This window comes from Coregonus lavaretus (genome assembly GCF_964263955.1).
Source record: "Coregonus lavaretus genome assembly, chromosome: 17".
Taxonomy (NCBI): Eukaryota; Metazoa; Chordata; class Actinopteri; order Salmoniformes; family Salmonidae; genus Coregonus; species Coregonus lavaretus.
In genome coordinates, this window is record NC_140004.1 from 35435857 (window position 1) to 35579300 (window position 143444).

The 143444-nt window shown below is 43.8% G+C and overlaps 6 protein-coding genes across 12 annotated transcripts in view; all 6 read right to left on the reverse strand.

The window, feature by feature from the left end:
- Positions 1-15044: 15044 nt before the first annotated feature.
- LOC311144787 (rapamycin-insensitive companion of mTOR-like) lies at positions 15045-64924 on the reverse strand. 7 transcript variants are annotated; one of them, XM_084180911.1, is made up of 38 exons: positions 64861-64924; positions 64690-64737; positions 62345-62442; positions 54548-54612; positions 54194-54325; positions 52728-52791; positions 51330-51456; positions 51047-51216; positions 43353-43420; positions 41195-41262; positions 40837-40919; positions 40635-40722; positions 40405-40495; positions 40108-40174; positions 39940-40020; positions 39609-39709; positions 39348-39513; positions 39153-39254; positions 38659-38705; positions 37320-37455; positions 36905-37104; positions 36520-36646; positions 36232-36396; positions 35859-35935; positions 34266-34344; positions 33997-34106; positions 33626-33713; positions 33447-33539; positions 33099-33205; positions 31198-31427; positions 29798-30875; positions 27335-27403; positions 25700-25956; positions 25356-25574; positions 23024-23173; positions 22819-22942; positions 17493-17631; positions 15045-16838 (listed from the first exon to the last, which is right to left on the reverse strand). In XM_084180911.1, exons 1-38 carry the CDS (start codon positions 64907-64909, stop codon positions 16758-16760), a joined length of 5244 nt encoding a protein of 1747 aa, XP_084037037.1. In that variant the 5' UTR covers positions 64910-64924; the 3' UTR covers positions 15045-16757. The 7 variants fall into 7 exon arrangements, with proteins under 7 accessions (XP_084037037.1, XP_084037038.1, XP_084037039.1 ...); XM_084180912.1 differs by lacking the exon at positions 27335-27403; XM_084180913.1 differs by lacking the exon at positions 23024-23173.
- Positions 64925-65751: 827 nt separating this feature from the next.
- LOC311144506 (FYN-binding protein 1-like) lies at positions 65752-88359 on the reverse strand. Its single transcript, XM_084180532.1, has 25 exons — positions 88306-88359; positions 84448-85321; positions 84077-84185; positions 80329-80402; positions 76893-76915; positions 76458-76504; positions 76174-76318; positions 74042-74201; positions 73804-73939; positions 73659-73678; positions 73422-73470; positions 72875-72912; positions 72632-72689; positions 72413-72512; positions 70289-70448; positions 70051-70186; positions 69906-69925; positions 69669-69717; positions 69189-69226; positions 68946-69003; positions 68727-68826; positions 66864-67026; positions 66750-66780; positions 66566-66600; positions 65752-65929 (listed from the first exon to the last, which is right to left on the reverse strand). Exons 2-25 carry the CDS (start codon positions 85292-85294, stop codon positions 65907-65909), a joined length of 2619 nt encoding a protein of 872 aa, XP_084036658.1. The 5' UTR covers positions 85295-85321; positions 88306-88359; the 3' UTR covers positions 65752-65906.
- A 1027-nt stretch (positions 88360-89386) lies between these two features.
- Positions 89387-99703, reverse strand: cUnh5orf34 (chromosome Un C5orf34 homolog). The gene is made up of 11 exons (XM_084180534.1): positions 99363-99703; positions 99194-99283; positions 98647-98943; positions 98227-98504; positions 97993-98094; positions 97633-97753; positions 94556-94647; positions 94013-94082; positions 93837-93919; positions 93640-93686; positions 89387-90147 (listed from the first exon to the last, which is right to left on the reverse strand). Exons 1-11 carry the CDS (start codon positions 99567-99569, stop codon positions 89930-89932), a joined length of 1605 nt encoding a protein of 534 aa, XP_084036660.1. The 5' UTR covers positions 99570-99703; the 3' UTR covers positions 89387-89929.
- Positions 99704-101673: 1970 nt separating this feature from the next.
- LOC311144994 (polyadenylate-binding protein-interacting protein 1-like) lies at positions 101674-107759 on the reverse strand. Its single transcript, XM_084181204.1, has 11 exons — positions 107394-107759; positions 106788-106936; positions 106273-106455; positions 106012-106124; positions 105766-105877; positions 105292-105417; positions 104952-105058; positions 104593-104707; positions 104333-104387; positions 104169-104250; positions 101674-103530 (listed from the first exon to the last, which is right to left on the reverse strand). The coding sequence occupies exons 1-11, from the start codon at positions 107572-107574 to the stop codon at positions 103440-103442; spliced, it is 1314 nt and encodes a 437-aa protein (XP_084037330.1). The 5' UTR covers positions 107575-107759; the 3' UTR covers positions 101674-103439.
- A 3020-nt stretch (positions 107760-110779) lies between these two features.
- LOC311144383 (fibroblast growth factor 10-like) lies at positions 110780-118656 on the reverse strand (the record flags this gene model as incomplete). The annotated part of the gene is made up of 3 exons (XM_084180400.1): positions 110780-110971; positions 111651-111754; positions 118104-118656. 3 exons carry the CDS (start codon positions 118654-118656, stop codon positions 110780-110782), a joined length of 849 nt encoding a protein of 282 aa, XP_084036526.1.
- A 10766-nt stretch (positions 118657-129422) lies between these two features.
- LOC311144681 (A disintegrin and metalloproteinase with thrombospondin motifs 12-like) overlaps positions 129423-143444 on the reverse strand; it is a 91341-nt gene continuing 77319 nt past the window's right edge. Inside the window, exons 10-25 of the mRNA XM_084180759.1 lie at positions 142201-142345; positions 141792-141884; positions 141517-141662; positions 141247-141416; positions 140577-140710; positions 140119-140239; positions 134763-135007; positions 134494-134635; positions 134098-134224; positions 133674-133884; positions 132141-133442; positions 131723-131875; positions 131312-131488; positions 131043-131189; positions 130786-130936; positions 129423-130447 (exon numbers count right to left, since the gene is read on the reverse strand). Coding sequence (XP_084036885.1) covers positions 130332-130447; positions 130786-130936; positions 131043-131189; positions 131312-131488; positions 131723-131875; positions 132141-133442; positions 133674-133884; positions 134098-134224; positions 134494-134635; positions 134763-135007; positions 140119-140239; positions 140577-140710; positions 141247-141416; positions 141517-141662; positions 141792-141884; positions 142201-142345 — 3580 coding nt within the window. The 3' untranslated portion in view covers positions 129423-130331. The remainder of the gene's footprint in view (positions 130448-130785; positions 130937-131042; positions 131190-131311; positions 131489-131722; positions 131876-132140; positions 133443-133673; positions 133885-134097; positions 134225-134493; positions 134636-134762; positions 135008-140118; positions 140240-140576; positions 140711-141246; positions 141417-141516; positions 141663-141791; positions 141885-142200; positions 142346-143444) is intronic.

The following is a 143444-nucleotide window of genomic DNA, read 5'->3' on the forward strand; positions in this document are numbered from 1 at the left end:
CCATAAATTTTGGTTTATTGCTGAAGTTACTCAAGAACAAAAATTGTTATTTGTCATAATCCTATTCTTTTTGTTTTCGAGACTTAATTAGTCTCGAAGGGGGGAAATATGTAGTGTCTGAAGGTCTATGATTTTGCTGAAACATCTGGAAAGCATTACTACATAGGCTTCTTGGAATAGAGGACATTTGGAGATATGTGGAAGCCGGGGATTGGTCTGTCAAAAACCACCCATCTTATGTTACATAGGATAAATACCATGTTTTGAACAAAGGACGGGGAGAAATAACATATCAGAGATTTGGGTCCGGTTATTCTCCAGATATCTGCAGATGTCTGTAAATTGATACTGTGATCTTTGATAATAACCCTTATAATCAAAGTACAGCGTCAGCGGAATTCTTATCATCACAGCATGATCAGCATCATTGTCTCGGACACCACAGCAACTTTGCAACTACTTAGCATGTATGCTAACCCTTCCCCGAACCATAACCCTAACCCTTTAACCTAACTCCTAACCCTAACCTTAACCCTAAGGTTAGCAACCCAAATGTTGCATGTTCGCTAACCCTAACTCTAATGTTAGCATGTTTGAATGTCATAATAGACACCTTTAGTATTTTAGCAACTTTGCAACTACTCTTTAGCTACTTTGCAACTACTTAACTAACTATTAACCCTAACCTTAACCCTAACCCTAACCCATAGCCTAGCTAATGTTAGCCACTTGGCTAATGTTAACCACCTAGCCACATAGCAAACATTAGCCACAGCAAATTGTAATTCAAAACATATCATATGTTTTGCAAATTCATAACATTCTACGAATTGTAATTCGTAGAATTATCATACGAAATGGATTATGGATATCCACAAATTAACACATACCATACAAAACATAACATATCATGCTAATTGGAGTGTCCCGGATATATATTTACTATGTTACGTCTACCAGAGTCCAGGTTGTTAAATTGGAAAGTGGTGTGATTGGAATGCAAAAGCAACACTTACCAACACTGTTTTAACGTTTACATATACAGTGGGGGAAAAAAGTATTTAGTCAGCCACCAATTGTGCAAGTTCTCCCACTTAAAAAAGATGAGAGAGGCCTGTAATTTTCATCATAGGTACACGTCAACTATGACAGACAAATTGAGATTTTTTTTCTCCAGAAAATCACATTGTAGGATTTTTAATGAATTTATTTGCAAATTATGGTGGAAAATAAGTATTTGGTCACCTACAAACAAGCAAGATTTCTGGCTCTCACAGACCTGTAACTTCTTCTTTAAGAGGCTCCTCTGTCCTCCACTCGTTACCTGTATTAATGGCACCTGTTTGAACTTGTTATCAGTATAAAAGACACCTGTCCACAACCTCAAACAGTCACACTCCAAACTCCACTATGGCCAAGACCAAAGAGCTGTCAAAGGACACCAGAAACAAAATTGTAGACCTGCACCAGGCTGGGAAGACTGAATCTGCAATAGGTAAGCAGCTTGGTTTTAAGAAATCAACTGTGGGAGCAATTATTAGGAAATGGAAGACATACAAGACCACTGATAATCTCCCTCGATCTGGGGCTCCACGCAAGATCTCACCCCGTGGGGTCAAAATGATCACAAGAACGGTGAGCAAAAATCCCAGTACCACACGGGGGGACCTAGTGAATGACCTGCAGAGAGCTGGGACCAAAGTAACAAAGCCTACCATCAGTAACACACTACGCCGCCAGGGACTCAAATCCTGCAGTGCCAGACGTGTCCCCCTGCTTAAGCCAGTACATGTCCAGGCCCGTCTGAAGTTTGCTAGAGTGCATTTGGATGATCCAGAAGAGGATTGGGAGAATGTCATATGGTCAGATGAAACCAAAATATAACTTTTTGGTAAAAACTCAACTCGTCGTGTTTGGAGGACAAAGAATGCTGAGTTGCATCCAAAGAACACCATACCTACTGTGAAGCATGGGGGTGGAAACATCATGCTTTGGGGCTGTTTTTCTGCAAAGGGACCAGGACGACTGATCCGTGTAAAGGAAAGAATGAATGGGGCCATGTATCGTGAGATTTTGAGTGAAAACCTCCTTCCATCAGCAAGGGCATTGAAGATGAAACGTGGCTGGGTCTTTCAGCATGACAATGATCCCAAACACACCGCCCGGGCAACGAAGGAGTGGCTTCGTAAGAAGCATTTCAAGGTCCTGGAGTGGCCTAGCCAGTCTCCAGATCTCAACCCCATAGAAAATCTTTGGAGGGAGTTGAAAGTCCGTGTTGCCCAGCGACAGCCCCAAAACATCACTGCTCTAGAGGAGATCTGCATGGAGGAATGGGCCAAAATACCAGCAACAGTGTGTGAAAACCTTGTGAAGACTTACAGAAAACGTTTGACCTGTGTCATTGCCAACAAAGGGTATATAACAAAGTATTGAGAAACTTTTGTTATTGACCAAATACTTATTTTCCACCATAATTTGCAAATAAATTCATTAAAATCCTACAATGTGATTTTCTGGAATTTTCTTTCTCATTTTGTCTGTCATAGTTGACGTGTACCTATGATGAAAATTACAGGCCTCTCTCATCTTTTTAAGTGGGAGAACTTGCACAATTGGTGGCTGACTAAATACTTTTTTCCCCCACTGTAATAATAAATAATAATAATATATTCAACTTTTATAGCGCTATTCATTACATAAAGAATCAACACAAATAGACAAGCAATTTAGAAAACAATATCATTCATGAGATGGAAGGTCACGAGAGGGTCCGAAAGTTCAATATGTTCTTACAAGGTAAATGTCATCATGATCTTGGGGACTGGACCAGAAGCAGGTTGGACCGGGGCAGAACAGCACCAGGGCAGAAGAGATCCCGAAGCAGGGCAGTGTCACAGGCAGAGCCAGACTGGAGGCAGGACAGAGAGGGCACCAAGCCAGGCAGATCAGGTTTGACTTCAGGCAGCCAGAGTCTAGATAGAGGGGCTCAGAGCCCAGCATGCAGGGGGAATGAAGCACAAAAGAGAAACATGGAGTTAGTAACAGCGGGGCTAATACCACATTCAGCACATACAGTATAAGACATCATACCCACCACTTCTACACTATGGCAAAACAGATACTGGAACAAAGGCATAGATTGATAGAGAAAGATTAAAAAAAGTTATTACCTAGTTTAGAAATCCGTCTCCAAGATGCTGTTTTTTCCTCCCTGCGCCTGCCTCCTCCTTCCTCCCTGCACGTGTGACCTCCTTCCTCCCTGCACATGTGACCTCCTTCCTCCCTGCACGTGCCTCCTCCTTCCTCCCTGCACGTGTGACCTCCTTCCTCCCTACGCGTGCCTCCTCCTTCTTCCCTGCACACGCCTCCTCCTTCCTCCCTGCACGTGTGACCTCCTTCCTCCCTGCACGTGCGACCTCCTTCCTCCCTGCACGTGCCTCCTCCTTCCTCCCTGCACATGTGACCTCCTTCCTCCCTGCATGTGTGACCTCCTTCCTCCCTGCGCGTGCCTCCTCCTTCCTCCCTGCACGTGTGACCTCCTTCCTCCCTGCACGTGTGACCTCCTTCCTCCCTGCGCGTGCTTCCTCCTTCCTCCCTGCACGTGTGACCTCCTTCCTCCCTGCGCGTGCCTCCTCCTTCTTCCCTGCACACGCCTCCTCCTTCCTCCCTGCACGTGTGACCTCCTTCCTCCCTGCACGTGTGACCTCCTTCCTCCCTGCGCGTGCCTCCTCCTTCTTCCCTGCACACGCCTCCTCCTTCCTCTCTGCACGTGTGACCTCCTTCCTCCCTGCACGTGTGACCTCCTTCCTCCCTGCGCATGCCTCCTCCTTCCTCCCTGCACGTGTGACCTCCTACCTCCCTGCACATGCCCCTCCTTCCTCCCTGCGCATGCCCCTCCTTCCTCCCTTCGCGTGCCTCCTCCTTCCTCCCTGCGTGTGCCTCCTCCTTCCTCCCTGCACGTCCGTCCTCCTTCCTCCCTGTGTGAACTGAGTGAAGCCAATACAGCCGCTAAGGGTGCAAGCCGCAGTGGAGATGGTGAAAAGCTTCAAGATCCTCGGCGTGCACATCACTGACAACCTGAAATGTTCCATCCACACTGACAATGTGGAGGAGGCTGACAAAATATGGCTTGGCCCCAAAGACCCTCACAAACTTCTACAGTTGCACCATTGAGAGCATCCTGTCGGGCTTTATCACCACCTGGTACTGTAATTGCACCATCCACAACCGCAGGGCTCTCCAGAGGGTGGTGGGGTCAGCCCAACACATCACCGGGGGCACACCGCCTGCCCTCCAGGACATCTACAGCACCCGGTGTCACAGGAAGGCCAAGAAGATCAGCAAGGACCTCAGCCACCTGAGCCATGGTCTGTTCACCCGCATCTAGAAGGCGGAGACAGACAGGTGCATCAAAGCTGAGACCGAGATACTGAAAAACAGCTTCCATCGCCAGGCCATCAGACTGTTAAATAGTAACTACTAGCCGGCCTCCGCCCAGTACCCTGCAGTACCAGGCAAAAGTTTGGACACACCTACTCATTCAAGGGTTTATCTTTATTTTTACTATTTTCTACATTGTAGAATAATAGTGAAGACATCAAAACAATGAAATAACACATATGGAATCATGTAGTAACCAAAAAAGTGTTAAACAAATCAAAATATATTTTATATTTGAGATTCTTCAAAGTAGCCACCCTTTGCCTTGATGACAGCTTTGAACACTCGTGCCATTCTCTCAACCAGCTTCACCTGAAATGCTTTTCCAACAGCCTTTAAGGAGCTCCCACATATGCTGAGCACTTGTTGGCTGCTTTTCCTTCACTCTGCGGTCCAACTCATCCCAAACCATCTCAATTGGGTTGAGGTCAGATGATTGTGGAGGCCAGGTCATCATTCTCTCAACCAGCTTCATGAGGTAGTCACCTGGACTGCATTTCAATTAACAGGTGTGCCTTGTTAAAAGTTAATTTGTGTAATGAATGTGTTTGAGCCAATCAGTTGTGTTGTGACAAGGTAGGGGTGGTATACAGAAGATAGCCCTATTTGGTAGGAGACCAAGTCAATATTATGGCAAGAACAGCTCAAATAAGCAAAGAGAAACAACAGTCCATCATTACTTTAAGACATGAAGGTCAGTCAATCCGGAACATTTCAAGAACTTTGAACGTTTCTTCAAGCGCAGTTGCAAAAACCATTAAGCGCTATGATGAAACTGGCTCTCATGAGGACCGCCACAGGAAAGGAAGACCCAGAGTTACCTCTGCTGCAGAGGATAAGTTCATTAGAGTTAACTGCACCTCCGATTGCAGCCCAAATACATGCTTCACAGAGTTCAAGTAACAGACACATCTCAACATCAACTGTTCAGAGGAGACTGCGTGAATCAGGCCTTCATGGTCGAATTGCAGCAAAGAAACCACTACTAAAGTCACCAATAAGAAGAAGAGACTTGCTTGGGCCAAGAAACACGAGGTGGAAATCTGTCCTTTGGTCTGATGAGTCCAAATTTGAGATTTTTGGTTCCAACCGCTGTGTCTTTGTGAGACGCAGAGTAGGTGAACGGATGATCTCCGCATGTGTGGTTCCCACCGTGAAGCATAGAGGAGGAGGTGTGATGGTGTGGGGGTGCTTTGCTGGCGACACTGTCTGTGATTTATTTAGAATTCAAGGCACACTTAATCAGAATGGCTACCACAGCATTCTGCAGTGATATGCCATCCCATCTGGTTTGTGCTTAGTGGGACTATCATTTGTTTTTCAACAGCCCAATGACCCAAAACACACCTCCAGGCTGTGTAAGGGCTGTTTGACCAAGAAGGAGAGTGATGGAGTGCTGCATCAGATGACCTGGCCTCCACAATCATCTGACCTCAACCCAATTGATATGGTTTGGGATGAGTTGGACCGCAGAGTGAAGGAAAAGCAGCCAACAAGTGCTCAGCATATGTGGGAACTCCTTAAAGGCTGTTGGAAAAGCATTTCAGGTGAAGCTGGTTGAGAGAATGCCAAGAGTGTGCAAAGCTGTAATCAAGGCAAAGGGTGGCTACTTTGAAGAATCTCAAATATAAAATATATTTAGATTTGTTTAACACTTTTTTTGGTTACTACATGATTCCATATGTGTTATTTCATAGTTTTGATGTTATTGGAGATTTTCAGTTAATCATAGTTAATCACAGTTAACCACTCTATCTCACACAAGGATAGAAAACATGACAAGCTAAGTATGGTGCAAAAGGAAGAGGCCTAAAACAGAGCCAGAAAATGACTCTGTTATTTGATTACGCCTATGGAGTAAAACCAATAAAAGAGTTAAAACGGAAACAGAGCCAGGAAATGGACCTGTTATATTTTAAGAATCAATTGAAGGGTTAAAACCAGAGCCAGGAAATGTCTCTGTTATCTTTTACATAATAAGGTTTGGTTGCGCCACTATTGTTTCTAAAAACGGAATGAATAGAAGGAGGAGAAGCCAGATTGCGCCACTATTAAAGAATGAACATGATGGGCGTGGCGGTCAAGATGTTAAGATTGGAATCAATGGTGGAGGAACTAAACAGGGAGGTATTAAGCTAAAAAGGCGTGTACTATGAGCAAGAATGAAACTGTATATAAACTGTGAACTGAGGGATGGACAGTTAGTTCCTCTGCAGACCAGCTTGGCTCTATTGCTTGTGTAATAAAGTCTATCTTGATTCTACATAAACTCCGGAAGTACTTTATTTTTTACTGACGATAAGGACAATACTCCACAACAATGTCTTCACTATTATTCTACAATGTAGAAAATAGTAAAAATAAAGAAAAACCCTTGAATGAGTAGGTGTGTCCAAACGTTTGACTGGTACTGTACATACAGTGTAGACATTGAACACTAGTCACTTTAATTATGTTTACATACTCTTTTACCCACTTCATATGTACACTGAGTGTACAAAACATAAGGAACACCTTCCTAATATTGAGTTGTACACCCTTTGCCCTCAGAACAGCCTCAATTCATCGAGGCTTGGACAAGGTGTCGAAAGCGTTCCACAGGGATGCTGGCCCATGTTGATTCCAATGATTCCCTCAGTTGTGTCAAGTTAGCTGGATGTCCTTTGGGTGGTGGACCATTCTTGATACACACGGGAAACTGTTGAGCGTGAAAAACCCAGCAGCGTTGCAGTTCTTGACACACTCAAACCTGTGCACCTGGCACCTAGTACCATACCCTGTTCAAAGGCACTTAAATCTTTCTTTGTCTTGTCCATTCACCCTCTGAATGGCACACATACACAATCCATGTCTCAATTGTCTCAAGGCTTAAAAATCATTCTTTAACCTGTCTCCTCCCTTCCATCTACACTGATTGAAGTGGATTTAACAAGTGACATCAAAGAGGGATCATGGCTTTCACCTGGATAGTCTATGTCATGGAAAGAGCAGGTGTTCCTAATGTTTTGTACACAGAGTATGTACAGTGCATTTGGAAAGTATTCAGACCCCTTGACTTTTTCCACATTTTGTTACCTTACAGCCTTATTCTAAAATCGATTAAAATACACACAATACCCCATAATGACAAAGCAATAACAGGTATTTAACCATTTCTGTAAATATATTTATATATATATATATATATATATATATATATATATATATATATATATATAAATAAAAATAACTGAGATATCACATTTACGTAAATATTCAGACCATTTACTCAGTACTTTGTTGAAGCACCTTTGGCAGTGATTACAGCCTCGAGTCTCCTTGGGTAATCAGGTTTAGAATAAGGCTGTAACGTAACAAAATGTGGAAAAAGTCAAGGGGTCTGAATACTTTCCGAATGCACTGTACTGTATTCTACTCAAGACTCATCATATATAACCACTGCTGTGCACAGTTTTTCCATTCATATACTGTCCATAATGTCTATACACACCATCATATACATATACATTTATATTCCGGACTCTGACATTGCTTGTTCTGATATTTCTTAATTCCTTTATTATTATTTATTTTTTCCTGTGTTTTGTTTTGTATGGTTAGGTTTTACTGCACTGTTGGAGCTAGAAACATAAGCATTCCGCTGCACCTGCGATAACATCTGCAAAATATGTCTACGCGACCAATACATTTAGATTTGATTTAAAACAGAGACATTAGAGAAAGGAGGAGATAGGAATCCCATTGGGCAATGAATGGAGGAATGTATAACCAGAGAAGGAAGGGGAGGACCATCCTCCTCAGTGAATTTCAGAAATAAATAAATTGTGAAACATTAAAAAAGTATTATTTTTAGATAAAACTATACTAAATATATTCATGTCACCAAAAAAATATTGGAGCAATGAAGGTCTACAGTAGCTTCAACAGCACTCTGTAGGGTAGCACCATGGTGTAGCCGGAGGACAGCTAGTTTCCGTCCTCCTCTGGGTACATTGACTTCAATACAAAATCTAGGAGGCTTGTGGTTCTCACCCACTTCTATAGGCTTACGCAGTAATTATGACAACTTCCGGAGGACGTCCTCCAACCTATCAGAGCTCTTGCAGCATGAACTGACATGCTGTCCACCCAATCAAAGGATCAGAGAATGGATATATTACTGAAAGAATAAGCTACAGGGGCTGGGGCATGGACTAGCACACGGAACGGGAAAGAGTCTGGCGCCCGGGCTGGTGGGCGTTAAGGCAGAGTCCCGGACAATGAGGTGGGAGTGGGTCTATGTCTAACTTGAGCACTGTCCCTATCACCTGCCTGAGGTGACACTGTGGGGGTTTTCAGGGAAGTCAGACAAATCGCTGTTGTATGGTTTAAGGCGATAGTGATTAACCACCAGTCTCCTTGCATTCACCTTCCTGGGGTCTGTGATTTCATACGTCACCCCTGTGCTCCCATCCTTATCCATCCTCTTCAGCACCTTGTATGGACCCTTCCATCTTTGTGCAAGTTTTCAATCCCCAGTACTTTGCATAATTGTTTTGCGAGGTCTGACTCGAATTGTCGGCCTTGATCAGTATGAATGGACTCAAAAATTCCATGCTGGCGTATGTAGTCTTCAAAGATGCAATGAGCTACCCTAGTGGCACGCTGTTCTTTAAGGGGGTAAAGTTTAACAAAGCATGTGAAATAGTCCATTACAACTAACACATACTTATTGCCTTGGGAGGTGACAGGCAACTCAGTGATGTCAGCTGCGACCTTCTGGAATGGCCGCTCAGCATTGATGGACTGCAGCGGGGACCTCGCAGTGGGAGTTGGGGAGCTGCAGGTCTGACAATATTTGTGAATGTCACGAGACATGTAGGGCCAATAACACAGTTTACAAGCTCTCAGCAAAGTACGCTCAGCACCTAAATGTCCACTGAACACATTTCCATGCAGGAAAGTCAGCTTTTGGGATGACAGCCTCTGGAAGTACTACCTGGTAGGTGACTGTTTTCTGAGTGAGAGCTGTGACTTTCCTACATAAGACACCACTCTGTATTGTTAAGTGGGGAAACTCATGCCAGAGTTTCCTCATAGCTCCAGAGGAATGTTTGAGGTACCCCAGTGATGGTCTATGTCCCCCTGCATCCTTCCATGACATCACTGTGCTGAGACACGCATCCCGCTTGCTGTTGTTTCCGTAGCTCCTCCAAGTCATTGGCTAGTGTCTCAGAAGTGTCTGAAATAGGAGCAGGGTGTGCAGCGTTGTATAGGGCCTGAGATGGAGGAATAGGGAAGGGAGGACGAGGAGGCTCAGACCCAGGGCTGAGGTGGGTGATTAAACACTGTACCTCTTTGCTGATTTGTGTGTGTTGAGGTCTCCGTGTACCATGACATAGTGATACACATCCAATTCCAAGATCCAACATCCTCTCCTTCCTGTGGGGTCACTATCCACTGGACATTTCTTGAGGCTGAGTAAAGGCTTGTGGTCAGTTATAACTGTGAATGAACTGCCGCACAGGAAATGCTTAACATTTCTGACAGCCCACACAACAGCCCATAACTCACGGTCATAGGTGGGCCCACTTTCTTTCTGATGATGAGAAGGTGTGACTGGCGTATGATATGACACACTCCCGGTTGTCTTGGTGTTGTGCAAGTACTGCCCTAACGGCAGCCTGTGATGTGTCAGTGTAGAGTAGGAACGGCTCTGTAAACACTGGGTGTGCCACAATGGGGGGATTAGTGAGAGCGTTTTTTAGTGTGTGAAATGCTTCCTCACACTCAGAGCTCCAGTGGAATCTAATCCCTTTCTGTGTCAGAGCATTCAATGGAGCCACAACAGAAGCAAGGTTCTTAACAAACCTTCTGTAGTAGGAGCACAAACCTGTGAAGGCTCGCACTTCAGTAGACGTTCTGTGTGTGGGCCAGTCTCTGACCTTGTCCAGGTTCTTCAAGTCAGGCTGCAGGCCATCCAAGGATATGACATGTCCAAGGAATGTGACGGGTGCAAGCAAGATGACACTTACTTGGCTTGAGCTTCAGGCCAGCCTTTTGGAACCGGATGAACACTTCTTGAAGAGTCTGTAGGTGTTCCATGAAGGTCCTGTTGAAAACCAACACATCAGCAAGGTAGATGAGACACACTTTCCAATGTAGGCCACGGAGTACAAGCTCCATTAATCTCTGAAAAGTGGGAGGAGCATTCGTGAGGCCCACCAGCTTGACCTTAAAATGGTACAAGGAGCTGCCAGTCGTAAAGGCAGTCTTCTCTCTGTCTTCCCTAGCTAGTTCAACTTGCCAGTAACCACTAGATATGTCCATTGTACTGAACCAGCACGCACCTGATAAGCTGTCCTGCATTCAGCTTCCTTAAATCAAGGCAAAATCTGTAACTGACATTTTTCTTTTTCACTAGCACAACAGGAGAAGCCCAGGGGCTTTTCAACTTGCCTGTCCAGTTCTTTCTCACTTTGGGAGACGTCCTGTATGCACGCTGAAGGATGGGCGGGGAGTCTCCTGTGTTGATAATGTGTTTGTGTCCATAGTCCTGATGATGAGCACTGAAGACATCAGAGTATTTGTGCACCAAGCTCTCCAGCTGCTGGCGCTGCTCACAGTCCACTGGTGAGTGCTGAAGGTCAAGTTTTGGAAGAGCCTGTGGTTTTGCCTGCACATTGTTCAAGGCGGTCTCAACTACAGTGTATTCCTCACCTCCCTGACTGACAAGAGAATGGAACTCTCCTAGCAAGTTGTCACTTGGGATACGACATTCATCATTGGTGGGATTCATTACACGGATGAATGTGACACCTTTTTTGACTGGGGACAAAGTACGTGCCACATACAGATCTGGGAAGGTGCTAAATTCAGGTTCAAGTAGCCCAACGTAGTTGGAGGACATTGACTGATGCTCAGTTGGGGGTCGTACTTTAGCTAAAATGTTAATATGGGACATGGCGGGGATACACAGAGGAGCTAAAGTAACAGCATTGCATCTGAGTGGGGCACTGTGTCTAGAACACAGCAAGGCCACAGTCCAATTCCACAGTCATAACTGTTTCTCTCCCAGATCTATTACAGTGTGGTGTGAGCAAAAAGTCCCAGCCCAGAATGAATGACTGACTACAGTTTCTGAATACTTGTACATTATGGGTGAACATTTCTTCTCCTATTCTAACAGCAATGGAGAGGGTACCTAGGCTATCAAGACACTCGCCAGTCACTGACTTTGCTAACACATAGGATTTGTGGAGTGGTTTCTTCCTAAGTGAGGGGATTGACATGCGGAGGCTCTCACTAATGAGGGAGATTTCTGAGCCTGTATCAAGGAATGCTCATACAGCAGTGTCCTAAATAACAGCAAAAAACATAGGATGTAAGCCTGTCGGGCCCATTTTCTTCAACAGCAGACACTTGGCCTTCAGTACCTGCTACCACTCATTTCCCTGGTGTGAAGTCTCCTCTGCGTTGAAGCAGACACGATGCTCCTGCTCCCTGGTAGGTTGTCGCTGCCTGGAGGAGAGGCTGGATGATCGGTGGGTGTACTCAGCTGATTGAGAGTATCCGGCACGTTCACACCGCTCCGGGTACATGGAGTAGCGTCGGTGGTCGGGACTGTAATGTCTGTAGTTATTGTAGTTGGAAGAACGTATCCTCTCTCCAGCGTTCTGGTGATGATGGAGAAGATGAGTATCGCCTCCCTCTGTCTCCTGAAGTGTAGCGGCTGTGAGGAGAGCCGTCGCGGCGAGGTGACCAGTACTGGGGCCTGGAGGCCTGACTCTGCCTCTCAGTCGAAGCGTACGGTGAGGAGCGACGTCTCTCTCTGCCCCTCTCTGAAAGGGACCAGTCAGGAGAGTGACGTCTGTCTCTGTATGACTCGTGAAGGGGGCAGTCGTTCCTGTGTTTGTTTCAGATGACTCACCTCAAGTCAGTGCTTTAACGTCAGCTGTGAGATCCTGAATGGCCTGCATTATTCAAGGGGATTAGTCAGTGTAAGCTGTGGAGGACACCAGGGCAGAAGGCTGTTGCCCCTGTGAGTAGTCAGATGATGTCCCTAGTGTGAGTGTTGTTGTGGGGCTGGCCTGATGGACTGGGGCCATTTTCAGTGCCTCTTGAGCACTTTCACACTTGCATGCCCCAGCCAAGGCCATCTCTAAGGTAGCAGCTCCATGTTCATAACATTTTGATTGCAACACTGGGTCAAGACCTGCTATGAACCTTCTGAAAAGTTATGTTTCCCTTGTTGACTGGCCAAGTCTAGTTATTTATGCTGCATATACCTCTAGGGGTTCTCTGGGCTGATGCTGCCTGGCATTGATGAATGTTTGAAAGTGATGCAAAAATTCCTTTCTTCCAAAAACCTCATTCAGTTTAGTTACAGCCTCCTTGTAGTCACCCTGCGTATCTGGGGGTAGTGAGAGCCAATAGCATCCCCACTTAGCTGTGTTGGTAATAATGTGGCCAGGTCCTGTCCATGAGCATCATTGCATGCCTTAACAGCTAGCGCTAAACTGATTTCCACAGAGAAAAACATTCCTTATTATTGCCATCTCCATGAAAACTAGGGGGAAGTTAAACTCTATAGTGGATTAAGGAACAACCCACGGCTTGTAAGTAAGCATTTCACGGTAAGGTCTACACCTGTTGTATTCGGCGTATGTGACAAATGCAATTTGATTTGATTTGATTACCCGGGTGGTATTATCACGTGGAGCCAGAGGCACATGTCCCTCCACATGCTGATCGCCATCCCCACCTTGTGGTTGGTTGTGATTGTTAGCTGGTAGATTGTCATTGTCGGCTTCCTCCATGGTTAATATATTGCTCGTGTTCACTACTTGACAAATAAATTATTGCGTTGAAACAAAGTCTGGGTGATTTATTTCCAATGTCCACTTACCACTAGCTAACAAAGTTGGTCGGATAATTCAATCACTGTTGATGCTGCATTGGTTGGAGAGAATGCTATGCTAACTTAGCCTAGCCAAGTAGGGCTGTCACCAGTCTGTAACCCTTATTTATTGTTGTAGGGATTTAACACCATCTCCACCGGAGGACTTGTGGGTTCGACAGAAACAAATAAAACACGAGTTACAACGGAAAACTATTACTTGTGCTTTAATTTCTCCTGGACCAAGAGATACAGCCAAGCAGTCACGAAGATACACTGAGTCTTTTGTTTGTTTCTTTTTTTTTTTTTTCACCCTCTCCGGACAGGCGCAGGTGCCCCTGGGAATACTATTGTTTTCTAAATAAAGGTCCCCAATATACACAATAAGTGTCTCAATGCATTACACTAAAATAAAAGTCATAACAAAAGGCTACACTATGTTGACTATGATGTTAATATGGTGACAACGATGTAGGCTGTATGCAGCGGTTATCAGTTAGTTTGGCTTGGAAAGGTTTTTTCGACTGGTCACAGAAAGCTGATGTGTTGTGCACTGAAGTCCACAAGCAAAGGGAAAAGGTGAGTGGAAGAGAGCGCGTAGATGCGAGAAGGAATACAACGATCAAAGGGATCATGCTGTTATGTGGCTGCTATGAAAGTGAACTGTTGGCATGTGATCAGGGGTGTATTAATTCCGACGATTCTGTTGAAAAACCTTTCTTAAATGGAAGCAAACTGAACAAAACGGGGATAAACATACCTGAATTTGTCCAATAGAATCTCTCGTTTGCAACTGTTGAACTAATGATTACACCCTAGATCAGCTAGATGGAGGCAAGAGTGTGCAAGGCGGTATTAAATGGGTCAATGTCTGTCACCTTGATTACTCAAATTTCTCTCGATATGTGCATCTACATTGCAAACTTTCATTCATAGGCTAGGTTGTAGCAACCTCATGATGGGTATAGTGAAAATTCAAGTGTCATGTAGTAGCCTAAACCTATCGATTTTACATTGAGCTGTGTGAATGGAATATAAAAATGACAGTCATCCAATATGCTGTAATAGAAATAAGGCCATGCTCATAAAAATAATGATCATCCTCCCTCATCTTAAACATCACCGACCACAACTGATTTCTATCTGCAACGTTCAGCGTGCTACGGATTTGAAGTGTGTGACGTTAATTCATATAGTCAAACAAAATCATTCCGAAAATCCAGTGCCATTTTATTTACCACTTTTGGGTAAAGAGAGGGAACGATTTGACATACCATATGCACATCAGTCACATAGTGTGACAGCTTCATGATAGACAAACTACTAAAGAAAACAGCCTATCAGCTAAGCTACTTTAACAGTGTGCATTGGGGATATCATATTTGTAACCTATCATAAGTGTGTCTTTATCAGTGAGATCTCTAGAATTGGCTGAATATTGGAGCTGTCCTTCACCTATATGTTTTCCATGACCACCACCGCTATACCTGCCGTTTAACGGCTCTGTCCTTTCAGCACCACACGCATTCATACTGAGGATACACACTACGATATGAACATATTTGTTTGAGAATAATGTGTGTGTGAAAGCTGATTCAAATGCATAATAACTATCAACATTTACAACTTGGTTATTTAACAGCCTTTAAACTTGTTCCTCACATCTCAATGACTATAGTCCAAACCAAGACTGTTACAGACAACAAATAAACAGACCACCAGTCCATTTGGTTTGTTCATGATTTTAGTTTTTATTAACAATGTATCCCTTTGATAGGAGTGTATGCTTCTATAGGTCAGACATGCCCCAAAACACACTGTCCACATTATACAAGGGAAACCACGATTCAGGCAACAACAAAAAATCATTTAAAATTATAACACAGTCTCAAGGAAAAAATAGAAATACTTTTTGTATTCTGTCATCTCTCACTCTATTGTACAGATATATAATACATAGATCTCACATCACTCAGCCGATCTATAAATCATCCCCATGAGTCCACGTGTAGCAGCATAATAGCAAAACTAACCAATAGAAACTGAAACTTTTCCCATGAAAATCTTATGCCAATCCATAAGTTATCCCATCAACCTGTCCCTCTCATCTCAGCCAATGATAGACAGCAATGTTGCATTGTGAAAATAACTTAGGGACCATTACTTTCCCCAATTTGCAAACAAGTGATGACAACATATCATGATTTAAGACAATGAAAGTATTAGAAGCATTTGGAATAAATTAATTAATAATTTCCAGAAAAAAAGTGACAATGATGATGTAATAGTTTTTGGCATGCTGTTTGTACATGCAGTGAGAGCAAAGCACAGAGGTAGGGTTTGGGAAGGGCAGCCAGGTGCTGTAGCCTCACTCTAAAATGGTTAAAATGGCCTCTCTCTTTGAATATGTACAATCGATAAAACAATAGTACACTACACATTACGTACCAGCATATTTCATGGCAGTTTCTAAAAACCTCCATAAAAAGAACCAATGAAAGGTGAGAGAACCCGGCTGTTGGCATTGTCAGAGGCAGTGTCCTTCCAGACCAGGGTCAGAGACAGGAATTACAAAAGGGTTGACAGACAGCAAGCCACAGCAGTTCTGTTTTATGTGTCCAGATGGGAAAACAGAGAGTGATGGTTAAATAAATTTAAAAAAACAATACTGATGTTTGATTTTCTGACAGTCTGTAGAAATGAATAGAAAAAGTTGTTTGAACTAGAATGAGTCTTTTGAGCAGAGTTGGAAGTGATAAACTCATGGGGACACAGCACAACCATCTCTAGCAATAACAGACTGAGGGTATGACTATGAGGGAGGCTCTCGGAACCTTTGGTAGTGTTTCCATTTGGAGGGAGAAGAGGGTGGGACCAGCACTGACTGGGATGGAGTAAACATACCCTTTTCATTTCATATTAGCATGCACCAGAGCAAAGGTGCATTTAAAACACAGACAGTCTTAGTTATGATTCATCCGATGTGTGTTTAGGTCAATGGGATGTGATAAGTAGTTGATGTGTCTGTTGCTCAGGGTTGTGCGTCATCAGGGTTGAGTGTCTGAATATAGTATTTGGGAAAACTGCTCCCCCTGTTGGAGATGGGCAGGATCAGGACTAGGTGTGTCGGGTCTCATCGGTTCTCAGTCCATCTCCTCTTTCTCAAGCGACGGGGGTGGGACAACCATTTTACTCTCTCTTGTTCTTTAACAGCCATGATCCCCTCCTTCTCTTATCCGTGCTCCCTCCATCCTAAGCTTCAGCAATGTACTCTGGGTATCCGGTCCTCTGTTTTAGCCCCGCCCCCCGTTCTCTTCATCCCTCTATTCTCTCACTCCGTTGCTGTCGTCATCTCTATGTGAGGGTTGGAGGGAGGGGGGCTTCTGGGAGAGAAGGCAGCGTCTAAACAGGGAGAGGGGGACGAGGACGGAGACGATGATCAGGATTCCGTGGGACTGTTTATATTCACTCCGACAGGCTTTGGTGGCTTCGACAGGATCGCTTCTGCTTCCTCGTACATCTAAGGGGGCAGGATGTGACATCAGCATGTCAGAGGTCATAGGAGATAGATATTTCTGATGTCATCACAAGTGTGGCAGAGAGGGGAGACAGTTGCTCCTCGACCACTAATCAATGTATACGCTATGAAAGTCCTGCCTACTTCCTGGTTCAAGTCCCGTACTGTTTTTGAATAGCTTCACGCTTTTATCATCAAATACATTAAAACGTGGCCATTTAAGATATGTAAAATTATATTCATATTCGTGGATTAATTTACTTCTACCTGATGCCTTTCATGGAGGTTTGATAGTTTTTTGTTATTTTCTTAATCGAAAACCTTGGGTAAAGGTAAATTAATCCACAAATACAAATATAGTTTCCCATGTCTTAAATGACCCAATTTTCATTAATTTGATGATATAAGCTTGAAGCCCTTTCAAAAACAGTATGGGACTTGAATCAGGAAGTAGGAAGGACTTCATAGGGTTATAGCCCCTACGTCCTAAGCACTGGAATAGTCCTGAAAAGACGTATAAGCAATATGGCAAAAAAAAATCCACCTAGCCTAACAGAGAGGTGGAGCTACTACCATAGACCCTACCAGGAGATAGGGGCTAGGAGTCCACTTGGGCCTGGGGAGAGAGGTAGAGAGAGAGAGTATAGAGGTCCTTACCGGTATGAAGTGTACATCCTGAAAGAGTTCCTGTATGAAGCGTCGAGAGGGCAGGCGGAACATACAGTGGGCCAGCAGGTGAGACACCTCAGAGTACAAACAGATATCATCAAATGCATAGGGAAACTTCTCCTTTATCCTAGAGAGAGAAAGGGAGAGAGAGAAGACTGAGTGAGTAAAGACTCATAAAACACAAAGAGTAAGGCTGGGTGTTACCAGGGACCTTACGATACTTACAGTTGAAGTTGGAAGTTTACATACACTTAGGTTGGAGTCATTAAAACTCGTTTTTCAAACACTCCACAAATTTCTTCTTAACAAACTATAGTTTTGGCAAGTCGGTTAGGACATCTACTTTTTCCAACAATTGTTTACAGACAGATTATTTCACTTATAATTCACTGTATCACAATTCCAGTGGGTCAGAAGTTTGCATACACTAAGTTGACTGTGCCTTTAAACAGCTTGGAAAATTCCAGAAAATGATGTCATGGCTTTAGAAGCTTCTGATAGGCTAATTGTCATAATTTGAGTCAATTGGAGGTATACCTGTGGATGTATTTCAAGGTCTACCTTCAAACTCAGTGCTTCTTTGCTTGACATCATGGGAAAATCAAAAGAAATCAGCCAAGACCTACAAAAAAAATTGTACACCTCCACAAGTCTGGTTCATCCTTGGGAGCAATTTCCAAACGCCTGAAGGTACCACGCTCATCTGTACAAACAATAGTACGCAAGTATAAACACCATGGGACCACGCAGCCGTCATACCGCTCAGGAAGGAGACGTGTTCTGTCTCCTAGAGATGAACGTACTTTGGTGCGAAAAGTGCAAATCAATCCCAGAACAACAGCAAAGGACCTTGTGAAGATGCTGGAGGAAACAGGTACAAAAGTATCTATATCCACAGTAAAACGAGCCCTATATCGACATAACTTAAAAGGCCGCTCAGCAAGGAAGAAGCCACTGCTCCAAAACCGCCATAAAAAAGCCACGGATTGCAACTGTACATGGGGACAAAGATCCCCATTTTGGAGAAATGTCCTCTGGTCTGATGAAACAAAAATAGGATTGTTTGGCCATAATGACCATCGTTATGTTTGGAGGAAAAAGGGGGATGCTTGCAAGCCAAACACCACCATCCCAACCGTGAAGCTCCTCAATCCTATAGAACATTTGTGGGCAGAACTGAAAAAGCGTGTGCGAGCAAGGAGGCCTACAAACCTGACTCATTTACACCAGCTCTGTCAGGAGGAATGGGCCAAAATTCACCCAACTTATTGTGGGAAGCTTGTGGAAGGCTACCCGAAACGTTTGACCCAAGTTAAACAATTTAAAGGCAATGCTACCAAATACTAATTGAGTGTATGTAAACTTCTGACCCACTGGGAATGTGATGAAAGAAATAAAAGCTGAAATAAATAATTCTCTCTACTATTATTCTGACATTTCACATTCTTAAAATAAAGTGGTGATCCTAACTGACCTAAGACAGGGAATTTTTACTAGTATTAAATGTCAGGAATTGTGAAAAACTGAGTTTAAATGTATTTGGCTAAGGTGTATGTAAACTTCCGACTTCAACTGTACAGTGAGGGAAAAAAGTATTTGATCCCCTGCTGATTTTGTACATTTGCCCACTGACAAAGAAATGATCAGTCTATAATTTTAATGGTAGGTTTATTTGAACAGTGAGAGAAAGAATAACAACAAAAAATTCCAGAAAAACGCATGTCAAAAATGTTATAAATTGATTTGCATTTTAATGAGGGAAATAAGTATTAGACCCCTCTGCAAAACATGACTTAGTACTTGGTGGCAAAACCCTTGTTGGCAATCACAGAGGTCAGACGTTTCTTGTAGTTGGCCACCAGGTTTGCACACATCTCAGGAGGGATTTTGTCCCACTCCTCTTTGCAGCTCTTCTCCAAGTCATTAAGGTTTCGAGGCTGACGTTTGGCAACTCTAACTTTCAGCTCCCTCCACAGATTTTCTATGGGATTAAGGTCTGGAGACTGGCTAGGCCACTCCAGGACCTTAATGTGCTTCTTCTTGAGCCACTCCTTTGTTGCCTTGGCCGTGTGTTTTGGGTCATTGTCATGCTGGAATACCCATCCACGACCCATTTTCAATGCCCTGGCTGAGGGAAGGAGGTTCTCACCCAAGATTTGATGGTACATGGTCCCGTCCATCGTCCCTTTGATGAGGTGAAGTTGTCCTGTCCCCTTAGCAGAAAAACACCCCCAAAGCATAATGTTTCCACCTCCATGTTTGACGGTGGGGATGGTGTTCTTGGGGTCATAGGCAGCATTCCTCCTCCTCCAAAAAATGGCGAGTTGAGTTGATGCCAAAGAGCTCCATTTTGGTCTCATCTGACCACAACACTTTCACCCAGTTCTCCTCTGAATCATTCAGATGTTCATTGGCAAACTTCAGACGGCCCTGTATATGTGCTTTCTTCAGCAGGGAGACCTTGCGGGTCCTGCAGGATTTCAGTCCTTCACGGCGTAGTGTGTTACCAATTGTTTTCTTGGTGACTATGGTCCCAGCTGCCTTGAGATCATTGACAAGATCCTCCCGTGTAGTTCTGGGCTGATTCCACACTGTTCTCATGATCATTGCAACTCCACGAGGTGAGATCTTGCATGGAGCCCCAGGCCGAGGGAGATTGACAGTTCTTTTGTGTTTCTTCCATTTGCGAATAATCGCACCAACTGCTGTCACCTTCTCACCAAGCTGCTTGGCGATGGTCTTGTAGCCCATTCCAGCCTTGTGTAGGTCTACAATCTTGTCCCTGACATCCTTGGAGAGCTCTTTGGTCTTGGCCATGGTGGAGAGTTTGGAATCTGATTGATTGCTTCTGTGGGCAGGTGTCTTTTATACAGGTAACAAGATGGGATTAGGAGCACTCCCTTTAAGAGTGTGCTCCTAATCTCAGCTCGTTACCTGTATAAAAGACACCTGGGAGCCAGAAATCTTTCTGACTGAGAGGGGGTCAAATACTTATTTCCCTCATTAAAATTCAAATCAATTTATAATTTTTTGTTGTTGTTATTCTGTCTCTCACTGTTCAAATAAACCTACCATTAAAATTATAGACTGATCATTTCTTTGTCAGTGGGCAAACGTACAAAATCAGCAGGGGATCAAATACTTTTTTCCCCTCACTGTAGGTGCCGATAGGACATACAGTGCATTCGGAAAGTATTCAGACCCCTTGACTTTTTTCACATTTTGTTATGTTACAGCCTTATTCTAAAATTGATTAATTTTTTTCCCTCATCAATCTACACACAATATCCCATAATGACAAACCAAAAACAGGTTTTTAGACATTTTTGGGGAAAAATTAAAAACGGAAATATGACATTTACATAAGTATTCAGACCCTTTACTCAGTACTTTGTTGAAGCACTTTTGACAGTGATTACATACTCGATTCTTCTTGGGTATGACGCTACAAGCTTGGCACACCTGTATTTGGGGAGTTTCTCTCATTCTTCTCTACAGATCCTGTCAAGCTCTGTCAGTTTGGATGGGGAGCGTCGCTGCACAGCTATTTTCAGGTCTCTCCAGAGATGTTCGATCAGGTTCAAGTCCAGGACATTCAGAGACTTGTCCCGAAGCCACTCCTGCGTTGTCTTGGCTGTGTGCTTAGGGTCGATGTCCTGTTGGAAGGTGAACCTTCGCCTCAGTCTAAGGTCCTGTGCGCTCTGGAGCAGGTTTTCATCAAGGATCTCTATGGGCTTTGATCTGTTCATTACATTTTACATTTTAGTCATTTAGCAGACGCTCTTATCCAGAGCGACTTAAAGTTAGTGAGTGCATACATTTTTCATACTGGCCCCCCATGGGAATCAAACCACAACCCTGGCGTTGCAAGCACCATGCTCTACCAACTGAGCTACAGGATCCTGACTAGTCTCCCAGTCCCTGCCGCTGAAAAACATCCCCACAGCATGATGCTGCCACCACCATGCTTCACCGTAGGGATGGTGCCAGGTTTCCTCCAGACGTGACGTTTGGCATTCAGGCTAAAGAGTTCAATCTTGGTTTCATCAGACCAGAATATCTTGTTTCTCATGGTCTGAGATTCCCAAGCGGGCTGTCATGAGCCTTTTACTGAGGAGTTGCTTCCGTCTGGCTACTCTACCATAAAGGCTTGATTGTTGGAGTGCTGCAGAGATGGTTGTCCTTCTGGAAGGTTCTCCCATCTCCACAGAGGAACTCTGGAGCTCTGTCAGAGTGACCATCGGGTTCTTGGTCACCTCCCTGACCAAGGCCCTTCTCCCCCGATTGCTCAGTTTGGCCGGGCGGCCAGCTCTTGGAAGAGTCTTGGTGGTTCCAAACTTCTTCCATTTAAGAATGATGGGGGCCACTGTGTTCTTGGGGACCTTCAACGCTGCATACATTTTTTGGTACCCTTCCCCAGATCTGTGCCTCGACACAATCCTGTCTCGGAGCTCTACAGACAATTCCTTCGACCTCATGGCTTGGTTTTTGCTCTGACATGCACTGTCAACTGTGGGACCTTATATAGACAGGTGTGTGCCTTTCCAAATCATGTCCAATCAATTTACATTTACCACAGGTGGTCTTCCAATGAAGTTGTAGAAACATCTTAAGGATGATCAATGGAAACAGGATGCTCCTGAGCTCAATTTCAAGTCTCATAGCAAAGGGTCTGAATACTAATAAATAAGGTATCAGTTTTATATTTTTAATACATTTGCAAAAATGTCTAAAAACCTGTTTTTGCTTTGTCATTAGAGAAATAAAAAAATGTATTTAATCAATTTTAGAATAAGGCTGTAACGTAACAAAATGTGGAAAAAGTCAAGGGATCTGAATACTTTCCGAATGCACTGTATATTGCGATTCTCACAATTCTCTATGTATTGTGATTCGATACTGTGATTTTATTGCAATTTGATGTTCCAAACATATTGCTCACTATGTCTGCTGCAGAGAGACGATAGAGCATGAGAAAAATAGTTTCAGTCATGGAAATAAAAGTGCTGAAAACATATTGATTCACTATTTAAAAAGAAGATGGACAACAAGCTATAGGATGAAAAATACTGGAGCTTTGGCGCCGGTACAGCTGACTAGCGCTAGCTAACGCAACCTAATAAAAAAAATAGGTTTTTACAAATCGATACATGGAGTAGAAGTATCACTATAATATAGTCCAAAAATAATATTGCGATATGTAACTGTATCGATTCCCCCCCCCCCCCCCCCCCTCCATCACTAATAAAGAGACGCATCCTTTAACCAATAGAGAGATAGGGGGAGCGGGTGTGTGTGTGTGTATGTGTCTTACGTCAGTAGTCCTGTTTCGTGGCCTTTGGTTCCAACAGAAGAGCTGAGGTTGATGACGAGACGAAGCACCTCCTTCCTCAGCAGAACCCGACAGGCTGGGCCGTCCTCAGATATCCCCTTGCCACCTGACGGACACACACAACAGCCTATCAGAGAGCTCCATTCACACACGTTCTGTGTGTGTGTATACGTGTGTGCGTGCGTACCCAGCAATATGTCAGCAGGAGTAGGTGTGCTGGAGACATATCCCTGTGATACAGCAGCGTCGCTGCAGCCGGAGACACCAGAGAACTTGGACTGAGGCATCACCTCGAGACGATGGTTGGTCTGACTGGACCACGGGAAGTCTATGTAGTCTATGTAGAGAACGGGGGGAGTAACACAACCATTACAGTCACAGTAGACTGACTCTGTTTTCGACTGTAACACCAGTGTTACTTAAGCAATAAGGCACGAGGGGGTGTGGTATATGGCCAATATACCATGGCTAAGGGCTGTTCTTATGCACGACGCAACGCAGAGTGCCTGGATACAGCCCTTAGCCGTGGTATATTGGCCATATACCACAAACCCCGAGGTGCCTTATTGCTATTATAAACTGGTTACCAACGTAATTAGAGCAGTAAAAATAAATGTTTTGTCATACCCGTGGTATACGTTCTGATATACCACGGCTTTCAGCCAATCAGCACTCAGGGCTCGAACCACCCAGTTATAAACTATAAACTGGGTGGATATACCAACTATAAACTGGGTGGTTCGAGCCCTGAATGCTGATTGGCTGAAAGCTGTGGTATATCAGAACGGCTAAGGGCTGTATCCAGGCACTCCGCGTTGCGTCGTGCAAGAGCAGCCCTTAGCCATGGTATATTGGCCATTTACCACACCCCCTCGGGCCTTATTGCTTAAGTATACACCCTGATGTTATACTAGGGAAATTGTGTTTCCATAGCTAGGGCTGACACTGAGGAAGAGCAGAATCAACAACCTCTGCATAATTAAAACAGTTGCTTTGTGAGAAGGTGTTAAGGAGTCCAGATGCTTCCCAGCAGAAACAGTTCGGTAGAGTTCGTGCATATATTATGACGACATTTTGTGATGTTTTTGGACTTCGGTGAGGGATTTTTCAGCTGTTCGGGCACAACATTTATTTTCTGGAGGCAAACCGAAGTTCGGAGCCGAAGTCTACGCCCCTTCGTCAGTGATTGGTCAACAGTAGGATTCTTCAATAAAGTCTTTGTTGTCATTCAACGAGAGACGACTCGTTTTCATGCAAATTTTTTCATTGAGAAATACTGCACCAAACATCTTAGTTGGATCTAAAATTGCGCGACTATGATCTCTTCGGAAAAACATCACAATTAATGATATATTTCTTGAGTGATAGATTAATTCTGACTATTTTGATGAAGTTTATACTGGCTACGGCATCTCAAAATGGACAAACAGTACTATTGCAGCTTATATTCTCATTTTTTAAGCGAAGGTCTTTTAAGGGAGTATGCGAGCACACTTGTTCGGTTCGCCTAGCCGACTTCGGCAAACCACCGGCCGAACTGAAGCATGCTGACGCCTTTAACCGTCGAAGGTGTAAACCCATGTTCACAATTAACCATTGTTATGTAAATGCCGCCCGAAAAGCCCCAGCAGTCTTGCTTTGGCCCCAAGTCAGAGCAGGTCTGTTGAGGCCGTGGCCCAGTGAGTCCCTGGAGCAGGTCTGTTGAGGCCGTAGCCCAGTGAGTCCCTGGAGCAGGTCTGCTGAGGCCGTGGCCCAGTGAGTCCCTGGAGCAGATCTGCTGAGGCCATGGCCCAGTGAGTCCCTGGAGCTGGTCTGCTGAGGCCGTGGCCCAGTGAGTCCCTGGAGCAGGTCTGCTGAGGCCGTGGCCCAGTGAGTCCCTGGAGCAGGTCTGCTGAGGCCGTGGCCCAGTGAGTCCCTGGAGCAGGTCTGCTGAGGCCGTGGCCCAGTGAGTCCCTGGAGCAGGTCTGTTGAGGCCGTGGCCCAGTGAGTCCCTGGAGCAGGTCTGCTGAGGCCGTGGCCCAGTGAGTCCCTGGAGCAGATCTGCTGAGGCCATGGCCCAGTGAGTCCCTGGAGCTGGTCTGCTGAGGCCGTGGCCCAGTGAGTCCCTGGAGCAGGTCTGCTGAGGCCGTGGCCCAGTGAGTCCCTGGAGCAGGTCTGCTGAGGCCGTGGCCCAGTGAGTCCCTGGAGCAGGTCTGCTGAGGCCGTGGCCCAGTGAGTCCCTGGAGCAGGTCTGCTGAGGCCATGGCCCAGTGAGTCCCTGGAGCAGGTCTGCTGAGGCCATGGCCCAGTGAGTCCCTGGAGCAGGTCTGCTGAGGCCGTGGAGGTGGAAACACAAAAGTCTGAGCCTTTTTGGTAAAACACAGGGAGGGGTAAATCATCAGTGGGAGGGGTAAATCATCAGTGGGAGGGGTAAATCATCAGTGGGAGGGGTAAATCAACAGTGGGAATTCCCCAAGTGTGTGTGTTTGCTCAGAGTAGTCTTTGTGTGTGTGAGTGTCTGTGTGACTGTTTTCTCTCACCTGTGCGTGTGTGTGTGTTGTTGATCTGAGGCTGCGTGTGGTAGCCCAGTACAGTAGCTCCTACGCAGTAAAGACAGTTGTCGTCAGTGTGTTCCTGTAGGCCCGTCTCCTCTGGACCCAGGATGTGGTTTTGGTTGTTCTCTCTGCTGGCCATCAGCTCTGAGATACTGAACTGCTGCTTCAGCAGTGGAATAGGGGGATATGGACGACCACCGTCACCTAAGGTACACAGGGCAGAGAACACACACACTGTCACACTTACAAACAAATACTGAACTGGAAGCATCTCTACTATTCACATTAAACTACCATCACTATCCACCCATCTCGCCATCCTCCCTTACTGTCCGAGTCTCCAAAGTAGAATGGGCACTTGTCTGTGGGCGGGCTGGTCTTCTGTTGGAAGTAAGGCGCGTCTCGGATGTGGAACATGTCGTTGATGTCCATGGGCAGCGCCAGGCCCACGTAGTCGTCGTTACAGCCATAGTTGGCGCTGGACACCATGGATCTCACGGAGGAGGAACGGTGCAGAGTGCTCTGGTTGATGGGGCTCAGCAGATCCTCTTTGTCCAGAGACGCAAAGCTCAATGCCTTCAGAAACCTGCCGGGCGGAAGGAGGGCGAGGTGAGAGGGGTGACAGGTGGAAGAGGGATGGGGGAAAGACAGAGGCAGAAAGAGTAAGATAGACAGACAGAGATATGGAGAGGCTGAGAGGGAGAGAGAAGAAACAAACGGAAACACGGACAAAGAGAGAACTACAACGCAAAAAAACAAATGGAAATGTGTGGGGTTCCTAATCCGCATGCCGTACCAAATCTAAACAGTGCCATCTATAAGACAAATGGCTTCATCTGCTCGAGACTATGCGGGAATCTAGCTTCCTAGACCTAACACCAATACAGTGCATTCGGAAAGTATTCAGACCCCTTGACCTTTTTCCACATTTTGTTACGTTACAGCCTTATTCTAAAATGGATGAAATTTTTTTTATCCCTCATCAATCTACACACAATACCCCGTGTCAAAGCAAAAACAGGTTTTTAGATTTTTTTGCAAATTAATAAAATAAAAATTTGAAAATATCACATTTATATAAGTATTCAGGCCCTTTACTCAGTACTTTGTTGAAGTACCTTTGGCAGCGGGCTGTCATGTGCCTTTTACTGAGGAGTGGCTTCCATCTGGCCACTCCACCATAAAGGCCTGATTGGTGGAGTGCTGCAGTGATGGTTGTCCTTCTGGAAGGTTCTCCCATCTCCACAGAGGAACTCTGGAGCTCTGTCAGAGTGACCATCGGGTTCTTGGTCACCTCACTGACCAAGGCTCTTCTCCCATGATTACTTAGTTTGGCTGGGCGGCCAGCTCTAGGAAGAGTCTTGGTGGTTCCAAACTTCTTCCATTTAAGAATGATGGAGGCCACTGTGTTCTTGGGGACTTTCAATGCTGCAGACATTTTTTGGAACCCTTCCCCAGATCTGTGCCTTGACACAATGCTGTCTCGGAGCTCTATGGACAATTCCTTTGACCTCATGGCTTGGTTTTTGCTCTGACATGCACTGTCAACTGTGGGACCTTATATAGACGTGTGTGCCTTTCCAAATCATGTCCAATCAATTGAATTGACCACAGGTGGACTTCAAATCAAGTTGTAGAAACAATATATTTGCACACAAAAAATATAAATAATTGTCCCTTTGTCATTATGGGGTACAATACAATATTGAATCCATTTCAGAATAAGGATGTAACGTAACAAAATGTGGAAAAAGTCAAGGAGTCTGAATACTTTCCGAATGCACTGTATACCCCCAGAAAGAAACCAGTGGTAGAGACACGGTCAACACCAACACCTATAAACCTGGATAGCGACAGCAGCAACTCTGCCAGCAGCAACACAGGAGAGAAACTGCTCTACAAATGGGATGGAGAGCTGCTCTATACGCACAGGGGTACAAGTATCGATGAGGGGGTCCACCCACCAAGGCATGGAGATGGACATCCTGCGGTGTGGCTGGACAACTGGACAGCTGACCCTCTTAGCAGACAACCTGAGAGACCATCAACACACACACACAGCCGTTATTGCTCTGAACCAGCAGACACACGCGCGCACACCGTTGCAGGTAAAGAGGACTAATAACCGGCGGCGATACAACGCACAAGCACAACACACACCGTTATTGCTAGACACTACAGCTAACCCTTTCTCAGACAAGCTGACAGCACCATCACATCCAGGTATCTAAACAGGGGGGATGGACACACTAGTGTGGAGTGGTCCACCCACCGAGGGACATAGACTCTGGATGGCCTGCGGAGTGCATCAGCGAGGCTGGGGCCTGAACAGCTCACTCTCTTAGCAGACAACCTGAGGTACTCCACCTCAGTCTGCTTCTTGCTGTCTACGTACCAAGACTGGGCTGTGGGGAAGAACCCCTCAGGAGCCCAAGCTGAGCTAGAAAGAATGAAGAGTTCAATGACCTCACAAACAAGCACACCCAAAGCACACCTGCCCACAATAAAGACACACAGATCAAAAGGAAAGTGGAGAATGATTAAACAGAGCAGAAGAACATTGATTTGACCAGACAGACAGACAGACACAATCATGTATGATTGAGAAATGCATGCGCGATGACAGCAAGCAGCCAAGATGACAGTGAAAACCCAACAGGAGAAGTTGTGTCATTACTTGTCTATGTTAATGTGTGTGTTCGTACGCGTATATTGCATTACCCATACATGTACAGTGAGGGAAAAAAGTATTTGATCCCCTGTTGATTTTGTACGTTTGCCCACTGACAAAGAAATGATCAGTCTATAATTTTAATGGTAGGTTTATTTGAACAGTGAGAGACAGAATAACAACAACAAAATCCAGAAAAACGCATGTCAAAAATGTTATAAATTGATTTGCATTTTAATGAGGGAAATAAGTATTTGACCCCCTCTCAATCAGAAAGATGTCTGGCTCCCAGGTGTCTTTTATACAGGTAACAAGCTGAGATTAGGAGCACACTCTTAAAGGGAGTGCTCCTAATCTCAGCTTGTTACCTGTATAAAAGACCTGTCCACAGACGCAATCAATCAATCAGATTACAAACTCTCCACCATGGCCAAGACAAAAGAGATCTCCAAGGATGTCAGGGACAAGATTGTAGACCTACACAAGGCTGGAATGGGCTACAAGACCATCGCCAAGCAGCTTGGTGAGAAGGTGACAACAGTTGGTGCGATTATTCGCAAATGGAAGAAACACAAAAGAACTGTCGATCTCCCTCGGCCTGGGGCTCCATGCAAGATCTCACCTCGTGGAGTTGCAATGATCATGAGAACGGTGAGGAATCAGCCCAGAACTACACGGGAGGATCTTGTCAATGATCTCAAGGCAGCTGGGACCATAGTCATCAAGAAAACAATTGGTAACACACTATGCCGCGAAGGACTGAAATCCTGCAGCGCCCGCAAGGTCCCCCTGCTCAAGAAAGCACATATACATGCCCGTCTGAAGTTTACCAATGAACATCTGAATGATTCAGAGGAGAACTGGGTGAAAGTGTTGTGGTCAGATGAGACCAAAATCGAGCTCTTTGGCATCAACTCAACTCGCCGTGTTTGGAGGAGGAGGAATGCCATCCCCACCGTCAAACATGGAGGTGGAAACATTATGCTTTGGGGGTGTTTTTCTGCTAAGGGGACAGGACAACTTCACCTCATCAAAGGGACGATGGACGGCGCCATGTACTGTCAAATCTTGGGTGAGAACCTCCTTCCCTCAGCCAGGGCATTGAACATGGGTCGTGGATGGGTATTCCAGCATGACAATGACCCAAAACACACGGCCAAGGCAACAAAGGAGTGGCTCAAGAAGAAGCACATTAAGGTCCTGGAGTGGCCTAGCCAGTCTCCAGACCTTAATCCCATAGAAAATCTGGAGGGAGCTGAAGGTTAGAGTTGCCAAACGTCAGCCTCGAAACCTTAATGACTTGGAGAAGATCTGCAAAGAGGAGTGGGACAAAATCCCTCCTGAGATGTGTGCAAACCTGGTGGCCAACTACAAGAAACGTCTGACCTCTGTGATTGCCAACAAGGGTTTTGCCACCAAGTACTAAGTCATGTTTTGCAGAGGTGTCAAATACTTATTTCCCTCATTAAAATGCAAATCAATTTATAACATTTTTGACATGCGTTTTTCTGGATTTTGTTGTTGTTATTCTGTCTCTCACTGTTCAAATAAACCTACCATTAAAATTATAGACTGATCATGTCTTTGTCAGTGGGCAAACGTACAAAATCAGCAGGGGATCAAATACTTTTTTCCCTCACTCTGTGTGTGTGTGTGTGTGTGTGTGTGTATGTGTGTGTATGTGTGTGTGTGTGTGTGTGTGTGTAGCACGAGTTACCCTATGTGCATTAGTGTGTGTGAGTGTGACTTAACTTACCTGCGTGGCATCAGCCTCGAGTCCAGACTACCAGTCTTCATAGTGATAGTATCAGTGAACAGTATGTCTTTAGCGGGCGATGCCAACGCCTCACTATGAGACAGAGACGGGTGGATCCTCTGCTGCTGCAGCCTCTTCAGAGTAGCATAGCCTAGTGCGTCCCGCGGGCTGGTGTACATGAAACTGCAGTCCGCCAGGCTCTTAATAGCCGCCATTGAGGGAGACTTAAGGCTCTGGGCTCTGCGGGGGAGGGTATGTGAGTAGCCAGGGGGGACCAGGAAGACAGAGTTAGACTTGGAGAGGGGCAGGTGGTTGGTTTGGGCCTGGGTTGGGGTGAGGGAGTACAGTGTTTTCACTGTCTTGGCCGAGACCACTGTGTTAAGGCTGACACAGTCCGAGGAGTCTGGTTCGGGCTCCGGGTTTCCAGCGGTCTCGCGGGAGGGGCTGGAGCTCATGGAGCTGATGCCGCTAGTGGTGGTGTCCGTGTTGAAGCTCTGACTGCGGCTTTTAAACTGAGTCCCTCCCCCTCCTCCTCCTCCTCCGGAAGAGGAACCACCAACTCCTCCCGCTAGATGTTCCCGGCTACTCTGTTCCCTGGAGGGGGGCTCTCCAGGACCCCCCAGCCCCAGCCCAGCCTCCCCTCCACCAGCCTGGTCAAGCCTCCTCTCTCCCAGCTGCTCCTCTGACCCCCCCACCGAGCTCCTGGTCCCCACAAAGGAGGTGTCCAGGCTGACTGTGGGACTCTTGGGCATGCCAATCCCATTGAACACAGGCGTAAACACATCGCCCTGCGACGAGGAGTAGATAGAGGGCTCTGTGACCGTCCTGTTCCTCCTCAGCCCCCCCAGTTTGGGCTCGGTGGGGGTGCGACTGCCCCCCACTGCCTTGGGGTCGCTGGTGGAGCGCAGCTTCTTGCTGGGGAGCGTCAGGGAGTTGAGGAAGCGGTTGCGTACGAAGCGGGTCGAGGCCAGGATGGTGAAAGGGCTCCGGTCGTTCCCGGGTTTGGAGCGCAGGTAGAGGGAGGCGTCGTTTGATTGGTCCAACATGTCACACTTGTAATCATCCAGGATGTACATGTCTGAGGACACACACACACACACCATGGTTAAACACACAGCAATGAATTACTGCCTAAGAACACATACAGATGCTACATACATCCATAGTATAGAAAAGTAGAGGATGCTGCTGAGGATGTGCTTGAAGGAGAACTCCACCCAAAAACTATATTTTGGTATTTGTTTCATTAGTCCATTGTTGACATAGCAAAACATTTTGGGACTATGTCAACAATGGACTAATGAAACAAATACCAAAATATCATTTTTGGGTGGAATTCTCCTTTAACAGAAACCCTGTCTGTCCTTGTTGCCTCGTGAGGAGTGTCATGGATAACTCACTGGGCTGGTACTCGCTCTCGCTGTTGTGTCGGGAGCTGGTGGACTCGGAGTTGAGACTGAGTGTGCTCGGTACGGAGGAGAGTTCAGAGGTCATCTGCGTGTCCACCTCGTCAGGGGTGACGGGCCACAGCGTCCGCCGACTGTGTCTGACAGCATCCCAGCCGTACTGTTTCAACACTTCACAGCCCTGCCGTGTCTTGGAGATCACGCCTAAGACATACACACAAGTCCTGGAGGGAGAGAGAACAGACATGTAACTGTGGGCAAGCCGTCAGGCTTACGCTATAGGTTCATCTCTGTGTGTGTGTCTATATGTGTGTGTGCCAGTAAAAGGTTTGGACACACCTACTCATTCAAGGGTTTATCTTTATTTATTTTAAAATGTACAATGTAGAATAATAGTGAAGACATCAAAACTATGAAATGTATTAAACAAAAATGTGTTAAACAAATCAAAATATATTTTATATTTGAGATTCTTCAAATAGCCACCCTTTACCTTGATGACAGCTTTGCACACTCTTGGCATTCTCTCAACCAGCTTCATGATGTAGTCACCTGGAATGCATTTCAATTAACAGGTGTGCCTTCTTAAAAGTTAATTTGTGGAATTTCTTTCCTTCTGAATGCGTTTGAGCCAATCAGTTATGTTGTGACAAGGTAGAGGGAGTATACAGAAGATAGCCCTATTTGGTAAAAGTCCAAGTCCATATTATGGCAAGAACAGCTCAAATAAGCGAAGAGAAACGACAGTCCATCATTAATTTAAGATATGAAGGTCAGTCAATACTGAAAATGTCAAGAACTTTGACAGTTTCTTCAAGTGCAGTCGCAAAAACCATCAAGTGCTATGATGAAATTGGTTCTCATGAGTACCGCCACAGGAATGGAAGACCCGGAGTTACCTCTGCTGCAGAGGATAAGTTCATTTGAGTTACCAGCCTCAGAAATTCCAGCCCAAATAAATGCTTCACAGAGTTCAAGTAACAGACACATCTCAATATCAACTGTTCAGAGGGGACTGTGTGAATCAGGCCTTTATGGTCGAATTGCTGCAAAGAAACCACTGCTAAAGGACACCAATAAGAAGAAGAGACCTGCTTGGGCCAAGAAACACGAGCAATGGACATTAGTCCTTTGGTCTGGAGTCCAAATTGGAGATTTTTGGTTCCAACCGCTGTGTCTTTGTGAGACGAGGTATGGGTGAACGGATGATCTCCGCATGTGTAGTTCCCACCGTAAAGCATGGAGGAGGTGGTGTTATGTGGGGGTGCTTTGCTGGTGACAATGTCTGTGATTGATTTAGAATTCAAGGCACACTTAACCAGCATGGCTACCACAGCATTCTACAGCGATACGCCATCCTATCTGGTTTGGGCTTAGTGGGACTATCATTTGTTTTTCAACAGGACAATGACCCAACACACCTCCAGGCTGTGTAAGGGCTATTTTACCAAGAAGGAGAGTGATGGAGTACTGCATCAGATGACCTGGCCTCCACAATCCCCCGACCTTAACACAATTGAGATGGTTTGGGATGAGTCGGACAGCAGAGAGAAGGAAAAGCAGCCAACAAGTGCTCAGCATATGTGGGAACTCCTTCAAGACTGTTGGAAAAGCATTCCAGGTGAAGCTGGTTGAGAGAATGCCAAGAGTGTGCAAAGCTGTAATCAAGGCAAAGGGTGGCTATTTGAAGAATCTCAAATATAAAATATATATTTAATTTGTTTAACACTTTTTTGTTTACTACATGATTCCATATGTGTTATTTCATAGTTTTGATGTCTTCACTATTATTCTACAATGTAAAAAATTAAAAAAATTAAGAAAAACCCTTGAATGAGTAGGTGTATCCAAACTTTGGACTGGTACCGTATGTGTGCGTGCATGTGTATCCTTACCCCCGTATGGACAGGACCTCACAGTGTTGTGCCAAAGCCAGGATGTCAGGGATGACGTTCTCATCCTGCAGCAGGTTCAGACCCCAGTTGGATGAGCCAATGTTACCCTGGAAACAGACACATTCAATGTCATTAACACATTGTCTCCATACTGACACAGATCAACAACAACAGACCCTAGCAACCACAATCAGAAGCAAAGCCAGAGCAGTGGAGGTTACAGACACCAACTGACTGTAGTGTCTACCCAAGAGAACGGAAATAGAGAGCATTATGAACCAATAGTATTGTTTTTTTTCTGTAACTAACAATAGACAAGTTATGTGCCAGGTGGTTAGAAAGACTGACCAGAGCCCAGAGGGCAGCCTTCAGCTGTTTGATGCCCTCCCAGGTGTCCAGCATCGGGGAGCGAACCGTGTAGCTGAGGTCAGAAACCACACTCTAGAGAGAGAGAGAGAGCATGAAACAGTCAGATACCAAAACCCATAGGTTCTTCACAATAAAGAAAGACGTATGAAGTGAGTTACCTGAGCCTCCAGTAGGTGGCAGCCTGTCTTATCATGGACCAGCTGACCATACAAGTGCACAGGAAGATAAACATTTGGTCTCTGTAACCTAGAGACAAAACAACACACAAAGACAATATACAAACAACTGTGAGGAGAGATAGCACAGGGAGTTGGCTGAGTTCAACTTCCCATCTGATGGATTTGTGGTGGTGGAGAGCAACAAGGTATGAGGGCTTTAGTTTCAGCCCAGCACTGATATGCCAAATCAGGCAAGTTAGTGCTGGGTCAAACCAAAAGCCTGCACAGACTGCCTGCAGCCCTCCATGACCAAGGCTGGTGACCACTGGATCATGGCTAACTGTCCAGCTTAGCAAGGTATGCAGTCTCACCTTTGGTTGCTGCGTCTGACGTAGTTGTCTCCGTCCACAGGTTTACGGTATGTAGTTAACGCTTCATTCAACTGCTCCTCTATCAGATCGACGTACTTCAGGTTGTACTCCTGTCACCACACAGTCAGGGACACACATACATTGATAGTCTATTTTGTTTTTCCTATTTGTGAACAATTTCTTTGTACTGTGTTTTGTGTGGACCAATGGAAGAGTAGCTGTTCCTAAATTAGCAGCTGATGGGTAAATGAATAAAAGAGCAGGCTTACCTTCTGCCATCTGTCCAACTGTTTGCTGACGTAGCCTCTCTCGTTGAGGTATGAGAAGCCCTTAGGAATAGACAGGAACCTGCACAGAGGAGACTGGTTTTAGAGTGGGAACAACCTCACAGCACACCTGTGAATCTACACTGAACAAAAATATAAAAGCAACACGTAAAGTGTTGGTCCCATGTTTCATGAGCTGAAATAAAAGATCCCAGAAATGTTCCATACGTACAAAAAGCTTTCTCTTCATCCCTGTTAGTGAGCATTTCTCATTTGCCAAGATAATCCATCCACCTGACAGGTGTGGCATACCAAGTAACAGCAGGATCATTACACAGGTGCACCTTGTGCTGGGGACAATAAAAGGCCACTAAAATGTGCAGTTTTGTCACACAACACAATGCCACAGATGTGTCAAGTTTTGAGGGAGCAGGCAGTTGGCATGCTGACCGAAGGAATGTCCACCAGATCTGTTGCCAGAGAATTTAATGTTAATTTCTCTACCATAAGCCGCCTCCAACGTTGTTTTAGAGAATTTGGCAGTACGTCCAACAGGCCTCACAACCGGCCCAGGACCTCCACATCCGACTTCTTCACCTGCGGGATCGTCTGAGACCAGCCACCCAGACAGCTGATGAAACTGAGTTTGCGCAACCGAAGATTTTCTGCACAAACTGTCAGAAACCGTCTCAGAGAAGCTCGTCTGCGTGCTCGTCGTCCTCACCAGGGTCTTGACCTGACAGCAGTTCGGCGTCGTAACCAACTTCAGTGGGAAAATGCTCACCGTCGATGGCCACTGGCACGCTGGAGAAGTGAGCTCTTCACAGATGAATCCCGGTTTCAACTGTACCGGGCAGATGGTAGACAGCGTGTATGGCGTTGTGTGGGCGAGCGGTTTGCTGATGTCAACGTTGTGAAAAGAGTGCCCCATGGTGGCGGTGGGGTTATGGTATGGGCAAGCATAAGCTACGGACAACGAACACAATTGCATTTTATCTATGGCAATTTGAATGCACAGAGATACCGTGATGAGATCCTGAGGCCCATTGTCGTGCCATTCATCCGCAGCCATCACCTCATGTTTCAGCATGATAATGCACTGCCCCATGTCCCAAGGATCTGTACACAATTCCTGAAAGCTGAAAATGTCCCAGTTCTTCCATGGCCTGCATACTCAGCAGACATGTCACCCATTGAGCATGTTTGGGATGCTCTGGATCAATGTTCCCACCAATATCCAGCAACTTCACACAGCAATTGAAGAGGAGTGGGACAACATTCCACAGGCCAAAATCAACAGCCTGATCAACTCTATGCGAAGGAGATGTGTCACGCTGCATGAGGCAAATGGTGGTCACACAAGATACTGACTGGTTTTCTGATCCACGCCCCTATATTTTATTTTAAGGTATCTGTGATCAACAGATGCATATCTGTAATCCCAGTCATGTGAAATCCATAGATTAGGGCCTAATGAATTTATTTCAATTGACTGATTTCCTTATATGAACTGTAACTCAGTAAAATCTTTTAAATTGTTGCATGTTGCGTTTATATTTTTGTTCAGTGTAATTATTAATGCGTGTGTTGACTGACCTGAGGAGCAGCAGAAGGCCCTTGTCTCCCAGGTGGGACAGAGCCGGTTTGAGCTGGATCAGAGCATGGAGGTTAGCCTGGGGGAACAAAACAAACATCAGGAAGACATTAGGGACACAAAATAATATCACACCCACTCTATACCCCTCCTTCATCCAAGCCCCAGCCCCATTAATCTCTACCAGGCCCACCCCTCTCCACCAGGCCCAGCCCCCTCCCCTCTCCACCAGGCCCAGCCCACTGCCCACCAGGCCCAGCCCCCTCCCCCACCCCTCTGCACCAGGCCCAGCCCTCTTCACCAGCTCCAGCCTTCTCCACCAGGCCCAGCCCCTCTCCACCAGGTCCAGCTCCTTTTCCACGGGCCCAGTCCCACCTTGTCCTCGCAGGCCTCGTCCAGTATGTCCAGGGCCTCCAAGGAGACATCCTTGCTGTGGTCGTGCAGCTGGGTGACCAGCAGCTCCATGCCCCAGTTACTGAAGAACTCCACCCCTGCCCTCAGCAACACACGCAGGTGCTTGGTGGCATACAGCCTGCACGTCTGTGGATGGACATAAAGAGGGATTGTTCAGGCTAAGTTTCGTTTCAACAACGACTTATCCATCATCAGCCACATAAAAGCCCATTGAATCCATCCATCCATCCCTCCTGGGTCAGGCCTTACATCAGTGGCGGCAGTCAGGATCTTGGAGAGGATGACTCTGGCCAGTCCATCTCTGCTGTAGTCCAGAGTAGACACAGCCAGCTTCAACACAATGCCCTGGTTCTTCACAGAGCACAGGTTCAGCAGACTGAGGAGGACAACACACACACGGAATCAGGCAGTGATCTGGGCTCTGCCTCAATTGGCACCCTATTCACCATCACCTAGACATTTAGTAGGATCCCGGTCCAAATCTCGGCCCCTCGACCTTTGGCACTCAATAGCCTACTTGTTGCCTTGGACTCATCTGGCCAAAAGGTTTGCTGCTGTTATTTCAACCAATCAGTGCTTTCATCCTGTTCAATTCGTGCTGACTATTTAAAAAAAGTAAATAGTTCAGACTGACCACTGAAAGAGGCTGCACTTCTCCAGCAGTTTAATTCCGTGTGGGTGGGCCGAGAGGGTCCCCAGGAACAGGAAGTAGTGCTGGCTGAGGGTGGTGAGCAGCCCATTGCTCTGGAGACAGCGGTCAGGCTTCAGGCCAGAGGACAAGGACAGCCAGGCCACCATGTCCTTCACCAGCTCCTCCAGGTACGCCTGGCCATCCTGGGAGAGAGGGGAGGGAGGGAGAGGGATGAGAGAGGGCTAAGAATCAGCGAAACGAGGAGCTCAGCAATGACAAAAACCAGGAGAAAGAGGCTACTGGTTTGGGGCTAGGTAAATATCAAGGCTAGCCAGAAATAAAAAGTGACACCAAAAGAAAAAGTGTCCGACATAGAAGTTCACCTTTGAACCTTTATTGTTCTGTTCTATTTCCTCACCTCGTCAGACTCTATGAGGAACTCGATGAACTGGCATCCTACCACAGTGAGCTGTCTGGCTTTAGGATGGTCCAGCTCCAGCCCTGCATACAGCTTACTGCTGGGCTTATAGAAGTACAGCAGCCTCCGCACAAACCTGGACCACATACACACACTTGACATTTTTCCCTTAGCAGTCGCTAAGTCAGCAATTAGGGTTAAGTGCCTTGCTCAAGGGCACAAATAGATTTTTCAACTAGTCGGTTCAACGCTCTTAACCACTAGGCTACCTCCCACCCTTTACACACAATCAAACACGCACACGGTAAGAAGGGGGACACCTTACCACAGTCAAGCTCAGCTCAGTATTTCAGTAGTGGTAGTAGTAGTAGTAGTAGTAGTAGCGGTAGTAGTAGTAGCGGTAGTAGTAGTAGCGGTAGTAGTGGTATTAGTAGTGCCAGTAGTAGTAGCGGTAGTAGTAGTAGTAGTAGTAGTAGTAGTGGTAGCGGTAGTAGTAGTAGTAGTAGTAGTGGTAGTAGTAGTAGTAGCGGTGGTGGTAGCGGTAGTAGTAGTAGTAGTGGTGGTAGTGGTAGTAGTAGTAGTAGTAGTAGTGGTAGTGGTAGTAGTAGTAGTAGTAGTAGTAGTAGTAGTAGTAGTAGTGGTAGCGGTAGTAGTGGTAGTGGTGGTAGTAGTAGTAGTAGTAGTAGTAGTAGTAGCGGTAGTAGTGGTGCTAGTAGTAGTGGTGGTAGTAGTGGTAGTAGTAGTAGTAGTGGTGGTAGTAGTAGTAGTGGTGGTAGTAGTGGTAGTAGTAGTAGTAGTGGTAGTAGTAGTGGTGGTAGTAGTGGTAGTAGTAGTGGTAGTAGTGGTAGTAGTGGTAGTAGTAGTAGTAGTGATGATGGTAGTAGTAAAAAGAGTAGTGGTAGTAGTAGTAGTAGTAGTAGTAGTAGTAGTAGTAGTAGTAGTAGTGGTGGTAGTGGTAGTGGTAGTAGTAGTGGTAGTAGTAGTAGTAGTAGTAGTAGTAGTGGTGGTAGTAGTAGTAGTAGTAGTAGTGGTAGTAGTAGTAGTAGTAGTAGTAGTAGTGATGATGGTAGTAGTAAAAATAGTAGTGGTAGTAGTAGTAGTAGTAGTAGTAGTAGTAGTAGTAGTAGTAGTAGTAGTAGTAGTAGTAGTGATGATGGTAGTAGTAAAAATAGTAGTGGTAGTAGTAGTAGTAGCAGTAGTAGTGATGGTAGTAGTAAAAATAGTAGTGGTAGTAGTAGTGGTAGTAGTAGTAGTAGCAGTAGTAGTGATGGTAGTAGTAAAAATAGTAGTGGTAGTAGTAGTGGTGGTAGTAGTAGTAGTAGTGGAGAGTGGGTCTTACTTGTGCATCTGTTCATCTTTGTTGTTCCTGAGGTTAACGTTGGGCCACTGGGAGAGAAAACCAAAACCATGTGATTTTTTTTTTTTAAACATTTTTACACTTTTAGTCATTTAGCAGATGCTCTTATCCAGAGCGACTTACAGTTAGTGAGTGCATACATTATTATAATTATTATTATTTATTTATATACCCACCCATGGGAATCGAACCCACAACCCTGGCGTTGCAAATGCCATGCTCTACCAACTGAGCTACATCCCTGCCGGTCATTCCCTCCCCTACCCTGGATGACGCTGGGCCAATTGTGCGCTGCCCCATGGGTCTCCCGGTCGCGGCCGGCTACGACAGAGCCTGGATTCGAACCAGGATCTCTAGTGGCACACTGCGCCACTTGGGAGTATTGTTATGACATGTCAATAGCAAGAAACCAAGTGAAATCCATCTAGACATTCCCAGTCAGTCTTCTACAGGTGTATTACAATATTATGGCTGACCTTGAGGATGGTTGCGATGAGGAGCCAGTTCCAGTCAAGGTTCTGTTTGTGGTTGAGGATCTGACTGTCCCTCAGGTTCAACATCAGGGCTTCCTCTGTGTACTACAACACACACACAGTTTGCGTCTCTGGAGGGCTTTGAGGCTCTAGGTGGAAAACTAACCTTGATGACAAAGATGTGTGTTTGAGGCGTACCTTAATAGCGTAGATGTCTCTGTGTACTCGTGTGTGTGTCTCTCTCCGCTGGTGTGCAGACACAGACTTGCGGACAATGTGGTCCAGATACAGACTGTGGGGTTTGGGTCCTTGCTTCTTCTTGTCATGGAAACGCTTCAAGTGGTTGACAGCCGCACTCGCCCGACTAAAATGTACAGAAAAAGTTGGGGGGGGGAGATAAGGGTAGTGGAAAAGTGTGTGATTGTGTGTGTGTTTGTGCACGTGTCTGTGTGTACTCACAGGCGTTTCTCCTGGGGGATGTCAAAAGAGGCAGCCATGTTGATGAGGGTGGGCAGACAGTGCAGGTGGTGACTGTGGGAGTGAGGGAGGATGGTGTTGGCCTAGAGAGATGGAGAGAGAGGGAGGGAGAAGGAGGGAGAGGGAGAGGGGGCGAGTGAGAAAGCGAGAGAGAGAGAGACATTGAAGCAAACGCTTCAAAACAAACCATTCATGCACAGCTGAAGAAACTGTCTTCGAATAGAGCCACATCCACAGCAGAGCAACATGCTCCTCAGAAAGCTACACTATATTCAGAACATCAGAGAGTGGTGTCCCTGTGTTACCATGTTACCATGTGTAGTAGTTCTCCTAGTAGGATGGTGGCTCTCACTGATATCTGGTCCTCACTGCTGGTCACCACCTCTACCAGACCCTACAGGAGGGAGAGAGAGAAGGAAATGTATGAAATAAATATATCTGTATACAATTTTAAAAAATCTGGACGTCTCAGTCTCCTTACCTCTAGCAGGCCACTAGAGATGAAGGCAGACAGTACCAAGGCCAGGTAGTTATCCATCAGGTCAGGCCTGAAACACACAGCAGGGCAGACAGGCAGACAGACATTACAACCCCAAGAGATACTGCAGGGATACACTGGTGGTTGGATCTGAGAGGCACCCATATTCACTTTTTTTGTCAAGTGTAATAGCGTGTATAAATCTCTTCTAATATGGTATATTCATATCTTCTATATTGTGAATTCCTGGTGGTTAATGGGACAATAAAGATATTGATTGTCTGTGGTGTCATGTCTGACCTGGACCTGGCTCGATGGTGCAGGAGGACTTTAGCCTCTGCTGCCACAAAGCCATCAGACAGTCTCCAGCTGTCCTGGCACCTACTGGGGTCTGCAGGGGATCACCAAACAATACGCATCAAACACAGAAAACGACTCAACCCCAGAAGTTGTATTATATGCATGTTTGATTAACGTTTATAAGCAGGGCATTATGGGATAAAGAAATAAGTCATGTTAACAATACTCACCCACGCTGAGAAGTGCTTCCGTAAAGTCCTGGGTTACGATGGGGAGAGGAAGCCTGAATATCTCATACAACATCTCCATTAAACCTTCCTGCAGGGGGCAAGAATGTCAAGAGACACAAATAAATGGTTCTTGAAGAACAGATTTGAGAAGGTGTAATTGGCATTTCATTCATTGAAAAAATTATCATATTTCAGTACCCACCCTCACTTCCATATTTGGTATACACAGCAGACCAATCAGGGACTGGATCCCAGAGTTCCCGGCCCTACAGAGGTTAATGATCCCTGTATCGCCATGGAGACAGTCAACCATTAACACTTTCAAGACTTGGCAGCAAAAGTGAAGACAATCAGAGGAAATGAAGTGATACTAGCTTATAAAGTGAGTCTACTACATTGCATTCTCTTCAGAGGGGTGTTTGACTGTGATCATTGTTACTTGTTTAAAGCAATTGGTATACTACCTGTATGTTTCAAGTTATGACCCAGCTTCTATGCCACAATGCAAAGGGAACCAGCTGAGACAAACTGAATAGAGCGCTGAAAGAAGAGAGACTAACCAGACCAGGAACGGAAGGAAGCCACTATAGCCATCCTGCTGGACAGGAAACGAGCCTCACGGTCCTCCCTGGGGACACACAAACACAACATAATCACACTCTACACATGACAGAGGTGCACACTATAGAGCAGGGTTCCCCAACTGGCCAAATTTGGCCCGCGGGTGATTTTATTTGCCCCCCCCCAAATCAAAAAATAATATTTATATATACAGTTGAAGTCAGAAGTTTACATACACTCATTTTTTCAACCACTCCACAAATTTCTTGTTAACAAATGATGGTTTTGGCAAGTCGGTTAGGTCATCTACTTTGTGCATGACACAAGTAATTTTTCCAACAATTGTTTACAGACAGATTATTTCACTTATAATTCACTGTATCACAATTCCAGTGGGTCAGAAGTTTACATACACTAAGTTGACTGTGCCTTTAAACAGCTTGGAAAATTCCAGAAAACGATGTCATGGCTTTAGAAGCTTCTGATAGGCTAATTGACATCATTTGAGTCAATTGGAGGTGTACCTGTGGATGTATTTCAAGGCCTACCTTCAAACTCAGTGCCTCTTTGCTTGACATCATGGGAAAATCAAAATAAATCAGCCAAGACCTCCACAAGTCTGGTTCATCCTTGGGAGCAATTTCTAAACACCTGAAGGTACCACGTTCATCTGTACAAACAATAGTACGCAAGTATAAACACCATGGGACCACGCAGCCGTCATACCGCTCAGGAAGAAGACACGTTCTGTCTCCTAGAGATGAATGTACTTTGGTGCGAAAAGTGCAAATCAATCCCAGAACAACAGCAAAGGACCTTGTGAAGATGCTGGAGGAAACAGGTACAATAGTATCTATATCCACAGTAAAACAAGTCCTATATCGACATAACCAGAAAGGCCGCTCAGCAAGGAAGAAGCCACTGCTCCAAAACCGCCATAAAAAAGCCAGACTACGGTTTGCAACTGCACATGGGGACAAAGATCGTACTTTTTGGAGAAATGTCCTCTGGTGTGATGAAACAAAAATAGAACTGTTTGGCCATAATGACCATTGTTATGTTTGGAGGAAAAAGGGGAATGCTTGCAAGCCAAAGAACACCATCCCAACCGTGAAGCACAGGGTTGAGAGCATCATGCTGTGGGGGTGCTTTGCTGCAGGAGGGACTGGTGCACTTCACAAAATAGATGGCATCATGAGGAAGGAAAATGATGTGGATATATTGAAGCAACATCTCAAGACATCAGTCAGGAAGTTAAAGATTGGTCGCAAATGGGTCTCCCAAATGGACAATGACCCCAAGCATACTTCCAAAGTTGTGGCAAAATGGCTTAAGGACAACAAAGTCAAGGTATTGGAGTGGCCATCACAAAGCCCTGACCTCAATCCTATAGAAAATGTGTGGGCAGAATTGAAAAAGCGTGCGCGAGCAAGGAGGCCTGACTCAGTTACACCAGCTCTGTCAGGAGCAATGGGCCAAAATTCACCCAACTTATTGTGGGAAGCTTGTGGAAGGCTACCCGAAACGTTTGACCCAAATTAAACAATTTAAAGGCAATGCTACCAAATACTAATTGAGTGTATGTAAACTTCTGACCCACTGGGAATGTGATGAAAGAAATAAAAGCTGAAATAAATAATTCTCTCTACTATTATTCTGACATTTCACATTCTTAAAATAAAATGGTGATCCTAACTGACCTAAGACAGGGAATCTTTACTAGGATTAAATGTCAGGAATTGTGAAAAACTGAGTTTAAATGTATTTGGCTATGGTGTATGTAAACTTCCGACTTCAACTGTATATATATACTTTTTTTATTGTTGGACATAAAAGACTAAAAACACCAGCAGATCAGCTCCAAGTGATTATAATTTTGGAAATCTGTGCCAAAGTATTCCCACACATAACAGAGAGATATGTGATAGTATACAAATGTAAGCGAGGTTTGAAATGATTATGTTTTAGTCAAATATTATATTTGTTTGGGCTTCTTGCGGTCAATTTGCAGTCTACAAATTATTTGTAATTATGTTCCGGCCGCCTGACCATCCGCTTAAGAATCAGCCCACGGCTGAATGTAGTTAATGATCCCTGCTATAGGCCTACAGAAAATCGGAACAGAGCCTATATGTTTCCAACGTACACCACACTCACTTGAGCTGGCTCTCGGATGTGTCGGCATTGTGGCAGTAGTGGAAGTCTGTGAAAGGTGCTAGGATTTGCTGAAAGACAGAGAAAAACAACACAGAGTAGTGTTAGGTTTCATAGCACTATTAGAAGAACTAAACATTTGTATATGTATTCATCATCAGCATTGAAGGCTAAATAACTGAACAATATCAAGAGCGGAAACATTCTTTCCTATTGCTGATATTACACTTACATGGTACAAAACTATCAAGCATAGCAGCAATAGGTCAGATTTTTAAAAGAAATCTTCACAACCACTTTTTCCTGGCTGGAGATTCATGTGGACAAAGATATTTATTGATCCTAATAGATCACATCTGTGGAAAAGGCCCATGGAGTTGCTGGAAATCACCCTTTAAAATCATGGCCGCTTGCGCAGCTGGGCCAGAGGGCTTTAATTAGGTCGGGTGGAAATGTCCGACAGATCTCAACTCATTAAAAGGAGGAAATGGCCACCGCCCGACCTCGCTGCTTTCTCTCCCCCAACTCAGTCTAATCCAGACATTTTTTATTTTTTTTTGTTCACCTTTATTTAACCAGGTAAGCCAGTTGAGAACAAGTTCTCATTTACAACTGAGACCTGGCCAAGATAAAGCAAAGCAGTGCGATAAAAACAACAACAACACAGAGTTACATATGGGGTAAAACAAAACATACAGTCAATAACACAATAGAAAATCTATATACAGTGTGTGCAAATGTAGTAAGTTACGGAAGTAGGGCAATAAATAGGCCATAGCGCAAAATAATGACAATTTAATATTAACACTGGAGTGATAGATGTGCAGAAGATGATGTGCAAATAGAGATACTGGGGTGCAAATTAGCAAAATAAATAACAATATGGGGATGAGGTAGTCGGGTGGGCTAATTATAGATGGGCTGTGTACAGGTGCAGTGATCGGTAAGCTGCTCTGACTACTGATGCTTAAAGTTAGTGAGGGAGATACGAGTCTCCAGCTTCAGAGATTTTTGCAGTTCGTACCAGTCATTGGCAGCTGAGAACTGGAAGGAATGGTGGCCAAAGGAGGTGTTGGCTTTGGGGATGACCAGTGAGATATACCTGCTGGAGCGCATACCACGGGTGGGTGTTGCTATTGTGACCAATGAGCTAAGATAAGGTGGGGATTTGCGTAGCAGTGATTTATAGATGACCTGGAGCCAGTGGGTTTGACGACGAATAGTAGTGAGGGCCAGCCAACGAGAGCGTACAGGTCACAATGGTGGATAGTATATGGGGCTTTGGTGACAAAACGGATGGCACTGTGATAGACTACATCCAATTTGCTGAGTAGAGTGTTGGAGACTATTTTGTAAAAGACATCGCGAAGTCAAGGATCGGTAGGATAGTCAGTTTTACAAGGGCATGTTTGGCAGCATGAGTGAAGGAGGCTTTGTTGCGAAATAGGAAGCTGATTCTAGATCTAACTTTGGATTGGAGACGCTTAATGTGAGTCTTAAAGGAGAGTTTAAGGTCTAACCAGACACCTAGGTATTTGTAGTTGTCCACATATTCTAAGTCAGACCCGCCGAGAGTAGTGATTCTAGTTGGGCGGGCGGGTGCAAGCAGAGTTCGATTGAAGAGCATGCATTTAGTTTTACTAGCGTTTAAGAGCAGTTGGAGGCTACGGAAGGAGTGTTGTATGGCATTGCAGCTCATTTGGAGGTTTGTTAACACAGTGTCCAATGAAGGGCCAGATGTATACAAAATGGTGTCGTCTGCGTAGAGGTGGATCTGAGAGTCACCAGCAGCAAGAGCAACATCATTGATATACACAGAGAATAGAGTCGGCCCGAGAATTGAACCCTGTGGCACCCCATAGAGACTGCCAGAGGTCCTGACAACAGGCCCTCCGATTTGACACATTGAACTCTATCTGAGAAGTAGTTGGTGAACCAGGCGTGGCAGTCATTTGAGAAACCAAGGCTATTTAGTCTACCAATAAGAATGCAGTGATTGACAGAGTCGAAAGCCTTGGCCAGGTCGATGAAGACGGCTGCACAGTACTGTCTTTTATCGATTGCGGTTATAATATCGTTTAGGACCTTGAGCGTGGCTGAGGTGCACCCATGACCAGCTCGGAAACCAGATTGCATAGCGGAGAAGGTATGGTGGGATTCGAAATAGTCGGTGATCTGTTTGTTAAGTTGGCTTTCAAATACTTTCGAAAGGCAGGGCAGGATGGATATAGATCTGTAACAGTTTGGATCTACAGTGTCACCCCCTTTGAAGAGGGGAATGACCGCGGCAGCTTTCCAATCTCTGGGGATCTCAGACGATACGAAAGAGAGGTTGAACAGGCTAGTAATAGGGGTTGCGACAATTTCGGCGGCTAATTTTAGAAAGAAAGGGTCCAGATTGTCTAGCCCAGCTGATTTGTAGGGGTCCAGATTTTGCAGCTCTTTCAGAACATAAGCTGTCTGAATTTGGGTGAAGGACAAGCGGGGGGGTGGGGTATTGTTTATAGTGATACTTTATATACACACACACTACAAGTCAAAAGTTTGGACACACCTACTCATTCAATGATTTTTCTTTATTTTTACTATTTTCTAGAATAATAGTGAAGACATCAAAACTATGAAATAACACATATGGAATCATGTAGTAACCAAAAAAGTGTTAAACAAATCAAAATATATTTTATATTTGAGATTCTTCAAATAGCCACCCTTTGCCTTGATGATAGCTTTGCACACTCTTGGCATTTTCTCAACCAGCTTCATGAGGTAGTCACCTGGAATCCATTTCAATTAACTGATGTGCCTTCTTAAAATAACTTTGAAAGTTTCTTCAAGTGCAGTCGCAAAAACCATCAAGCACTATGAAGAAACTGGCTCTCATGAGGACCACCACAGGAATGGAAGACCCAGAGTTACCTCTGCTGCAGAGGATAAGTTCATTAGATTTACCAGCCTCAAAAATTGCAGCTGAAATAAATGCTTCACAGAATTGAAGTAACAGACACATCTCAACATCAACCGTTCAGAGGGGACTGTGTGAATCAGGCCTTCAAGGTCGAATTGCTGCAAAGAAACCACTACTTACGGACACCAATAAGAAAAAGAGACCTGCTTGGGCCAACAAACACAAGCAATGGACATTAGACCGGTGGAAATTTGTGCTTTGGTCTGGAGTCCAAATTTGAGATTTTTGGTTCAAACCGCCGTGTCTTTGTGAGACACGGTGTGGGTGAATGGATGATCTCCACATGTGTAGTTCCCACCGTAAAGCATGGAGGAGGAGGTGTTATGGTGTGGGGGTGCTTTGCTGGTGACAATGTCTGTGATTTATTTAGAATTCAAGGCACACTTAACCAGCATGGTTACCACAGCATTCTGCAGCGATACGCCATCCAATCTTGTTTGGGCTTAGTGGGACTATCATTTGTTTTTCAACAGGACAATGACCCAACACACCTCCAGGCTGTGTAAGGGCTATTTTACCAAGAAGGAGAGTGATGGAGTGCTGCATCAGATGACCTGGCCTCCACAATCACCTGACCTCAACCCAATAGAGAAGGTTTGGGATGAGTCGGACCGCAGAGTAAAGGAAAAGCAGCAAACAAGTGCTCAGCATATGTGGGAACTCCTTCAAGACTTTTGGAAAAGCATCCCAGGTGAAGCTGGTTGAGAGAATGCCAAGAATGTGCAAAGCTGTCATAAAGGCAAATGGTTGCTATTTGAAGAATCTGAAATATAAAATATATTTTGATTTGTTTAACCTTTTTTTGGTTACTACATGATTCCATATGTGTTTTTTCGTCGTTTTGATGTCTTCACTATTATTCTACAATGTAGAAAATAGTAAAAATAAAGAAAAACCCTTGAATGAGTAGGTGTATCCAAACTTTTGACTGGTACTGTATATTTATTTATTTACTTTTACCCCTATTCCTCCCCAATTTCATGATATCCAATTGGTAGTTACAGTCTTGTCCTATCGCTGCAACTCCCCTACGGACTCGGGAGAGGCGAAGGTCGTGAGCCATGCGAAACACGACCCTGCCAAGCAGCACTGCTTCTCGACACACTCCTCGCTTAACCTGGAAGCCAGCCGCACCAATGTGTCGGAGGAAACACCGTCCAGCCAGCGACCGAAGTCAGCTTGCAGGCACCTGGCCCGCCACAAGGAGTGCTAGAGCGCAAAGGGACAAGGAAATCCCGGCCGGCCAAACCCTCCCCTAACCTGGACGACGCTGGGCCAATTGTGCGGCGCCTCATGGGTCACCCAGTCACGGCCGGCTGTGACACAGCCTGGGATTGAACGCGGGGCTGTAGTGACACCTCAAGCACTGCGATGCAGTGCCTTAGACCGCTGCGCCACAGTGCCTTAGACCGCTGCGCCACTCGGGAGGCCCTGTGTTTATAGTTATTACCACGGAGCGTGGCTTGGAGGGCAAGCTTCAAACCTATTGTGTTATATCAATGGACAATGATCATGGCCCTACAGATCATCACGTGACAATTATGCCATTGACATATGGTTAAAATGTAACGAAATTATATGTACATATGAAGACAAACCTGGAAGTATGAAATATGAAATGTAATTATTATTTTCTAAATTGATAATCCTGAGATAAAACTGAATTACTTCATTATGTTAATAATGAGAATGATTTGTGATTATGAATTTGATTTGATACCTGTTATTCTGTTTCCTTTGTTATGCAGCACACAAAAAACTATCCAGTAAATATACCACTTTGTGGTTAAAGGAAATCCTGCCTCAGTCTCCTCCATTCCTCTCAGCCACCTGACCCGTGACCACCTGTTCACCTTCACTATTTTCAGTCATCCTACTTGTCCGGCTACACACACAGATTCCAAAAATCTTTCAACATCCATTATCAGTATTCAACCATATTATCACATATTCCATATTATAATATTAGTATTCTTCTGCCAAAAGCCTGTTAGGACTGAGTTGTTCCTGGAGTGGCCCTGCTACAGGTATGAAGGAAGGGGGGGAGGAGTATCAGTTTACACAGACAGGATGTGTTGGAGAGAGAGGCTTTAGAGAGCTGATGTAACTGATCACTGTAATCTGCCTGGGAAAGAGAAAGACAACCCAAGGGTGTATCCTGACTGGCATGGCTCAACGCCTAGTGGCTGTCTCTCAATAGTCTACACTGACCTCTCCTTTCCTCAGCCTGCACGCTGCACTCATGGGAAAGAACTGGACAGGTGAAAGCCAATTCCCAAGCGTTATCTTCGCACAGAAATGACTACGAATGCACCATATTGCTTTCACCTATCCTGGAGACGAGGAAAGAAAGCCACTGAAAGAAAGCCACTGACAAAGTATGATGTGTTCTGTGTGAACCTCGAGCTCAACGCCTGTGTACACATACTGGCACGTCTGTATTAGGGCTGTGACGGTGACCATATTACCGCCACACCGGCGGTCACGAGTCATGTTTTATTTAGTCACGGTAACTAGGCTTCTCCAAAACTGTGCTCTGATGCTGCTGATGGTCATTAGTAGCCTACCAAACTTTCTAACTGCCTGGTACTCAGCACTCTATTGTCCCTCTAATCACTCTGACATCAATGCAAATGTTATCGAAAATCAAACACTTCATGAGAGCCCATGAGCTCATGTTGTGCAACATTCCTATAGGCTATGCAATTGCTTGAGTTTTGATGGCCTCTATTAAAAAGAAGAGAATCCCATCAGCTTTCTATATGCTTGGCCTACTATATTTATTTCTCAACTTTCCTAATACTAATAAGCACATTGCTTCGCTTTACAACAGGAGTATAGCCTACCTGGCCGGCATGAAAATGAACCACGGGAAAAGCATCCTCCATTCGCTATTTAAGTGCATAGATGACGTATTTTTTTCCACTGTTCCGAGACAGGAGCATGATAATGGTCCATTCTAAAACTAATTTCACACATACTAAATAATATATATGCAAAGACAAAATTAAATCAAGAATGACAATATCACTTGTGAATGATGTATTCATTATCACTTGTGAATGATGCCCAGCATGTGCAGTAAGTCAAGAAACAGCGCATGCCTTGTTTTTAGCAACTTTTTAAAATCATAGTCGCACATGTTTTGATAAGGTTTGTATCACAACTAAAGTGGGCAAATAACTTCTTAAAATTAAGCACATTAAATCAGCTTTACAACCGGTGGAGCGCCTAACTGGCATACATAGGCGGTGCGTGAGTTTGAAGTTTGTGGAAGATCATTATCACCATAACAATGCACCTTTATAATAAAGCATTACATGCATAATTGGATTTGTGGTCACTTTTGAGAACTGTGTTTTCCTGCTAATTGATTGCATTTTGGAACATTTGCGCTTATAATGTGAAGAAATAGCCTAATAGTTGATGAACATTTTAAGCTAAACGTTCTGATCTGTTGCATCAGCTTCATTGCTTTTAAAAGTTTTTTTGATGCGAGTTGTTGTATTAATTTGGGATCTATCGCATCCCACAACTGAAGGCATAACGGGATTTCTTATAAGCGTCCGGATTAGTGTCCCTCTCCTTGAAAGCTCTAGCCTTTAGCTCGGTGCAGATGTTTCCTGTAATCCGTTGTGTGCGGTCTTAGTGCCAGCATCGGTTTGTGGTGGTAAATAGACAGCTATGAATAACATAGATGAGAACTCTCTTGGTAGATAGTGTGGTCTACAGCTCATCATGAGGTACTCTACCTCAGGCAGGCAATACCTCGAGACTTCTTTAATATTAGACATTGCGCACCAGCTGTTATTGACAAATAGACACACCCCCCCACCCCTCGTCTTACCAGACGTGGCTGTTCTGTCCTGCCAACGCACGGAAAACCCAGCCAGCTCTATATTATCTGTGTCGTCATTCAGCCACGACTCTGTGAAACATAAGATATTACAGTTTTTAATGTCCCGTTGGTAGGATAATCTTGAACGGAGATCATCCAGTTTATTTTCCAGTGATTGCACGTTGGCCAATAGAACGGATGGTTGAGGCGGGTTACCCACTCGACGACGAATTCTCACAAGGCACCCCGATCTCTGCCCCTTGTATTTCCGTCTTTTCTTCATGCGAATGACGGGGATTTGGGCCTGGTCTCGGGGAAGCAGTATATCCTTCGCGTCGGACTCATTAAAGAAAAAATCTTTGTCCAGTTCGAGGTGAGTAATCGCTGTTCTGATATCCAGAAGCTCTTTTCGGTCATAAGAGACGGTAGCAGCAACATTATGTACAAAATAAGTTACAAACAATGTAAAAAAACACACAAAATAGCACAGTTGGTTAGGAGCCCGTAAAATGGCAGCCATCCCCTCCGGCGCAATTAACATAAGGACAACTCACTGTATACTATTCTGTTCTTCTAAAATAGACTACATTTTCTTCATATCATGTTTCTTTAGACCTGTCTAACATAAATAATGGATTTATTGTGATGGTGTAGGTTATATTAATTGGATTTTGACTTTTTTTTAAATGTCGATGTGGCTTGTAGGCTATGCGTGGAAGCCAAGAGATGCTAAACGTGTTTATGTTAATTAACAGTAAATTACCATGAGACCGGCAGTTATTTGCTTGACAATAACCAGCTGACAAAATGTAATGACCACCACAGCCCTAGTTTGTGTGTGTGTGTGTGTGTGTGTGTGTGTGTGTGTGTGTGCATGGTTGCGGTGTGTACCTCCAGCTCCACATCATTGCGTATATATTGCCTGGTGTGTGGATGGTTGAGCAGGTGGAGGATGGTGGTGATCAGAGCCTCATTGATGCGGCTCAGCTGACAGTCAATCACACTCTTTAAGATGGCGCTGAGACCCCCCCGCTTGGCCACTACCTCCGGGTTCTTCAACGCTGCAGAGAGGGGTTGACATAAAGACACATGAAGACATAGTGTTATTCCACAGTAACTATGTGTGTAATTTAAGGACGGTTCTCTCAGTGGAGTATGCCGAGACTCCACCCACCCAGTTCGCAGACAATGGCGATAGTGGCACGGACCATGCGGTCCCTCTCCTGCAGCCCGTCTGTTCCCACGGCGATCAGAGAGTTGGTGACAGAGCTGGGGAACAGCAGGGGGTTCACTGTGATCATCTACAGACACACACAAGAGAGAGAGAGAGAGAAACGGTCAGAGGGGGAGGAGAGAGACGGTCAGAGGGGGAGGAGAGAGACGTTCAGAGGGGGAGGAGAGGGACGTTCAGAGGGGGAGGAGAGGGACGTTCAGAGGGGGAGGAGAGGGACAGTCGGGGGGGAGGAGAGGAACGGTCAGAGGGGGGAGAGAGACGGTAAGAGGGGGGGGAGAGAGACGGTCAGAGGGGGAACAGAGAAGGGGACGTTCAGCGGGGGAAGAGAGAGGGGGACGTTCAGAGGGGGAGGAGAGGGACGTTCAGAGGGGGAGGAGAGGGACGTTCAGAGGGGGAGGAGAGGGACGTTCAGAGGGGGAGGAGAGAGACGGTCAGAGGGGGAGAAGAGAGACGGTCAGAGGGGGAGGGGAGGGACGGTCAGAGGGGGAGGAGAGGGACGGTCAGAGGGGGAGGAAAGACGGTCAGAGGGGGAGGAGAGGGACGGTCAGAAGGGGGAGGAGAGGGACGGTCAGAAGGGGGAGGAGAGAGACGGTCAGAGGGGGAAGAGAGGGGGGGGAGAGAGCACAAAGGTTAGAGCACTCGTTTTGCACAAGTTTATTTTAAAAGCAAATAGGGCTCACAACAGGTGTGCCACATTCAGAAGGTGGGTGTGAGTAAAGCAGGTCTGTGCAGCTGAGGCCCTTCCTCCAAGACACGTTACCCTGAGCTAAGGCCTATTAACTGGAAAGGACCCAGACCACAAGCTGGAACAGGCTACGTGGCTAACCAACTTGGGCTACTGTCAATGTAGCCAAGTATCTACCTTCTTCAGGTTTCTGTCTGATATCACGGTAGGTGTTGCAGAATGACCTCTACTGTGCATTCCAAAGTTAAAACATTTAAGTTGAATTCATTGACAATACCAGACCATGTTCAGTATTTAGGCCTATACAGTATTCCTTTGTATACGGTTAGATTTGCATTGTTAATTGTAATACGTGCGTGTGGTAGTGTTAACTGTAAACTGCAGTGCTAAAAATACCAGAGCCCGCAGACATGTGCAAACTGTCCACACGCTCACACCAACACAGATCATCCAATAACAGCCTATGTGTACTATGCTACTATTCTGTGCTGCCAGTGAAAATACAAATATCAAGTAGACCATGCAGTGTAGCATAGTCAGATGCAGTGTAAAAGTAATGAGTAATTACTATGCCATCATTTTAATTATACACATTATATTACAGAACAAATTACAAGTTTGTGCGATATGAAGACAGAGGCCATGGATCTTACCTTTCTGACCAGCCTGAGGGCCTGAGTCCTCTCCCCCTCATTGCTCTGCTGGATGTCAATGCACCTGATCACAGCACACAGTAGGTATGAGAACACATCCACGGATCATATTCCGCCATGCTAACATCACCATGAAATAGTCCTTGTTCTATGGTACCGCTGATGTGCAGTAACAACATTCCAAGCAACAGACTACCACAGTAGTATACTCGAGTGCAACAACTTAACTCACTTTTATTTTTTTATGAAGTACGTTGTTGTAACATACGGGCATTTCCATTTAAAAAGGACCCATGAGCACCAACATGTGAAGTCCATAGAGAACGTGTTTCCAATGCTCCAGAGTCCAATGGCAGCGAACTTTACACCACTCCAGACGACGCTTGGCATTGCGCATGGTGATCTTAGGCTTGTGTGCGGCTGCTCCGCCATGGAAACCCATTTCATGAAGTTCCTGACGAACTTGTGCTGACGTTGCTTCCAGAGGCAGTTTGGAACTCGGTAGTGAGTTTTGCAACCAAGGACAGATGATTTTTACGTGCTTTGCGCTTCAGTCCTGTTCTGTGAGCTTGTGCGGCCTACCACTTCGTGGCTGAGCCGTTGTTGCTGCTAGACATTTCCACTTCACTATAACAGCACTTACAGTTGCCTGGGGCAGCTCTAGCAGGGCAGAAATTTGATGAACTGACTTGTTGGAAAGGTGGCATCCTATGACGGTTCCACGTTGAAAGTCACTGAGCTCTTCAGTAAGGCCATTCTACTGTCAATATTTGTCTATGGAGATTGCATGGCTGTGTGCTCGATTTTATACACCTGTAAGCAATGGGTGTGGGTGAAATAGGCAAATCTATTAATTTGAAGGGGTGTCCACATACTTTTGTATATATAGTGTATTTGATTTTGAATTTTAAGAACCAATGAAGTATAAAAAATATATATAAACAAATTATGGTGTGGTCTTGTTTTGGGGTGGAGCTCATTCCAATAATAGCCAGCCTGTAGAATAATACCCATAATATGCAAAAGAAGGATATTGCATATTTCTACCTTTGTGAGAGATTTTACCATCATTCTGTTACCAAACTTTGCATCTGCACAGTTCTTCCAGTAAATGTGTATTTGTGAAATGTTGTGTAAATTGTTCAAAGTAGTCCTTGTGCATAGAGTTGTATGGTTTGTTAAACTTTGAAATAAGTGGGTTTTGTTTAGCATCCGTTTTAGAGAAAAATAATCTGAGTCAAAGCGGAATTCCGTTACCGTGGAATTGCCCATATTAAACATAAGCTTCTGAAGTTTCGAAATTGTATGTTTGTTAACGGTAAAATATGGCCGTTTTTTTTTCATTTCCTGAAAAGTTGACATTTTAGATATAAGAGGTTTTCATCAGACAGCGACGATATGTTAAGTGGTCCACTGTGAATCCAGTGTGTCCCTGGGCAGGTGTGGTGACAGAGAATAGCTCTCACCTGGCGACCAAGTAGTCCACCTGCAGTCTGAGGACCTTCTGCAACACATTGCTGTCTCTGATGAGGTACCTCAGAGCCCTCAACCCTGCAGCACGCACCTCCTTGGCCTCGTTCAGCAAGGCTAACCGCAGGCTGGGGAGGGACACAAAAAACAGCTCAGATACTGAAACTAAATGGCAAAGAAACACATACTGAAAAATAATGGACAATCGCATAGCTTGACCCCAAAAAATGCCTGCAATGACCCATCACTCATTTGGATTAATTCACGGCCATTAACTGACCAGGTTAGGATATGTTCCACATACAATGGCCTACTATGTGTTCTAGGTTATACTATATGGTACTACTTACCAGATGATGATTTCTTCATATGTAAACCCAAACTTCTCCTCGCAATGGCCAATGCTGCTTAGCAGCTGAAATGGAGACAGAGGACTAGACTTACTATCAGCTGACAGAGGATGCATTGGATATCCATAACAACAGACTGAAGACAATTTAATATACAGACAACAGTCTCTACAGAACTTCACCAATCTGGCCTTTATGGGAGAGTGGCCAGACGGAAGCCACTCGTGAGAAAAAGGCACATGAGAGCAGGCCTGGAGTTTGCAAAAAGGCATGTGAAAGACTCAGAGCAAAAGGCAAAAGATTCTGTGGTCTGATGAGAATTTTGGTACACTCTTTGGCCTGAATGCAAAGCGCTATGTCTGGAGAAAAGCAGGCACAGCACAATCTCTACCTTGAAGCATGGTTGTGGCAGCATCATGCTATGGGATGCTTTTCAGCTGCAGGGACTGAGAGACTGGTAAGGTTAGAGGGTACAATGAATGGAGCCAAATCCTTAATGAGAACCTGCTTCAGAGTGCAAATGACCTTAGACTGTGGGTGAAGATTTACGTTCCAACAGGACAATGACCACAAGCATACAGGCAAAGCAATGCTGGAATGGCTTCAGAACAAGAATGTGAAAGTCCTTGAGTGGCCCTGCCAAAGCCCACACTTGAATCCCATAGACAATCTGTGGAAAGACTTGCAGTTCATCGCCGCTCCCCATCTAACTTAACAGAACTTGAGAAAATCTGCAAGGAAGAACGGGAGAAATTCCCCAAATCCAGATGTGCAAAGCTGATACAGACATACCCAAGACAACTCAAAGCTGTAATCGCCGCCAAAGGGGCTTCCACAAAGTATTCACTCATGTTTTCACATTATGTGGTATTGTGTGTAGATGGGTGAATTATACTTTTTTGAATAATTTTGAATTAAGGCTGTAACAACAAAATGTGGAGTAAGTCAAGCGGTATGAATACTTTCTGAAGGCACTGTATAGGCTAGTGAACATATGAATTGAGACACAGAGAGACCCATATATTTTGGGAATGCACATTATAGTTAAAATCATGACGATTCTTTTCCTGACATTTACAGTATACAGAACAAAAATATAAAACGCAACATGCAACAATTTCAGAGATTTTACTGAGTTACAGTTCATAAAAAGAAATCAGACAATTGAAATAAATTAATTAGGCCCTAATCTATGGATTTCACGTCTGGGCAGGGGTGCAGCCATGGGTGGGCATTGGAGGGCATAGGCCCACCCACTGGGGAGCCAGGCCCAGTCAATCATAATGAGTTTTTCTCAACAAAATGGCTTTATTACAGACAGAAAACTCCTCAGCAGCACCCCCCCTTATTCTAGTTACTAATAAGCATGCACCCGTTAAGAAAATGACTGTAAAAACTGTTAAATTCCCTTGGATTGATAAGGAATTGAAAAATTGCATGGTTGAGAGGGATGAGGCAAAAGGAATGGCAAATAAGTCTGGCTGCACAACCGATTGGCGAAAGTAGAGCAAATTGAGAAATCATGTGACTAAACTGAATAAAAAGAAGAAGAAACTATACTATGAAACAAAGATAAATGATATAAAGAATGATAGTAAAAATCTTTGGAGCACCTTAAATGAAATTTTGGGCAAAAAGGCAAACTCAGCTCCATCATACATTGAATCAGATGGCTCATTCATCACAAACCCAAAGATATTGCCAACTACCTTAATTATTTTTTAATTGGCAAGATTAGCACACTTAGGCATGACATGCCAGCAACAAACCGACACTACACATCCAAGTATAACTGACCAGATTATGAAAGACAAGCATTGTCATTTTGAATTCCGTAAAGTGAGTGTGGAAGAGGTTAAAAAAGTATTGTTGTCTATCAACAATGACAAGCCACCGGGGTCTGACAATTACTGAGGATAATAGCGGACGATATTGCCACTCCTATTTGCCATATCTTATTTCTAAGCCTACTAGAAACAGTGTACCCTCAGGTCTAGAGGGAAGCAAAAGTAATTCCACTACCCAAGAATATTAAAGCCCCCTTTACTGGCTCAAATAGCCGACCAATCAGCCTGTTACCAACCCTAAATAGTGTTTGACCAGAAGCAATGCTATTTTACAGTAAACAAATTGACAACAGACTTTCAGCTCGCTTATAGGGAAGGACATTCAACAAGCACAGCACTGACAAAATGACTGATGATTGGCTGAGAGAAATTGATGCTAAAAATCAAGATTGAAAAAAGTAAGGGGCATAGCCAGCAGCCCTGGGGAATTCCTGATTCTACCTGGATTATGTTGGAGAGGCTTCCATTAAAAAAACACCCTTTGTGTTCTGTTAGACAGGTAACTCTTTATCCACAATATAGCAGGGGGTGTAAAGCCATAACACATATGTTTTGTTGGACTTTAGTGCGGCTTTTGACATTATCGATCATAGTCTGCAGCTGGAAAAACGTATGTGTTAAAAGCATTGTCTTTGGGACAAATCATTCACTGAAACCTCAACTAAATCTTGTAATGAATAATGTGGAAATTGAGCAAGTTGAGGTGACTAAACTGCTTGGAGTAACCCTGGATTGTAAACTCATGGTCAAAACATGTTGATACAACAGTAGCTAAGATGCCGAGAAGTTTGTCCATAATAAAGTGCTACTCTGCCTTCTTAACAACATTATCAACAAGGCAGGTCCTACAGGCTCTAGCTTTGTCGCACTTGGACTACTGTTCAGTCGTGTGGTCAGGTGACACAAAGAGGGACTTAGGAAAATTACAACAGGGCAGCACAGCTGGCCCTTAAATGTAAACCGAGAGCTCTCTCTCATGGCTCAAAGTGGAGGAGAGATTGATTTCATCACTACTTGTTTTTGTAAGAAGTGTTGAGTGACTAGTTAACGTTAGCTTGGCTCTCTCTGTGTGTTCGTGCCGTGGGAGGACGGGTTTCTTCTTTGTCTGAAAGCAAATGGCTAGCTAGTATGCTAACTATTCTAGCTAACTAACTGGCTGAATAAGTTGACGACGGACTCGCTCAAGCTGTCGGGACTAACCCACAACGTTAGACACGGACACGAATGATCTGCTTGGCGTGTTGACACACTGGTGTTTGTTGTGGCCGAGTATTGGTGCTAAACCATGTTGTTGGAGTCCGGCATGCTAGTTGGCTGTGGCGTCATATGACTAGGTGCCCTGGACGATTTTCACAGATTTTCACAGAAGAATACTGTACCAAGTTAGCTAGCTGAATAAACTAAGTTAGTCTATTCCTAGAAAACATTGAACCGCTGTAGTTTACAACAATTATAGTTTCTGAGATGGAAGTTGGGAGAGTTATATTTGGGTGTTTCAGTGAAACGTAAGTGAGGGAGGCCCTGCTCTCTCCTTTCCCAGATGTTTAGTTCATTTCATTCCGATCTCCTTTGCATTATTGTAGCCATTTTCTGTAGCCTGTCAACTATGCCTCTGTCTATCCCTGTTCTCTCCTCTCCGCACAGGTTATACAAACGCCTCACACCGCGTGGCTGCTGCCTCTCTAACCTGGTGGTCCCTGCACGCACCACCCACGTGGAGTTCCAGGTCTCAGGCAGCCTCTGGAACTGCCGTTCTGCTGCCAACAAGGCAGAGTTCAACTCAGCCTAAGCTACCCTCCAGTCCCTCGACTTCTTGACGCTGACGGAAACATGAATTACCACTGAAAACACTGCTACTCCTACTGCTCTCTCCTCGTCTGACCATGTGTTCTCGCATACACCGAGAGCATCTGGTCAGCGGGGTGGTGGCACAGGAATCCTCATCTCTCCCAAGTGGACATTCTCTCTTTTTCCCCTGACCCATCTGTCTATCTCCTCATTTGAATTCCATGCTGTCACAGTCACTAGCCCATTCAAGCTTAACATCCTTGTCATTTATTGCCCTCCAGGTTCCCTTGGAGAGTTCATCAATGAGCTTGACAAGTTCCTTTCCTGAGGATGGCTCACCCCTCACAGTTCTGGGTGACTTCAACCTCCCTACGTCTACCTTTGACTCATTCCTCTCTGCCTCCTTCTTTCCACTCCTCTCCTCTTTTGACCTCACCCTCTCACCGTCCCTCCCTACTCACAAGGCAGGCAATACGCTTGACCTCATCTTTACTAGATGCTGTTCTTCTACTAATCTCACTGCAACTCCCCTCCATGTCTCCGACCACTACTTTGTATCCTTTTCTCTCTCCTCCAACACTACTGACTCTGCCCCTACTCAGATGGTAATGCGCCGTCGCAACCTTCACTCTCTTTCTCCTCTTCCATCCTATCATCTTTTCCCTCTGCTCAATCCTTCTCCCTCCAATCTCCTGATTCTGCCTCCTCAACCCTCCTCTCCTCCCTTTCTGCATCCTTGACTCTCTATGTCCCCTATCCTCCCGGCCGGCTCGGTCCTCACATCCTGCTCCGTGGCTTGATGACTCATTGCGAGCTCACAGAACAGGGCTCCGGGCAGCCGAGCGGAAATTGAGGAAAACTAGACTCCCTGCGGACCTGGCATCTTTTCACTCCCTCCTCTCTACATTTTCTTCATCTGTTTCTGCTGCTAAAGCCACTTTCTACCACTCTAAATTCCAAGCATCTGCCTCTAACCCTAGGAAGCTCTTTGCCACCTTCTCCTCCCTGCTGAATCCTCCTCCCCCTCCCCCTCCCTCTCTGTGGATGACTTCGTCAACCATTTTGAAAAGAAGGTTGACGACATCCGATCCTCGTTTGTTAAGTCAAATGACACCGCTGGTCCTGCTCACAGTGCCCTACCCTACGCTTTGACTTCTTTCTCCCCTCTCTCTCCAGATGAAATCTTGCGACTTGTGACGGCAGGCCGCCCAACAACCTGCCCGCTTGACCCTATCCCCTCCTCTCTTCTCCAGACCATTTCCGGAGACCTTCTCCCTTACCTCACCTCGCTCATCAACTCATCCTTGACTGCTGGCCATGTCCCTTCCGTCTTCAAGAGAGCAAGAGTTGCACCCCTTCTCAAAAAACCAACACTCGATCACTCTGATGTCAACAACTACAGTCCTTCTAGACCTGTCTGCTGCCTTTGATACTGTGAACCATCAGATCCTCCTCTCCACCCACTCCGAGCTGGGCATCTCCGGCGCGGCTCACTCTTGGATTGCGTCCTACCTGACCGAGTCGCTCCTACCAAGTGGCGTGGCGAGAATCTGTCTTCGCACCACGTGCTCTTACCACTGGTGTCCCCCAGGGCTCAGTTCTAGGCCCTCTCCTATTCTCGCTGTACACCAAGTCACTTGGCTCTGTCATATCCTCACATGGCCTCTCCTATCATTGCTACGGAGACGACACACAACTAATCTTCTCCTTTCCCCCTTCTGATAACCAGGTGGCGAATTGCATTTCTGCATGTCTGGCAGACATATCAGTGTGGATGACGGATCACCACCTCAAACTGAACCTCGGCAAGACGGAGCTGCTCTTCCTCCCTGGGAAGGACTGCCCGTTCCATGATCTCGCCATCACGGTTGACAACTCCGTTGTGTCCTCCTCCCAGAGTGCAAAGAGCCTTGGCGTGACCCTGGACAACACCCTGTCGTTCTCCGCTAACATCAAGGCGGTGACCCGATCCTGTAGGTTCATGCTCTACAACATTCGGAGAGTACAACCCTGCCTTACACAGGAAGCTGCACAGGTCCTAATCCAGGCACTTGTCATCTCCCGTCTGGATTACTGCAACTCGCTGTTGGCTGGGCTCCCTGCCTACAACTTAAACCCCTACAACTCATCCAGAATGCCGCAGCCCGTCTGGTGTTCAACCTTCCCAAGTTCTCTCACGTCACCCCGCTCCTCCGCACACTCCACTGGCTTCCAGTTGAAGCTCGCATCTGCTAAAAGACCATGGTGCTTGCCTACGGAGCTGTGAGGAGAACGGCACCTCCGTACCTTCAGGCTCTGATCAGTCCCTACACCCAAACGAGGGCATTGCGTTCATCCACCTCTGGCCTGCTGGCCCCCCTACCTCTGCGGAAGCACAGTTCCCGCTCAGCCCAGTGAAAATTGTTCGCTGCTCTGGCACCCCAATGGTGGAACAAGCTCCCTCACGACGCCAGGACAGCGGAGTCACTCACCACCTTCCGGAGACACTTGAAACCCCACCTCTTTAAGGAATACCTGGGATAGGATAAAGTAATCCTTCTACCCCCCCTTACCCCCCCCCCCCCCCTAAAAAAAAAAAAAACATTTTGTAAAGTGGTTATCCCACTGGCTATAAGGTGAATGCACCAATTTCTAAGTCGCTCTGGATAAGAGCGTCTGCTAAATGACGTAAATGTAAATGTAAAATGTTGACAAGCTGAATGCACCGAGCTAGCTGTCTGTTTAAACTAGTAGCACACAGCTCTGACACCCATGCATACCCCACAAGACATGCTACCAGAGGTCTCTTCACAATCCCCAAATCCAGAACAGACTATGGGAGGTGCACAGTACTACATAGAGCCATGACTACATGGAACTCTATTCCACATCAGGTAACTGATGCAAGCAGTAGAATCTGATTTAAAAAACAGATAAAAATACACCTTATGGAACAGCGGGGATTGTGAAGAGACACATTTATGGAAGCAGCTAATGGGGATCCCTAATAAATACAAATACAAAAGGAGACACAGGTCTCGATGCCACACACACACACACACACCAAGGGGTCACGTTAACGCAGGATTCTGCGTTTTTCATGCAGAAAATTAAAGTTAAAACACAGAAAATAATACCCATGGCATGGACTGGAGGACAACTAAACCTGCAGATGTATTTGCTGCAACTAAACCTGCAGATGTACTTGCTGCAACCTTGGAAAACAGAGATCACATGCAGCATCTCCAGAAGAACAACAATACTGGACAGCTGCTGGAAATCTCTGGTTTCAAAGTTATGTTTTGACGCACATGAGGTCACAGCTCTGCCCCATGGCCTGAGCTCCTGTTACCATCACTGTCTGTCAGCATCACAATGACAAGCTCAGCTAGGCCTGCCAGCAGCAGCAGCTCAGGACCAGCGGGCCAACGAACGGTCAGTGACTACACACAGGACCAGAGGGCCAAGGAGAGGTCAATGGCTACACACAGAAGAATATGTTCAGCGGGTGCATCTCAATACTGTAAAGTGGCGACCTAAACTAAAGTTAAATTAACCTTCCTAAATGAAGGTTGTATGCCATTTCATGTGACTAGCCCGGGGTGGATTTCAGTAGCCTTCATCAGCACTGATCTGAAAACCAAGGTGAAAGCAATAATGTGCAAACAGTATCATACCTGCCAGTAATTCACTGTCACCTAACTACTGAAGAAAGGGGAAAGTGGCATTTGAACCAACTAACAGCTTGAACGCACAAAGCAGCACCAGACACCTAAACCAAACAACACTGTCTACTAAAGATTAAAGCAACTACATATCTGCCATACAATTTACAATAGACCATCTCCAGTCCATACTGAATAATACTGGATCTTCATGACCAGCTTCAGCAGACAAAATGCTTGTTCTGATTCTCCACACACAAACATGAATTGTGATCTTACTAGTCCCATTTCTTATTTTCTTTAGTTTGATCTCATACTACCTTCCAATGAATTGTGTTTTTCGCCTAAAGGGTCAATAACACTTATAAGATGCGACATTTTCTTTTACCTTTGACCCCCAAACTACTAAAGACAGTCCATGAACAATGTTAAGTTGGGGCACAATACTGCAGAGCTAAACTATTAATTTCAATAACGAGGGCAGTCGCCATTATCAGCATTACATAAATCAGTACTACCTTTATGAAATTGTTCAGGTGGCCCAGTTTCCGCATGTTGGTGATGCCGTGTGGCTTGGAGACATTTTGAAGGATTTCACGCAAGTTGTCAGAGGGTTCTGTGAAAGACAAGGGAGGTGAAATAGAATCAAAACATTACAAAGCCTTTTAATATTCCAGTAATACTGAGCCCGGTTCCCGTGGCCACCCATAAATAAATAAATAAATAAATAATGTATGCACGCATGCCTTTAAGTCGCTTTGGATAAAAGCATCTACTAAAATGCGACTTAAAGGCATGCGTGCATACATTATTTATTTATGGGTGGCCACATACACACACACACAACCGTTCAAAAGTTTGGGGTCACTTAGAAATGTCCTTGTTTTCGAAAGAAAATAAAAAAAATTGTCCATTAAAATAACATCAAATTTATCAGAAATACAGTGTAGACATTGTTAATGTTGTAAATGGCTATTGTAGCTGTAAACGGCTGATTTGTAATGGAATATCTACATAGGCGTACAGAGGCCCATTATCAGCAACCATCAGTCCTGTGTTCCAATGGCACGTTGTGTTTGCTAATCCAAGTTTATAATAATAAATAATAATATGCCATTTAGCAGACGCTTTTATCCAAAGCGACTTACAGTCATGCGTGCATACATTTTTTTTGTGTATGGGTGGTCCCGGGGATCGAACCCACTACCTTGGCGTTACAAGCGCCGTGCTCTACCAGTTGAGCTACAAAGGCTAATTGATCATTAGAAAACCCAATTTCTCGTATAGAATAGCCTTCATTTCTCAGAACAAGAATAGACTGACAAGTTTCAGAAGAAAGTTCTTTGTTTCTGGCCATTTTGATTCTGTAATCGAACCCACAATTGCTGATGCTCCAGATACTCAACTAGTCTCAAGAAGGCCAGTTTTATTGCGTCTTTAAATCAGCACAACAGTTTTCAGCTGTGCTAACATAATTGCAAAAGGGTTTTTAATTATCAATTAGCCTTTTAAAATGATAAACTTGGATTAGCAAACACAACGTGCCATTGGAACACAGGACTGATGGTTGCTGATAATGGGCCTCTGTACGCCTATGTAGATATTCCATTAAAAATCAGCCGTTTCCAGCTACAATAGCCATTTACAACATTAACAATGTCTACACTGTGTTTCTGATCAATTTGATGTTATTTTAATGGACAAAAAAAATGATTTTCTTTTGAAACAAGGTAATTTCTAAGTGACCCCAAACTTTTGAACGGTAGTGTGTATGTATATATATATATATATATATAAATAATGATGTAGCTAACAGAGAAAAGGGTGCTCAACCAGCCACTAAGCTGCTTAGGTTGCAGGTTGGGATCCATTCTATTGCACAGTGAAAACGTGATCCAATTTTACATCCCACAGGTATACCCACTACTGCTGTGCTACATCTAATACAGTGAGGGTTAAATTGGTGTTGGTGAAAATATAGATCGTGCATTACTGATGAACGCCTATTGATCTGTTTACAATCTGTCACAGACACAGTCTGGTACCTTCAGGGTGGGAGTGGAAGTGGCATCGGGAACAATTTGAGGGTATGTATGTAGGATGCAAGTGATTAACCATCATTGCAGTGACATTACTGAGTCAGGGTTGTCTCATACGAACACCGAAAAGCTGGCAAGGCAGGCAGGAGTTGACACACTGTGCTGAAAAAGCCAACAGAGTGTACGTGCTTCTGGCTAGTAAATACTCATACTCACTGTCAGTTATATCCAACCATAACCTCTTGAGTTGTCAAAATGGCAAATTGGGCAGACCCACTGTGACGCCCACCGCAAACAGGGAAATCCCCCAGTTTCAGCTGAAAGTTAGCTAACTAGCAACTGCAACTGTCGTGACCCGACTTCAAACAAAACTATTGGCTAACGTTAACTAGCTAGCTACAATAATTGGACAACGTTTGTTAGATACCACAATGCAAACCTAGGAATGTAACGTTAGCTAGTTAGCCAGCTATAACTAACTACACGCCCAAATCATTAGCCAGGCAACGTTAGCTAGCTAAATGGGTAACTACCTTGCTCATCCCGACCATAACAAATATATTGTATAGCCAAGCTAGCTAGCTAATACTAGCCCACTAATCAAAACAGAGGAGCGTCATCTTGACTCGGATGACGCCTCTTTGGTGCTTGAGACTTGGCAAGCTGGTTATCAAAGCATTCAGCAACCAATACCAATAATCAGTAGAATGTATTTTAAGCCATTTCCCAGCCTCATCATCACCACAAATTGCTGCAAACATTAATATCCATTATAACAATAATGGCTTTCACTCCGTGTGGACGGACCCTTAACGTTTACTTACCTCTTGTCAGATCGAGCGGTACGTTCTCTTCCCCGCTGTCATTCCGACCTGTCCAACAGACAACGGGGACATTGTAAGGCAAAACACCTGGCTCATCAGAAATAAAATAAAATAGTGGCATAGAATTTCAAGTTTATAAAGCTTATGTCGGGGTAAATATTTCATGCTTACCTCGCATCCGAAGACTTCGGATAGGACGGCCGCGGATGCTGACCGCCATGTTTCCAGGAACATACACAACACCGGAAACTTCGTGAATTCTCGTGAGAGAATAGGGGATTGGGTTTATCGCGCATTCACTACTTTAGCGCCGCAAATCTCTTGTGCTGCTGGTCTGGTCAGTGGTGGAAATAGTACACAATTGTCATACTTGATTAAAAGTAAAGATATCTTAATAGAAAATGACTCAAGTAAAAATCACCCAGTAAAACACAATTTGATTAAAAGTCTAAAAGTATTTGGTTTTAAATATACTTAAGAATCAAAAGTAAAATGTAATTGCAAAAATATACTGAAGTATCAAAAGTAAAAGTATAAATAATTTCACATTCCTTATATTAAGCAAACCAGACGGATAGCCAGGGACACTCTCCAACACTCAGACATAATTTACAAAGAAGCATTTATGTTTAGTGAGTCCTGAGTAGGCCAGATCAGAGGCAGTAGGGATGACCAGGGATGTTCTCTTGATAAGTGCGTGAATTTGACCATTTTCCTGTTCTGCTAAGCATTCGAAATGTAACGAGTACTTTTGGGTATCAGGAAAAATGTATGAAGTACAAAGTACATTATTTTAGGAATTTAGTGGAGTAAAAGTAAAAGATGTCAAAAATATAAATAGTAAAGTACCGATATCCCCCAAAAACTACTTAAATAGTACTTTAAAGTATTTTTACTTAAGTACTTTACACTACTGGGTCTGGTGAATGTTCTAAGAGTTTATTTGAATGTAAATACCAACAAAAATACACAGTGAATGTTTCACATTCAAAGAGAGACATTTTTCTCAAATCCATTCATTCACATTGCAACCCGGATTGAATAAACGAAACAACCACAGTATAGTCAAGGCACATTTATCTATAGTTATTTCAACACAGTCAAATTACACATTTGATGTCAATTGTTTTTTTCACCAGATAACATTAAGATGACCAGTTGCAGTGTCCATTGCAGAGTTCAGTGCTGTTGTCTCAGTACATTCTGACAAAGAAGTCTCAGTCATTGTCATAAATGCAGTCTGTAAGAAAATAAACAAGTAGTACCAATCACCATGTTTGTAAAATTATTATGCATTGTATTCCAAACACATACAATTAAAAATAAATGTATGTAGGCCTATATTCTTTCATCAGCCTGATTCTGTAAGTAGGCCTATCTTGTCTGCAAACTAATATCTTGAAAGCAGTCCATACAGCTGGCAGCATAATTGTTTAAACAAATTGTTGTACAGTTAGTCACAAATAATGGTAACACTTTATTTTGATAGTATGTAGAGCATCTACAGATGGACCATCTACAGACTATCAGTAACATTTAAACTAACTATCTACTAACCCTAACCCTAGCTCTAACCCTAACCCTTATCCTAACCCTAGCTCTAACCCTAACCCTTATTCTAACCCTAAACTTAACCCTAACCCTTACCCTAACCTTAACCTAACCCTAAATGTAACCCTTATCCTAACCCTAAACTTAACCATTACCCTTATTCTAAACCTAACCCTAACCCTAACCGTAACCATAGCAAGCAGTTGCTTATCAACAGATAGTTTGTTGGTAGTATGATAATCTGTAGAGCATCTACAGATGGAAAATCTGGACTATCCTAATAAAGTGTGACCCAAATAATTTCTAGAATGGTTTTGAAACATACTTTCTCCAATGTCGTCATAAATATCTCCACCATCCCTGTTGAAGTAAAATCATATGTCAAAACATTAGCTGTGTGTGGTTGTGTGTGTGTGTGTGTGTGTGTGCGCACGTGTGTGAACGTGTGAATGTTTTGAGTGAGCACATGCATGTGTATTACAACAAACAGAAATAACTCTTGAACTTACTGTGCAACATTGACCATGGACACATAACCAACTAGAAAATAGGAATAAATATAGCAATTAATCGTTTATATTTGGTTGTGAATAATTCATCCACAACAACTGATTTCAACTTACACTTCCCGTCTCTGTTCCTGCCGATCAGTTTGCCATCTGTTGGCTTCACAATGACATCGATCACCTCTCCTGGCTTCAACTGCAGGTCTTTGTTCCCCCATTTCTTACTGGCCAAGGTAGGATCTATGGTAACATCATATAACACCTGGATCTCCCCTTCAAACTGACAGTGGAAGATGTCAACAGTGTTATTACAACTCAAATCATGTAAGTACAATATCAATCTGACCATATAAAAAAGATACATCGATTGATTATCAACATTTCAGAATGTTATCTGCGAATAACTGTGATTCTGTGATTTAAAAATGTTTTTCAATTGTATTTAGGATTTCCACTTTATTCAGATATGAATAGTATGAAACAAGAAGGGAGACAGAAGGGAGACAGTAATGTGCCAGCCTCAACTACAGTCGTGGTCAAACGTTTTGAGAATGACACAAATACTAATTTTCACAAAGTCTGCTGCCTCAGTTTTGATGATGGAAATTTGCATATACTCCAGAATGTCACGAAGAGTGATCAGATGAATTGCAATTAATTGCAAAGTCCCTCTTTGCCATGAAAATGAACTTAATCCCCAAAAAACATTTCCACTGCATTTCAGCCCTGCCACAAAAGGACCAGCTGCTATCATGTCAGTGATTCTCTCGTTAACACAGGTGAGAGTGTTGACGAGGACAAGGCTGGAGATCACTCTGTCATGCTGATTGAGTTAGAATAACAGACTGGAAGCTTTAAAAGGAGGGTGGTGCTTGAAATCATTGTTCTTCCTCTGTTAACCATGGTTACCTGCAAGGAAACACGTGCCGTCATCATTGCTTTGCACAAAAAGGGCTTCACAGGCAAGGATATTGCTGCTAGTAAGATTGCACCTAAATCGACCATTTATCGGATCATTAAGAACTTCAAGGAGAGAGGTTCAATTGTTGTGAAGAAGGCGTCAGGGCGCCCAAGATAGTCCAGCAAGAGCCAGGACCGTCTCCTAAAGTTGATTCAGCTGCCGGATCGGGGCACCACCAGTGCAGAGCTTGCTCAGGAATAGCAGCAGGCAGGTGTGAGTGCATCTGCACGCACAGTGAGGCGAAGACTTTTGGAGGATGGCCTAGTGTCAAGAAGGGCAGCAAAGAAGCCACTTCTCTCCAGGAAAAACATCAGGGACAGACTGATATTCTGCAAAAGGTACAGGGATTGGACTGCTGAGGACTGGGGTAAAGTCATTTTCTCTGATGAATCCCCTTTCCGATTGTTTGGTGCATCTGGAAAACACCTTGTCCGGAGAAGACAAGGTGAGCGCTACCATCAGTCCTGTGTCATGCCAACAGTAAAGCATCCTGAGAGCATGATGGAGCACCTTGCCATAAGGCAAAAGTGATAACTAAGTGGCTCGGGGAACAAAACATCTACATTTTGGGTCCATGGCCAGGAAACTCCCCAGACCTTAATCCCATTGAGAACTTGTGGTCGATCCTCAAGAGGCGGGTGGAAAAACAAAACCCCACAAATTCTGACAAACTCCAAGCATTGATTATGCAAGAATGGGCTGCCATTAGTCAGGATGTGGCCTAGAAGTTAATTGACAGCATGCCAGGGCGGATTGCAGAGGTCTTGAAAAAGAAGGGTCAACACTGCAAATATTGACTCTTTGCATAAACTTAATGTAATTGTCAATAAAAGTCTTTGACACTTATGGAATGCTTGTAATTATACTTCAGCATACCATACTAACATCTGACAAAGATATCTCATAACACTGAAGCAGTGAACTTTGTGAAGACCAATATTTGTGTCATTCTCAAAACTTTTGACCACGACTGTACATTATGTCATTATGTTTTCTCCTGTCACAATTAGACATCCTACTTTGAATTTCTTCCTGAATTCCTTTTCCTCTTTCTCAAACTTCTTTTTCTTCTTGGGGTCCATCACCTCTTGCGTTCCCTTAGGTGTCAGCTGAGGGAGACTGAAATGGAGAAACACAAAATGATTTAACTTAGGTATTGATTTCAAGCTCATGTGTGTCTGAACTGACTATTCGAGAGTATTGTTGACCCAACTCTGTCACTGTGACTCTCTTCTCACCTGTTGAGAAGAGGAGGGGTAGGAATGCTCTGGGACTCCACGTCATCATATATCATGTCTATGGACATAAAGACAGACCAATGAAGCAACACACTTCTTTAACTTGATTACACAGTACACACTGTACAGTACAACAAATAGAATGGTGATTTTATTTAAAGAATACTGGGAAATAATTTGACTGGGAAATAACTGGGAAGACTGCTGTTTACTTTCCCAGTGAACAAGTGATCATATCATTACCTCCCTCTATAAACACTGGAGGTGGTTGAGGAGGAAATCTGAGAATGAAGATCAAATGGTTATTGAACAAAAAGATCCAGATGGTGTATTCACTGTATTGAGATTATACATGGGAAAGGTTTCAGGGGTCATTCATAAAGGTTTCAGGGGTCATTCATAAAGGTTTCAGGGGTCATTCATAAAGGTAAAGGGGTCATTCATAAAGGTTTCAGGGGTCATTCATAAAGGTAAAGGGGTCATTCATAAAGGTAAAGGGGTCATTCATAAAGGTAAAGGTAACGGAAAGAAGGGATCAAAATGCTGTCAATGCAACGCTGTTCCAGCATGACTTTTGCAATAATACTTCTGACCACTAGATGTCAGTCAAATACTATGCAACGATGAGGAACACCCGTGAGAGAGAAACTGTATTACGTTGACAAAGATTCCTACTCGCTGCATCAAATATTCACAAAATTACCACATAATTACATAATATACCTGTTTTGAGTCGATCCGTCCACATCATCATAGATATCACCATCCTCAGCTGTCATGAGAAGAGGGAAAATAACAGCATGGAAAAAGGCTCGTTATTGCTATGCGACTGGCTGAGGAACAAGCCATGCTTTGAACGCTGCATACTAGGCCGAAGTCTAGTTGTTTTTTGTAATTTGTTATATTACTGGTCTGTTATGATTTCTGATGAAATATAGATAATATCAATATAAGACTTACCTTGTTGGACCTTGATCCCACTGGAGAAAAAAAAAGTGAGACTATTGAAGCATAGACACCAACGGGTCACAATGACACATCACATAGACAACAAAGTAACCAACATTTCAAAGCTCTAACATTTAACTTCTTTTTTGTATTTTACCTGCAGGCGTTGTCCTGGATGGCTACGTCATCATAAACCTCAGGGTTTCCCTCAGACTCGTTAGATAGGGGTTCTTTCTTCTGCTCCTTTATAAGGTCATAGTCAATGCCCACTGACTCAGTCCTTACATAGCCATCTACAACACAGCAAGGAGGAGGAGGCAGTGAGAACAGGAAGAGAGAGGGTGCTGTGTGTGTGTGTTTATATGTGTGCATTTACTGTATGTGTATACACTTACAGTTTCCCTCATTGTTCCTGGCCAGCCAACGTCCTTCTGGGTTGTCAGTGATGCGTATGATATCTATAGTCTCTCCCTGCGTTAGTGGCAGGTCAGTCTTTCCTCCTTTACAATCCGACCGAGCCTTGGCTTTGTGAATCACCTGAATCGGCCCTGAGAGCTACAAACAGGGATATGTGTTACTCCTCTACACATGGTTGTAATAGATATAAATCCAGATTTATAAACTGTTGGTTCGAGCCCTGAATGCTGATTGGCTAAAAGCTGTGGTATATACCACGGGTATGAAAATACATTTATTTTTACTGCTCTAATTATGTTGGTAACCAGTTTATAATAGCAATAAGGCACCTCGGGGGTTTGTGATATATGGCTAATATACCATGGCTAAGGGCTGTATCCAGGCACTCCGCGTTGCATCGTGCATAAGAACAGCCCTTAGCCATGGTATATTGGCCATATACCACACCCCCTCGGGCCTTATTACTTAAATATACATACAGTGGGGGAAAAAAGTATTTAGTCAGCCACCAATTGTGCAAGTTCTCCCACTTAAAAAGATGAGAGAGGCCTGTAATTTTCATCATAGGTACACGTCAACTATGATAGACAAATTGAGAAAATAAAATCCAGAAAATCACATTGTAGGATTTTTAATGAATTTATTTGTAAATTATGGTGGAAAATAAGTATTTGGTCACCTACAAACAAGCAAGATTTCTGGCTCTCACAGACCTGTAACTTCTTCTTTAAGAGGCTCCTCTGTCCTCCACTCGTTACCTGTATTAATGGCACCTGTTTGAACTTGTTATCAGTCTAAAAGACACCTGTCCACAACCTCAAACAGTCACACTCCAAACTCCACTATGGCCAAGACCAAAAAGCTGTCAAAGGACAACAGAAACAAAATTGTAGACCTGCACCAGGCTGGGAAGACTGAATCTGCAATAGGTAAGCAGCTTGGTTTGAAGAAATCAACTGTGGGAGCAATTATTAGGAAATGGAAGACATACAAGACCACTGATAATCTCCCTCGATCTGGGGCTCCACGCAAGATCTCACCCCGTGGGGTCAAAATGATCACAAGAACGGTGAGCAAAAATCCCAGAACCACACGGGGGGACCAAGTGAAAGGATATTGCTGCTAGTAAGATTGCACCTAAATCGACCATTTATCGGATCATCAAGAACTTCAAGGAGAGAGGTTCAATTGTTGTGAAGGCGGTGTCAGGGCGCCCAAGAAAGTCCAGCAAGAGCCAGGACCGTCTCCTAAAGTTGATTCAGCTGCCGGATCGGGAAACCACCAGTGCAGAGCTTGCTCAGGAATAGCAGCAGGCAGGTGTGAGGCGAATACTTTTGGAGGATGGCCTAGTGTCAAGAAGGGCAGCAAAGAAGCCACTTCTCTCCAGGAAAAACATCAGGGACAGACTGATATTCTGCAAAAGGTACAGGGATTGGACTGCTGAGGACTGGGGTAAAGTCATTTTCTCTGATGAATCCCCTTTCCGATTGTTTGGGGCATCCGGAAAACACCTTGTCCGGAGAAGACAAGGTGAGCGCTACCATCAGTCCTGTGTCATGCCAACAGTAAAGCATCCTGAGAGCATGATGGAGCACCTTGCCATAAGGCAAAAGTGATAACTAAGTGGCTCGGGGAACAAAACATCTACATTTTGGGTCCATGGCCAGGAAACTCCCCAGACCTTAATCCCATTGAGAACCTGTGGTCGATCCTCAAGAGGGGGGTGGAAAAACAAAACCCCACAAATTCTGACAAACTCCAAGCATTGATTATGCAAGAATGGGCTGCCATTAGTGAGGATGTGGCCTAGAAGTTAATTGACAGTATGCCAGGGCGGATTGCAGAGGTCTTGAAAAAGAAGGGTCAACACAGCAAATATTGACTATTTGCATAAACTTAATGTAATTGTCAATAAAAGCCTTTGACACTTATGGAATGCTTGTAATTATACTTCAGCATACCATAGTAACATCTGACAAAGATATCCCATAACACTGAAGCAGTGAACTTTGTGAAGACCAATACTTGTGTCATTCTCAAAACTTTTGACCACGACTGTACATTATGTCATTGTTTTCTCCTGTCACAATTAGACATCTTACTTTGAATTTCTTCCTGATTTCCTTTTCCTCTTTCTCAAACTTATTTTTCTTCTTGGGGTCCATCACCTCTTGCGTTCCCTTAGGTGTCAGCTGAGGGAGACTGAAATGGAGAAACACAAAATGATTTAACTTAGGTATTGATTTCAAGCTCATTTGTGTCTGAACTGACTATTCGAGAGTATTGTTGACCCAACTCTGTCACTGTGACTCTCTTCTCACCTGTTGAGAAGAGGAGGGGTAGGAATGCTCTGGGACTCCACGTCATCATATATCATGTCTATGGACATAAAGACAGACCAATGAAGCAACACACTTCTTTAACTTTATTACAGAGTACACACTGTACAGTACAACAAATAGAATGGTGATTTTATTTAAAGAATACTGGGAAATAATTTGACTGGGAAATAACTGGGAAGACTGCTGTTTACTTTCCCAGTGAACAAGTGATCATATCATTACCTCCCTCTATAAACACTGGAGGTGGTTGAGGAGGAAATCTGAGAATGAAGATCAAACGGTTATTGAACAAAAAGATCCAGATGGTGTATTCACTGTATTGAGATTATACATGGGAAAGGTTTCAGGGGTCATTCATAAAGGTTTCAGGGGTCATTCATAAAGGTTTCAGGGGTCATTCATAAAGCTTTCAGGGGTCATTCATAAAGGTAAAGGGGTCATTCATAAAGGTTTCAGGGGTCATTCATAAAGGTAAAGGGGTCATTCATAAAGGTTTCAGGGGTCATTCATAAAGGTTTCAGGGGTCATTCATAAAGGTAAAGGGGTCATTCATAAAGGTAAAGGTAAAGGAAAGAAGGGATCAAAATGCTGTCAATGCAACGCTGTTCCAGCATGACTTTATGCAATAATACTTCTGACCACTAGATGTCAGTCAAATACTATGCAACGATGAGGAACACCCGTGAGAGAGAAACTGTATTACGTTGACAAAGATTCCTACTCGCTGCATCAAATATTCACAAAATTACCACATAATTACATAATATACCTGTTTTGAGTCGATCCGTCCACATCATCATAGATATCACCATCCTCAGCTGTCATGAGGAGAGGGAAAATAACAGCATGGAAAAAGGCTCGTTATTGCTATGCGACTGGCTGAGGAACAAGCCATGCTTTGAACGCTGCATACTAGGCCGAAGTCTAGTTGTTTTTTGTAATTTGTTATATTACTGGTCTGTTATGATTTCTGATGAAATATAGATAATATCAATATAAGACTTACCTTGTTGGACCTTGATCCCACTGGAGAAAAAAAAAGTGAGACTATTGAAGCATAGACACCAACGGGTCACAATGACACATCACATAGACAACAAAGTAACCAACATTTCAAAGCTCTAACATTTAACTTCTTTTTTGTATTTTACCTGCAGGCGTTGTCCTGGATGGCTACGTCATCATAAACCTCAGGGTTTCCCTCAGACTCGTTAGATAGGGGTTCTTTCTTCTGCTCCTTTATAAGGTCATAGTCAATGCCCACTGACTCAGTCCTTACATAGCCATCTACAACACAGCAAGGAGGAGGAGGCAGTGAGAACAGGAAGAGAGAGGGTGCTGTGTGTGTGTGTTTATATGTGTGCATTTACTGTATGTGTATACACTTACAGTTTCCCTCATTGTTCCTGGCCAGCCAACGTCCTTCTGGGTTGTCAGTGATGCGTATGATATCTATAGTCTCTCCCTGCGTTAGTGGCAGGTCAGTCTTTCCTCCTTTACAATCCGACCGAGCCTTGGCTTTGTGAATCACCTGAATCGGCCCTGAGAGCTACAAACAGGGATATGTGTTACTCCTCTACACATGGTTGTAATAGATATAAATCCAGATTTATAAACTGGGTGGTTCGAGCCCTGAATGCTGATTGGCTAAAACCTGTGGTATATACCACGGGTATGAAAATACATTTATTTTTACTGCTCTAATTATGTTGGTAACCAGTTTATAATAGCAATAATGCACCTCGGGGGTTTATGATATATGGCCAATATACCTCGGCTAAGGGCTGTATCCAGGCACTCCGCGTTGCATCGTGCATAAGAACAGCCCTTAGCCATGGTATATTGGCCATATACCACACCCCCTCGGGCCTTATTACTTAAATATACATACAGTGGGGAAAAAAAGTATTTAGTCAGCCACCAATTGTGCAAGTTCTCCCACTTAAAAAGATGAGAGAGGCCTGTAATTTTCATCATAGGTACACGTCAACTATGACAGACAAATTGAGAAAATAAAATCCAGAAAATCACATTGTAGGATTTTTAATGAATTTATTTGTAAATTATGGTGGAAAATAAGTATTTGGTCACCTACAAACAAGCAAGATTTCTGGCTCTCACAGACCTGTAACTTCTTCTTTAAGAGGCTCCTCTGTCCTCCACTCGTTACCTGTATTAATGGCACCTGTTTGAACTTGTTATCAGTCTAAAAGACACCTGTCCACAACCTCAAACAGTCACACTCCAAACTCCACTATGGCCAAGACCAAAGAGCTGTCAAAGGACAACAGAAACAAAATTGTAGACCTGCACCAGGCTGGGAAGACTGAATCTGCAATAGGTAAGCAGCTTGGTTTGAAGAAATCAACTGTGGGAGCAATTATTAGGAAATGGAAGACATACAAGACCACTGATAATCTCCCTCGATCTGGGGCTCCACGCAAGATCTCACCCCGTGGGGTCAAAATGATCACAAGAACGGTGAGCAAAAATCCCAGAACCACATGGGGGGACCTAGTGAATGACCTGCAGAGAGCTGGGACCAAAGTAACAAAGCCTACCATCAGTAACACACTACGCCGCCAGGGACTCAAATCCTGCAGTGCAAGACGTGTCCCCCTGCTTAAGCCAGTACATGTCCAGGCCCGTCTGATGTTTGCTAGAGTGCATTTGGATGATCCAGAAGAGGATTGGGAGAATGTCAGATGAAACCAAAATAGAACTTTTTGGTAAAAACTCAACTCGTCGTGTTTGGAGGACAAAGAATGCTGAGTTGCATCCAAAGAACACCATACCTACTGTGAAGCATGGGGGTGGAAACATCATGCTTTGGGGCTGTTTTTCTGCAAAGGGACCAGGACGACTGATCCGTGTAAAGGAAAGAATGAATGGGGCCATGTATCGTGAGATTTTGAGTGAAAACCTCCTTCCATCAGCATGGGCATTGAAGATGAAACGTGGCTGGGTCTTTCAGCATGACAATGATCCCAAACACACCACCCGGGCAACGAAGGAGTGGCTTCGTAAGAAGCATTTCAAGGTCCTGGAGTGGCCTAGCCAGTCTCCAGATCTCAACCCCATAGAAAATCTTTGGAGGGAGTTGAAAGTCCGTGTTGCCCAGCGACAGCCCCAAAACATCACTGCTCTAGAGGAGATCTGCATGGAGGAATGGGCCAAAATACCAGCAACAGTGTGTGAAAACCTTGTGAAGACTTACAGAAAACGTTTGACCTGTGTCATTGCCAACAAAGGGTATATAACAAAGTATTGAGAAACTTTTGTTATTGACCAAATACTTATTTTCCACCATAATTTGCAAATAAATTAATAAAAAATCCTACAATGTGATTTTCTGGATTTTCTTTTCTCATTTTGTCTGTCATAGTTGATGTGTACCTATGATGAAAATTACAGGCCTCTCTCATCTTTTTAAGTGGGAGAACTTGCACAATTGGTGGCTGACTAAATACTTCCCCCAGTGTATCCTGTATCCTGTATCCTGTATCCTGTATCCTGTGTACCTTGTACTTTTTCTTTGCCTCTTGCTCCTTCTTCTCTCTGGCTTTCTGCATTTTTTTCTCCTGCTCTAGTCGTCTCTTCTCCTCTTTGTCGCTCTTCTTCTCTTGTCCTTTCATTTCTTTCGATCCTTTAGCCTCCTTTTCAATCCTGTCGTGAAAGAGAGAGAGAGTAAATGTTGGATAAAGAATTATACTGGGGTTGAGAATCAAACATATAGACGATAATACTACAGAGGTGTCACTATTATATATAACATCGTTTTACATTCTATTCAGACCCCTCTCACCATCTCTCCTCTAAGTCTTCATACATCTCTTCATCACTCAACTCCACCTGTTAGAGGATGGGACATACAATATTACAATCAAGCTTTAAAGTGAAGCTTCAAACTAACAGAAATGATTGTTATCAAAGACAGATTACGCTTGTTGCAGAGATTTGGACTGTACACATACTGTATCTAAATATGTAAATGACCATTCAAACAAATGTTCAGTCAGAAGTGGCTTACTGAAGCTACATACTGCAAGGGTCTAGTTATCTCTCTTAACCACTTCCTCTTTTCTCCTAGCATGTTATTTTTACTGCTACATATGTCACACACTTTAACACCAATCATGTGCCCTGTCTAAATGCATGCTATGTACAGTGCAGTAACTTGAACTAGTTGTACTGTTTCGAGGCTCCATATTACCGGTTTCAGGCAAATCAGATATTGTACCTCAATTTTCAGGTTGGGATGTCCTGTAATGAAAACCAAACAAACATATTCATCATTTTCAGTTAAATGTTGATTATTAACATAATTTTTTATGTTGTAGCTTACATCCACAACATAGAGTATTAAACACATTTTTATCTCTTAATTTGAACCAATCATCTTTGTTCCACCAAATGATTTAGGGCCTAGCTACGTACAGTGAGGGAAAAAAGTATTTGATCCCCTGCTGATTTTGTACGTTTGCCCACTGACAAAGAAATGATCAGTCTATAATTTTAATGGTAGGTTTATTTGAACAGTGAGAGATAGAAAAATAACAAACAAATCCAGAAAAACGCATGTCAAAAATGTTATAAATTGATTTGCATTTTAATGAGGGAAATAAGTATTTGACCCCCTCTCAATCAGAAAGATGTCTGGCTCCCAGGTGTCTTTTATACAGGTAACGAGCTGAGATTAGGAGCACACTCTTAAAAGGAGTGATTCTATTCTCAGCTTGTTACCTGTATAAAAGACACCTGTCCACAGAAGCAATCAATCAATCAGATTCCAAACTCTCCACCATGGCCAAGACCAAAGAGCTCTCCAAGGATGTCAGGGACAAGATTGTAGACCTACACATGGCTGGAATGGGCTACAAGACCATCGCCAAGCAGCTTGGTGAGAAGGTGACAACAGTTGGTGCGATTATTCATAAATGAAAGAAACACAAAAGAACTGTCAATCTCCCTTGGCCTGGGGCTCCATGCAAGATCTCACCTCGTGGAGTTGCAATGATCATGAGAACGGAGAGAAATCAGCCCAGAACTACACGGGAGGATCTTGTCAATGATCTCAAGGCAGCTGGGACCATAGTCACCAAGAAAACAATTGGTAACACACTACGCCGTGAAGGACTGAAAGGTCCCCCTGCTCAAGAAAGCACATATACAGTGGGGAGAACAACTATTTGATACACTGCCGATTTTGCAGGTTTTCCTACTTACAAAGCATGTAGAGGTCTGTAATTTTTATCATAGGTACACTTCAACTGTGAGAGGCGGAATCTAAAACAAAAATCCAGAAAATCACATTGTATGATTTTTAAGTAATTAATTTGCATTTTATTGCATGACATAAGTATTTGATCATCTAACAAACAGTAAGAATTCCGGCTCTCACAGACCTGTTAGTTTTTCTTTAAGAAGCCCTCCTGTTCTCCACTCATTACCTGTATTAACTGCACCTGTTTGAACTCGTTACCTGTATAAAAGACACCTGTCCACACACTCAATCAAACAGACTCCAACCTCTCCACAATGGCCAAGACCAGAGAGCTGTGTAAGGACATCAGGGATACAATTGTAGACCTGCACAAGGCTGGGATGGGCTACAGGACAATAGGCAAGCAGCTTGGTGAGAAGGCAACAACTGTTGGCGCAATTATTAGAAAATGGAAGAAGTTCAAGATGACGGTCAATCACCCTCGGTCTGGGGCTCCATGCAAGATCTCACCTCGTAGGGCATCAATGATCATGAGGAAGGTGAGGGATCAGCCCAGAACTACACGGCAGGACCTGGTCAATGACCTGAAGAGAGCTGGGACCACAGTCTCAAAGAAAACCATTAGTAACACACTACGCCGTCATGGATTAAAATCCTGCAGCGCACGCAAGGTCCCCCTGCTCAAGCCAGCGCATGTCCAGGCCCGTCTAAAGTTTGCCAATGACCATCTGGATGATCCAGAGGAGGAATGGGAGAAGGTCATGTGGTCTGATGAGACAAAAACTCCACTCGCCGTGTTTGGACGAAGAAGAAGGATGAGTACAATCCCAAGAACACCATCCCAACCTTGAAGCATGGAGGTGGAAACATCATTCTTTGGGGATGCTTTTCTGCAAAGGGGACAGGACGACTGCACCGTATTGAGGGGAGGATGGATGGGGCCATGTATCGCGAGATCTTGGCCAACAACCTCCTTCCCTCAGTAAGAGCATTGAAGATGGGTCGTGGCTGGGTCTTCCAGCATGACAACGACCTGAAACACACAGCCAGGGCAACTAAGGAGTGGCTCCGTAAGAAGCATCTCAAGGTCCTGGAGTGGCCTAGCCAGTCTCCAGACCTGAACCCAATAGAAAATCTTTGGAGGGAGCTGAAAGTCCGTATTGCCCAGCGACAGCCCCGAAACCTGAAGGACCTGGAGAAGGTCTGTATGGAGGAGTGGGCCAAAATCCCTGCTGCAGTGTGTGCAAACCTGGTCAAGACCTACAGGAAACGTATGATCTCTGTAATTGCAAACAAAGGTTTCTGTACCAAATATTAAGTTCTGCTTTTCTGATGTATCAAATACTTATGTCATGCAATAAAATGCAAATTAATTACTTTAAAATCATACAATGTGATTTTCTGGATTTTTGTTTTAGATTCCGTCTCTCACAGTTGAAGTGTACCTATGATAAAAATGACAGACCTCTACATGCTTTGTAAGTAGGAAAACCTGCAAAATCGGCAGTGTATCAAATACTTGTTCTCCCCACTGTACATGCCCGTCTGAAGTTTACCAATGAACATCTGAATGATTCAGAGGAGAACTGGGTGAAAGTGTTGTGGTCAGATGAGACCAAAATCGAGCTCTTTGGCATCAACTCAACTCGCCGTGTTTGGAGGAGGAGGAATGCTGCCTATGACCCCAAGAACACCATCCCCACCGTCAAACGTGGAGGTGGAAACATTATGCTTTGGGGGTGTTTTTCTGCTAAGGGGACAGGACAACTTCACCGCATCAAAGGGACGATGGACGGCGCCATGTACCGTCAAATCTTGGGTGAGAATCTCCTTCCCTCAGCCAGGGCATTGAAAATGGGTCGTGGATGGGTATTCCAGCATGACAATGACCCAAAACACACGGCCAAGGCAACAAAGGAGTGGCTCAAGAAGAAGCACATTAAAGTCCTGGAGTGGCCTAGCCAGTCTCCAGACCTTAATCCCATAGAAAATCTGTGGAGGGAGCTGAAGGTTCGAGTTGCCAAACGTCAGCCTCGAAAATGTAATGACTTGGAGAAGATCTGCAAAGAGGAGTGGGACAAAATCCCTCCTGAGATGTGTGCAAACCTGGTGGCCAACTACAAGAAACGTCTGACCTCTGTGATTGCCAACAAGGGTTTTGCCACCAAGTACTAAGTCATATTTTGCAGAGGGGTCAAATACTTATTTCCCTCATTAAAATGCAAATCAATTTATAAAATTTTTTACATGCGTTTTTCTGGATTTTTTGTTGTTGTTATTCTGTCTCTCACTGTTCAAATAAACCTACCATTAAAATTATAGACTGATCATTTCTTTGTCAGTGGGCAAACGTACAAAATCAGCAGGGGATCAAATACTTTTTTCCCTCACTGTATATTATTCACATTGCCCCGTAGCACTCTTATAGGTTGTGTAAGAATGGAAGTGGCACCTCCAGGGGGAAGGGGTGCAGGGAGATTCATGACCCCAACGTCGTCATAGCTCTCCTCCTGGTCGGCCTGGATTCTGATCACCATTCATGTAAGACACACACACACACACACACAATATATATATAATATATATACAAATATAAAGGGGGGGGGGGGGGGTGAGACCAAGTCAAGACAAAAACCGGGAGGGGGAAGAGAGGTCCGAGACCAGAAAAATGTGAGTCCAATTCAAGACAATGACTGTAATTTTGTCAAATCGTCACCATAATAAGAGTTCAAAATATCCAGTATTTCTGTGTTCATATTTCAGAAGAACATATGGATTCTTTAGACATTCAGAATGGTGAAAAAAAACATTCTGAGGGCAAATAGAGACACTTACACATTTTTACTAACTCAAAGACAGTGGGGAACAACGAAAGTTTGGGGTCACTTAGAAATGTCCTTGTTTTCCATGAAAACATACATGAAATTAGTTTGAATAGGAAATATAGCAAAATGAATCAGAAATGTAGTCATTGACAAGGTTAGAAATAATTATTTTTAATTGAAATAATAATTGTGTCCTTCAAACTTTGCTTTCGTCAAAGAATCCTCCATTTGCAGAAATTACAGCCTTGCAGACCTTTGGCATTCTAGTTATCAATTTGTTGAGGTAATCTGAAGAGATTTCATCCCATGCTTCCTGAAGCGCCTCCCATAAGTTGGAATGGCTTGATGGGCACTTCTTACGTACCATACGGTCAAGCTGCTCCCACAATAGCTCAATAGGGTTGAGATCCGGTGACTGTGCTGGCCACTCCATTTTAGACATTATTGCATAGTTTAGAGCTGTGTTTTGGGTCATTGTCCTGTTGTAGGAGGAAATTGACTCCAATCAAGCGCCGTCCACAGGGTATGGCATGGATTTGCAAAATGGAGTGATAGCCTTCCTTCTTCAAGATCCATTTTACCCTGTACAAAACTCCCACTTTATCACCACCAAAGCATCCCCAGACCATCACATTGCCTCCACCATGCTTGACAGATGGCATCAAGCACTCCTCCAAGCATCTTTTCATTTGGTCTCTGTCTCACAAATGTTCTTCTTTGTGATCCGAACACCTCAAACTTCGATTCGTCTGTCCATTACACTTTTTTCCAATCTTCCTCTGTCCAGTGTTCTTTTGCCCATCTTAATCTTTTATTTTTATTGGCCAGTCTGAGATATGGCTTTTTCTTTGCAAATCTGCCTAGAAGGTCAGCATCCCGGAGTCGCCTCTTCACTGTTGACGTTGAGACTGGTGTTTTGCGTGTACTATTTAATGAAGCTGCCAGTTGAGGACCTGTGAGGCGTCTGTTTCTCAAACTAGACACTCTAATGTATTTGTCCTCTTGCTCAGTTGTGCACCGGGGCCTCCCACTCCTCTTTCTATTCTGGTTAGAGCCAGTTTGCGCTGTTCTGTGAAGGGAGTAGTACACAGCATTGTACGAGATCTTCAGTTTCTTGGCAATTTCTCGCATGGAATAGCCTTCATTTCTCAGAACAATAGACTGACGAGTTTCAGAAGAAAGTTCTTTGTTTCTGGCCATTTTGAGCCTGTAATCAAACCCACAATTGCTGATACTTAACTAGTCTCAAGAAGGCCCATTTTTTTGCTTCTTTAATCAGCACAACAGTTTTCAGCTGTGCTAACATAATTGCAAACGGGTTTTCTAATGATCAATTAGCCTTTTAAAATGATAAACTTGGATTAGCAAATACAACGTGCCATTGGAACACAGGACTGATGGTTGCTGATAATGGGCCTCTGTACGCCTATGTAGATATTCCATTAAAAATCAGTTGTTTCCAGCTACAATAGCCATTTACAACATTAACAATGTCTACACTGTATTTCTGATCAATTTGATGTTATTTTAATGGACAAAAAAAATTGCTTTTCTTTCGAAAAAAACAAGGACATTTCTAAGTGACCCCAAACTTTTGAAAGGTAGTGTATATATTATTATTTTCAATGATGTTCTAACTTAATCTCTTCTGTTTTTGTTAGAAAGGAAAAGGTTCAAACTGAAGAGAAAAAAATATCCAATCAGTATTTTTCTTTGGTGGTCTCTGGTGAGATAAATCAAGCTTGCTAAGTTAGCCACAGGCTAGGCCATCAGAAACTTGATAGAAGGCATCTGCCATTCAACTGTATTAGGGCAACATTTTGGAGTGACAGTGGAATCAACCAATCACATTGACTTGTAATGGCCAACAGGTCACTGTGCAATAGCAAGCAGTAGTCTTCCCATGGTCTAGCTAGCTAGCTTTTGTTGTAGTGGATGTTGTTGCTGATTTGTTAGCTTCTCCCTATTCAAGAATAACTTTCAAATGATCATCATCTGGTGTAACTGTGTTTTTTATTGCAGCTCGCATGCTGTTTTCCTATAGATTTTTCAGATTTTCACTCTCAAAATCACACTTAAAAAAATTTAAACAACAAAAATGTGATGTTCTAAGTCCACAACAATGCTTAAACCACATCAGGAGACCATTTTTTAGGTCTGGGAAAAAATCTAGAAAATATATTTTTGGAGGATGTAGTTGCCCTTTAATTCAATTGAGCAAAACAAATGCTCTCCCAATAGATACAAATCAGCATTATATCATTCTGTCAGGTAGGCCTACATTGCAGTCAACATTTAATTGGGAAAGTTTTTTGGGAAAGCCTTTAGACATGTTCATGCAAACAGCGCATGATGACTGGATTGCACATCGCAAATAGCCTACTAACCAAGACTAATGACCAAACTTTTTCAATACCTGGTTTGCATACCCATTTTTACTTTGGTTTGCATTTACTGGTATATATAATAAATTGAAACAGCTACCGATGTCATTCTTCTGTGAGCTGCACCATCAAAACCAGTTCTTGCTGCCAGCCCTTGCTGCCTGCAGATGATATTCCGCTAAACCTAGGCTATATGTGCTGCGCTCATGTTAATATATTTCACGTGCAGTACATCATGAATAAGTAGTATACCTCCACTACACTACTTTGATACGCAACAGAAGGGATTAAGAAGTGTGTATAGGCAATGCCCACTGAAAATAAAGTGTGTATAGGACGTATACCGGCGTATAGCCTCCACTACACCACTGACCCTTTGTGTTTTACAAAAAGTGCACTTGAGTGCGCTAGTATTACGGTTGCTGTCCTTTCCGCATCACGAGCCTGTCACACACTGAAGGCCTAAATCCAATAGGTTCGCCACTGCGCAAACATGTCTGTAATAGATATAAAGACTGTTACAATTTCACTCTGTCTCCACTTTACTAATAGTGAGCGCGCAACTTTACAACAATTTCCCCCCCTCTTCACTACCAGCAAGTCAAGGAAATTCGGAAAAAGTTTGAGGATTTTTAAAAATGAAAGTAACGGTCAGTAATATTACGAGTAAAGTTGGAATCACAGATTTCAATAGTTCATAAGATATTAATGTTCCAAAAAGGAGTGTATATATTTGGACTGGCGAAGCGCTTTTATGGTTGACTGAATGGAAGCTGATCATTATGAGTTTTTTTACTCCGCTAGTCTCGGCTGGTCTCTTGAAGAAATTAGGAGTCCTCACTATCCGAGACCGAGTAAAAATGTATCGGACAAGACGGAGACACTTGGGGGCTGCAGGGGTGTGTGGTAGGCCTACGGTGGTTAACGTTTGTATGCTATAAGGAGTTTCTTCTTCAATCTATGATTCTCATAAGCAAAGTATTGTACTTACCTAACTGCAGGGGCCTTAGAGAGTAGGCAGGGGGTCAAAGGTGCAGGGAATTTGCTGGTGTGGGGAGCAAGAGGAGAGGGAGGAGGCCCAGCTGTACTCAACTCTGGACCTGTCACACAGAACAACAAAGCAATAGAACCATGCTTGTTGTGCATGTTTTCTCCTAATGGTTAAGGTTACAATTTGAGGAGGGTAAGCTGATCCTAGATCTGTGCCTAATAGCTTCTTTTGTCATTCTTTCTTTACGAGACATGATGACATATTTAAGGAAGAGGACTGGGTCATGTGACCTAACGACATGTCAACTAGACACAATAATTAGGTTTTTATGTATTTTGGATGTACATAGAGGAAAGGAGAAGAGATCTCACCATCAGTCCGAAACCTCTGTAAGGTAACATGGGGAGGCCTGTTGGGTTTCAGAGGAGGGTCCCCCAGGGAAAATACATTAGGCAGGGGTTTCCTCTTAGGGGCCGAGGGATCATCATTCTCTTCATGAGGGACCAGTTCATCCCTCGCTCCAGCTTGCGCTGTCAGGAAGTTGGGTTCCAGGGTGGGAGGAGGTTGGGGAGGCATGCAGTTGCTAGAGTTCAAAGTTTGGAGGCTTGTTTCACTTCCCTGTCTTGTGAGGGAGTTCTGTTGAGCCACGGGTGGAAGGGATTTGAAGATGGAGAGCTGGGGCAATTTGGGGATGGATGGTGTTGGATGTTCCTTTAGGGTCCCTTGGTCAAGGTTGGACTGCAGTGATGAGATGGAGATCTTTGATTTGAGGGCTATGGGCAGTTTAGGGACTGTAGGGGTGTTTTCTGACTCACTGTCCTTTACCCACGGGGGTTTGGCTGAGCCTGAGGCCGGAGCCGGTTGGACCTCGTTGTCCAGAAAGGCTGTGTTGACAGGACACCTTTTCAGTGGAGGTCTGGTGAAAGTGGACTCAGGCCCTGAAGACGCTGTGTCCCTGATGGTCTCCACAGGCCTGAGTTTGAAGGACTGGGGTTTGGGGAACGAGGTTCCTACATCTTCTCTGGCTGCGGTCTCACATTTCTTCTGAAACACAGGCTTAGGTGCAGGGGATTTAGTGGTGGTCAGGGCTCCTCCTGATCGGCTCTTCTCCAGGGCAGCTAGCTTGGCTAAGAGAGGGGAACTAGTGGAGTGGGATACCAGTTTAGGGTGAACCCCTCCCTCCATGTGGCTGCCTCCTCCTGTGTTGAAGTGAGCCATGAGAGCCCTGACGTTTGATCTTTCCTCCTGGGTAGAAATATTGTGAGAGAATGACATACATTGTGTCATTTTGGAGTAACTTTGATTGTAAATAAAAATAGAAGATGTTTCTGAACAATTCTACATTCATGTGGATGCTACCATTATTACGGAAAATCATGAATTAATCATAAATAATGATGATAATACCCCAAAAAATCATGAATAAAGATCGTACCTCCCAAAAAAGCTAACCTCTCAACATTACCAATACCAGGGGAGGTTAGCATCTTCTGAGGGGTATGATCTTTGTGCCTCTGTACCTTTCTCACTCATCATTATTCACCATTCATTACATTTTACATTTTAGTCATTTAGCAGACGCTCTTATCCAGAGCGACTGCATACATTTTTCATAATGGCCCCCCGTGGGAATCGAACCCACAACCCTGGCGTTGCAAACGCCATGCTCTACCAACTGAGCTACACTGGGCCTGTTCATTCATGATTATCCATAATCATGGTAGCATCCACATTAATTTAGAATTGTTCAGAAACATATTCTATTCTTATTTACAATAAAAGTGACTCCAAAATTAGACAATACATTATTCACCATTCCGTTCCTATTGGACACAAAATAATCTGAAACACAACCAAAACAAACAGCAAATGCATCCAACAAATGTGTAGTCACAAGCTTGATGTACAGTGGGGAAAAAAAGTATTTAGTCAGCCACCAATTGTGCAAGTTCTCCCACTTAAATAGATGAGAGAGGCCTGTAATTTTCATCATAGGTACACGTCAACTATGACAGACAAATAGAGATTTTTTTTCCAGAAAATCACATTGTAGGATTTTTAATGAATTTATTTGCAAATTATGGTGGAAAATAAGTATTTGGTCACCTACAAACAAGCAAGCTTTCTGGCTCTCACAGACCTGTAACTTCTTCTTTAAGAGGCTCCTCTGTCCTCCAGTATAAAAGACACCTGTCCACAACCTCAAACAGTCACACTCCAAACTCCACTATGGCCAAGACCAAAGAGCTGTCAAAGGACACCAGAAACAAAATTGTAGACCTGCACCAGGCTGGGAAGACTGAATCTGCAATAGGTAAGCAGCTTGGTTTGAAGAAATCAACTGTGGGAGCAATTATTAGGAAATGGAAGACATACAAGACCACTGATAATCTCCCTCGATCTGGGGCTCCACGCAAGATCTCACCCCGTGGGGTCAAAATGATCACAAGAACGGTGAGCAAAAATCCCAGAACCACATGGGGGGACCTAGTGAATGACCTGCAGAGAGCTGGGACCAAAGTAACAAAGCCTACCATCAGTAACACACTACGCCGCCAGGGACTCAAATCCTGCAGTGCCAGACGTGTCCCCCTGCTTAAGCCAGTACATGTCCAGGCCCGTCTGATGTTTGCTAGAGTGCATTTGGATGATCCAGAAGAGGATTGGGAGAATGTCAGATGAAACCAAAATAGAACTTTTTGGTAAAAACTCAACTCGTCGTGTTTGGAGGACAAAGAATGCTGAGTTGCATCCAAAGAACACCATACCTACTGTGAAGCATGGGGGTGGAAACATCATGCTTTGGGGCTGTTTTTCTGCAAAGGGACCAGGACGACTGATCCGTGTAAAGGAAAGAATGAATGGGGCCATGTATCGTGAGATTTTGAGTGAAAACCTCCTTCCATCAGCAAGGGCATTGAAGATGAAACGTGGCTGGGTCTTTCAGCATGACAATGATCCCAAACACACCACCCGGGCAACGAAGGAGTGGCTTCGTAAGAAGCATTTCAAGGTCCTGGAGTGGCCTAGCCAGTCTCCAGATCTCAACCCCATAGAAAATCTTTGGAGGGAGTTGAAAGTCCGTGTTGCCCAGCGACAGCCCCAAAACATCACTGCTCTAGAGGAGATCTGCATGGAGGAATGGGCCAAAATACCAGCAACAGTGTGTGAAAACCTTGTGAAGACTTACAGAAAACGTTTGACCTGTGTCATTGCCAACAAAGGGTATATAACAAAGTATTGAGAAACTTTTGTTATTGACCAAATACTTATTTTCCACCATAATTTGCAAATAAATTCATTACAAATCCTACAATGTGATTTTCTGGATTTTTTTTTCTCAATTTGTCTGTCATAGTTGACGTGTACCTATGATGAAAATTACAGGCCTCTCTCATCTTTTTAAGTGGGAGAACTTGCACAATTGGTGGCTGACTAAATACTTTTTTCCCCACTGTAGTCATTGCATGCTAGGAATATCGGACCAAATACTAAACTTTTGACTACTTTAATACACTATGAGTGAATTTGTCCGAGTACTCATGATGACTTCTTCAAAATGGCGGGGAGCAGACACATAAAGTCCTTTCATTTCTCAATGATAAATCAGATATGTATGAATTCATGAAAATCCCCTCAATTAAAAGGTGACGTTCTGTACTGTCACCTCCTATGAAACATTTGATCTCAAATCCACAATGCTGGAGTATAGAGTCATATTTAGACATTTTAGCTTCACTGTCCAAATAAATACGTAAGGGAGTGTATACTGTATTACATTGATCTCAATGGCATATATGGGCTTCCTCTCCTTTAATTGCACTGATCTGAAAACCAAGGACAGGACAGATGACACCACGAAGGTGATGTTGATTTTGCCTGTCCAGTACTTTCCAATCAGTGAGGAGACAAGATGATTCCTCTTTAGACCTTTGGGATGCAGATGCAACCACATTTTTGCCCATACCTTTGATTCACCTCAAAATACAAATAACACGTGTGACTCAATGACTCGTTCTAACAGACCTTATTAAAAAGGTTTCCTTTCAGCTTTATGTCTATAAGAGACATCCACCACCATGGTATACATCAGAAATAAGACAATTAACTAAAAGGTCACTTCAAATAAACCAGAATGTTCTTTGGAAATTAATTCTGAAGACTTTGTAGATATACACTCTCAAACATCAATTTCCTCCAATGGCATCCACCCTGACACAAGCACTCACCTAATCTGTCCAAGTCTCTCCCATACACTCTTTATAGCCCTGGCCTTGTGTGGGTCTGGAGACAGTGTGATACTACCCTGTACAAAGACCAAGGGTTATATACATACGCAGGAAGTGTATGGGCTATTACTATTCAGATTAAGGGAGGTGAGAAATGAGAAGTGCTATCAGCAGTCTGTGTACAGTTTATATGAATACAACCACTGTCTTTGGCTAGGCCATACCAGTGCTAAGGCAACTGACATACAGTGGCATTTTAGCTACCAAACAGTAGCTGCTTAGTAGGCTACGTTTCTATGTATAAGCAATCCATAGGCCTGTAGGAAAGTAATTGCGTTGATGTGGTCTAGCCATCATTTTTGTAATTTAATAATTTAAGTGACATGAGAAAGAGTGATTCACCATGATTCTCTGAGGAGAAAGCAGCAATAAAAGTGTTTTTCATCACAGTTTCTCCCATTGCTGATTTTGGACATTCAACAGCATTTTCTGCAGCGCTAAACACACTGACATCATCATCAGTACAAAAGTTACAAAATACACACCACAAAAACACAACTAGTCATACACTGAGTATACAAAACATATTTCCATGACATAGACTGACCAGGTGAAAGCTATGATCCCTTATTGATGTCACTTGTTAAACCCACTTCAATCAGTGTAGATGAAGGGGAGGAGACAGGTTAAAGAAGGATTTTTAAGCCTTGAGACATGGATTGTGTATGTGTGCCATTCAGAGGGTGAATGGGCAAGACAAAAGATTCAAGTGCCTTTGAACAGGGTATGGTAGTAGCTGCTAGGCGCACCGGTTTGTGTCAGGAACTGCAACGCTGCTGGGTTTTTTACGCTCAACAGTTTCCTGTATGTATCAAGAATGGTCCACCACCCAAAGGACATCCAGCCAACTTGACACAACTGTGGGAGGCATCAACACTTTGTAGAGTATAAATGGCACGCATCCTGTAGAGTACAACACAAAACAAAAGTCATTTCCAGCCACTTCCTTCTGAGTTCTTCTTTCCAGTCCTACTGAAGTGAGACCACCATGAACTGAGGAGTGATTCAAAATGAGAAATCATGGCACTTATTTTTTTAAATTAAACTGTACTCTTCGAAGAGCACTGACAACAAGGTCAAATAGACACGACAGGTGACTTTAAATTACTTATTACTCATGATTGTCACTCTATAATAAGCCTCATGATATCAGATGAAGACAGTACAGGAATTGCAATAAGATGGACAATAATGTATTTAATTTGAATAATTTTTCAACAAACCGTTGCCTAGTTTCAACACACCCATCTTCTTTCGGTTGAGTCTAGTCTAACCACTATGTCTAACCACACACGGGTGGAGGCTGTTGCTGAGCTGGAGGTGTTAGAGTCCCTCTTAAAGTCAACACCATGACATATATCTGAGCCTCACAATCATGGAAAACTCTTATTTTCTTTTTCCTGCTGTCTGAAACTGCCACTAGATGAAGGTTGCATTTGATGCTGACAAGGCTTACTTAGTGAAACTGAAAACAATTAATAATTCTCACTGCTTCACATGTTTCTCATTTACAATAAGTATTTTCTGACACTAAACCCTCCATCACACATCACGCAGGACTGTATTATCCGTCATGCAGGGCAGCGGTGTCTCCAGATAGCATTGTGGCTGAGAGGAGGTTGTCGATATCCTGGATGGCTTTCAAGGTTCTCTGGAGGGCCTCCGCGATGCTCTCGCTGACTGGCTCACAGTGGGCCACGTGCTCTTTAGAACTGCTAGAACCACAGCCCACCGCTGTAGAACCCCTCTGGGCTCTAAGAAGGTGACTGTTCTCCAACAGAACTGGGTAGAGCCGGTTAAAGAAAACAGATCATCCACTGATTAGCCTATTGCTAATCAAGGACAGGTGCAGTGCCTTCAGAAAGTATTCGTACCCCTTGACTTATTCCACATTTTGTGTTACAGCCTGAATTCAAAATTGATTAAATATATTTTTTTCCCCTCACCCATCTACGCACAATACACCACAATGACAAAGTGAAAACATGTTTGCAGAACTCTTTGCAAATATATTGAAAAACTGAAATATCTAATTTACATAAGTATTCAAACCCCGGAGTCAATACTTTGTCGAAGCACCTTTGGCCGTGATTTCTGGGTAAATCGCTAAGCGCTTTCCACACCTGGATTGTGCAACATTTGCCCATGATTATTTTTTCAATTCTTCAAGCTCTGTCAAATTGGTTGTTGATAATTGCTAGACAACCATTTTCAGGTCTTGCCATAGATTTGTTAAGTAGATGTAAGTCAATACTGTAACTCGGCCACTCAGGAACATTCACTGTCTTCTTGGTAAGTAACTCCAGTGTAGATTTGGCCTTGTGTTTTAGGTTATTGTCTTGCTGAAAGGTAAATTCATCTCCCAGTGTCTGTTGGAAAGCAGACAACCAGATTTTCCTCTAGGATTTTGCTTGTGCATAGCTCCATTCCATTAATTTTTTATCCTGAAAAACTCCCCAGTGCTTAACGATTACAAGCATACCCATAACATGATGCAGCCACCACTATGCTTGAAAATATGGAGAGTGGGACTTAGTAATGTGTTGTATTAGATTTTCCTTAAATGTAACACTTTGTATTCAGGACAAAAAGTGAATTGCATTGCCACATTTTCTGCAGTATTACTTTAGTGCCTTGTTGCAAACAGGATGTATAGTGTATTCGGAAAGTATTCAGACTCCTTCCCTTTTTCCACATTGTTACGTTACAGCCTTATTCTAAAATTGATTAAATAAATAAAAATCCTCATCAATCTACACACAATACCCCATAATGACAAAGTGAAAACAGGTTTTTAAAAATAAAATCTTTATTTACATAAGTACTCAGACCCTTTGCAATGAGACTCGAAATTGAGCTCAGGTGCATCCTGTTTCCATTGATCATCCTTGAGATGTTTCTACAACTTGATTGGAGTCCACCTGTGGTAAATTCAATTGATTGGACATGATTTGGAAAGGCACACACACCTGTCTATATAAGGTCCCACAGTTGACAGTGCATGTCAGAGCAAAAACCAAACCATGAGGTCGAAGGAATTGGCCGTAGTGCTCGAGACAGGATTGTGTCCAGGCACAGATCTGGGGAAGGGTACCAAAACATTTCTGCAGCATTGAAGGTCCCCAAGAACACAGTGGCCTCCATCATTCTTAAATGGAAGAAGCTTAGAACCACCAAGACTCTTCCTAGAGCTGGCCGTCCGGCCAAACTGAGCAACCGGGGATGGAAACCTGGCACCATGCCTACGGTGAAGCATGGTGGTGGCAGCGTCATGCTGTGGGGATGTTTTTCAGCGGCAGGGACTGGGAGACTAGTCAGGATCGAGTGAAAGATGAACAGAGCAAAGTAAAAATCTAATCACATTTTATTTGTCACATATGCCGAATACAACACCTTACCGTGAAATGCTTACTTACAAGCCCTTAACCAACAATGCAGTTCAAGAAATATAGTTAAGAAAATATTTACTAAATATTCCTTCCTCTGACACCGCCTAGTATATAGGTCCTGGATGGCAGGAAGCTTGACCCCAGTGATGTACTGGGCCGTACGCACTACCCTCTGTAGCGCCATACGGTCGGATGCCGAGCAGTTGCCATACCAGGCGGTGATGCAACCGGTCAGGATGCTCTCGATGGTGCAGCTGTAGAACTTTGAGGATCTGTGGACCCATGCCAAATCTTTTCAGTCTCTTGAGGGGGAAAAGGTGTTGTCGTGCCCTCTTCACGATTGTCTTGGTGTGTTTGGACCATGATAGTTTGTTGGTGATGTAGATCCTTGATGAAAATCTGCTCCAGAGCGCTCAGGACCTCAGACTGGGGCAAAGGTTTACCTTCCAACAGGACAACAACCCTAAGCACACAGCCAAGACAATGCAGGAGTGGCTTCAGGACAAGTCTCTAATGTCCTTGAGTGGCCCAGCCAGAGCCTGGACTTGAACCCGATCTAACATCTCTGGAGCGACCTGAAAATAGCTGTGCAGCGACGCTCCCCATCCAACCTGACAGAGCTTGAGAGGATCTGCAGAGAAGAATAGGAGAAACTCCCCAAATACAGGTGTGCCAAGCTTGTAGCGTCATACCCAAGACGACTCAAGGCTGTAATCGCTGCCAAAGGTGCTTCAACAAAGTACTGAGTAAAGGGTCTGAATACTTATGTAAATGTAGATTTTGTATTGTTAATACATTTGCAAAAAAATTCTAAAAACCAAGTTTTTGCTTTGTCATTATGGGGTATTGTGTGTAGATTGATGAGGGGGAAAAAAACAATTTCATAAATTTTAGAATAAGGCTGTAACGTAACAACATTTTGAAAAAGTGTAGGGGTCTGAATACTTTCCGAATGCACTGTATATTTTGGAATATTTTTATTCTGTACAGGATTCCTTCTTTTCACCCTGTCGATTAGGTTAGTATTGTGGAGTAACTACAATGTTGTTGAACCATCCTCAGTTTTCTACTATCACAGCCATTAAACTCTGTAACTGTTTTAAAGTCACCATTGGCCTCATGGTGAAATCCCTGAGCGGTTTCTTTCCTCTCCGCCAACTGAGTTAGGAAGGATGCCTGTATCTTTGTAGTGACTGGGTGTATTGATACACCATCCAAAGTGTAATTAATAACTTCACCATGCTCAAAGAGATATTCAATGTCATTTTTTCCCCCCTCCCATCTACCAATAGGTGCCCTTCTTTGCGAGGCATTGGAAAACCTCCCTGGTCTTTGTGGTTGAATCTGTGTTTGAAATTCACTGCTCGACTGAGGGACCTTACAGATAATTGTATGTGTGGGGTACAGAGACGAGGTAGTCATTTCAAAATCATGTTAAACACTATTATTGAGTCCATGCAACTTATGTGACTTGTTAAGCACATTTTTACTCCTGAACTTATGTAGGCTTGTAATAACAAAGGGGTTAAATACTTATTGACTCAAAGACATTCATTTGTAAAAATTTCAAAAAACATGATTCCACTTTGAGATTATGGGGTATTGTGTGTAGGCCAGTGACAAAAAAATCTCAATTTAATTCATTTTAAATTCAGGCTGTAACACAACAAAGTGTGGAAAAGGTCTAGGGGTCTGAATACTTTCTGAAGGCACTGTAGCTGTTAGCCTGGATGCATTAGACTGGTCTGTTTCTTCTAAAGCCAATGTAGTGTTGTCTTGCTAAAGACAACAATGTACCTAGTGTTGTAGAATTCAGAAACAGTCATGTACCCTACCCTGGCTTATTATCCATAAAAGCCACCCAGAATAGTGACACTAAGGATACAGTTGAAGCGTTTGATCTTCTCCAGCTCTTCAACAACACAGTTAGGCCTGAAACAGAAAACAAATAATATTTTACTTAGCAAAAAATTGCTATGCTAGCAAGTGCAACACTTAGTGCCACCATTTAAAAATACATTTCACTCAATACAACATAGCTGAGCATTAATGTCTCAACTTTGAAGATTTAGGTACACAGACCTGCTTTGTCTTGCTTCAGTGGTATTAATGAAACCAGACTCAGAAATGTGTACTTCCTGTACAAAGGGCTCAGAACTGGTCTCCTGCACAGAGAGAAAAATACAATGCATCTCAATGCACCAATACACAATCGACTAACTAACACGCACAACTGTATGGATGATGTGTGGTCTAACCTTGTTCAAGCAGCTCGGTGTAGCAGGGAGCTTTAGAGAGTGCCTGGCCTGGTTGTAGCACTTCAGGATCCTGTCAAAACAACGTTTCAGTTTCAAGTTTCAATGCCATATGCACAAGTACAGTGAAATGCCTTTCTTACAAACTCAAAAGAACTCAATGGCAATAATATTGGAGGGTACCCATGAATAGAATTTGAAGTTAAAATTGAATTGGCCACAACCATGAAGGGTTTTGTTGATTTACAGTAATTACATTTACATTTACATTTTAGTCATTTAGCAGACGCTCTTATCCAGAGCGACTTACAGGAGCAATTAGGGTTAAGTGCCTTGCTCAAGGGCACATCGACAGATTTTTCACCTAGTCGGCTCGGGGATTAGAACCAGCGACCTTTCGGTTACTGGCACAACGCTCTAAACCACTAAGCTACCTGCTAAAGCAGGTCTGTGTACCTAAATAACAAGGTAGTAGCACTGCCTGATGTCTACAGGTGTGCTAGCCGTAGTCATCAGAGCTGGTCCAGGTCTACGGCGGTATCTCACCTGCTGGCTCCAGTCACCATAGAGCACACAGAGTAGGCCTGCCCAGGTGTGTCAGGGGGGAGGCTGCTCAGGTGGTACGTTACATCCTTTACCTAGGGGAAACACCACAACATGAGCAATGCTATCAGTCTGTCCTAAAACATATAGCTACACACATACTGGAATTCCTATTAGATTTGTGTCAGCATCCCAAAACTGTTTAAGATTCCACAAATAATCATGGAAGCATCTGTAAAAGCCTGTACGGCCATAAAATCAGTATGATATGGTAATTAAAAAAGATGGCTTTCTACTGCATACAAGCACATGATAGGATATAGCCCGCATAAATGACATGACAGACTGCTACTCTGTGCAGGGTTCGAATTACAAGGAGCACACAGGGTAGCACAAGTCTTAGGGAAATATCAACAGCTATTTTAAGGGCACCCTCAACAGTAAATGTGTAATTTTGAAGCGTGATTAGGTCAGGGTTTCTGTCAGGAAAATGTGGAGCAGGACATTTGACCCAGAGCATTTTAATTTACCGGACATTCGAGAAATGTACCCGACCCACATACATTGGGTGGGTAACCTGATTAGAACGTCTACTCACGGTGCTCAGAATGACAGAAATCACATTTAGATTATGGTAATTCATATTAACAGAACATGCAAGTCGAGGATGCAACGATGTGCGGTCCTTCTTACTGAATTCTGATGTGCACTTTGAAGATGTTAGAATAACTGTCCACATTTACTTTACCTCAGCCAACAACATGTTAACTTTTCTACTATGGGGATAGTAGATTGGCATAGGCTAGTGAAAAGTTAACATGTTCTATGGTCAGCTTGTCGAGAAAGAAATAGCCTATTCCTAACAGACTCTGGGACAGTTGTGCGACGATAGATCCCAAAGTCATTCAACCAATAGGCCTAGGCTACATAATATATATATATTTTTTAAGCAATTGAGTCAGATGCAACAGATCAGAACATTTAACTTAAAAATGTTGATAAACTATTATTTCTTAACATTATAAGCGAAGCAATGTGCTCAAGGCAGTAGACTACGCGCAGATGTTCATTCCATAATGCAATTAGCGGGAAAACACCATTGTCAAAAGGGCACCGCACATGTGAGCAGTTTTATGTGACAGAGATGAAAATAGCCATTAGAAATGTTTGAAAGATGGGGGGTCTAATATGGATCAACTAGCATGGGTTGCTAATATGACTAGGATTGTGCTTTTGGCTACCAGACAATAAACAAAAGTTGATATAAAATAATTGCCTCCACGGATATGGTCCGATTTTGGCTAGGCTACTTTGAAGCAAGGTAAGACATGCCTCATACTATGTATTAAAACATTCCGGTTTCAAACAATTAAGTATACACTACCGTTCAAAAGTTTGGGGTCACTTAGAAATGTCCTTGTTTTCGAAAGAAAAGCAATTTATTTGTCCATTAAAATAACATCAAATTGATCAGAAATACAGTGTAGACATTGTTAATGTTGTAAATGGCTATTGTAGCTGGAAACGGCTGATTTTTTATAGAATATCTACATAGGCGTACAGAGGCCCATTATCAGCAACCATCAGTCCTGTGTTCCAATGGCACGTTGTGTTTGCTAATCCAAGTTTATCATTTTAAAAGGCTAATTGATCATTAGAAAACCCTTTTGAAATTATATGTTAGCACAGCTGAAAACTGTTGTGCTGATTAAAGAAGCAATAAAACTGGCCTTCTTGAGACTAGTTGAGTATCCGGAGCATCAGCAATTGTGGGTTTGATTACAGGCTCAAAATGGCAAGAAACAAATAACTTTCTTGTGAAACTCGTCAGTCTATTCTTGTTCTGAGAAATGAAGGCTATTCCATGCGAGAAATTGCCAAGAAACTGAAGATCTCGTACAACGCTGTGTACTACTCCCTTCACAGAACAGCGCAAACTGGCTCTAACCAGAATAGAAAGAGGAGTGGGAGGCCCCGGTGCACAACTGAGCAAGAGGACAAATACATTAGAGTGTCTAGTTTGAGAAACAGACGCCTTACAGGTCCTCAACTGGCAGCTTCATTAAATAGTACCCGCAAAACACCAGTCTCAACGTCAACAGTGAAGAGGCGACTCCAGGATGCGGACCTTCTAGGCAGAGTTGCAAAGAAAAAGCCATATCTCAGACTGGCCAATAAAAATAAAAGATGGGCAGTCTGAGATATGGCTTTTTCATGCAACTCTGCCTAGAAGGTCAGCATCCCGGAGTCGCCTCTTCACTGTTGACATTGAGACTGGTGTTTTGTGGGTACTATTTAATGAAGCTTCCAGTTGAGGACTTGTGAGGTGCCTGTTTCTCAAACTAGACACTAATGTATTTGTCCTCTTGCTCAGTTGTGCACTGGGGCCTCCCACTCCCACTAGCAAACACAACGTGCCATTGGAACACAGGACTGATGATTGCTGATAATGGCCCTCTGTACGCCTATGTAGATATTCCATAAAAAAATCAGCCGTTTCCAGCTACAATAGCCATTTACAACATTAACAACATCTACACTGTATTTCTGATCAATTTGATGTTATTTTAAATGGACAAAAAAAATTGCTTTTCTTTCGAAAACAAGGACATCTCTAAGTGACCTCAAACTTTTGAACGGTAGTGTATGTTTTCAAAATGCATACTGCCTACAGCTCATTGCATAGTGGTGTGTGACGCACTGATGAAGCCTGCCTTCCATTGCCTATGTTTGCTGTTTGAGATGCTGTAGATTTTCCGCTCAAAGGCTCTGTATCTGTATGCTGTACACGTGTGATAACATACATAACGAATATGCAGTAAACACATGCCAATTATATTCCACTAAATTAGGCAAATTAACTTATAGACCGATAAGCATGACAAGTCAAATGTATTGACATCGACTGGTATTTCCAACATTGAATAGGCTAAAAAGCATTATTTCACAATGGGGGTTTTTCTTCTCCCGGACAATTGGTCGGTGGCAATTTTATTTATCGGCTTTTCTAAAAACAAATATCGAACAAAAGCCGGCTATTACCGGCTAACAGAAACCCTGGATTAGGTGATGTATTGTACCTCTCCAGGCCCAGGGCCAGCTCTGTGGTGGGTGAAGTAGCTGGCCAGAACTCCGTTAGACCTGATGACTGAACCATCCCCTGGAGAAACCTCCACGACTGGGATGGCTCCATCCACTATCCTGGACAGGAGAAACAGACAGACAGGACAGATGGATGTAATGGTTACAGAAGAAAATAACTGGACACAAGGTTGGTCAACAAACAACTATTTTCTTTTTTAACAGTTGAGGTGTGACTTGCTTTCTATGATTTATGATTGCTGAATATAGTATCTCATTAACTAATCATCTATATAACACGAAACAGTAGCCTATTCAAATCAAGTCAAGTGAATATGTATCATCCTGCAGAAAGGTACCTGTACAGCACCCCTTGGCACCACACCACCTTAACCAGCTCTGTAGGGAGGTCTTGGTCCGGCTCCTGTTCATCTTGGACCAGAAAGTGCCTGAACTTCCACCTACAGTAAAAATACATACATCTCTACAGTTTACTGCTAGATGTTTACATGCAGATAATTATACACTACCAGTTTTGGCAGTGATATCTGTATGTCTATTTTCATATCATAAAATAAAATCAATCAATCAACCTGTGCTGATGAGGGGAGGGGCATCTGAGAGGCAGGGCTTGGGGCAGGTGAGACCTCCTCTCTCCTCTGGATGTGTTTGGCATTGCCACTGCTCTCTCAGTCTGGTCTCTCCCCCTGGCTGTCTCTTCTTCTGTGTCTCCCCTGTTCCTCTCTCCAGAGGGCTGGGACTGGGCGCACCAGAGGTGAAGGGCCAAAGACAGAGGGTAGCGCCACACCAGAGGAACACAGGAGACAGAGTGGTGCTGGACCACTCTGGTGGACAGGTATACCTCTCCTTGCTTTGAATTTACAAGTTTATTGTCAGCATAATGAAGAAACTTACCATTGGCTTCAAACAACCACATTGACATTGAAATAAAAAACATAAACAACATTCAAGAATCCGGCGCACTTTGAGCATTGCTCCATAGCAAGCCTTACCTTGGGCTCAGCACAGGCATTACTCTGTTGAGATGGAGTCTTTGACCTACAGGTTTGGTTGTTTTGCTGTGTGTGTTCAGTGACGGACCTATTTGGCTCTCGGCTCTGAGGCCTGTGGTGTTGGTTGTGACTAAGCCTGCAGGTGAAGCTTATAGAGAACTCCTCTCCAGAGGGAGAAAGCAGCAGACTGGCTCTCCGCTCCACTGAACTGACGATGGTCTCTCGGTTCGATCCCACCTCAGCAGTACAGGAAGGACATGCAGGCCACTCCACCTCTGGGTCAATGCTGAAGACCTGCTGTAAGACGAGGTGAAAAGCACAATCTCAATGGTGAAAGGTTAACTAGGTAGTTTCCTGTGGTAAGTGGATAACTGTGGGCAAAATAATGTCCTGTTACACGAGGGAAATTGTGTGATGTGTATTTGAGGATTGAAAATATCCCAATTACACAAAAATTAAGTGAAGGCATTATGTGGTAATTTATTTATTTATTTCGCAAAAAAACGAATAGCTAGCAAAACTGTGTTAACTAGCTAGCTAACGTTACCTTTATGTGGTCGTCAGGGATTAGTTCTTCAGGCAGGTAAGGTCGAGTCGCATACTCGTTCCTGAACTCCAAAGCACCAAGCATCAGGTCCTAGAATATTGACAAGTCAGGATTGGCAAAAATAGGGGTTGTTTTTATTATGAGATTCGGTTCTGCTGATGTTACCTACCTTGTAGCTGCTGGTGGCGAACCTGGTCCTCTGTCGAACCTTCTCGCTAGACTGGAGAGGATGTGCAGAGCGTGCAGGAGCTTTCTCCAACACGAACTCCGAGCCACAGGGCGACAAGTGCAAACGGGAATCATCTACGTAACGGACGTCCACCGACTCATCCTCGTACATGATCATCAAACTGATATTAGTGCTGCTGCTGGTCATCGTAAACGTTATTTTATATATTCTAGGTAGCTAGATAGTAAACCAAATTACTTATAGCAGCGTTGTTGTCAACAACAAAATTCCCGCAACATGAAAGGTGTGCTCCCATTGGATGATGATTCTTCTTCTTCTTCTCCTTCTTCCTTCTACTGTACATACTTGTGGCCAAAATGAGCGTAGCGCCATCTACTGTGCTTTTCAGGTAACACGTATATTGAAAGAATCCACACATAACACATAACAAGTCGTCCAGGTCCTGAGGCAGCAAAGCATCCCCAAACCATCACACCACCACCACCATGCTTGACCTTTGGTATGATGTTCTTACTGTGGAATGCAGTGTTTGGTTTTCGCCAGGCATAATGGGACCCATCTCGTCCAAAAAGTTGACTCAAGTTTGCCAAAAAGCACCTGGATGATCATCAAGACTCTTGGAAGAACGTTCTATGGACAGATGATTCAAAAGTATAACTTTTTGGACGACATGGTTCCAGTAATGCCAGGCGAAAACCAAACTCTGCATTCCACAGTAAGAACATCATACCAAAGGTCAAGCATGGTGGTGGTGGTGTGATGGTTTGGGGATGCTTTGCTGCCTCAGGACCTGGACGACTTGCCTTAATAGAAGGAACCATGAATTCTGCTCTGTATCAGAGAATTCTACAGGAGAATGTCAGACCATCCGTCTGTGAGCTGAAGCTGAAGCGCAGCTGGGTCATGCAGCAAGACAATGATCCAAAACACACAATCAAGTCTACATGAAAATTGCTAAAAAGCAACAAATTGGAAGTTTTGGAATGGCCTAGTCAAAGTCCTAATCCCAATTGAGATGTTGTGGCAGGACTTGAAACGAGCAGTTCATGCTTGAAAACCCACACGTCACTGAGTTAAAGCAGTTCTGCATGGAAGAGTGGGCCACAGCGACGTGAGAGACTGATCAACAACTACAGGAAACATTTGGTTGGAGTCATTGCAGCTAAAGGTGGCACAACCAGTTATTGAGTGTAAGGGGGCAATTACTTTTTCACACAGGGGAATTGGGTGTTACATAACTTTGTTTATGAAATAAATATGTAATTCTTGTGTTATTTGTCCACTTATGTTCCCTTTATCTAATATTAGGTTTTGGTTGAAGATCTGATAACATTCAGTATCACAAATATGCAAAAGTAGAGAAAATTAGAAAGGGGGCAAATACTTTTTCATAGCACTGTAAGTCGTTTTTTGGGGTATCTGTACCTTACTATTTATATTTTTGACTACTTTTACTTTTACTTCACTACACTTCTAAAGAATATAATGTACTTTTTACTCCTTACATTTCCCCTGACACCCAAAAGTACTCGTTACATTTTGACAGGAAAATGGTCCAATTCACACACTTATCAATAGAACATCCCTGGTCATAATAATAACAATATGCCATTTAGCAGACGCTTTTATCCAAAGCGACTTACAGTCATGTGTGCATACATTTTTACGTATGGGTGGTCCCGGGGATCGAACCCACTACCCTGGCGTTACAAGCGCCATGCTCTACCAATTGAGCTACAGAGGACCACATTATCCCTACTGCATCTGATCTGGCAGACTCACTAAACACAAATGCTTCATTTGTAAATGATGTCTGAGTGATGGAGTGTGCCCCTGGCTATCCGTAAATAAAAAAACAAGAAAATGGTGCCATATGTTTTGCTTAATATAAGGAATTTGAAATGATTTATACTTTTACTTTTGATACTTAAGTACATTTTAACAATATTTACTTTTGATACTTAAGTATATTTAAAACCAAATACTTTTACTGAATTTTTTTACTGGGTGACTTTCACTTTTACTTGAGTCATTTTCTGTTAAGGTATCTTTACCTTAATTGACAATTGAGTACTTTTTCCACCACTGAACATGACTGCCGTTTGACAAATATAAATATTCTCGCTCTTATCCATAGTAATCTCATCATATAGACTAGCCTACCCGCACAGCATCTGCGAGATGTTGGCTGGAGCGCACATGCCAAGACCAGAGTAGGCACATTTGTTATTTAACGCAACAAAATTTGTGACTAAACTATCGGTAGATTTGAAAATGTGATGGAAACACATTAAACTTTAGATTTTATTCAGTAATTGAAAATGTAAGCGAAAAAGTACATTTTGTGTGTACTTCTTTATGCAGATTTTAGAATATTCGCATGAACATCTGTCGCCAATGATGGATGTCTAGCTAGTGTCAGTGAAATATTCATATTATAAATAATTTATTGCAGACAAACAATACTGTGAATATTTACAAACTATAAAACAAACATTCCTTTTAATTTGTTTCATCAATTGATGATGGTAAAAACAACTTTAAATTTGCTGTGTAATCCACCCTGAGAGATTTAGGTTGCAGTGGTTTCTTAATCACAGTTCCAAACTGCCTACTGCAAAAGGTTTAAAGCCGTGTTCAACTGACAAATTGGATTCAAAACAATACCGTTCCCACTTCCCAGCAACAGACAGTACTACTCAACAATTCTGTTAAATAACTTAACATTCTAAAAAGGCTAATTTGAACCTGTAAAAGAAAGAACAAAAACACCCCTAAAGTTTAAGCAACATTTGAGTTCTCTTTTATGGCCAGTTTTCTGCCACTTGTTGGTATTCAGTATTTGAAGCTCATTTGTTAGTTTCACAAATCCACCACCTTAAAATGCATAGCCTGATAAAGGGTGGTTGACCATCAAACTGAAATAAATGGCCAACTCCTCAGATGTATAATTAACAAACGGCCCTGGAGTTCAGTAGTGCAACATTCAGAACATTGAAAGCAGAGATGTACTATATAGAACAGACAATTCTCTTGAATACTGTATTTATTTACCGTGTTGCAACATCCGATGCAGTGCAGTATCCGTTCTATACATCACATTAGTATCTGCAATAGTCTGAGTGTTGCCTCCAACTGAATAAGCCCCTGCAGTATTCCCTGTAGCTGAACCCTATGTTGTCGTTGATTCTACAGTTAGTATGCAATCAAACTCCACACACATTTGATGACATAGCAGCCTATTCAGATTGTCAATTATTTGCACATCTGACACCCATCTGCTATTTCCCCTAATGTGTAAACAGCACAAAACCCCATGGAATCTGATCTTTTGACTTCAGATTAATACCACATCCATATGTGGATCTCAATCCTGATACAATTCTGATTATCTATATGTGACCTCAGTCTGGACGCTCAGATCAGAGTTTTGCTCAGAAGTTTTTTGTTTGTTGGCACATTACCTGCAGTCATCAGAACAACCACCCCAAAATGTAAAGTAACAGTAATAGCATTTAATCCGTGTGCTACTTCAGAGGCTACATCAGTGTAAATGCGCAAATCTGATATGGGTCACATGTAAAACTGAGTGTGGACAGTCGGAAAATAATATTGATTTTCTTTCTATATCTAGAGTTGGGTTTTTAGGGTGTCTGTGTAAACACAGACGTAGTAGTGTTTGAAATCCACAGCACACATTTCCCCTGCGGCATTAAGATGAAGAGCAAGGGAAATAAGTGTTTCTGAAAGAATCAAAAGCAGAGAAGGAACTCCCCCACCCCCCAAAAAAGCCAAACTCAAAACAGTTGGTATAACTCAGCAGATTATTGATCCAGTTGATTGTACCATATCTTCCAACCAACACAAATCCCAGCCAGAAAAAAACCTGTAAGTGAAGTGCCACGAAGAGCAAACTATGCACTGTATTGTTCCCCCCCCCCAAAAAAAAAAAACATATCGCTTGTTCTTTGATTTTTTCCAGTCGCAAACATTCCAGCAAGTCAAACACGAAAGGTATGTGCCAGTTCAGTCTCTCGCAGCGCTCTCATGCTGGTCTCATTGTCGCTGTCTCCTCTCTGACTCTAGGCAGAACTTCTCAAAAGCTTCCTCGATCTCAGGGTCCATCTCATCCTCGTCATTGAACGATCTGGAACACAAACAATGATGTATATTCATTAAGATCAAGAATGAACTGAACAAAGCACAGGCAAATTCATTAAGGTTATTTACAGGTTTATTTCAAAAGCTGTTCAGTGTACCACTAAAGACCAAAAGGCGCACACACACACACACAGTTGAGTGAGAAAGGGGTAAGCTAACCCCCCTTTCTGGTCCATCTGCTGACTACTCTGAATAGGAGGCTCTGGCTTCCCCTGTTGCATTGTGGGCTAGACAATCACACTGACCCACACTGGCCCCACAAGTCAACGACCTCACGCTGCTCTCAGGTCATGTGACATTGGCATATGGACACATGACAAGACCAATCCTACAATTGTATTAGTAACAACGGCACTGGATTGCCTGACCTATTTGGTGTGTTTGACTGGCTCCCACAAATAAATATTCTAGAACTAGAGAGGGATATTCTATAACTACAGAGGAATATTCTACAACTACAGAATAACATTATAGAATTAGAGGAATATTCTAGAACCACAGATACATATTTAGTACCATCATGACTCAAACACATCCAACCAAGTCAACTGAAAGAGCAAAGAACATGACCACAACTAATCACTGTATAGACAATTAATACATTTGTCATTTAGCAATACTCACGATTCATTTCCATTCTCTTCACAATCCTCTGGGAAATAGTCATCTTCCCTATCTAGGATCTCCTGGTATTTTTCTGAATATTCTGTAACACCAAAACATACATTTAAGGACAATGCAAAGCGTTTGCAGGGTTTTACCTTGATGAATAATGGTGATATACTCACCAGGGTCGGCTGCGGTGAAGGGAGTGCCGTCTGCAGTGTAGAACGTAGGCTCATTCTGAGAGGAGAAACGCACAAAGAACAGCGTTGAAAAGGTTAGTAGGCATGAAATTCAATTTGAACATTAAACCAGTTTCCCAAAATGGTGGATCGTGCCAATTCCTTTTGGATCATGGGTTAAAGCTGGGAGCTGGCTTGAAACTTGAGAAGTTTAAAAGCTTAGATGGAGGGAGTAGTGTTGATTTCTAGCCCCAACTCCTCACCATAAAGTAATTGGGGTCATTGTCAGGTGTAGCGTCGGCAGCAGCAGCAGCGTGGACTCTGCCCCAGTTACTAGACCTCAGCTCCACCAGCCGCAATAACATCTGCTTCACATCTCTGATGGACACACAGACTGTCTTTTATTAATTTGTTCAATCACTCACTCGGCATCAACAACATCTCCTTCACACAACAGACACAGTCAGTCATTCATATGACCAGTTTCTATCTAATCCAATCTAAGAAGCTTTCATTTGACTTCTACATTTGGCAGAGGTAGTTTTGACAGAGTGTCTACTAAACACAAAGCAGCCAGTCTCTGGTCATTGCTACTTCATTCATCTCACATACACACACGCACCTGCTGCACTGGGAGTCCAGTAAGATGTTCTCAATCCTCTGGGTTAGCTGGTCCATGTCAGACTTCCCGTTTTCTTTCCATGCATCCTCCAGAACCGAGCCTGTCAACTACAGATGACATCACAGATAAAAGTTAATGTAACAAAGGGGAATTTGTCTTGCACATTATAACAAACTTGACAATATAAACATTATTACATTGTAATACAATAAAATCTTTTCCATTCACTTGGGATTGTAGCCTGCAGATTTCTCTTGAAAGAAGGTAAATAACTGTACCACAGATGACGTGGAACATTGAACCAGCTTGACTTTAGAGATCAGAAAACTTGCGAAATCACCTTGAGCAGTTTGACAGCACAGATTAGGTTTCCGTCCACTGGGTTAGATAAGAGGGCATCCATCAGGTCCCTCAGGGCGGTTAGCAGGATCTCAGCACGGGAAGGAGGCCCCTTTGCACTCTTCACCTGATACAATCAATTATACAGGAGGTCAGGTTCAGTCATCCTCTAGGGTTTATTATCAACTCAAAATGGATCTAGGGGGAGGAGTTATGGAAGGAGGTTGGGTTATTGGAGGCAAGTGTCAAAGTTGTGAGGAGCTGAAATGGAAATTGTTTTTACCATCAAGTGTCACTTTGGAAACAAGTGTTTTAATTAATACTTTTAAGTGCTATTCTCTTGGAATACAATGTACATTTTGCTGTATATGTTTTTACCCAAATAATAATAATAAAATTCAGCTCAATTCAACAGACCCACAGAGACATAAATACCCCCAAAAGACTGGGACAGGACAAAGGCGCTCCTACTCACCTCTAGTCTGAGGTAGAGCTCCCCCAGAAAGAGCACATAGGCATGGAACTTCTTCTGTGTCTCCTGGTCCCCCCGCACCGCTACATCCCTCTGTTCATACTCTGTCTGACACCTACAGCACCCAGATACAGAGTGAGAGACAGGGTTTCTGTATAAATGGCTACAAGTGTTTCTTGTGGTGAAGCATCAGGATTAAGCTTGTGATGAAATCATAAGATGTTACTTTCTAATATTAACAAAGCTCACCGTTTAAGTAACAGCTGACGAAAGTTTCCACTTGCTGGGCTGAGTACGAGGTTATGAGACAGAAAGTTACAGAGCCTTGCCCCTGTGTACGAGAAATTGGGGATAGCAGTAGACTGCAAAAACAGACAAAATGGAACAACAGAACAGAACAAATTGAAAAAAAATACAGTAAAACAAAATACAGTAAACTACAGTACAGACATCGCTATTAAATTAATAAGCACGTAGATGACCGAACTGTGTGTGTGTTGATACACATACTTGTGTATAGATGAGTTCCACCAGTTCTTGCAGCGTCTCCTCAGTAGTGACCCAGCTGTTCAGCATGTTTACTATGTACTCAATGTCCATCTCAAAGGACCCCGGCGAGGAGTTTAGGTGGCTGAGAAACTCCTCAACCAATTCAGCCAATGTCGTCTCAGTATAATAGCCATCACTGCCATCCTAAAATGGAGAATACAGGTAATCAAGGATTGGTGAAAAATATAGAAACTAGCTAGTAGCTACTGCCAGTACTTCCAGCTGAGAGCTACTCATTAGTAGTGGATGAGGTGAAGTGCAGTTGCCGAGACACTAGGCAACCCATTATCATTATGCATTATTACAGGGTGTACAGACTTTTTGTTCCGACCCAGCACCATCACACCAGATCTAATTTAATAAGGGGCTTGGTGATTACCCTAATTGAACCAGGTGTGTTAGTAGTACTGGACTGGAACAAAAGCCTGCACCCTGGTTGGGTTTCCAGGATCACTGGGGGAACACTGCTTTCGCACCTCATAGGGGGAGAAGCTGGCAGGGTAGAACTCCAGTGCATTGGCTGACAGAATGGAGGTCTTCACCAGAGTTTCCACACTTTTCACTTTGGAGGCAGGAGTGTTGTTGTTGTGAATGACTTGGTGGGGTTTGCTTGGTCTTCTGCTTTCTGAGGAAGCAAATTAAGATTTATTGTTCAGTACACGTAGCTAGCAATAGAGGTCTGAGTGGCACATTAGGTAATGTGCTTACCCTGTAACAGGGACACTCGGTGGCAGGGACCTAGCTTGTCATGTGACGTGATTTGGCCGCCGTCCTTGCGCTTCATTTAGTAACAGGTGCAACTAGTTAGTTAGCTACTTAGGTAATTTGTCAGAGGGATTCAATTCTTCTAGGGGCGTTTTAAAACGACGATAGTTTGCAAGTTAGCTAGGTTGTCACTAGCAGCAGGCCTGTGCAAACGAACAGGGCATTTTGCGCGCTCTAGCCCTCGAGCTAGAATGTTGTGTAACTTCTTCACACACTAGCTACCTACCTAGCTAGCTAACATGTTAACACGCATAGCTAGCTAAAACAAATGGCTAAATTAACAGTAAAGGCATAGTTGATCTGACATCAAATCTTACCTCCCCCGATAGCTTCACTAGTGTTTGTGTTCTCAGTCAAAGGTGGAGACGTCCGAGGTTGCCGTAGAGGCTCACTCTCGTTGAAAACAGATGTGGCGTCTCCTACATCTGCGAGGCCGGGCCTTCTTGGCTTTATACGGACTCTACCTGCGCCTGGAGTTCGGTCGAAATTCTCAGTCATCTCTTTTGCTTGTTTGTGCTACGACTTGTTCGGTGAGGCGCAACAGAAAACCATTCGAGAGAAAGAAAAAAAAAAAAGAGGTGGTTTGGCAATTCCAATGACGTGTTACGAAATTATTTAGTTTGGCCTCACTCACCATACCTCACATTCATATTTACCAGCAAGCTAGCTAGTTTCTGTTCTAGAACGGATATTACAACATATTTATGTTAGGGCCACTTCCTTCAACAACAAATCCGATATCGGCTGAGATTATCTATGAACGTGTTGGCGACCTCTAGGGGAGCGGTAGAGCACCAACAGAGCAGAGCCGAGCCTATATCTCATTGAGCGGACTGAGTAGCCTGGAAAAAGTCCCAGGAAGCCTACTTTGATCTGAAGCAAGAAAGTACGTTTATCTAGCTAATACACATACTGTATCATGTTAAATGTGACGCAGTTTCTTCAGCAATGAAAGAGAGTGGGATGATCAAGTAATATAAACATACCCCAGCCTCCCGTATTACAATAAAACCACAGATGCATCAGAGAGCAGTATCAGGATCCTGTGGATCACACCAACCCTCTCACATGTGTCGCTCTCCCCCTGCTCTCTCCGTAGCTGCCCATTACAGCCATGTGTGTTGCACCAGACCTTAGAAGAAGCAGTCATTAATTGTTTAGCCTCCAGTCATTTTCCACTTGTTTCCCAAAGCTGGATCACATTATGTCAAAGAGCATTCCCGTTCCAGAAATGTGTAGACCCACTTTGATAAAAGATTATGGCCCCTATTTTCTGTTATTGCAAAATGGGTGTCTTGGAGGGAGTTCAAACATTCACAAGTGAAGTCCTGTGAATGCGTAGAAGATGAAAGATGACAATACCTTTACGAATCCTTGAAGAAGTAGTAGACTAGCTAGAGTTGGTATAGCCAACAGCAGCACTGTGTGTGTTCAGTGCAATTCGTTTAAAGGAAAGGCCGCACTCTAGTAGCTCGGAAAGGGGTTATTTTTGGACTGGGCAGAAATACACTTGTTAAAAATGTTGCGAATGGCGGGGCAAAAACCCTACGCATTTCACCAATACCCTGATAGTTGGGAATTGTAGCATAGCTCATATAGCGAGGATTGCTACAGTACACTATGTTGGATTGCATTGCAACATTCAAAAGTGTTGATCATTCATTGTGAGTCCATAAACCATCATTGCAGGGACAATATGGTCCTCTGTAGCTCAGCTGGTAGAGCACGGCGCTTGTAACGCCAAGGTAGTGGGTTCGATCCCCGGGACCACCCATACACAAAAAATGTATGCACGCATGACTGTAAGTCGCTTTGGATAAAAGCGTCTGCTAAATGGCATATTATTATTATTATAATATGAGCATTTCTAGCTCAAAGCAAATACCATCATGATCCCTGGCCTCCTGCAGTAGCTCCGAACATCTTAACAATAGTTCCGGACCAGGAATCACGGTCTCTAGTTGAATGGGATAAATCTGGGAATTTGGGAAACGTTCTGTCTTTCATGTTAGTTTTGCAAGCACTTTGTGTTCTTTTCCCAATTGCACGCCCTTACATAGATACAATTAGATGTTCATGCACAGAGGATGAGAGACACGTGACATTTGTGTTAACATTCTCCCCCTAGTCTTTTGATCTGGCATCTGCCAGCTGTCATTGATTAGAGCATTTGTTGATGATTACAGGAGGAAGTGGGTAGGGAGACACAGGTCATAAATAATAATATAATGTTTTATTGTCACACACCAGATAGGTGCAGTGAAATGTGGTGTTTTACAGGGTCAGCCATAGTAGTACAGTGCCCATGGAGCAAATGAAGGTTAAGTGCCTTGCTCAAGGGCACATTGACAGATTTTTCACCTTGTTGGCTCGGGTATTCAAAGCACACACACACTGCACCAGATAATGTTAAATAGTGCTTGATGTGGGACATTACAATGCTGAAATGTGAGGTCTACAGGCTATTCACTTTTCTTCATATTACTTACTGTATGAAACAAGTGTTTCTTGCTTGTTCAGTATCCATGTGACCTAAGGCCTCATGCCATTTGGGAATGTTGCATCTCCACACTAATGGGGTGATAGTTGAGGAAATAATGTAAGCCCATACCAGTGTAGTTACCTCCCTTCCATTTTCATGTGGTCAGCCTGTATGTTTCCAGTTTGTTTGGTGGGTCTGTAATGGTTGCCTTTTGTCATTACCTACCTCAGTCAGCCTGATAAGAATAGTCACTCAGCGTGACCTGAAAACCACACTGGGTCCCTGTGCTCTGGGTTTTCATCCTGTTACCATTACCTGTTACCTTAGAATATATCTACTTTGAATGTAGTTGAGAAGCAGAGCATTTTGATTTTTCTTTCAGAATTATTGTATTAACGGTATCTGATTTATTGGGTCACAATCTCGATCATATGTGTATTTGTCAGATTTGTCAGCCAGTTTAAGTTGCATACTTTATTGATGGACATGAGAACATCTGGATACCGAGGAGGAAATAGCTGATTTATTTTATTTACTTCACAGACACGATGAGGTGTAAAGAATGCAATGAAATGTTCACCTTCTTTCCACCTCCAGTTAAATATTACACAAAATAAATAATTTACTTCAACACAGTCAAAGCTCAGTGGTTAAGTATCATACGTTAGTTTTTTCTTTCACTGTATTCACTTTTGCTATGGTTCCAAGCTTTCATGACCACTAGGATCTTGCTCAATAAAAAAAAAAAAACTCGCATTTACCAATCTGTTAGGACTTCTTCTTCATTTCAGAATGTCCAGATTATTGAAATGAGATTGAGAACCATGGACAACAGTTAGAAAAAGTGTTTTGTATACACAACACCAGTGCTTCCTCAGTTCATCCACCAGGTGTGTGAAACAACTTCCTACTTTGTTCCCCCTCCTTCAGTCCACCTCTTTCAAATGATTTGGCACAGAATAGTATTCAAATTTCACCCTGTGCCACAGAAAACACTGTCCATCCCCAAACCAATAAACCATCTCAATGAAAGTCAAAAGCAGGGTGTATCTGCACAGTTAATTACCTTCCTTAGAGAAAATATATATTTTAGAAATGTTATAGTTCAGATGCCCTCTGTCCAGATTAGAGTAAATGTTTTAAATCCTTATTTGAAAGATTGTTCAGTGCTGAATAGCTCTCCCACAGGGTCTGTCTAGTCCAGTGAAACACTCCCCTTCATCACACCATGATGGGGAGGAAGTGGGTGGCTGTATTCCTCCTCCGTGTTTTCTTCCCTCTCAGTGGCCTCCCGTGGACACTCAGGCCCACAAACATCTGTCTCTTCTTGTTCTTCCACTCGGCTGAGGCGTAGGTGTTATAGCCGTTCTCCTCAATACGCTCCTTCAGTGTGCAGTCAATGCCAAACTCTCTCTGGAAGAACAAAGGACATTATTGGGTTACATTCTCAAATGTGTATTTGGATACCGACTCAATACATTTTTATACTGAATCAACTATTTTCATTTGTGAAGTGCATACACTAGCAAAGGATGTGAGAATACTATATTTATAGTTCATGTACTGTTTTTATTTATTTATTCTGCATATTAATTTATTTGAAATTTGCAGAATTAAATCTCTTGAGATGCACCATCTCATTTTCAAGTGTCCAAGTGTCCAAATGTAAAAACAAAATAAACAAACAATACTTAGTAACAAGAATAATATGGCAACTACTGTCTAATAACATCTAGTTAGCTAACTGACAACCAATTCAACTTAGTCAAGATGTACCATGTTACTAGTACCATGTACTAGAGGGGTACATTCAATAGAACTAGTTAATTATGCAAATCTGTTACAGTGATAGATGGGATATATTCTAATGTCACTTAGCACTGTAGTCATGACTTGCTGACCTCCAATTTCCTCTTTGAATCATATGCACTTGGTTTGGATAGTGTGCTCTTTTAAGTTCTGATAGTTTCCACTGCACCATTAGTTAAAAGTGAACCCAGCTCCAAAGATAAGAACTCTTGTGATAAAGACAAAAGGAATCTAAGTGTATCTTTTTGAGGCTTGTTGAATGACCTCTGACCCGGATACTGACCGCTCCATACAGCTCTCCCTTCCTGCTGATAGCCAGGTAATAGTTACTGCCCAGGCCTTTGATAGCCACCACCCCCACATCCACTGACGTGATCTCCAGAATACCTGAGAACACACACAAAAAACATGTATAATCATTTAGAAACAAGTGATACATTTTATAAACCGTTTATAATCATCATGACCACTTAGGGGAAATCTGTAACCATTCAGGCAGGGAATTTTAAGGCAGACCACAGACATACTCTTGGCCTAGACCAGAACACAGAGGAAGACTAAATAGAAGCTATGGAATGTGTTCTGGATCTGCTGTAGTCATATAAATTAGATAAGAGCTTGTAGAACAATCAGGAGTGTCTGCCTACCTCTCCTTACATGAAATATTAGTTTGTATTTGTGTTGTTTATTAGGTTTAACCAAATGGGAAAAGTGAGTTAAATGTGTTGAAAATAAATAGGTTGCAACTTCAAATATAGGTTTGTTAATAATCAAATATAACAGTTGGCATTGAATCATATATTTTTTAATTGAGAAAACCTAACAGATTTACTTGTAACCAGCTGAAGTAAAAAAAAAATCTGTTGATCCAAAGAGCAATTTTTTTTTTTACACTGTAGAGCCTTTCTCAAGACAAAACATTACCTAGATGTGTTTGAGAAAGCCTCTAGCTGAAATCATGTAGCATAGCCAACTGTCATTCTATCGGTCAGATTTATGGTACTCTAATACTCTTGTTCATAGTTAGAGAAAAGCCTGAAGAATCTCTTAAACTGTAGAGTTTTCATCCATCCATCCATCCTTCATATCACCCATATAAGTGTGCTTCATCTACGTAGAGCCACAGTCTACACAGAAGAACAGACTTCATCTTAATAACTAATTTGGCATGAGGATTATAATAAGTGCAGGTTTGATTTATTTGTGAATAGTTTGGCTCGTTTGGTATGTAAGCCCCCAATTCCCAGTGCAAATATTCTGTTTTCCCGAAAGCCATTAGAAGAGGTTGAATTATACGGCAGTAAGCATAGCATGCTGCTGTTGTAGACAGCTGAGGTTATTTGTGTGTCCGTAGTATCAGAGAGGTCAGAGAGATACAGCTTCCTAATCTGTCTGTTGACCAGAGAGCCCACTTATCACACACACACACACACACACACACACACACACACACACACACACACACACACACACACACACACACACACACACACACACACACACACACACACACACACACACACACACACACACACACACACACAAACACACAAACACACACACACACAAACACACACACACACACACACACACACACACACACACACACACACACACACACACACACACACACACACACACAAACACACAAACACGCATGCATGCATGCAAACACACACACACACGCACACACCCACACACATTTATCTCATCTGAAACTGGTGTGTGTTAATGGCCCCTCTCTGGATCCTATGGCACGTTTGATTTCATGACACCCTCCTTCACTTCCTCTCCCCACTTCCTGTGTGCTGTTGTTATCCTGATACACACACACACACACACACACACACACACACACACACACACACACACACACACACACACACACACACACACACACACACACACACACACACACAAACACACACACACACACACACACTGCAGGGAGTTGTCATGACGATGGTCTTTGATCAGACTGCCAGAGCAGTTCCCCTCCTTCCTCCCTGATGAGTTAGTGAAGCCGCCTGTGTCACTGTCAAGTTCCCTGTCTTGTGGTCGGACCGTCTAAAGGTGCTGTGTGAAACAGGTGTCCTGAAAAAAATGCCCTTCGAAATATACTGTGACCTACACCCCTGTCTTCACATCAGCGAGGTAGCCTCTGCATTAGTTTCCAGTTCAAACAGGTTCACACCGGCAGGTGAAGTGGTGGTAGGGACCATGACACAACGGCCATTGAAGATCTGAGAGTTGCTTCAGTAAGGGATCAGGTTTCAGGTATCGAGTGAGGCTGTAAGACTATCTAACGCTGTCTCTGGTCCCTCTGTAAACATGCTGGGGATGAAAGGAGAGAGAACAGAGGAGGACAGATGAGCCATGACAGAGAGACAGATAGAGGAGGATTAGAAAGACCTTAATGACCACTGATCAAACACACACACCGGAGGCTGGGGCGAGATGGTTTGTATGAAGTCTGAACACACACACACAGAGTTCCAGACACACACACATAGGTGTGCATATACTTGCGAGCAAGCATTGTGTACACACACCCATATGCATGCTCACACACATGCACACACATATGTTCAGTCTCTACAGTATTTCTCTATAGAGAAAAGCCACCCGTATCCACTCGGTCTGTGATGATTAATGTTCAGCACTACTGTCTACTTGCTCACCCAGGAATGATATCTACAACGCCGCAAGGGCGGAAAAAAACTAACAGAAGCCATTAGGACAAATTTGTTTTTCATTCAACATATTACACCTGGGTCAACCACACATCTCCAACTGTTTATTTAGGGAAATATTGGTTGCATGCTGGACTCTTCCTCCTAATGTGTGGCTCATTTGATATGCTCTGTTTGTAGTTACTGCAGTAAATGGTGCGTTCGGGTGGAATGGGAGCAAACAATGCCAATGTGAATTAAAGGTGGGTTTTCCATAATGGGTTGCCAGGTAAATGTGGATTTTCCACAGTGGGTTTCCAGGTAAAGGTGGATTTTGCCATTGCTATTCGTGGTACCTGGAAGTTTACTCTTCGGAAAAAAAAGTGTTGTCTCCAAAAAATGGAGCTTACAGTACAGATACACTGTAGCCTATTTGATTTAAGAATAAGGAAAAAATATACTTAGATATCTGAAACCATTCCAACTGTATTGTCATGTTGAAATATGGGAATGACAGAAACATAAATCAGCTGTAATGCAGATTAGGACCACATTGAATGTAATTAGTTTGTTCATACCCTTCCTCTCTCCACCTCCATAAACATCTTCACATCTCATATCTCAGTGTCCCTGAGAGAACTGGCTGTGGTTTCCCTTCTGAGGGGCACACAAACACATACACACACACACACACACACACACACACACACACACACACACACACACACACACACACACACACACACACACACACACACACACACACACACACACACACACACAGAGCGAATGAGGAACATGCCAGTCCCAGTCTGGAGGCGCCTCAGCACACATGACTCCCGGGAAGAGAAAGACACAAACACATTTGGTGGCCTCCTGTATTGCCCTCCTGCTCTCTTGACAGGCTGAGCTCACACTCACACCATCCCAGCTTGGGGAAATTAGACTAATCTGTCCGCCGCCAGACATCTGTTAGGGCCTCAGTTAGAACTGTTCGAGTCCACCATTACTGTTCTCAGTAACTGTGTATAATTCATTTGAAATATTTTAGGCTTTTCAAATGTGGTGAGATGCAACAATATAGCAAACCAAGTTATCGATAAGTTGAGTTGCTTTTATAAGCTGATGTGTAGCTTTATGTACATGCACTTCTTTTTGCAAAGCGCCATGTTGGGAATCTATTCCAGCCCTCTCTCCCAGCAGAATCCCAGCATGAGGAACGCCATGTGGGACAGTTTTTCACAGGCATCCCCATAAATCTATGGGAGGTTGGATACATGCTCTTAAACAGACAAGAGCAGGGTCCTCCCAGGGCAGCCCCCAAAACCACCACCTCTACATCTGTCGAGATCTTTGCTAGCAAGGTTGGTAGTTCAAGCCCAATACCAGTTGTTCCCCCTCATTCGCAACACTGTTGTAACCAGGTTTCAAAGCTCGGGTCTCAGCCTTGCACACAAACAAACTGGACCTAAATCATATCTCCAAAAAGGAGGGGTAATAAGAATGACTAGTGAAAGATTGGTAACTTGGTCTCCAGATATGCTTCTGTACTGCACAAACAGCATGATTTTAAATATCTATGGAAAGATTGCCACATGCTTGCTGATAGCAAGAACAAGCAAATATATTTTCTTTAGGAAATGTACTTTTCTAGTTTTATTCATACAGTAAATCCATTATTATGATGCTATTATTTTCTATCAACCCAGTGGTTTTAACTGGGCATTACCACAGAATCGTTGGCAAAAACCTGATGTAGTGTCATTTTCTGGAGCTACAAAGGACATCATCCCAGGGATCATGTCTAGGCCCTGGGCCAGAGCAGAGACCGGAGCTGCTCTCCTGTAGTATCTCTTTCCCTGTGAACCTGATAGTGGGCCATATAATCCACACACACTGTCCTCAGTCCCCCCCAGGAAATGACTTTATGACAGCACCATTGATACTGAACACTCGCGGCTTTGATGTGACCACAATGATGTTCAACCATGTCATTCATGAATTAGTACCCTGCCCCAACCTCCCCTACCACTGCAGTCATACCCAACCCAAAGATAAACTTGGTCACCTTTTGCAGAGGCTTAGTATTGTATACTGCAGTATATTACTAATATATACTAGTAGTACTGTAGTATTATAGCCTGATGTATAAATAATTGTGAGAGTGATGAGAGACAATAGAAAGATTCAATAAGTTAACACCTACTAGCTTCACGTTGAAGCCGCCGATCATCTTAGTGAAGACATTGCTGGCCTGGCTGTTGTACTATGTCACAAATACCCAAAAGGGGCCTATTGAAATTCATAGCATTTATGCCTCACTGTCAAATAAAGACAGTGTAAAGTCTATAAAGACATTTACATTTTTGTCATTTAGCAGACGCTCTTATCCAGAGCGACTTACAGGAGCAATTAGGGTTAAGTGCCTTGCTCAAGGGCACATCGACAGATTTTTCACCTAATCGGCTCGGGGATTAGAACCAGCGACCTTTCGGTTACTGGCACAACGCTCTTAACCACTAAGCTACCTGCCGCCCCATTTATATAAAAGCGTAGGGTCTATAAAGACATTTCTGTCATCTTCTTGTCAAAACAAACACCAATAGTTACATTTTTACTTCCCTTACTCTTTCCCATAAGCCTCTTTGATTGATTTTGTGGTTTAGAACTCCCAGGAGAAACGCTAAAGACTTCCATATACACGGGATGGGGGGTGGTGTGTGGGGGTGGTGGGGGTGTGTGGGGGGGGTTGTAGTTTAAGTGGGCACATGTGTCTCTGGTTGCTTGGTTTGCTACATCCGAACACACCCCCACTTGAGCATGTGCGTGCCCGCACACAGATAGGCTCACACACTTAACTTATTGGAATGAGTGGGTTGATAGAAAGGGGATGCATAGTAGATATAGTACATTTATCCAAGTTATTATTACAACAGTACACTGAGCACGCTAAATAACAAGAGTTACAGTGAAGACAGCAACAAAGTGTTACAATAAGTTATTCAGGCATATACATGTACAAATTACCTTGACTAACCTGTACCCCAGCAGATTGACTTGGTAGCGGTACCCCCTGTATATAGACTCATTATTGTTATTCTTTTTTACTTTAGTAAATATTTTCTTAACTTTTATTTTACTTAAAACTGCATTGTTGGTTAAGGGCTTGTAAGTAAGCATTTCACTGTAACGTACTTGTAAAATATAATCTGTGACACATTCATAGTGTAACTAATGCTCTCTCTACTGAGCGTGATAGGCTATCCATCACGTTGTATTCGGCGCATCTGACAAATACAATTTGATTTGATTTGATTTGAATAGGGCATGAGTACAAAACATCTACATATATGTTTCTGTACCTCTGTGAATTAACCAGATCACATTCACATTATACTGCATTGATCATAAACCACACGGCATCAGCATTATGTACAATATTTGTAGACTTAAATTAAGCGGACTGGATGTGTGTGAGAGCATCTTAGAGCATGGTAGTGATTGGCATATCCTCTCCTACCCCCAGTCCTGCTCCTCTCTAGCTGTTATCAGTACTGTTGACTCTGGGCTGTGAATACGGACAGATAACAGGTTGGTAATCTCTCCCTCCCTGGTCCTGTTTTAATCATCTGAGCGCTACCATCATTGTGCGGAATGTCGGGACAGGACAGATATCACAAGGATGTCTGGTAGATACAGTAGGGAGCTTCTTGTCAGGAATGTTTCGCCTAGATCTAAGAATGAACAGGTCTGCCATCCGTGAATGGCTGGGAGACAGATCTTGCCACCATTTAGATTCAACATGCCGTATTGATGATCAATGCTAAAAAAGTTGTGCTGGAAACCTGTCTTTCCATACATACAGTAAAGTTATTCAACGCAAGTCAATAATTTTCTTTTTTTTTCTGTAATTTGTATGATATTCTGTAGTGAAGACCGTGCGAAAAGAGTGAGGAAAGCCTCGACAACACAATGGATTATTTTCAATACGCTATGGCTGAACCTCTGTTTCCTCCTCTTTTACTCTCCTACAAATTAAAAAACATACTCTTGTGGTTACTTACTGAGGGGGTCGTCTTTGCTCTTGGTCCCATTGACTCTGCCATTCTTATCAATCCGCAGGAAGAACTTCTGGAAGGAGAAGAGCTTCCTCTGCCGCACATCTCCCTGCAGGTGGTTGTAGCTACGTACGTGCCTCCCCAGTGGACCCCCTATCCTTTCCAAGGAACCTCCAGTTTCTCCAACCCTGGACGCAGCCAGGGAACTATTCACTGGCGCCCTAAGAGGACTGCTGGGGCTGGGGGGCTGGAGGCTGGGGCTGGGGGACTGGAGCCTGGGGCTGGGGGACTGGAGCCTGGGGCTATGTGGCTGGAGCCTGGGGCTATGTGGCTGGAGCCTGCCTCTGTAGAGAGCTTGGTGGCAGACAACCACAGGGAGGGAAAGGGAGAGCAGCAGTGCTAGCAGCAGAGACAGGGACAGGCTGGAAAAGAAGGACCCAAAGATTAAGCTGGTGCCAGAGCCAGACCTAAACCTGGACCCAGAGCCAGACCTAAACCAAAACCCAGAGGTGGCCCAGGCAGAAACAGCCTTACTCCCTCCAGCAGCCCATGTGCTCATGATAGAGTGGTGTGGGGAGGACTGGAAGCAGCCTCACAGCCTGGGACATGCTGCTGGGGACAGGGGAGGCTGGGAGGGCAGGGAGGGGAGCCCTCCTGGGAAATGGGTATCTCTGGTACCTAGTCTACCAGGTCTATATGCAAAAGAGATTTCCTCCTCAATGATACCTATTTGGATAGAAAATCATTGTCTCCTTGCCATTCTTTTGGTAGTTAGAGCAATTATTGTACTGAAAGTCAATGTATTCCAATGTTCTCTTTCACTTTTGTTCCTATACTGATGTCCCGGTAGATAAATTAAGACAAATAAAAATTAATTAATAAAACAGCCTATTGTCCCACTCGTCTTATTGTTGCCAGTGCAAATACCATCAGTGTATTCCAATGACAAATCAGGCAGGCGTCCTATGTTCCACTTTTGAAACTTTGCTGTTCCTGGTGCTGAATTTAATTCCAAACCAGAGTTCCTTAGATGGCTACTCCAACAATGAAAGGTCCACTGGCATAGGAACATTCTACTAACACTTTCTCCAGGTTCATCCCTCTGTCTCCTAAGGCCCAAACATTCAACAGCTCACTGCTGCCAGATACCCTCCACAGATTTCCAGATTTCACTAAAAAGAGAGAGAAGGTAAAATAAAAGGTAGAGTGAAATCCTGGTTGGCCAGTGTGTGCCTGTGAGAGATTTTCCTCCTCTCTGCTCTCTCCATGGATGAGTGTGGAGTGGACTCCTCTCCCTCTCAATTACAATGACTCCACCTTCACTGAGGTAACAGGCTGAGGAGGGGTGTGTGTGTTTGTGTGTTTGTGTGTGTGTGTGTGTGAATATGAGACTGTCAGTTGATCTGCCCCCTCTCTTTAACTCCCACCCTCTCCTTCTCTCCCTCTCTCTCTCCACCCCACCTCTCTCTTTCTCTTCCTTTCGCTCTCCCCCTCCACCTCTCCCTCTCCCCCCAACTCTCTCTCCATCCTCCACCTCTTTCTCCCCCCTCCACCTCTCTCTCACCCCTCCACCTCTCTATCTCCCCCTCCACCACTCTCTCTCCACTCTCCACATCTCTCTCTCCCCCCTCCACCTCCCCCTCTCTCTCCCCGCCACCCCCCCCCCTCTCTCTCTCTCTCTCTCTCTCACACACACACACACTGTCTTTCTCTTGTGCATTCCCAAACCAAACCAACCCCTCCCACTCCACTTACCCTGCTCTCATTTCCCATCACCCCTCTCTCATATGGGAGTGAGCTGGGAGTTGTGTGTGTGTGTTTGTGTGTACGTGTGCATGCGTGAGAATATGGGGCTGAGTGACAGGGGTGGAGGTGTGAATGGAGACCAGGGTACGATAGGATATATCTGGGTTGATAGTGCAGGGGTGGAGGTGATAGTAACAGACCAGTCACTTAGGTGTTTCAAACATTCCATTGGCTGCCAGGTTAGTGGGCTGTTTTAGTGTATATGGAGAGGATGTAGTGGGAGTGTTTTCTTTTTATAGCTGTGTGTGTGTGTGTGTGTGTGTGTGTGCGTGTGCGTGTGCGTGTGCGTGTGTATAATTTGAAATGCAACTACTTGGTACTGGTACCATCAAGATATGAGAAATCAGACCTGATGCCATTTCTTGTCTCTCCAAATAAAACGTACTATAAGGTAACCACTGCTAGGTCCAATCCAATGGCAGCTCTAAGAGGATCTCAGTCAGGCCTTGGTTCCAGTCCAATGGCAGCTCTAAGACGATCTCAGTCAGGCCTTGGTTCCAGTCCAATGGCAGCTCTAAGATGATCTCAGTCAGGCCTCTCTTATCTCGCCACCTTCCTCTGAGACTCAGGTGTCACATGACCAATTAGAAGCTCTTATACTCCCCTACTCAGAGTTGTGGCACTTCTGTCACGTTTTCCGTAATTCAATTCAGTTGGAGAATTTAATAACTTAATCAATTTAACTTAATTCAACTACATTTCCAATCTGGGAATTGGTGGTTTCTAAGACTGTAAGAACTGAAAGGTACACTCAGCAAGATGACATCATCATACACAGGGGAGCAACTTCCTACTAACAGAATAAAACATTAAAATTAAATCTGCCAAGACTGCCAGTATTAGATCTTAACAATGTGGGCGTAATCAAGAAGGAAGTTGTTAGCCATGCTGAGTGTAACTGGGTCGTTCCACGAAAATAGTGCCTTTTGCTTCGCTTTGATATTTTAAGTAGAAATTGTGCACCAACATTGCATTCTAAAAGCCTGTTATATTAAATGAAGTGCACTTCAAAATTTAGACCACATGGAGAATTCAATAAATCAGATTTCTTTATATGAATAAAGGCTTGCCAAAATGCCAAAATTCAGCATTTTGACGTGTCCCTCCATCAGCCCTGTGTCACTTCTAGGAAGATTTTAACATAATTAATCCCACAATTTCTCCAAGTTTCACCATCAGTGTAAAGCCCTAGTCATTTCTGAAGATAATTATTTATTTAATGTGATTAGTGATTCATTTACAGCTGTTCCTCATTTTAAGGTCAGCCCTGTTACGTGAACTGAACTCTTGTTTTAATATGGTGAATCTATTCCTTTTTAAATACTTTTTTTCAAAAGAAACATTGAACTTCTAATAGTTAAATCATATAGTAAAAGCAGGTGAGCTGGTTCTACACTTTATGCCCATTTTCTGGTGTGTTGTGGAGGAAAACTGAGCGGGTCGAGCATCACATGTCAAACCCTGTTACCTGTACTGTAGATAGAAAGGCTAGAAATGGTTTAACAAAAAAAATATATATTTGGTGAAGCTTCTATTGAATTGATACTCTCTGTTGCACACAACAAGCTTCCATTTCCCCTGTCACAGGGGGATTTATGGCTGATTTAAGATGAAATCATCAACCCTGTTGCGGTCAACCCTGTTACTTTATTTGGCACTTAATAGGCACTTACTATAGTCTTTTTTTTTCTTGAGATGGGAAGACTTGTTTTTTATGAAGTTGAACATGTGCTCTTTATGACAGAATGTTAAAATGAGGTGAAATCTAACCAAGTTACACTTCTCAAAAGGCATTGAATTGGTGGAATGACCCAACTGTAAATGATGGTTCAGAAACCATCCTTTTCGTATCTCCTCCTCTCACCCCTTCAAAAGTTGATGCCATGTCTTGCCTTCTGCGTTCTCTCCTAAAGCCCCTCCTAGTTTCTTAGAGTCTGCTTTAACGTCTGTCAACGACCTGCGGCCAGAGAGTCTGCATTTATCAGATACCCCACAGACAAAGTCATCTTATCAGTAGGACCAGACCAATGTTCTGTCCCATGCCACCATGATAGCCTTAATCAGCACTGAAGGAAACAGAGCTGGAGGAGCAGGGACAAGTTGAATTGATTATTGACCCAATCATAATGGACATCCATATGATTCCCATGGATCTTATACACTGAGTGTACAAAACAATAGGAACTCCTTCCTAATATGAGTTGCACCCCCTTTTGCCCTTAGAACAGGCTCAATTTGTCAGGGCATGGACTCTACAAGGTGCCGAAAGCGTTCCACAGGAATGCTGGCCCATGTTGACTCCAATGCATCCCACAGTTGTGTCAAGTTGGCTGGATGTCCTTTGGGTGGTGGACCATTCTTGATACACACAGGAAACTGTTGAGTGTGAAAAACCCAGCAGCGTTGCAGTTCTTGACACGCAAACTGGTGCACAAAAACCCCACATACAAAATTAATGTCTCAATTGACTCAAGGCTTAAATATTATTCTTTAACCTGTCTCCTCCCCTTCATCTAAGCTGATTGAAGTGGATTTATCAAGTGACATCAATAAGCGATCATAGCTTTTACCTGGATTCACCTGGTCAGTCTATGTCATGGAAAGAGCAGGTGTTTGTAATGTTTTGTACACTCAGTTTAGAACTGGAAGTTTCTTTTAACCCCGCCCCATTTGAGTCCTTTCTTTACCCTGTATGTTCTTAATGTTTAATGTGTATTTGTCACTTTTTGATGATCCCTATCAATTGCTAAACCGCTGCCTGTGTTCCTCTTATGGAAAATGTGAGAGCCAATATCACATTCTCTCACTGACAGACTGAATGCCCCATCCATAGTTACCACCCCATTAGACACAGCAGGAATGTCTTTGAAAACCTTTATCCAGCTAGCATAATTCCATATATCCTTATATAACTCTCTCTCTGAGGGGCAAATCTCTTTTTCTGGGTAAAAGTGAACACATTTTACTCTAACCACTTTCTATTGAGTTGTTTTGCTTTCCCTTCAAACAGAGGATAATGTTCTTTGCAGGTGCCGCCTAGATGAGATGTGGTAAAGATTTGCAGGATTTCTTTAGAAGCCAAAGAGAAAATTCTTTGTAAATGCAACCATGCCTGTGTTTTGTTTCTCCTAAACGTAATATAAGTGAGCTTTGGAGGTAGTAGAGGGTGGCCTGGGTCTCATCTTCCTCTGCCCTCCCTGGGTTCAGTGTTTACCATATCATTGTAAATAAGAATTTGTTCTTAACTGACTTGCCTAGTTAAATAAAGGTTAAATAAAAATAAATAAAAATATCTTAGAGCATTGCTTTCAAAGTTCAAAAAGCAAAGACAATACCACAGGCCAATGTGTTTCTGATCTCTAGCTGCATGCTGCAAAACAAATCAAATGAAATTGTATTCGTCACACGCTTTGTAAACAACTGGTGTGGACTAACAGTGAAATGCTTACTTACGGTCCCTCCCAACAATGCAGGAGCTGGCTTTGTACCGTGCAAAAACAAAAACATCATTACATGTCAGCGATTTGACAGGTGGGATTTATATTCTCTCTGCCTCTCTCTCTCTCTCTATGAGAAAATAGGGTTTCTTTAAGAATCAATATAAATCATATATCATATTTCATATTATATGTAGTATTTCAAATATGCCTGTAATTCAGCTTATGTTCAGTAGGTTACAATGTAGCAAAATGTATAGAAATGGAAAATAAAATGTTGTGACTACTAAATATTACCCTGGTAAGTGCAAATAAAGTGTAAAAAAAACAAACTATTTCAACTTGGATATGTAGCAACAGTTATGTAGCATAGTCTATGGAATGTTCACTCTTTTAAAGCAATGAGTGGTACTGATCTTTAATGAATTGTTACACCACTTAGGTGAAGCTAACGGCAAATGTCATTCTCTGGGAAAGTTGGATTGTAGTATATTCCATCAGTGGGAGCCAACCGTAGATATGATATTTGGGCCCCAGGCCTGATGCACTCTGTGAGTGCTGCCTGGGTCAGACGAGGCTGTGGTGGAGACTTGAATAAAGGAACAGGCCTGGTACAGTACAGTACAGACAGGGATGCCTGTGTTACTGGCTGGGGACACGCAGTCTGATGGGGCCCAGGTAGGAGGGCCCCACCAAGGCCGACCAACGCATCCATTCCTATTCTCACTTCACCTTGATAGGTGATGAAATGGCCCCCGAAATTGGTTACTAATTGTTTTCCATTCATTTTTTAACAGAAAGCAAGCATAGTCACGTTCAACAGTACACAGAGACACCTTCCTTGGCTTGTAGTCTTATAGGTGACCTGAGGCCCTTTTAGCCAGTCATCAGATGTCAATATTTTATGAGTGTCCCAGGCCGGTGTGTGACGGTGGGGTGTCTGGTAACCTAGACGAGGGTGCTGTTTCCTGTCTTACGCTGAGCGATAGATGTTTGCCATGTTATCTCCCATCCAGGATGGACACTTCAGCCTGGCTGCGGCCCGCGGGTCGGTTACAGCAGGCCAGAAGAGTTTATTTACAGGTCATAGACTGGATCCACTCACCTGTATCGAGCAGTGGTTGTCATTACTTTGGTAACAAGAGGTAATGACGCAGTCACATTAACACAGACCCCAAACATTAATTGCATCATCAGAACAAAAATGGACAGACCAAGATGGGATAATATTATTTGCTTCAAATACGGTATAATGTAAAGTGAAAATGTACTAAAGATGACCCAGATTAAGCCTATTCCTGGCCTAAACCTAGTCCTGTGTAGCTCAGTTGGTAGAGCCTGGTGCTTGCTCTTCCAGGGTTATGGGTTTGATTCCTGGGGCCAACCATACGTGAAATGTATGCATGCATGACTGTAAGTTGCTTTGGATAAAAGCATCTGCTAAATGGCATATTTTAAATGACAGATTATTTTTGCAGGTCAGGGCGAGTCTTAAGAAAGGGAAAGGGGGATACCTAGTCAGTTACTGAATGCATTAAACCAAAATGTGTCTTCCGCATTTAACCCAACCACTGAAACAGAGAGGTGTGGGGGGGCTGCCTTATGAAGAACTATTCAGCATGGAGTGCAGCGTGGAGTGTAGTCACTAGGTGTAATTAAGGTTAAAAGGCAAACGGAAGGAAACCAAGATTATTTCCATTGTGCAATTACTACAGACTCAACCCAATACACTATGACATCATAGCAGTAAGAGAGTTGTGGTTAGGTAATAGGCCTACAGTTGGATGGAGACAGCTCTGTTATAAACACACACACACACACACACACACGCAAACACACACTGACTGTATCTAGGACACTGTGCTCCACGTTGAGCCGGTGTACCATTAATGCTGACTAGCTCCTGTGTGTGTGTGTGTGTGTGTGTGTGTGTGTGTGTGTGTGTGTGTGTGTGTGTGTGTGTGACAGCGGCAGAGAGCGGAAAGCAGAGTGTGTCTCAGGTTATCTGGGACAGAGGAGTTCAACATGATTGATGAAACAGAACCTGGCGCTACAGTGCTGGGTGTTACACAGCTACAGATGCAGGATCTTAATTGGGTATGTGCTCCACATTGGTGGTGGATGTGTTAGTTTTTTCCCTAAAGACATGTGGTGAACAGTCCAATTTCATATTACAGCATGTCGACCAAGCAGGAGGTATCTACATGGTGCACATACTATTACAGTGGAGGCTGCTGAGGGGAGGACGGCTCATAATATAATGGCTGGAACGGAGCAAATGGCATAGCATGAAACACATGGAAAGCATGTTGATGTATTTGATACCATTCCACCAATTCCGCTCCAGCCATTACCACGAGACCGTCATCCCCAATTAAGGTATCACCAACCTCCTGTGAGATCAGTATTCTCAACGCGCACCGACGCACGCATACTGGAGAGAAGCCACACGAGTGCAAGGTGTGCGGCAGCTGCTTCACCCGTCGCAAGTACCTGGATGATCACATAGGCAGAAAGCATGGGTCTTTAGAGCAGATTAATGAACAGGAGGATGAACAATGAGAACTGAGTTTTTAGGTGTTGTGACTTCATGTATGTAACTCGTAATATAAATATTGAAGATCAGGCAAGGCTAGATTGTTGCCTAGCAGTTTCTCGGGCCCTGTGTAGCTCAGTTGGTAGAGCATGGCGCTTGCAACGCCAGGGTTGTGGGTTCGTTTCCCATGGGGGCCAGTATGAAAAATGTATGCACTCTCTAACTGTAAATTGCTCTGGATAAGAGCGTCTGCTAAAATGAAAATGTAATACTATATACAGTACCCCTCAAACTCAACTCTGGACCTCGAAGTCAGTTCATCTGTGTTTTTTCATTGTTCCCCTCTAATCAGGGATTGATTTAGACCTGGAACACCAGGTGGGCGCAATTAATTATCAGGTAAAACAGAAAACCAGCAGGCTCTGGACCTCATAGGGTAAGAGTTGAATAGCCCTGATCCTAACAAGTGCACTTATTCAGATGAATGCTAACTCCAGTCCAAATTCCATTAAATGAATTACTCCCATTTAGCATGCACAGTCATGGCAGTAAATTGTACTAGAAAATATGCAGTGCCGCGAAACACCTTGAGGAACATAATGTTATATAATGTATCCTGTTTACCTTGCCAACTATAGAACCAGTTCTGGTTGATAAGAGAAGCTGGTATCCCCTGACGTCATGAGCCTGGGGCCAGTGTTAAAGCCTTGCTGTTTGAAGAGAATTACCACCAATAACATGCTCTTCTTCCGCTTCATTTCCTCCTAGATCGACCACATGGCTCGTATCTCACCGATACTGTCAGCACAACACAGACAACCAGGGGCACCACGGGCCAGGCAGGACTCCGACTACACAACATCAACCCATCAAAACACACACACAAACCATTTTCAGGACACTACAATCACAAGAAGGCTGCATCCTCCGAACTAACACCTGATGATGGGGTACTGTAGGGAAATAACAGTGAAAAGGAATGATACAATCTTGTTGGACATTCAAAGCAAAAAGCTGTCACAACAAATGCTTCTTTCATCATTGCATTTATTGCTGAAGGTTTGTATAAAGACAATAGCACCTGTACAATATCATATAAACACAGCGGCAATCTTAACTGAGGCCTGAGAGGGATGACCTGCAACAACTAATTCTCATTGGCCAGCCTAAGAAAGGGGAGGGGCACCACAGGATAGATACACAGCACTGGAATAGGATGACGTTACCCAGAGACACTAATCTAGGGTCAGTTTTATGTTTTACCCTTATGGTTAAAGTTACGATTTGGGGAGCGTAAGCTGATCCCAGATCTGTGCTTAAGGTAAATCACTTTCCGGAGCCACAGGACGCCCGAGAGCTCTTAGAACGAGAGAAATAACACAGAATAAAACACAATAACACAATTTTAAAAAACACTACACAAAAACATTCCTCTTCATTGTATAGTCTACTATTTACCCAGTATTTTCCTAGAAGCAGAGATGGGCAGTATTTCTGTTACATGTATTTGAAATATCTATTTCAAATACTTCTGAGTATTTTGTAGTTTGTATTACACTGGGCTGAACTACACTCCAATGTGTTTTGAAACAAGATACTTTTGAGAGCTGTAATTTGTATTTTCAAAATACAAAATACTTATTTTTTATAGTGGTTCACCATTTTGTGGCCCCCTTTTACCCTGCATTGGTATCAGAAGTCTGATAGCACTATGGTGTGATAAGAGCATCTGCTAAATTAGCTAAATATAATTGTGTATGTAAAAATGGACAATTGCAAAGCAAGCTGAGTATTATTTGAAAAAGCTCTGCCCCAAAACAAGGTTTTGTCTAGAAGGGATACAGCTTTTGTCAAAATTGAATTTACACAGCAGGTTAGGAGAATTAGGTTAGGCTGTATCCCATCTAGACATGACCCTGAAACCAGGCCAATAATAATACCCAGTGTGCTTTGCAGTTCATTTTGGTATGTTCATTTTCACATACAGTGTATTCGAAAGTATTCAGACCCCTTGACGTTTTCCACATTTTGTTACGTTACAGCCTTATTCTAAAATGGATTAATTAAAACATTTTTCTCATCAATCTACACACAATACCCCATAATGACAAAGTGAAAACAGGTTTTTAGAAAAAAAAAATAAAAAAAAATACCTTATTTACATAAATATTCAGACCCTTTGCTATGAGACTCGAAATTGAGCTCAGCTGCATCCTGTTTCCATTGATCATCCTTGAGATGTTTCTACAACTTGATTGGAGTCCACCTGTGGTAAATTCCATTGATTGGACATGATTTGGAAAGGCACACACCTGTCTATATAAGGTCCCACAGTTGACAGTGCATGTCAGAGCAAAAACCAAGCCATGAGGTCGAAGGAACTGTCCTTAGAGCTCCGAGATATGATTGTGTCGAGGCACAGATCTGGGGAAGGGTACCAAACATTTCTGCAGCATTGAAGGTCCCCAAGAACACAGTGGCCTCCATCATTCTTAAATGGAAGATGTTTGGAACCACCAAGACTCTTCCTAGAGCTGGCTGCCCAGCCAAACTGAGCAATCGGGGGAGAAGGGCCTTGGTCAAGGAGGTGACCTAGAACCCAATGGTCACTCTGACAGAGCTCCAGATTCCTCTGTGGAGATGGGAGAACCTTCCAGAAGGACAACCATCTCTGCAGCACTCCACCAATCAGGCCTTTATGGTAGAGTGGCCAGACGGAAGCCACTCCTCAGTAAAAGGCACATGACAGCCTGCTTGGAATTTTCCAAAAGGCCCCTAAAGACTCTCAGACCATGAGAAACAAGATATTCTGGTCTGATGAAACCAAGATTGAACTCTTTGGCCTGAATGCCAACCGTCACGTCTGGAGGAAACCTAGCACCATCCCTATGGTGAAGCATGGTGGTGGCAGCTGTGGGTATGTTTTTCAGCGGCAGGGACTGGGAGACTAGTCAGGATCGAGGGAAAGATGAACGGAGCAAAATACAGAGAGATCCTTGATGAAAACCTGCCCCAGAGCGCTCATGATCTCAGACTGTGGCGAAGGTTCACCTTACAACAGGAGGACAACAATCCTAAGCACACAACCAAGACAACGCAGGAGTGGCTTTGGGACAAGTCTCTGAATGTCCTTGAGTGGCCCAGCCAGAGCCTGGACTTGAACCCGATCTAACATCTCTGGAGAGACCTGAAAATAGCCGTGCAGCAACGCTCCCCATCCAACCTGACAGAGCTTGAGAGGATCTGCAGAGAAGAATGGGAGAAACTCCCCAAATACAGGTGTACCAAGCTTGTAGAGTCATACCCAAGAAGTCTGGAAGCTGCAATCGTTGCCAAAGGTGCTTCAAAAAAGTAAAGGGTCTGAATACTTATGCAAATGTAATATTTCAGTTTTTTAAATTGTTGCTAAAATTTCTAAAAACCTGTTTTTGCTTTGTCATTATGAGGTATTGTGTGTAGATTGATGAGGGGAAAAAACGATTTAATCAATTTTAGAATAAGACTGTAACGTAACAAAATGTGGAAAAAGTCAAGGGGTCTGAAAACTTTCAGTTGACATTTTGGTCATTTAGCAGACATGCTTATCCAGAGTGACTTACAGTCAAGTGTATTCAACTACGGTAAATAAACAACAACATATCACAGTCATAGCAAGTAAAATGTTTCTGTAACCGTTACTGAGAATGTTGTTGCTGTTCAGGCCAGCTCAGTGCAAATTTATTTATGTATTTTAAAATACAAAATACATGTATTTTAATTAAATACATTTCAAAATACAAGTATTTTGTTGTTTATTTTGATATATTGATCTTTATGGTATTTTGAAATTGTATTTTGTAATTTTTGCCAATCCCTGCTTAGAAGTGACATGCAAAATGTTCATTACATAATAGTTACCTCATCATTACTAATTTGTTTATTTTGGGGATTCATTAAGTATCAGAAGATACCCATTGTCACCTCATCTGGTCTTTGTAAATACCAGGCAAATACCAGCTGAAAGGGGGATGTAAACAAAGTGTTACCGGATGTCACCATCATTTCTGTGGGGGAACTTGGAATAGAAAACAATGTGGAAGCCGATTACACAGGTTGACATTCTGAATGACATTCATCAGTATTGGAAAGCAGGTGGGACATTGGTGAGAAGTTCACATAACTAACTCTTTAGAGGTTGTTGGAGGCCTGGGTTACCCTGGAAGAGCTGGGAAGGTGCAAGGCTGGCTAAGACAAACTGCACACAGCAGCAGTACACAGTACCATAGCTCCATGAATTTCTGCCCCATGGAGATAACGACGGTTTGTGGGGGTTATTATGATGATGATGGTGAAAAGGCTGCTGTCGGCTGATTGCACTAGAGATGAAATCCACCAATAAGATCGCAGTGTGGACGCCCTGTATGTGTGCATTTGTATGAGAGGGGTCCATGAGGCAGGTGTAGTGCGGGTCAGAGTTTACCCTCTACAGGTGACACAGCACTGTTTCTGGATGGACCTGAGGGAGCAGCGGCCCAGCAGCTTCAGCTTGTCACAGAACCGAGACGACATGCTGTTCTTCCTACACAGCGGACCTACACAACCACAACCAACACCAAGGACAGAACAGAACACTGATTTAGGTCAACTGCAATAAATAAAAAAATCCAGATCAGTTTACTACCTTGCTCAAGGGCACATCAACATATTTTTCAACAAGGTTGGCTTGGGGATTCAAACCAGCAACCTTTCGGTTACCAGCCCAACGCTCTTAACCACTAGGCTACCTGCGGTACTATACATCAATCAACAGCATATATATAAAACAAAAACAGCTTCAGTATTGCAGGAATTATTCCTTCATCTTAAGTTGACATATCCTGCTAAAGAGCAATCAGGAAGGCTAATAGGGAGTGATGTGTGTTTGTTTGACCTGTATTAGTTTTACACTCCTGCAAGTTGCATGTCCTGAGTGTGTCAGGCCTGCTGCTCTGGTCACACAGACTGTTCTCCACAGAGCTATGGTCCTCAACGACACACCGCACCACGCGATGCTGCATCCCCCTGCCACAACTCACAGAGCACTGACACACACACAGAAGACAACAGACATTACTCACACACTAGTCCCCACTGGCACACCGCACCATGCAATGCACACTCTGAACATGTAACACGCGCAAACTGTACCTTCTCCCAGTCCTGTGGGTCCCAGTAGCTGCAGGGCTGCAGGTTGCAGGTCTCTGTGTTGTTTGGCCTCTGGGTGGCGCTACAGCGCTGTGGCTCAGGGCAGTACACCAGCCGCTCCCTCAATCCACCACCACAGCTAAGAGAGCACTGGGGATGAAAGGAGTTTATATTAACAATAATATTCTAATTTAATCTTATAAATACTGGAATACTGTAGCATATGGACCAAGCCAGTCAACATGTGATAACACGTGTGTGTGTGTGTGTACCTGTCCCCAGGGGGAGGTTCTCCAGGGCTGACAGGGTTGGGGACGACAGGACAGGATGCTGGGGGGTCTGGAGGAAAGGGCTTGGCAGTGGAACGGTCTCAGTGGACGTCCCTTCTGCCCATCCACACACTGCACCTCACGCTGCCTCCTTCCCACCACCTCACATCCCTCTGGACACTACGGAGAGAGAGAGGGGGGGGGGGGGGGGGGGAGAACGAGAGAGAATGAGAGAGAGAATAAGAGAGAGTGAGAGACAGAGAGAGAGAGAGAGAGAGAGAGAGAGAGAGAGAGAGAGAGAGAGAGAGAGAGAGAGAGAGAGAGAGAGAGAGAGAGAGAGAGAGGTGGAGTATAGTCAGCTCACCATAATAAGTGACGTGTTGCTGTCTTGCATAGTTTACCCAGGATACTGACCTTGCTCCAGTTGCCACTCAGCCAGATGGCACAGGGGCGCAGGTGGCAGGTGCGAGCTGGTTCCGGTCTCTCCAGGTTGGCACAGTCTGATTCCTGCTGGGAACTACACAGCACTGGCCTCCACACTGCCCCCAGGCCACATGACGTAGAACACTGACACAGACAACAGGTGGGAAGAGAGAGAGGAAGACGGAACATCAGTAAGAGGAGGAGAGAAGGTTAAAGGGTGATTTGGTTTATTTAATTTAATTCTTATATAAAACCCTTGTTCATCAATGGAAAGTATGTTGTAAGTAAATATAGACGTGTGTCTGCCCCCATGACTGTTCATTCTTCCACCTGTGATTCTAATAAGCGAAAGGTATTGTGTCTCTATAGGGTCATCATCTCTAAGTTATCTCCAGTCTCCTGCACTCACCTCGCTCCAGTTGCCCACCACCCAGAACACATCCACGCTGATTGGCTCCTGGGCGTTCAGGTAGCTATAGTCACTGGTGAAGGTCACCAAGGGACTTTCTGGTGTCTGCTCCTGACCTTTGCCCTTTGAATGAGGGGAGGGGCCTTTAAAACGTGACGCAGGCTTCTTAGCATGTGGGCCTGGCTTTTTAGAACGTGGGGCAGCGCTGCCATTCTTGGGGGTCTCACTGGGCTTCTTCAGCTTAATGATCCTCACAGTGGGGTGGGGGGTCTCTGATGATGGACTAGTGGAGTAGGGGGCATCTCTAGTGTGGAAAGTGCCTTCTGTTGTGGGGTACAGTGCTTGTTTACGGTGGTAAGGGGCTTTGGTTGTAGTCCTCACCCCCGCTGTGTGTGCCAGGGGTGTAGGGGTGGTGTGGGGCACCATGGTTGTCCGTTGGGTGGAAGGGTTGATGAAAGGGGTGGTGTTGGGGCGAGTAAGGGGGTAGTGGCGGGTGGTCATGGCCCAGCGTCCAGTGCTGGTTTGTGGGATTGAGGGGGATGTAGTGAGGGGTAATCTGGTTGCGTGTGGGGTTGTAAGTGACGTTGTTTGGACACTTGTGTGTGGTGTGTGTGGTTTGGTTGTAGGGTGTAACCTGGTGGTGGTCACAGTGGGTGGTGATTGGTTGGGAGTCCTGAGAGAGGTTGCCGTGGTAAAAATGTCCAAATCTATAAGCCCCTCCTCCCCTGTTGTCACGACGTCCTCCACTACATAGTCATACCCCGGGGTGTACCTCACCCCCGAGTCTGGAAACACAAAACCAGCTGCACTCCCCTCCTTTATCTCGTGTTCCTCTTTTTCTCTCATGTCCCTCTCTCCGTTCTCCTCTTCAGTAGGACTGGTCGTAATAAAAAAACCTTCCTTATCCTCTACACTCCCATTCTTCCCCACTATCAGGTTCAACTCATAGTCATCTACGTTGATGATGTCAGAAGCTGTGGAGGATGGTGGGAGGGGCCTGGTGGTAGAGGTGTTGATGGGGGTTGTAGTTCTCTCAGTCACAGTGCTGGTTCTGGGTGTAGTGGTGCTTTTGGGACCCCAGGAGTGTGTAACCGGCTGCTTGGTGGGGTGTCTTTTGGGCGGGTAGACACGGCGGTATTTAGGGGGTGGTCCCGGACGTCGTCGGAGGCCTGCGCTTGGGCAGCTCTGCAGGGCGCACAGCGACTTGGAGCGAGGCATGGTTTCGATGTCACACTTTCGTTTGGGTGCGGTCAGGCAGGTGACCGTCCGGGAGCGCACGCTACCACCACATGTCACTGGGCACTGAGACGGAGAGAGATTAAATAGGTCATTAACAGAACAAGGAGAGAGACAGAGAGAGAGAGAGAGAGAGGAGAGAGAGAGAGAGAGAGAGAGAGAGAGAGAGAGAGAGAGAGAGAGACAAAACAGGCAGGATAGGGGAGATAGAGAGGAGAATGGATAGAGGCATGGACAGAAACACAGGAAGAGACAGGGTGGGAGAGAGGGAGAGAAAGGAGGAAAAGAGAACAGTACCGCGCTCCAGTTGCCCACGGCCCAGTCGGGTCCACAGGGCAGGTCGCTGTTGCAGGGCACCACAGATTTGGGTTTGAGCAGCTGTTTACAGTCCCCAGGGTGGAGCACCCTCTCCTCCCCCGCCACCGTGCGAACACACAGCACCGTGCGCTTCCTCCCCCCTCCTGAACCACAGGTGGCAGAACACAGCTGCCAGCCCCCCACCCACCACCTACCCAGGGGGAGAGGGGACAGAGTGTGAGATAGGAGCCCTGAACAAATATGTATTCTGCACCTATTATTTTCAGAAGCAAATCAGACTAAAAACAACCGTGCCAACAGTTATAACAGACAGTAATAACACCAGATACAGCAGTAATAACATAGTACTACAGTAGAAATAAGACAGGCGTTATAGAGTGGTTGTCTTAGTAAACTATGGAACCTGGCAGGGCAGTCCATGTTCTTGCACTTGCGGTGTCTGTCCTCTGGGCGGTTCTCTGGGTCACACAGAGACTCATCGACCACGCCCACCTCCAGCTCAAAACACCTGACAGGCTGCTGCTGCTCACCTGGACAGCACAGAACACAGGGAATGTTTCCGTCTGAATAATCACACTGTAGGCTATAACCCTCAATAATGTTTGACTGTCTGAATTGGAATGCAATCATCGTCCACATCATCAGAATCCAAAATCCACAACTCTTAATATCTGACAAGTTAATAGACTGACTACAAATATGCTACAAATGCAGTACGGCCGTAATATCAAAGCTGAATATGAATTTAAGAACTTGAGGGAAAAGCATATCATTCGTTGTTTAAAAGACAACCACTCACCTAGCCCACATGTGGTGCTGCAGTCTGTCCAGGCCCCATGCCTCCACCTGTACTCCGACTTGATGACCTCATTTCCTGTCTGGCGGCTCCTCTTGATGGTGTACTCGTACTTTATACCTGGGTTCTTCTCCTGGTACAGCAACTGAACAACAGGAAACGCACTCAGCTGTTAGGGTGAGTGTATCATATCTGAATCCTGATCTGGCTGGTCAATATCTAGCTGGGTGGTTTCATGTGTTTGGTGTGTATAGTTTATATGGTGTGTGTACCTGGATCATGACTGGTTGTTTGGTGGGTCCAGAGGAGGTAAGGTTCTCCAGGTTCCCACTACGCTCATAGTAGAAGGTGGCTCCGCCTGCCTTGTACTCCCCGTTCCATTGGATGATGTACTGGCCATTCAGGAAGTACTCCTCTGACATCTGACCCCGCAGAGCCAGGAAGTTCCCCGCCTCCTCCACTTCCTGGACCACAATGTCACGAGCCCCCTCTGGGATCACTCCCACGTCCACGTAGCCTGGGACAGGAGGACCGAGGAAAAGGGGAATCAGCTGTGTTAGTGCTGGGCTGGAACAAAAGCCTGCAAACCCATGGGTCCCTGGGACTGAAAAACAGAAAGTATTCATACCCCTTGACTTATTCCACATTTTGTTGTGTTACAGCCTGATTTCAAAATGGATTAAATTGATTATTTTTCAAACCCATCTACACACAATACCCCATAATGACAAAGTGAAAACATGTTTTTAGAAATGTTAGCACATTTATTGAAAATAAAATACAGAAATATCAAATTTACATAAGTATTCACACCCCATGAGTCAATAGATATTACAATCATCTTTGGTAGCAATTACAGCTGGAAGTCTTTCTGGGTAAAAGTCTCTAAGATTGTACTCTATTTGCAAATATATATTTTTTTACATTCTTCAAGATCTGTCAAGTTGGTTGTTGATCATTTGGAGATAGCCATTTGCAAGTCTTGCCATAGATTGTCAAGCTGATTTAAGTTAAAACTGTAACTAGGCCACTCAATATCGTCTTCGTAAGCAACTCCAGTGTATATTTGGTCTTGTGTTTGCAGGCACCTGGCCCGCCACAAGGAGTCGCTAGAGTGCAATGGGACAAGGAAATCACAGCTGGACAAACCTTCCCCTAACCCGGGTGACGCTGGGCCAATTGTGCGCCGCCTCATTGGTTTCCCGATCACAGCTGGTTGTAACACAGCCTGGGATCGAACCCGGGGCTGTAGTGACGCCTCAAGTACTGTGATACAGTGCCTTAGACCACTGTGCCGCTTGGGAGGCCCAACTTTATCATGCTTAAAGGGATATTCAATGTCTGCTTTTTTTTTTTTACCCATCTACCAATAGGTGTCCTTCTTTGCGAGGCATTTGAAAACCTCCCTGGTCTTTGTGGTTGAATCTGTGTTTGAAATTCACTGCTCGACTGAGGGACCTTCAGATAATTGTATTTGTGGGGTACAGAGATGAGGTAGTCATTCAAAAATCATGCTAAACACTATGATTGCACAGTGAGTGAGTCCATGCAACGTATTATGAGACTTGTTAAGCAAATTGTTACTCCTGAACTTATTTAGGCTTGCCATAACAAATAGTATTAATACATATTGACTGAAGACATTTCAGCTAAAATTTTGAAAAATAGAATTCCACTTTGAAAATATTGGGTATTGTGTGTAGGCCAGTGACAAAAAAAACAATTTAAAATTCAAGCTGTAACACAACAAAATGTAGAAAAAGTCAAGGGGAGTGAATACTTTCTGAAGGTATGAAATCATAAACCTACACCTGAAATTGTAGCAAAGCTAGAAGCAATGAAATGCAAGCAGAGGCATGATGAAGACACTGTTAAACAATCAAAACATAATGAATGGTTGCTGGGAGAGGCCAGAGCTTACAGAGAGGCCACCATGGCAGCCAGACTCTCTGTGATCTTTAATAGAGGGTGTGTGTCTGTTGGGTGGCAGGGGTGGGCTAACCCCGTCTCTGGTCTATACCAGTGTGTGTGTGGGGGGGCACTGCTCTGGCTGTGTCTCAGTTTTTTAATAGTGTGTGGATGGGTGGGGGAGGTGTTGTTGTGTGTCTGTTTGTGAGGGTAAAAGAGGGGGTAGCATTGCTTTGGATCTCAGCTCTGCCCTTTGAAGTTTCATATAGCTGAGCCGGCGGCTGTCTGGAAAGGGGGCATGCACGCACACAAACACACTCAGTGGGTGTCTGGGAGGTAAGCTTGAGATCTGGGTCTGCATTCCAAACAGAAAGCTCACTCCCTTCTCCCAGTCCTGGATGACTTGTCCTATCAGATATGAAGGCATCATGCAGCCGGGTGAAATTAGACCCACATGGTACTGTAATGGATCTACCTACTACCAACCACCACTTCCAAATGGATCCCCATTCCCTCGCCCATGCCCCAGAACTTCTTATACATCTGATAGGATTGGATAGCTAGTAGTGGTAACTTGCCCCCTGATTGGCTAGTTGGAATTGTGTGCCATACCGCTTATATCTGATGCCTTACGTCTGATCCTTTCATCTACACTATAACTGTCTGGGGGTAGGGTCTGGGGGCTATAACTGACTGGGGGTAGGGTCTAGGGGCTAGAACTGTCTGGGGGTAGGGTCTAGGGGCTAGAACTGTCTGGGGGTAGGGTCTAGGGGCTGATACTGTCTGGGGGTAGGGTCTAGGGGCTAGAACTGTCTGGGGGTAGGGTCTAGGGGCTAGAACTGTCTGGGGGTAGGGTCTAGGGGCTGATACTGTCTGGGGGTAGGGTCTAGGGGCTAGAACTGTCTGGGGGTAGGGTCTAGGGGCTATAACTGTCTAGGGTTAGGGTCTAGGGGCTATAACTGTCTGGGGGTAGGGTCTAGGGGCTTTAACTGTCTGGGGGTAGGGGCTATATGTCACGGATCCCCCCGGTACTGCTGCTCATTCCGTTCACCAGCTCCGGAGGTCTACGTCAACGGCCTTCTAGGTGTCACTGACCTGGTTCATTACCACCAACCCCGGACTGTCTTGTCTCATTAAGCACACCTGGTTCCCATTCCCCCTGATTAGTATGCGTATATACAGTGGGGGAAAAAAGTATTTAGTCAGCCACCAATTGTGCAAGTTCTCCCACTTAAAAAGATGAGAGAGGCCTGTAATTTTCATCATAGGTACACATCAATTATGACAAACAAATTGAGATTTTTTTTTCCAGAAAATCACATTGTAGGATTTTTAATGAATTTATTTGCAAATTATGGTGGAAAATAAGTATTTGGTCTCCTACAAACAAGCAAGATTTCTGGCTCTCACAGACCTGTAACTTCTTCTTTAAGAGGCTCCTCTGTCCTCCACTCGTTACCTGTATTAATGGCACCTGTTTGAACTTGTTATCAGTATAAAATACACCTGTCCACAACCTCAAACAGTCACACTCCAAACTCCACTATGGCCAAGACCAAAGAGCTGTCAAAGGACACCAGAAACAAAATTGTAGACCTGCACCAGGCTGCAAAGACTGAATCTGCAATAGGTAAGCAGCTTGGTTTGAAGAAATCAACTGTGGGAGCAATTATTAGGAAATGGAAGACATACAAGACAACTGATAATCTCCCTCGATCTGGGGCTCCACGCAAGATCTCACCCCGTGGGGTCAAAATGATCACAAGAACGGTGAGCAAAAATCCCAGAACCACACGGGGGGACCTAGTGAATGACCTGCAGAGAGCTGGGACCAAAGTAACAAAGCCTACCATCAGTAACACACTACGCCGCCAGGGGCTCAAATCCTGCAGTGCCAGACGTGTCCCCCTGCTTAAGCCAGTACATGTCCAGGCCCGTCTGAAGTTTGCTAGAGTGCATTTGGATGATCCAGAAGAGGATTGGGAGAATGTCATATGGTCAGATGAAACCAAAATAGAACTTTTTGGTAAAAACTCAACTCGTCGTGTTTGGAGGACAAAGAATGCTGAGTTGCATCCAAAGAACACCATACCTACTGTGAAGCATGGGGGTGGAAACATCATGCTTTGGGGCTGTTTTTCTGCAAAGGGACCAGGACGACTGATCCGTGTAAAGGAAAGAATGAATGGGGCCATGTATCGTGAGATTTTGAGTGAAAACCTCCTTCCCTCAGCAAGGGCATTGAAGATGAAACGTGGCTGGGTCTTTCAGCATGACAATGATCCCAAACACACCGCCCGGGCAACGCAGGAGTGGCTTCGTAAGAAGTATTTCAAGGTCCTGGAGTGGCCTAGCCAGTCTCCAGATCTCAACCCATAGAAAATCTTTGGAGGGAGTTGAAAGTCTGTGTTGCCCAGCGACAGCCCCAAAACATCACTGCTCTAGAGGAGATCTGCATGGAGGAATGGGCCAAAATACCAGCAACAGTGTGTGAAAACCTTGTGAAGACTTACAGAAAATATTTGTCTGTGTCATTGCCAACAAAGGGTATATAACAAAGTGTTGAGAAACTTTTGTTATTGACCAAATACTTATTTTCCACCATAATTTGCAAATAAATTCATAAAAAATCCTACAATGTGATTTTCTGGATTTTTTTTCTAATTTTGTCTGTCATAGTTGACGTGTACCTATGATGAAAATTACAGGCCTCTCTCATCTTTTTAAGTGGGAGAACTTGCACAATTGGTGGCTGACTAAATACTTTTTTTCCCCACTGTATGTGCACTCTGTTCCCCATTGTCCTTGTCGATTATTGTCCCATGTCCATTGGTCTCGTGAGTACCTGTGCTCTGTTGTATCGGCTTTCGTGCTACATGTTACTGTACATTGTATTACAGTTTACATACCATGTCATTGTGCACTTGTTATTACGGATCTCGTCCCGTGTATTATTTAGAGGTTTACACCTCGCTCTTTTGTTTGGGTTACATCCCTGTGTTATATATATATATATATATATATATATAGGTGTTTGTTTTGGGCTTCGTCCCTGTCGTTTTCCATGACGTACCTTATGTTGGGTAGAGTAATAAAAAAATGTTTTACGTATTCCTGCACCTGTCTTCTATCAGTATACAACGTGACACTATAACAGTCTGGGGTATGGTGTAGGGGCTATAACTGTCTGTGGGTAGGGTCTAGGGGTCAATTGGGGTTTGGGACCTCCAAAGTGCTGAGTGGAGTTATATCCCAGGTTTGAATGCAACATCAATGTGATATGTGTGGAAGAGCTGCTTGGAGATTTCTAGTAAACTACAATACTTTCCTGTTCTGCACTTTGACAACTGCTGATGTAAAAAGGTTTCTCTCTCTCTGGCTGTGAGGTCACTGAGTTCACTAGTGAGTCATTCTCTCAAAAACACAGTTGTTGGAGTCTGACAGTCAGATATGCCAAAGACAGCAAGACAAATAGCTGTACACACACACACACATTAACACAAATACACAGAGAGAGAAAGATATGCGGTCTGCAGCCAAAGACAGCAGAACAAATAGCTGTATACTCCCATACAGAGCGATGCCATGACAACCACATGGGAACAACATAATTACATAATCCTTTAGCCAGTGAGTGAAGACATTGTGGGAGATGTTTTGGGGGTTCTGGGAGGAGATGAGACTATAGGAAGATATTTATGGAGGGGCGAGGAGACTCACCGAAGCCATCCCCCCCATCAAAGGTCATCTGGACAGTCTCACAGGAGGAACCATCACCCAGACACACTCCACACTGATCCTCTAAAGCGTTAGAGTCTATACCATAGTCACAGCCCACCTCCTACAGACACAACACACAGGTCAAGATTAGATTACACATACACACACACACACACACACACACACACACACAGACACACACACACACAAACAGAATAAGGGCACCTCCAGAACCAACATAAGGTAAATGTATAAGATAATCAGATCAGAGACACACAGAGATACACAGACAGAGGAGAAAACAAACAGATTCCCTCTATCTTAACTCCAACAGGCAGAGCTTATATCTTAGATTTATCTTAGGCCACATGCTCTCTCCTCGCAGAGACAGGACTAATACCTACTCCCTCCTTCCCTCCCTCCTCTCTCTCTCTCTCTCTCTCTCTCTCTCTCTCTACCTTGCACACTCCGTTGACACAGATGCTCCTGGAGTTGTTGTTCATGAAGCAGGGAGTTCCGTCTGTCACAGCATCCAGCATCTTCTCAGAAAAATTCTCATCCACTGGACGACAGTGCAGCTCACACGGACTCGCTGGGAACCCAGGGAAGAGATGGAACCAGAGAGGGAGGGGGGAGGGGCGATGAGAGTGGGGGTGGGAGAAGATCAATAAACGAGGGGACACCAGTGCTAGTATTGAAAAGTGTAATTTCCTATAGTTTTGAAAAAGTATTAGAAATGTATGTGCTGCCCCCTGCTGCGAGATACATATAACTACAACTCCTGGAATGATGAGGCTCATAGTAATGGCTGGAACAGAATCAATGGAATGGCATCATCACACCAAACAGATGTGTTTGAAACATTTACATACATTTAAATTTTAGTTATTTAGCAGACGCTCTTATCCAGAGCAACTTATAGTTAGTGCATACATTATTATTATTATATATTTTTTTTCATACTGGCCCCCCGTGGGAATCGAACCCACAACCCTGGCGTTGCAAACCATTCCATTCCCTCCATTCCAGCCATTATCATGAGCCGTCCTCCCCTCAGCAGCCTCCTGTGCTGTCTTGGTGTGTTTACTGTGGAATGTGTGTGTGTGTGTGTGTGACTTTGGCTCTTACATGGGCTAGCCACAGGGACCCATTCGTAGAGTTCGTTCTGGTAGGGTACTGTGTCAAATTCACTACACAGCATCTCTCTGAAGGTAGGTTTGGCCTTTTGACATGGTTTGGTGTTACAGATACGGTAACGCCTCCTCTCGCCTGTACAGTACCTCCCACCAAACTCTGGTCTGAGGGAAACAAAGGACCATACATTTTAATCAAAGATGTAACAAGGGGAGGTGAAAGAAGGCGAGGAGAGGGTGAGACAGATGTGGGATCAGTTCTTACTTGGGGTTGTTACACTCCCTGTCAGCAGACTGCACCCCGGCTCCACAGGTCCTGGAACAGTGAGACCAGCTACTCCACTGTCCCCAGTTGCCATTCACTGTCTCTGGTAGCTTCCCTATGATCACACACTCCCCCGAGATACACCACTGACAGAGAGAACACACACACACGGACACACACATGAGGGACAACATACTACACACCATAGCAAAGTTGCCAGTGAAACAGTGCACCACAACATCACACACACGTACACAAACACAGCCCCAACTTACCTTCTCAGGGCCACAGCGAGTGCCATCTACGGGGGAGTCCAGTTTAGAGCGACAGGACCCATTCACTGAACACCACAGGATCTGACACACATTCTAGAAGGAAGACAAACCCAGGCTAAGTAAGTGTCCATCCAGATTCGTGTGTTGTTGTTGTGGGGTGTGTGTGTGCGTGCGTGTGTAAGTGGCAGGTAGCCTAGCGGTTACAGTGTTTGGTCAGTAAGCGAAAGGTCGCTGGTTTGAATACCCGAGCCGACAAGGTGAAAAATCTGTCAATGTGCCGTTGAGAAAGGCACTTAACCCTAATTTGATCCAGGGGTGCCGTACTAATATGGATGACCCTGTAAAACAACACATTTCTGCACCTATCTAGTGTATGTGACAAAATATTTGATTTTGATTTTGTACTCACGTCGATCTCGTGGCAGTAGGTGGCATTGGGGCCGTACTGTAGTTGGCACTGGTGCTGTGTGGTGTAGCGGACCCCCAGACGGGCCAGTGGGGTGCTCAGATCCTTCTTTGAGGGACGGTCGTTCAGACAGAAGCCCCAACCACGACTAGGGGGGTGAGAGATAATCACCTCATTCATGTTAGCATCAAACAACGACACAGAAGAGAGATAGAGAGAGAGAATGAGCAACAGAGACAGGGAGAGACAGAGAGAGAGAGAGAGAGAGAGAGCGAGAGAGCGAGAGAGAGAGAGAGAGCGAGAGAGAGAGACAGAGAGAGAGAGCGAGAGAGAGCGAGAGAGAGACAGAGACAGAGACAGAGAGAGAGAGAGAGAGAGAGAGAGATAGAGAGAGAGAGAGAGCGAGAGAGAGAGCGAGAGAGAGACATCTCTTGGCAGTAGTACTGTAGACTACTTTATCACTGACCTCAACCCAGAGTCTCAGAGAGTTCACAGTCAGCCCACTGACACCCCTATCAGACCACAGCAAACCCACAGTCTACAATACTCAATCATGAGGCATCAAAGCTAAAGGAACTGAATAATATTAAGAAATGCTATAGATAGAAGGAAAGTAGTGTCGAAACCTACCAAAAAACAATTAGGCAACAACAAATTCAATCCCTTTTAGACAACTTCCTGGACAAAACGTTCCACTGTAATAGTGAAGGTGTAAAATTGGCAGTAGAAAACCTGAACAGTATATCAGACCTCTCAGCTTCCCTATCAAATCTAAAAATCTCTAACAGAAAACCGAAGTTTGGTTTGATGAAGAATGCAAAAACCTAAGAAAGAAATTGAGAAACCTATCCAACCAAAAACATAGAGCCTACGCCTTCACTATGGTGAATCACTAAAACAATACAGAAATACACTACAGAGAAAAAAAGGAACAGCTTGTCAGAAATCAGCTCAATGTAATTGAAGAACCACTTCTGGGAAAATTGGAAAACACTAAACAAACAACAACACGAAGAGCTATCTATCCAAAACGGAGATGTATGGGTAAACCACTTCTCCAATCTTTTTGGCCCTATAACAAAGAACAAACAGCAAAAAAATATACATGATCAAATGCAAATCTTAGAATCAACTATTAAAGACTACCAGAACCCACTGGATTCTCCAATTACATTGAAGGAACTACAGGACAAAATACAAACCCTCCAACCCAAAAAGGCCTGTGGTGTTGATGGTATCCTCAAAGA

Excerpts from the sequence above, each read along its gene's own strand:
- LOC311144994 (XM_084181204.1), bottom strand. The coding sequence starts at position 107,574 with ATGACTGAGAATTTCGACCGAACTCCAGGCGCAGGTAGAGTCCGTATA. Across the intron at positions 106,937-107,393 it reads TAGTGAAGCTATCGGGGGAG|AAAGCAGAAGACCAAGCAAA; the intron begins GTAAGATTTGAT and ends TTGCTTCCTCAG. Across the intron at positions 105,418-105,765 it reads AGCTCTACCTCAGACTAGAG|GTGAAGAGTGCAAAGGGGCC; the intron begins GTGAGTAGGAGC and ends TGATTGTATCAG.
- cUnh5orf34 (XM_084180534.1), bottom strand. The coding sequence starts at position 99,569 with ATGACCAGCAGCAGCACTAATATCAGTTTGATGATCATGTACGAGGAT. Across the intron at positions 98,944-99,193 it reads TCCCTGACGACCACATAAAG|CAGGTCTTCAGCATTGACCC; the intron begins GTAACGTTAGCT and ends CTCGTCTTACAG. Across the intron at positions 93,920-94,012 it reads CACCGAGCTGCTTGAACAAG|GAGACCAGTTCTGAGCCCTT; the intron begins GTTAGACCACAC and ends CTCTCTGTGCAG.
- LOC311144787 (XM_084180909.1), bottom strand. The coding sequence starts at position 64,909 with ATGGCGGTCAGCATCCGCGGCCGTCCTATCCGAAGTCTTCGGATGCGA. Across the intron at positions 31,428-33,098 it reads GAGGTCCTGTCCATACGGGG|GACTTGTGTGTATGTCTTAG; the intron begins GTAAGGATACAC and ends CTCTCCCTCCAG. Across the intron at positions 25,957-27,334 it reads ATGTCCATCTCCATGCCTTG|GTTTCTGAAGGCATTGAGCT; the intron begins GTGGGTGGACCC and ends TCCGCCCGGCAG.
- LOC311144506 (XM_084180532.1), bottom strand. The coding sequence starts at position 85,294 with ATGGCTCACTTCAACACAGGAGGAGGCAGCCACATGGAGGGAGGGGTT. Across the intron at positions 69,926-70,050 it reads ATCCAGGACAACGCCTGCAG|TGGGATCAAGGTCCAACAAG; the intron begins GTAAAATACAAA and ends TTTTTTCTCCAG. Across the intron at positions 66,601-66,749 it reads TCCATGGTCAATGTTGCACA|GGATGGTGGAGATATTTATG; the intron begins GTAAGTTCAAGA and ends TTACTTCAACAG.